The 106,337-nt window shown below is 41.6% G+C and overlaps 2 protein-coding genes across 3 annotated transcripts; both read right to left on the minus strand.

Annotated features, from left to right (window-relative positions):
* Positions 1-8,744: 8,744 nt before the first annotated feature.
* ptch2 (patched 2) lies at positions 8,745-34,570 on the minus strand. Its single transcript, XM_028427684.1, has 23 exons — positions 34,424-34,570; positions 33,067-33,259; positions 25,003-25,192; positions 24,855-24,924; positions 24,680-24,771; positions 22,509-22,617; positions 22,311-22,397; positions 22,105-22,226; positions 21,080-21,227; positions 20,106-20,237; positions 19,867-20,022; positions 19,613-19,705; positions 19,396-19,521; positions 18,215-18,602; positions 17,602-18,126; positions 16,983-17,125; positions 16,714-16,894; positions 16,352-16,632; positions 14,871-15,008; positions 14,426-14,568; positions 11,492-11,897; positions 10,815-11,388; positions 8,745-10,706 (listed from the first exon to the last, which is right to left on the minus strand). Exons 1-23 carry the CDS (start codon positions 34,568-34,570, stop codon positions 10,672-10,674), a joined length of 4,479 nt encoding a protein of 1,492 aa, XP_028283485.1. The 3' UTR covers positions 8,745-10,671.
* An 8,647-nt stretch (positions 34,571-43,217) lies between these two features.
* Positions 43,218-64,319, minus strand: eif2b3 (eukaryotic translation initiation factor 2B, subunit 3 gamma). 2 transcript variants are annotated; one of them, XM_028428272.1, is made up of 12 exons: positions 63,987-64,319; positions 63,103-63,268; positions 60,859-61,016; positions 56,821-56,980; positions 56,512-56,623; positions 51,440-51,529; positions 49,750-49,886; positions 49,408-49,598; positions 49,174-49,236; positions 48,686-48,834; positions 45,925-46,028; positions 43,392-43,444 (listed from the first exon to the last, which is right to left on the minus strand). In XM_028428272.1, exons 2-12 carry the CDS (start codon positions 63,248-63,250, stop codon positions 43,392-43,394), a joined length of 1,365 nt encoding a protein of 454 aa, XP_028284073.1. In that variant the 5' UTR covers positions 63,251-63,268; positions 63,987-64,319. The 2 variants fall into 2 exon arrangements, with proteins under 2 accessions (XP_028284074.1, XP_028284073.1); XM_028428273.1 differs by lacking the exon at positions 63,987-64,319 and having other exon boundaries at positions 43,218-43,444; positions 63,103-63,250.
* Positions 64,320-106,337: the final 42,018 nt, after the last annotated feature.

Below are 106,337 nucleotides of genomic sequence, written 5' to 3' on the forward strand. Positions count from 1 at the left end.
GCTGCATGGAGACTGCAGTCATGGAAAGGAAGGTGCCGGTTTTCTCAGTCTGGATGGTTGGTACTAGTGGTGGCAGCGGATTTGAAAAAGGAGGAGGTGTTGTATCTGTTGGCCCTGTGTCTGTTCTTGCTCCACTTTTTTCCATCTGTCCAAAAGCATATTTTCTCAGTGTAAAGAAAATTGGCAGAGGCCATGGTTCTGTTCCCCTATACAGACTAAATAAACACACATGCATGGTGTATGTGAGTCGAGCATACTTAGAAAACCACCCAAGAAGGTTGACAGAGGGGAAGAAGACCAGCAAAAGGAACAAAGAAGAAGAAAGGGAGAGAATGAAGTGGAGAAATGTTCTTATTTCTTTCTGTTAATGGAAATAATTATAGTGCTGTGTCTTGCAAAACTCTCACATGAATATTTTAGATCTTCTTTCCAAGGCGAAGCTGTCAGTTCTTGGCAAGTATTAGTCATTTTGGCTCGATCCCTAAATACACAGTAGACTCTTGGTGTGTGGTGGTCTCATGAGATGGTAGAGATAATATTAAAAGCCATATGATTCTGAAAAAATCTTACATCATCTTCATTTTACATCTCTGTCATGATGACACCTTCCTCATTTTGCCCATTTGTATTTGAAGTCTGTGTTGCACTACACAACATCACCAGCAGAGTGCAATATAGCTACAAAACACCCATGACAACACACAGTCAGTTACAGCTGAGTGTGGACCTGGAGATAAAAGCATTAGCAAGGCTCACAAGTCAATATTTGTATGGAATTGTTTTTCGCTTATCAGTAGGTTTCATGTATTGTTTCACAGCTAAACTTAGTCAGTTGTGAACTGCAGGGATTAAAACTCCTCCAGCCAAGCAGGCAAACTGAGCAAATACTGAGTGAGTCTGGAACATTCATTCATTAAAGCATATTAGTATTCTTGGCATGTGGGGATCCACTGAAACATGCCAGTGACCCATTTTGGTTCCCGGCCCATCATCATTTCAGAAAGGCCATATAGACTGAGCTCTTCAACCACATGGTCTCAAGCTCTGGGACAGTTCAGTAAACAGTTTATTCACCTTTGAGCTCTGCCACACTGACCCGGCTCTGTGCCAGCAGCTACCCCGAGTTTTCACAGCTGGCAAATTTTATTTGTTTCCTCAACTACAGTATAATTTGGTTTACTTTATTTTCTTGGTCGTCAAAGAAGCACACACAGACACACTTAGCCTTTTGGGAACGGCTCGTCTGTCAACACTATATTGATCCATTTAGTAGGTTTCATGTGATGAATGCACAATAATAGTGTTTCTCCTTCACCCATCACACCTCTGACAGCAATACGTCAGTATGTGGAGGCATAATTTTAATCCACTTAACTGGAATGGAATAGAATTAATACAGTGAACATAAAGAACAGTCTGTCTGTTCATGGTTAACATTTAATTATTCATCATGTTGAATTTCTTACATTCAAACCTGTGATTTCATGCTTTTCTGTCTTTTGATCCACTTGTGTCTAGTTAAGACTCTTAAGATTTCAATGAGTTATCAACAGATGCTTTAAATATACACTCTATACTTCAGAGATGAGGATTTAAAACTCCAATAAACTTCGCAGAAAAGCCAAAGGCTAGAAATAAATAAACATTTAGAAGGCAGAATCATATTTTTTCTTTCTTCCAAGCCCCCTCAGACTACATTTTCAGGTTTGGAACAATTTGAATAAAGCTATATGATCATCACCATCACACTGGAGAAGTCAAAACATGTGGCCACACGGTCATATTGACTGTTTCTCTGTAGAAAAGCTGCACTCAAAGCAGCCAGTTTACAGGAGCAGTGACTTAACAGTTTGGCCTCAAACCAAACAATTAGATCCTTTAAATGAGTTTGGTTGAATGAATCAAGGCTGGTGAAACTGAAGCCCATTTCAAAACCTGCAGCCAATGCTGGCCTCCATGTACGTGAGCGTCATATAAACTGCATTAATCACACCGTTGATCGCATCAGATTAATGGCTGTTTTTTGGTCTATGAACAGCATATGTGTGTAGGTATGTAGACTTTTAAGTGATTTACAGTCTTATGAGTTAGAATACCATTAGTGCCACCACCTCACAGCCACAGCCTCCCTCACACGTTCAGTCATAGAGTGCAGCTAATGGTTCCTCTGCTTCTCCATTTGGTCAGTAACTAGTCTACAGGGCCGCTCTGTCACTCACAATTTCCCTGTTGGTCTTCATCACTTTCCACTTTAAATCATGGAGAGCAGAGAAGTCTATACCTCACAGCAAAAAAAACAGGTTTTCAGCTGAAAACCTGAGGTAAAGCCATCTACTGAAGCTTTAATGACAAAACAAAATGTATCTGAAACACAGCTTTTTCCATGACTGTGAATTTAGCCCATAAATGCTATTCTTGAATTCAGTCAGGTTCTTTATATGAACCATAAAGATTGAAATACAGCAGGCCCGCATACAGCCTCTTTAAGAGAACACCAATCGAAACCACAAACCATGAATAGTGCAGAAATGTGTCAGTGTGCTTTTGAAATTAATCCTTAAAACCCACCAGTCTGTCTTATTTTATTTTATGGGACTCACCAGAGGAATCATATGTTTTCTTGTACAGTGCACAGGGCAACATGTGGACCCCAAAGTTCTCAAAGAAAAACTTACACCTACACCCAGAGTTTTACAGCCTGCTCCAAACCCGCAGCATTAATATATGCTGCAGAACTGCCATCATATCAGTTCAGTCCACATGTTTGACTCAGGCTGTGCTGACACACTTCATTACAACACATTCTGCTGTGACTGCTCCATGACTGTATTTGATTCGAACTACTGTGAACACAGCATATGAACCTTAAAGAACAAGACTAAAAAGTGAGTTAACATACAAGGAGAATATTAGAAAGTTGGAGTCAGCTCTCCATCACAGGTTGTAAACCTCTTGATGTTTAAACAAACAGCTACCTTCTGCTGGCAAATAATAGATCATCATTATAAGTAACCTCCTTTTAAAGAAAAACTAAATAGCAATAGGTATTGTTGTTGTTTTGGAGCAAAAATAAGGATATTTAGGAAAATCGGAAATGTACAAAAACACTATTGACAAACACAGCATGGTGAACAGTGAACATTGATGTATCCTCAGAGGCAATAAAACAGGTATAATTATGCCTATTAGGCTGACATTTTAATTGTAAGAGCAGAAAACATGTTATTGATCAAATCTGAATGCTTTATTGAATAACTGAGACTACTGTTATATATTTTTTTTTGTCCAAAATTCGGTCCACACTCATGTTAGTGATCATTACTTGGTGCTTAATTTTCTTAAATGGACCTGAGCTCATACACCTAACTTCTTTAGGAAGCCTCCTTCACTGTGTCAGATTTATTGTTAGTGCACCTAAATGTGTTAATGCCCGTGTTTGTCTTTTCCATCGCACAGACATTGATCTGCCAGACCCTGAGACAAACGATATTGAAAAACCACGCTGCTGCATGGTGTCAATTATAGTTTATCCTTTGGTTTGCCTAACTTTCTGTAGAGTAAGGCCCTGCCTTATTGCTCCCCAGCCTGCCTCAGTCCTCCTCCTCCTCCTCCTCCTCCTTCTCTTCACCACATGAAATGGCTGTCTGTGCCAGCCTAGCACTGAGCCTTCATTAGCTTTTACTACCCCACTTGGATGTGTTTAGCTTTGCTCTCTTTCTCTCCCTCTCTGTGTGTCTCAGTGTGTGTGTGTGTCTCACCCTCTGTATGTGTCTGTGTCTGCATATGTTTAATTACCAACCCCCGCCCTCCCTTTGGAGTACCCCTCAATGCCATGCCACCATATCATTACACTGTGGCTGCAATTTAAACTTCAGTCACACACACACACACACACACACACATACACACACACCCCAACAGACCCTGGCTGGCCTGCAAATTGTAAAGAGGAGACACTGGGGCACTGTAGAGAGCTGCCTTAGCTCCTTTATTCCTCCCCCTTAAAATGAAGTTCTCAAATGGAAACACACATGTACAAAGAAAGCGGTTCTGAGAAAGAATACATGAAAAACACAACAGAAGTTGGAACGGTTCGGAATACTAGAGCAGAACACATCATGACTGATCCACAACTACGTCTGGGGTTCAAACTGTTATTGTTTCAACCAAACAAACCACTTATAAACACAAGGCCTCTGCCTTACGAGGCTCATATTTAGGCCCTTCTGTAAACAGCAAAGCACAGAATGAATCAATTAAAAGGGCATTACGCTGGTTCCTGTTTATTTAAAACATGTTTACACTATATGGGCCCTCCCGCCTGTCTGCATGATTGCCTGGAACTTCGTATTCCTCCTCCTCCGCCTCCTGCCACCCCTCGACAGGCCCGGTCACAGCCAAGGTATACCAAACACACACACACTTACTGCCACATACACACACACATACACACACACAGGGCATAGATTACAAACACATTTGTTATGTTTTCAGTAAATATTGATCTCGTTCTTCCTCTGTTTCTGCAAGAGATGATTAGAAGAACCCGGAGCAACAGGCTGCTGCAGTGTGCAATCACAGTGCAGGAACACATATAAATACATGCAGCAACTTAACAACCAGTCCCTGAAGGAGTATTCTGTCTCAGAGAACAGGCTCAGAGTGAGGAGTAACTAACCAAGCAAGGAAGTGAATATATTTAGGGATTTGGGGAACAGATGTGATGGTTAAAAATTACAACCTTTTACAAATATTAACATTTAAAAAAGATATGGAATAAATGTGCTCAACCACAGTTAGTACAATGACTCATATAGTCACACTCTTTGATAATGTACAGCATTACTGGCTGTTACAGCATTACCTTATTGTTGCTGTATGGCTAGCTTTAGCTTTGATCTGTCTTTAAAGGTTCCAGCATTGGTGCTCTGCTAAATCCTGTGTACTCTGTCCCTGCTTCTACCTTTTAACCAGTCATCATTGAATCACACATACACATTGTATCATTGCTCAGTGGTGACATGATGAGAACTCCGGGTTTTACCCAAGCTGTGACTTCAAGAAAAAGCCAATATGGGAGTGTCCACAACTGCAGTTCCTTAAATATGTTTACTGGATGTCAACTGTAACTGTTTAAGGCATAGACCGTAAATAAATTTAAACAATGTGACAGCTCCAAAAAATGAGCCCAGAACGTTTTGATTGCCCCCCTGTGGCTGGCTGCAGTGTGGGTAATCAATGCCATGGATGAGACATGGACCCAATTAAAAATTAAATAAAATCAATATAATATAAATATATAAATCAAATATATTTTTCCAACAGGTGGTTAATAGCTTGTTATCTATTTTTTAAATCACACTGATCTGATTGATTTAGTGCTTGATAAAGATGATGGGACAAAGCGCTGCTGTGGATGTGAAGTGAAACAATCCCAGTTCTCCAGATTTGCGTGGTATGTCACCCTAAAGTCTGCTTTCTCACTGGCTTTGCAGCTAATTCCTTCATTCTTCTTTGCTGCGCTTAGTGCAAAAGTAGAAACACACACACCACCCCCTGCTTCACACAGACACACATGCCAGTGCATGTTTTCACACACACACACACACACACACACACACACACACACACACACACACTTTTCTTTACTAATCAGCCCTATTGAATTCCAGCAACAATAGGCGCTCATCCTCGGGCCACCCATGCAGTGCATACATGGACACACACGCGCACACACATGCATGCCACACCGGCATCAGCAGATCATGAGTTCAGTCTTTTGTTCCTTCATTGTGTTTTCTCTTCCTCCATTGATCTCACCTTCATACACAGGTCCAAAGTTGGCAAAGGAAGATCTTATTATCTGGACTATCTGCTTCTGTCTGGGCCCACACACAAACACACATACACACACACAACAAGGAGGCAAGCTGCTCCTCTAACCACACATAATGTCCTCGCATGCTGTGGTTATATTAAAGATTACATCCAACCTCTGCATCTTCAGAAGTCTTACAGTGTAGCATGTTTTAGATGTCTTGGCCATTAATACAACATACAAATATTTATGTTACAAATCTAGGCCCACTGCACTAGCATATGGTCTCACAGTGGGTCTGAGGATCTCATCCTGGTACCTAATGGCAGTCAGGGTACCTCTGGCTAGCACATGGGCTGTGTGGCCCTTCAAAGAAATGCCTCCCCACACCATTACTGACACACCGCCAAACCGGTCATGCTATAGAATGTTGCAGGTCAGCAGAACTGTTCTCCACAGCATCTCCAGACTCTGTCACATCTGTCGCATGTGCTCAGTGTGAACCTGCTCTCATCTGTGAAGAGCACAGGGCGCCAATGGCAAATCTGACAATCATGGTGTTGTCTGGCAAATGCCAATCACCATGCACAGTGTTGGGCTGTAAGCACAAGCCGTGGACGTCGGACCTGGAGCTCCTGGTGTACTGGCCTGGCTCCTGGTATCTCCTCCATGCTCTGAACACTGTGCTGACACAGCAAACCTTCTTGACACAGCTAGCATTGATGTGCCATCCTGGATGAGCTGCACCACCTGAGCAACTTGTGTGGGTTATAGACACCGCCTCATGCTACCTCTAGGGTTGAGAGCACTGACAAAATGCAAAAGTGATCAAACATCAGGCAGAAATGATGAGAACAGAGAAATGGTCTGTGGTCAGCACCTGCAGAACCTCTCCTTTATAGGGGCTGTCTTGATAACTGCCTCTCATTTCCATGTGTTGTCTGTTCCATTTGCACAACAGCAGCTGCGTCCTAACTGGACAGGCTGATTTCACAGAAGTGATTGACTGAGCAGCATATATATATATATATATATATATATATATATATATAGTGTGAACACTGGGTTTAAGTCAGATTAGATTTTGGTTGACCTATATGGCAAAGGTTAAAACCAGGCAGGAAGGTTAGACTATGACTGAAAGAAATGACTGAACCTTTAGCTTTGAAAATGAATCTGAAGTTTAAACAACTTTCACTAATTGCATGCTGGGATATGTTCCAGCTCTGCCGTGACCCATAACTGAACATGATTTCTTGTAGCTGAGCTGTGACATCAAATACAAAATGGGCTCAGTGCACAAATTTGTTCTTAATAAAGTTTGAAACTAAACATGGTGTGTGTTGTTTACATATTTGGGATGTATGTGAGATTACACACCAAGTAAGTAACACAGTGTTACTGTGTGTGCGTGTTTACTGTCTTTATGTATGCGTGAAAGTGTGTCTGAGTCGGTTTGGATGTGGATGTGCATGACAGCAACTTCAAAAGACTGAGGTATCAGATTCAGACATGGGCCGCTTTGCCTGAGCTGACAAACGAGGAGCTGTTGTGTGGGAAGCGAAGGAATTTACAGCATCTACCTTTCATCTACGCAGGTGGGCATGTGTGTGTGAGACAGGAGGGAGTTGTGTGTGTGTGTGTATGTAGTTTGTTTTGTGTTGAAGAATGTCTAGCACACATAAGCAGAGTGCTGATATTTGTGTGGCTGTGACTGTGCGTGCATGTGTGTATGCATAGTGGCAGAGATTTAGACAGGCGAGTCACAACAATAATTCAGGCAGCCAGTGATCCCAGGCACTTTCCAGGTGCTTCAACGCTCCAGTTCACTGCCTCTTAATGTTTAGCCATTGTTCATGAAGTGGAGGCGCCCTGTACAGCCAAATGTATGTCGATAAAAAAAAAGAAAAATACCAAACAGACATGTGAGGTATGTGAAGTGTGTTAGGCAACACATTTTGATGGAGTTTTTCCCATCCTTCATTGTGTGTCAGGTGACTTACAGGAAGCAGAGTTTAACATAATTCTCGCTCAACAAACAGGTCAGGCACAATGACTTGTAATGTTTCCTGCAGGGGTTTTCTTTTCTAAATTGTGATTGTGAATTTTTGCATTGTTTACCTTAATTTTTATTTCTACGGATCCATGTATGCAGCCCCTTGTGACATCATAAGGGGATGAGTTTATCTCTCTGCTGTTTCTATCATATATGGCTGAACTCCTAATATTTTGTTACCGTGCAGGTCTCTTCCACTAAGGGACACGATCAGTCAGTTTTTCTGACTTGCACACAATACGATTTTGCACAAGCCTAAATGGTAGAGCCACTTTAATCAGAAGAATACAGACTTGTGCTGTATTTTGAGCTTCTATAGAAATTCTGTGAACATAATATAGGATCTTTACATTTTAGTTTTGTCGTAAATCACAAAAAGGTCTATTCTTGAGCTTCTATGTTAAACAACTCTTACTCTTCAGAAACATGGGGTCACTATTTAGACACATTGATTACTTATTTCAGTTTATACTGTTAGAATCCGAAGCCTGTTTCCGCACATTATTTTTAATCCTTCCATCTTTCACATAGTGATTTTTAGAAGAAATGTGCTTGTCCAGAATTGAGGTGAGACATTTCTTCTAAAAATCACTATGTGAAAGATGGATTCAAAATAAAGTCACTTAGAAACTCTATCAACAGACTTTTACATCTCAACAATGCATGTTGATAACAGAGTGGGCTTGTTTGCAGAGTACATATAGGTAATCAGCAAACACTATCAGTTTGTAAGAGAACTCATCTACGCTTGTGACCTTCTTATCTATTTGCAGGCAAACACACACACACATGTTTAAAAAAAAAACCGGTAAGAACAGATAAGCGCTTTTTCATTCAATTTATTTTGTTAGTTCAATTTCTATAGCAGGTGAGGGAACATGACGGTCACACAAGGGTTTTTCTTGAGCATAGTTTTCAGAAGTCACAGTGTTTCAGACATGGACAACAACATTTCAAAAATGACGATGAAGAAGGAAGGGGCCAAGAGGAAACTTTAAACACAAGGTGTAACAGTGACACATTCCTACACACCTTCTCCTTCATGGTCCTCCAACTGCCCCCTTTGCTCCACAAACACACACACATAATAAAAAGGCTTCTGCTCTAAAGTGTTGTCAACCCCTTCCTCCCTTAACCCCACCTCCCCCACCCCACCCTGTCCCAAAACAAATAAAACAAAAGCAAACTCAGCAACAAATAGATATATTTATATATAATATATATTTACTCTTTAAAAATAGAACTTCAGTCTAGATACTAACATCTGTACAAACTACAAAAATAAAATTTTAATATAAATAATTTATATGGCATGACATTAACAATTTCTTTTCTGACATAAACTACAAACCAATGCAGGAACCCCCCCCCCCATATCTGACAACACGCCCTGGCTGTCTGGCGAATCTGTACTGTAAATGTTGCTTTGCTTGATTTGCTTAATTATTACCAACAGCAGTAGCTATTTGACTCCTCTTTTATATTTACAACGAAAAAAAAAAACGAAGCTGCCACTTATTCAAATGATGTGAAAACAAATAGATCTGCAAGCTTTTCCCTGCAATTTAACCCGGCAGTGACGAGACCAATACTGTACAACAAAAAAACAACAAACACAGCGACAACTGAAACTTCGTAAAGCAAACGAGTAAATAAAAAGAATGTGGCACGCATGAGGTTTGTATTAACAAAAAAAAATTAGAAAGTGAGTCAGAGCAGGCTAAAATATTAAAATGACTGAACCAGTTTTACATCATTGCACAGGGTCACAACACGTTACAACCCTAAAGCAGCCAGCAAAGGAAAAAAAATAGGAGAAAAGAAAAAAAAAGCACTCCCTTTGCATTGGATTTTAGAATTCCCTTTCGAAATAATAATACAAGAAGGTAAACACTTACCCTCTATAGAGCTTACAAAAACTGCAGAAAGAAAAAAAAAGATATCACAGATCCTTCAAGTAGTTTAAAACTGCAGAGGAAGTCGGGACATCCCGACGTAGTTATCATGTGTGACCCAGGCAGTGTGATGCCAGAGGGATCACATCAACCGATTACAGACAAAAGAGATTACTTACACCTCGGTGAGAACTTAATACTGAATGCTGTGATAACAGGAAAAAAAAGGGGGGGGGGGCGTATTGAAGGCACGGTGGTTATTACTGTTAAGAGTCTGCTGTGGAATTCTCTGTTTTTTTTTTACAGTGACAGAGAATGTGTATACAACAGTGAGTGTGTCAGATTATCTCACAGTATAATACTGTGAAAGAAGGAGGGGAGGGGTACGGGGTGGTGGTGGGGTGGGGGGTACTGCATTTTTTTAAGGCAATTTGCTTAAAATTATTTTGAAGTGTAGCAGCAAAAAAACAACAATACAAATAGAAATAAAACACTGACCGTGTATGTTCAATAGCCTAATATCTTAATAACATCTCACTTTTTTGTGTGAAAACATATAGCATATTTCTTATTCTATACAATGTAGGGGGTAAAAAAAAATTCAGCCACCCCACATGACAATAATCTTTTACATCTGAACTTTTACACAAGAGTATACCCAAGTTATACAGTACTCTTTTAAATAGCTTCCCTCTTTTTTTAGTATTAAAATATATACTCATAGATTTATATAATTCTTTAAACAAGTCATTTTCTTCTTATTATGTCCTTGAAGTAAATCCTCTCCTTGATGTGTATGTACAGTTGAGAGTTCAAGATGTGATGTGACACCATGCAGGCATCAACACGCTCCGGGAGGAAACCAGAGACTCAACATGGGAGGGCACAGCGTGCAAGAGCGTCTAGCAATCTTTGGATGCCTGGATCCTCAGCCCACCTGCAGCAGACAGAAGACACAAATGGTTAGCAGCTAAAATCAAAGCCATAAAAAAACTAGAAAATCCGCTACATTTCACTGTCTGTTGGATGGATGTAGGTCACTCACCTTGTGTCTTTCCGAGCTGAAACTCCGTCTGGCCCTGTGTTGCTTCCAAGTCCTGGAGCTCTAGTGAGTCTCTCTTACATGAAGAAAAGTTTGTTTTGTCACCACAAGTCCTTTTAGCAGCTTCAAAACAGTCTGACTCGCTGTCCGTGTCAAAACCTTCATGCATGTAGCCTTGGTATGCTGCTCCCGGCAAGTTCGGATGCACAGCCACTGTCACAGAGGCTGTGGCTGTAACCATGGTAACAGGTCCCCCAGTTGAGCCTTGTTGTGTCGGCAGGGTAGAGTTGCTATGACTGTAGCTCAACCCTTTAGTCCTGTTTGGCTGAGGGCCTCTGCCATTCTGTGGCCTGGGGCCGCTTTGACAAGTCCTCCCATGAATGGGAGCCCGGTCACTGGGTAAGTGTTGGCCGGCCTGAGCCTGGAGTCTCTGCAGGCCTCTCTGCTGCTCCCGTTTGCTTCCATCCCAGCACGTTACCTGGGAGCTGAGAGGTGACTGTGCATTGTGGAAAGATTCACTTAATGGCTCAGTCCTCCCAGCAGGGACTGTTGCATTTTCTCTGAAAGGCTTCACCACCTGCAACAAACAAAGTTAACAATTTACTTTCAGAAAGACACATTCATTTGAGGAATACAGGATTACTGGCAGGCTGTGTCATCTGTGACGTCATGCTGCGTACCGTCAGTCTGGGGAAGCTAGGGTTCTTGCTGGCTTCTAGCAGTATATGAGATGTTGCAGGTGGAACACTGGTGTGTGAGGCCTGGTATGCACTCCGGTCACAGTACTTATAATCCTCCTCCACAACCCCGGACGTGGTGGTCAGCTCAGAGTAGTACTCAGAGTCTGATGACTCAGAAAATGCTGGCTGATGAGACGAGCGTGAGTTCTGGTGGCTTGCGTAATATCCGTGGTGGGTCATTGGTGGAGGCAGCGGGGGTTCAGGGGAAGGTGTTGGTAGGCAGCTGGCATTGTCAACAGGGGTGACCTCTGCTGGCGGTCCCAGCATGGAGAGGAGGACTGGGAGGAGGACTAAGCCATTCAGCATTCCCAGGACAGTGAGAATGGCCAGCACAGCAAAGAAATACCTGAAGGATGGAGAGACGGAGGTTGTTAGTTTTGAAAAACCAACCAGCAGAGATATATTATTGTGTTTTCTTTTGCATTTAGATTTACAGGCATTTGGATTAGATCAAAAGTTTCAGCAAACCTCATGATACTTTTACATAAAAGAGAAATCATTTGACATCTTTATTTATTTTATCATTTTTCCCCCTCTATTTATGCAATTAAAAAATGGGCAAACCGCATGGCCTGATGTTTTATATGGACAAGAACGCACATGCGTGTACATGACTGCAAACACACACATAGTTGGCACATAAGGAAAGGAAGTAGCTCAGGGGAAGAAGTCAGGGAAAGCCCAGTGTTTGTGTATCAAAGGCTGGGGGGGGGGGGGGGGGGGGGGGATTGGGGGCAAATCTGATTCCCCACTCAGTCCAACTAAAACATGCTTTGATGCCTCCACTGCTGCTACAAGACTTTCTCTCGCCCTTTTTTTGCACTCTGTGCAGATATGTGTGTGTGTGTGGTGATTTCTTTTTCTTTTTTTTTTTTTGCATGTCAGTGGAGCTCCAAGGAGGCCAGGGGTGGAGGCAGGCCACAAGAAAGAGCTCCCCCAAGAAAATTAGAGGGGACTCCACTTAAACACTAACAGAATGCAGAAAGAGAGACAGTGAGATGCTAACCACCAAGCAGCCCGAATTAAAGAGGTAAAAGAAAGAAAGAAAAAACGCCTGTTGGTATGAGAGGAGGGGGAAAAGCTAACAGGGACAGGGATAATAGCTGCAGAGTGTTATGGAAACATGCTTCTCTCTGAATGGATCACTCTAATGATTATTACTACTTCACTTGACAAAGGTCACGATACAGGAAAAAGGTCATGGTTGGCATCATGGAGGTCATTTCAACCCCCCAACACACACACACACACATTCACACAGGCATGTTTTCTCTTTTCCTCTGTAACCACTGTCCTTGTTTTCTTCCTTTATCAGAGGCATAATGCCTATCACAGTAACCAGTTTTGACAAAATGCTTCTGGAGGCTACTCCAATCCCCTCCGTCTACTCAAAACTATCTTTACACACAGCAGTGGCCTCTTACTGCTTATTTTTTCCTCCAACACTACTTATCAACATATTTACATAGTGAGAAAAGTGGAGTGAGACAGAAAGAGACGACGGTGGGACCTCCAACAGCGTCCTACTGTTAGGAATTCTGCTGTTTATTTAAACTGTAATCTTTTCCATTCGTTGTCAGGCCTGGGGAGATGTGTGTATGTACGTACGTGTCAGTGAAAAGAGTGTTTACATGCGTGAACATTTTTTGTGTGTGTATCTTTGTGTTGTGCACACCTATGTAGTCTAGTCAAGTGCGTGTGTGTGTAAGGAGAAAGAGAGGTCTCTGAGCAGAGTTGAATTAGGCTTGCTGTTTATTCAGTGCATTACAAGGCCAGGAGATGTTTACAGCGGTATATTTATGCTACTCCCCTGCTAGCCAGCTATGGCTTGCCCCATTCACCCGACCACAGCTACAGCTACAGCTAAACAAGACCTCCAACAGAGACTAGACCCCCCCTCTTTCTTTTTCTTGTCTCATCCCATGACTGGCAAGACACAAAAACAATCTCTTTAATGCTAGTGAAACCTCCTAATTATTCCTTTTTTCTTCGTTTTTACACCTCTTTATTCAACTCTGTGGAGGATCCATTCATCATCCATCATCCAACCATCTACCCACCCACAAAGACCTCATATCCTTGCAGGGGAAGCCACCCTCAGTGTACTTCTCCTACTCCCTCGCTGCTTCTGTCTCTGTTTCTGAAGAGAAACTGTGTCTTTTTATGTCATGGAGGCCTGTTGCAGTCTGTGAGCTCAAGGTTGTGGTTTCGGGTTTGAGCCGAGACCACATTCAGGCTGAAAAACACGGAGCTATTCGCCTTTTTTTCCACTCTGACCATGAAACAGTGGTAGAAAACACATGCACTCATACACAAGTACACGATTTAGACACACACACACACACATTGAAACACACACACATATGGGATTGATGTCTGTTGGTGGGCTACAAACAATCTCACTGGCTGACCAGTTCAAATTTAGCTCCGCTTTTTATTACGGCATTCAGCGTGGAGGGGGAGAATGTCTAAATAGATGATAGGAATTTTTACAGATTCCCTCATGAGTGTGTGAACGAGTGGAAGAGAGAGACACCACCCAGTGGGCAGCAGAACACTTCCATGTTTACAAGCAGCTGCTACACACCCTTGATGTTTTCCCCATTTGTTGCGCAGTAAGGTTAAGGAGACAGATGTGTGTGTGAGTGTGTGTGTTTGGAGTGACAGAACCAGGTGGGTATGTGTCACTGTGTGTGTGTGTACATAAACAAGGGTTTCATATTTCCACCTGCATGCTGCACTGACCCCCAACAGACAAGGCTTCCTCTTGCACAAAAGCTGGCTTCACACCAAACCACTGTCTCTTTTTTATTAGCTGCCATTAGCTGTCTCACCTCTACACATACACACACACAGGCATATACAGCAACTCACCTCATGATGAAGTCAAACTCTGACCCTGCCAGCATGAGAACGCCCAGCAGTGTGGAGATCGCTCCGTCAACTACCGGGGCAAACATGTGCTCCAGTGCCACCGCCGAGCGCTTGTTTCTGTTGCCAATCGCTGTCAGGAAGCCCTGTGGCAGAGGGTAGACAGAGGGGAAGAGAAATGAGTTGGATGTCTCTCCGATCACACAAAACTTGTGTTAGCGGCTAGGCTTGGCAAGCTTAAGACATCCTGTGTTTGGTTTTGTTGAGGATTACTACCACTGTGCTAGAAAGCAGGATAGAAAAGTAAGCAAAAAGAAAGCACACAAATTTCACTGTGCTTTAAAATTTTGCCATAAAATTAAAAGTGGTTAAATGTGATTCTTTCCAAAAAAAAAAGCTGCTTAGTAGAATAGGTGTTTAGCTGTTGTGTTGTGAGCTGCTCACTCACCAGCGCGATGTGAACGGTAAACTCCACTCCGATGCCCACAGAGGCGATCAGGATGACCACGGGAATGGCACTGAGCTTGATGCCAATCAGACCCATGATGCCAAACAGCTCCACAGTCATCATTGCCAAGACAAACACCTGAAAAGCACACATGGAAACCGTTACCAACTTCTGTGCACGAAAAACTGTAAAAATGTGTTCCAACAGCCATTAAACCAGAACAAGGATTCGGACAAACGATATCAGAAAATCAAAAGCATGTAAACAATAACAATGACATTCTTTAGTGAATTAAACCATTTTGCCCCCTCACCCCATACAATCTTTGACCCTGAGCACAAGATCTCCACCGCATGGGATCAAATTTCCCTCCCTCAGGCTAAAGTCCTCCCCTTTTCCTTCTTTCCTTCCTTTTTTTTCTCTTCTTCCTTCTCACAGAAACATAAAATGCAGTGTGGTCCCTTAACATCCTCTGCGTGCATCTGTATATTTGTGCAAAACTCTCATACTTAACTGTCTCCCACATTTTAGTGCAACAAATGAGCGATGCATCATGTCAGTTTAACAGTGTCTGTGGGGTGTCACTGTAAAAAACCACAATACAAACAGCATCAACTAGTCTTTATAAAATAAGGAGGAGAAAATAGTTCCTGGCCAACAGGGGCTTTTGATCCCAGCGGGGCCTTTTCAGCTGAGGCACGGCTAAATTGGAAATGATAAAAGCTGCTTTACTGCTCAACCACATAGAGGCTGTGTGAAACCTTCACAGGCTGGAGGATGCTCAGAGACCATACATGCATGTAGCCGTGCCTCTCTGTCTGAGGAGATTGTGCTGTGCTGCTGTCTCAATCGGTGCTGCCCGCTAGAGACTGCTGCTTAAATTAAACACATTCCATGTGAAACCGGCTCTGTTGTTGTGCTACAGGCCCCCAATGGGGATGCGGATGTGTGTAAGTTTTGGGGCCCTTTAAGACGACTAGTCCCACCAGCTTGTGCGTGTGAAATGTTTTCCAACTGTCGAACACTCAGAGTGTGTGTCTCTCTCTCTCATATGCGCACATACAAGCACACAAATATCCCTGATGGATGGGTTGAGCAGGCCAAGGTCGCAACTGGGCAGATCTGTCCTGTCCCCAAGTCTCTCCCTCTTCCCCTGACAAAAGTCGTAAGGGAGCTGGAAGTAGAGGCTTCAGGAGGGCAAAGCCTTTCTTGCTCCTTTGCATTTCCTTTTCTAAGGCTGGCCGAGCCGACATTAGAATGACAAAGGTCCCTATGTGCATGTGTGTGTGTGTGTGCATACTGGCCCTCCGCAGAGAAAAAGGGGCCCCCTAGACAGCGTTATTGAGCTATGCTGAGAAGGGTGAGAAGAAAGAGAGAGGACGACGAGAGGAGGGAGGGGCAAATGATGTTGAGGTAGGATGAGGTGGAAAAAGGAATGGAAAACAGGATGGATGAGAAGGATGTTGAGGAGCAGGACTTACAATGATGCCAGCTGTCCAGGGGTTGAGCAGAAGAATCGCACAGACCAGGAAGGTGCAGGCCAGCACCACGCTGATCGACAGCAAGAACCAGTGTCTGAGGCCAATGTACTGCTCCCAGAAGAGGAAGGGGTATCCGTTTGGGTAGTTGTACACACCCTTGCGGCTAAACTCATCACAGATAGTCCGCACACTTTCAATGGCTTCCACAAAGTCGCTGGCCTGGCGAAGGCCATTCAGGTAGAAGGGGAACTGAGCAAACTCCAGTGGCTCTGCTGCTGGGACTGCAAGAGTGTTTTGATTAGTTTGTATTCAATCTGATTTCCAGGTTTTTCCATTTTTATCATCCGTGGTGAGACACTTACTGCGCAGATTTTCCCCTGTAGTGTCATACTTGTCGTGGATCCACTCTCTTGGATGAGGGTAGAAGTTGGCCTGGGAGGCGGCGTAACCAAGAGGATCGTTACTGACCCAGACTGTCAGGTAAATGTAAAACACCTCTGGGGGGATCAAACCCTCTGCATCCACCAGCCGACGAGAAGTCAGCTAGAGAAAAAAAAAATCAAAATGAACATCTATTCATTTCTGTGCTTCTTGCAATGCTTCTTGGTGCAACTCTTCATTTCAAACATACCTGACTGTAGCTAAAAGGCTCTTTCTTGGAGCCAGTCTGGATGAGAAGCTTGTACGCCAGAGCTCCATCCTCTGTGCCGTTGCGGTAGCTGTCAGCGGTAATCCTGCCTGCCTGCCAGTCAACATCAAAAGCAGCTTGAAGACCTGAGTTACAACACAAGGAAGACAGAAGATTATTATGGCTGTCATTTATAACAGATTTCTATTATCATAACATCTTTCTTGACTGTCTGCCTGTGTGGCAATATGATGCTGAAAGTATCAAGTTTCCTTTTATTTTTTTCAGCTGTTAGCTATTACTTCCTCTTGACTGGGCCTTTGACACGTTCTAGCCTAAGGACACACACAAACACACACACACGTACACACACAAAGATAACCTATGACCTCCACTCAAGTAACCACACCACCCCTGAGCCCAGGTGGATGGGGGTGAACTTTCATTCACCCTTTACACATTCCCACACACACACACACTGCTGTCCTTACAAACACACCTGAAAAAACTTGTACCCTCTACCAGATTCTGACATCATTATCAAAAACCCTCAAGGGGACAAAAAGAGTGAGTTATTGCCCGACTCCCTAAAAAACAAACATTGCTGATCCTGAAGTCTTACCTCTGAGCCAGTCCTGGAAGTAGTGCAGCCACATGCGGGGCAGCTTGCTATCACTGTCTCTGACCACATATCGTACAGAGTTGAAGGCGTTGTGCAGCTGAATCAGCAGTCTTTGAGACCGGGCGTAATCAAATCCATCCATGGTTACCAGGTACATGTTATAGAAGGAGAAGTACTTAAACTGGGCGTCAATGAAACTGTACTCCTTGGTGTCACGTGGCACGATATCAGTCAGGTAAAGGCCGTCATGCACCATGGTGGTCCCATACAAGCTGAGACCCAGGAGGCACAGGAAAAGAACAACCACGGTGGCTTTGCTCTTGGGCTTAAGGAGAAGAGGAGCGTATTTATCCCTGGCGAAGCTTGACAGGTTCCAGTGCAGGAAGGGGAGAGGGACGCACTTCTTGCCTGATTTGGAGTCCTCCACTTGGGCTAAAAGGTCCCTGGTGGAGCTGGAGGTAGGGGTGAAGAGCTGGGATCCGTAGGGGTCTGGCACAGAGGTGGTGGTGGGGGAAGGTGAGATAGCTAGGAGAAGGAATTACATACATATTAGTGTTTTTGGATTTGACACGGTGAAATGCCTTGCAGAAAATAACATCATATTATTGTTTACCTTGAGTCTGGGATGTGGGGCAGAGGATGATGGAAGGAGGACTGGTAGAGATCTGTGAGGTAGGCGGCAGGATCGTGACAATATGCTGGCCTGCTGCATCACATTGTGTGAACGCCTGAACTGTGGTGGTAATTTGGGTGCTGGTGGTGATTGTCGATCCAGCTGCGTACTGGTGTGTATGTGCTGTTGCCATCGTGGGCGTGTGAGGTTGCTCTCCAGAATCCAACAGCTCGTGTGGGGAGAGGTGGATAACCCGGTCAGAGCAAGGGCTGTAGAGGCAGCAGAGGACATCCAAGCGTTTGTCCTCGCGCCGGTGGAGGTCCAAACTGAGGATGGCGGGGAAGATGAGCAGCACCATGGCAAAGTTAAACACGACCACAATGGCCGCCTAGGGAGACAGGAAAAAGGAGAAGGTGAGAAAAGACAGAGAACAGTATTTGAAATTGTAGGCACCTTCCCCAGCTGGGCAGAGTCAGGACTTTTTTTTTTAGTGCCTTAGACCACAGCCCAGTAAGTAAAGAAAGGCCTCACTCTAAATCACCAGCCAGGAATACTAAGCAAGCCAGGAGGGGAGAGAAACAAGAAAGAAAAGAGAGCCAGCAAGAAAGAATGAGAGAAAGGAGAAGGGGGGATATATATGTTGCGAGTCTGAGCAAAACCATCACCCTTCACCAGCACTGCCACCGCCCCCCCCCACTTACCCCAACCCCTGAAGCTGACATTCTAACTGGCTGTGGTTTCCAGTGTGTGTGCACATCTATATGTGTATATTTGTGTGTGTGTGTGTTTCAGACCACCCACAGTTAGTCACAGATCAGAGAAAACCGCCTTGACGGGCCAGTGATATACTGATCCACTCCTCCCTCCCTCTCATTCTCTCGCTCTGTCTGCCTCTCTCAGTCTGTTCATCACTGTCTTTGCACTGATTATTCCCCATTTTACACACACACACGAAGAGGCATGCACACACACACAACAACAAAAAAATGTTGGCCCTCTAGGTGCAGTGGCAATAAAACTAGGAACAAAGGCTTTCCTTGCTCTGAATAAATGTCACCACTTTTAAGTTATCTCTTTCATTTTCAAAGGGGCCTCAGGCCTCACGGCGTGCGATTGTGTACTTCTTGTTTATATCTGTGCGCATGCGTGTGAGAGCAGATGTGTGTATGTGCAAAACATACCTGCAACGAGAAAGCTCGCAAGGCGGGGATGGGTACGAGAGCGGCCATGAAGAATGCGATCATGTTGTTGATGGAAGTCAGAGCCACGCTGGTGCCGGTGCGACGTAAACAGTCTCCTGTTCGCTCCTTTAGGAAAAACACAGACGCAAATTAGAAAAGGGAGAGGGAGGCGAGGAGAGAAAAGGAAGGGTAGAGAAGAAGGAAGATTTAAAGGTACCTTAAAGGGGATGTTACTTCCAGCTTCTGTGAAGGAGTGAGCCAACAGAAACATGTCATCCACACCAATCCCCAGTGCCAGGAAGGGAAGCACCTGGGATGGGAAACACATCAATGGAGAACAAAGGGTCAGAATGAACATTTGAAGTGTGTGACTCTGAAATCTGGGCTTTAAATCAAAGGCAGACCTCCCTTTAAGGTCAGATCTACTTAGAAACTATATAATGGTTATATATAGGTTCCTTTGGGGTGTACCTGTGTGGTTGCAGCATTGAATGAGAGCCCAAGCAGGGAGCAGAGACCCAGTCCCGCTGCCACCGACAGGGCCACCAACAGCACCCCGGCCAACCCCACGGCCCCCTGGGACTTGGCGCAGTCCCACCTCAGCATAGTCACACAGGCGTATGCCAGCTAGAGAAGAGAAACCCACATATATGAGTAAAGAGATGAATGCAAAACATGTTTATTTGACATAAAAAGAAATCAATGCTTACCATGAGCAGGTATCCTCCAGCCACCCTGATGACGCTGACATCGGAGAAGGACTTCATGATGTCATTGAGGGTGGTGGTAGAGAAAGCATGGATTGACTGACTGGAGTTTGTTGGGATACTCTGGTGGACCACCTGAAAGATAAACATCAGTTATTTTCTTTAATCCAAGAAGTGAAACATGCTCCCTCCAGCACACGCTACCATGTGCCTCTTTGTCTCATGTTTTAGGAGCCCAAAAACGGAAAAAAAGCCCCTGTCGCTTTGAAATGTGCATGTGTGTCAAAGTGAGTATGAATGTGCAAGTGTGTTTTTACATGTGGCAGCCTGTGTGTGTGCATGTGTAAGTATGACAACTGAGGAGTAATGAGCACAGATGCCAGAGGTTGTGAGGTCAAAGGGGAAAAGGATGGGATCACATGGCTCAGGAGGCTCAGAACCCTCCACACACTGCGCCATGAATGAACCGAAGCTCCTGAAAGCTATTTACCTGTACACATTAAGCCATCGATCACAATCTCAATGAATCTGTTGTCGTTCTTTAATGTGTCGCAGAGGTGGGCAGAAGTATCTTGTCTCTGTCAGTTTACGTTTGAGTGTGTTGGCCCTCCTCCTTTCCACATGCCTCTAATGTTGTTCCCTCCCTCCCTCTCTGCTTACCCTCACTGTGGTGGGTGTCAGCTATCACAGCAACAGCTTGTTCCTATAACTAGGGCTCTGACAGAGAGAGATGATTGGCCTACCACACACACACACACACACACACTCAAACCTGGTCTGCACTGTGATTCACTTTACAAGGGAGCTGAAGACTGATGGAATTCAGACACTGCAGAGTGAGTCTCGGTGTGTGTGTCAACATGCACAAATGTGTGTGTACCAAAGCAGAACAAGGCTGCACAGCAACAAGGAAATGCCTCCTTACTCTTCCCATCCTCCTCCTCCAAATTGTATCTTTAAATGTATATGAAATTTACCTCCACAAACTTCCTCTGCCAGGTCTCCAGGATGGCGGTAGCCTTTTCTTCATTCCAGTTGATGTCATGGATTTCATAGTCATCTTTAAAGTGCTCATACAGCTGTTTAGGACTCATCAACAGGAACATAGTTTGAAGAGCCTCGGCACTGCAAAACACAAGTTTAAGACACATCAGAGATGTCAGACTCCCACCCTGCAAAACATAGTTTATTAGGTGCTGAGCTGACAGGAACCCTCAACTGTATCATCCATCTCACATAGCACATAAGAAATCATCCAGTCTGACTGTCTCAATCTTGTTGGTCTACTTAAAACTTTACTGGCGCATCTGAATGGCTAAAGGCAGGTGCCATCTCTTGCAGGATTTGTCCGCCTGCCTGTCTGCCAGTGTAAACAACAAAAAGCAGGTGTTATCTAGTCTGTCTGCCTGTGTCTAGGCTGCGATCCCAGATGTCCTCGGGTTTTGTTGGCACTGGGGCAGCAAGCCGCAGTACCGTTTAAAATGTGAACGAAATGATCGTAAATCAAATCCAAGAGTAAGTGGGGAATGGAATCCGCTTTCATTCACGGGCCGCGTGGGTCCTGATCTGGGCTCTGACCCAATGCTGTCACTCCATTTGTACTGGTGTTGAATCCAGTTGAAGTTAGTAGGAAAAAGCAAAACTCTGGAGATCGTCTTATTAAGACTCTTGGATCAAGTTCAGATAAAATGTTTCTCCCCACCCCTCTTTGTTGTGCTTCTTTTTCTAAGGTTCCTTTGAGAACAAACATGCAGCAGGGTGGGGGGCTTTATGTGGCTGTCAGTCATCTTTAATTGGCCTATCCTTGGCCAGGGTTATGCAGGAAACTGATCCCTCTCAGTACGAGGCATTCCTAGCATGTGTCTGTGGAGTTATTAGGGGTTACACAGATTCCACAGTCACAGAGGCTCTCCAGCTCACAGGAGGACTGGCTGCCTGCTTGGCACATCGTTGTTATTGCATCCTGACTTCACCTGTGTGATCTTAAGGTCTTAATACACACCTCAGCAGAGCATCCTGGCTGTTCTTAACCCGCCCTCCCAGAATGAGCTCCTCCTGCCAGTGCATGAACTTCCGGCTGAAACCATGGCAACCACCTTGTAGACGCCCAGCAATGTCAGGACTCTGAATGGACAGAAAAATATGTTAGATCTGTAACCTTGGTGCTACATCTTGCTGTATGTAGTAGGTAAAATCTTTTGTGTTTACCTCTCCTTTCTCCTTATTGGGCGCACTCAAGGGACAGTCAGGGTCTGAGGGGTCGAGGCATGGCCTGTTCATGTAGGCATGGCCCACCTGAGGAAACAAACAGCGTCCCAAACATGTTTAGAAAGTAGCTGGGTAACTAAAGATTCATACAAGTCTTTTTAAAAAGCAAATATATGATCATGTTATTATATGTCTCACCTGAGCTTTGTCCAACATCTCCCTAAACCCTTCCAGTGAAGTGAACTGACTCAGTTCCTCCATCAGCTTGACTGGATCCAGATTCATCCACTGGATATCAGGCATACCCCTGCAGAGCAAAAGCATACTTAACCCAAACATATTTGACAATAACATCAGAATTTAGAGAATAAACTGTAAAATAACTTTTTACACTGTATGCCTATGAGGCTACATGGCTTTACATTCCTGCTAATCTTCACTCTGAGCTGCAGAACAAACTTTCACTCTCTCTCTCTCTTTTGTGGTACGGGGGCTATGCAGGAGGCTCGCTGCAGATACAGGATAAAATAGCGTTTATTATCCTGTTTCACGCTGCCACAATGCCCAGGGAAAAGGCACGGTGGCTGCCTGCGCACTTTCATTCCTCAATGCCCTGCACTGAGTCATAACAATTACCTCTGCCTCCCAAACATCTTGATAAGGAGGGGAGGGAAGGGAGGGACAGGGGAAATAGGTGATGGATGAGGGGAGAAGGGAAGAGGGAGGCTTTCCCATTGCTTGTTGTGTGATGTACAAAGAAATATTGCCTATTTGTTAGCCTCACCTGTACTGCCACCCATCTAGTTCTTAGCATAGACTCATGACTTTCTCCATAATACAGCCCATATAAAGCTTTACTTTCTAATAAAAATAATGTATATCCTGAAGTGTTTACACACTTTAAAATGAGACCTGTGCAAGATCAGGAAAAGAAACAGAAAGAAAGATGAATAAAAGAATTCCAAACTATCTCAACTCCAGGCTCAAGCTCCCTCCAACGGCTCATGAAGACAGCTCCTCTCCTATTCCCACATACCAGGGTCCCTTTTGCTGCTGGTTGCAAAGACACTCCTTTATCAGCTAGTTTTTGCTTGACTGAACCAGGCCTGGGCCCTTTTGTTTTTTCATAGATTGCTGCTTTTTGTTCTCTCTCTCACTCACTCACTCACTCTTCCTCACTCTCTTTCTCAATATCCCTCTTTTCGTCTTCTTCTCTTTTTTTTTAACATTCAAAACAGGGTTAAAGTAGAAGCTGACAAAAAAGGACTCTGCCTGTGGTGACCACCACCAGTCCTGCTCAGCCCCTTATGAAAAAGAAACACTTAATAAATAACAACAGATGCTGTTTAACACTGTGTGAATTGTAGGACGAGTTGTGAATCATCAAAGGCAACCCCTTTCTCCTTCTTTCTGCTTTCACACAAGCCAACTGGGAGATGCTAAGGATGGGAAACTTGTGTTTGTTTCTGTATGTGCTGGCTTGTCATGCAACATGCCGCTGTCAGCTCTGACAGATATATAAACAAATAATTTCTTTGCCGAGAAACATCTGCTATGATCTAAACTATCTTTTATAAACCCAGCACTCGATTGAAATATCACTTCTGAGGACAAAAAAAGCGATCCCTTTCAGTGACTCAATTTCTCAAGAGAACTTTGTCCCCCCCTCAAAAAAAGGAGAGGAAAAAAAAATCTGCAAATGCCCAAATACGCCCAGACTCCACTGTTAACTGTCTTGTAGCCTCTCTCTGTCCTTCTCGGGGGACTTGAGGCTTGAATACTGCCCATTTTATTTGTTGGACAACTTGGGAGCTTGGAGCCCGGGGCATTACCATGAGAATGCCGAGTGTTAGCCGTGAGCTGACAAAGCCGGCCCCCTCCCTCCTCCGGGGCCCCTGCACTGATGGACACTCACTCGTAAACTGAAAGAATGCTTACCATTGTCTGACCCAAAGGGCTCCCCTGCCACCACCACCACCGCCGCCGCCGCCTCCCCGCCCTCTGTTCTACCAACCCACCACCCAGTTGCTTCTACAGCCTTCTCCCCTCACTCTCTCTCCATCCCTCCCTTGCTCTCTTGCTGCATCTCTCCCTAACCTTCTCTCTTTGAATTTCTCTGTCAGGACACCCCTCCCGCCCCTCCAGTCCCTCTCTGGGCCCTAAAAGAACTCTATTACTGACCGCTGCTGTCAGTCACAGCACCCACTGACAGACTACTGAAAGCCCAACTGTATGTCTCCATCCAGCATGTGTTAAAGCTTATGGAGCTCTCCAAAAGCTCTGCACAGCTCAGAAGGAAGCAATGACAGCGCAGGGAGAGCCAAGGCCCACTATGAAATTTACGTTGGGTCGAATATTACAGGACTTACGGTAAATAAGCAGAGCCACCCTGTAGTTTGGCCCCTTCCCAAAAGCAGTCCAATGGGGTGATTATCATACAGGGAAATAGCTTGTCAATCATCTGAGATCAGGAAATAGAAAGGAAGATTGATTAAACATCACAAATCAATACAGATATAAAAATGTATTTGTGTATCGACTTACCCTTTCAATCATAACATTTTCTATAATAGGAACTCCTGATTTGTAGCAAATTTTATTAAGATCCCATGACCTATGAGAAGGAAAATCAGTTTTCAATTACAAATCACACCAAAGCGAGGAACATTTTTCACATGGCAGGTCTACTTACTTTCCAAACAGAGACACCTGCACCTTGCTGGCAGACAGGGCGGCCTCCATGTGAACCAGCAAAGCTTCCTGGGTGAGGATATTTGTGCCCTCTTCTTTGGGGGTCTGGATAAGCATCTGTGAGGTAAATACAGACTCCTCTCCCTGCTTATCCTTGGTGTAGCGAAGCTCCGTGCTCACCCGACTGCCAGCTACAAAACACAGAAGAACGGAGAAATTACTTAAGGATAGATAGACAGCTATTCTTTACCGCACACATATCTTATAACAAAGTGCATACATGTGCACGATTACACAAGAACACACACGTACAGTACATTGACCAACGCCCTTGGCCTTCGCCAGTGTTGGTTTTGAAGGCACTTCACACAAGGCAGTGTCTGGCCAAGAGAAATGAGTAATACAGCTTCTCATTGGCTCCTTCTGTGAAACAGATGTGCCCTGTTAGTTAGCAGAAGCCAGCCTTCTGATGCCCTCAAAAAACTTCTACTACTTTGCTCAGCGCAGGAGAAGAGAAGAGAAGAGAAGAGAAGAGAAGAGAAGAGAAGAGAAGAGAAGAGAAGAGAAGAGAAGAGAAGAGAAGAGGTGGCCGAAGCTGGAAATTAAACCAAGATTAGGTGACAAGAAAAGGTGTATAGATTGATGTGATGATGAGCTGAAAAGAGCTAAATGAAGAAAAGAGTATGGAAGAGGCATGTTGTGCTATGCGGTAGACCCCAGCCCCCTAATTACAGGAGGTTGCCCTGAAAAGAGTTTGCCAGCCGGGGGGATCCATGCCTGTGCCAAGTGGACATGAAACATGCCGCGCTGGATCACAGAGGGCCCCGTCTGCCCCTCTTGCTGTCCCACTACATGACAACCCCGGAGAGAGAAAAGAGAGAGAGAGAGAAAGAGAAAGAGAGAGAGAGGGAGGGGAAAAAGAGGGAGGAAGGAGGGGGAAGTTTGGAAACAAACTTCTTAATTCTAATTTTTGTCACTCTTTTACCCACTTTTCACCATGCTTGCACTCTCTACTCCTGGCTTTTACCTCTTTCAGCATGTATGTCTCTGCTCCTTTTAACCCTTCTGTCTTTCTCTCCATCTGTCTCACTATTTCTCTTTCTCCCCCCACTCTCTCTCTGCACCTCCCCCCAAAGCCTGGAACAGGCTCCTATAATTGATGGGGAGAAAAGAAAAAACAAACTATTCAGCCTACGCTGCAAAAGTGTGAGATCAGGTTGGAACTCTGGGCCTTTGGAGACACAGTCCAATATTTCTAGGCTTCACTTTCAAGGCTTTAATTACCTTCGCAGGGGCTAGAGAATATCAGATCACCTTGTTTATTTGCAGTCATTGGTGTCTGGCTTAGTGCATCCCTTAAAGAAAATACCTCAAAATGGAACATGTTCATGTTAAACGTTCTTTGCACATCTGGCTGCACATTTTTTTAAATTAATATATTTATAAAGGGACAGAAAATGAATTTTTTTAGGACCTTTGAGGTTGAGAAAATGAGACTTGACGTGCTGCTGCTGTGTATTTTCATTAAGTCTTTTTCACGCTGTCATGTACAACAGAATCTGACTTGTTATAAAAACATGTACACTTCCCCGGGTCTCCACTTTGTTTCCTTCCCACACAGATTTCCAATCAAAAATGGCTACTACAAAATGGAACCCTTTCCGTTCGTGGACCTCTTTGACATCTGTTAAACCTTTTTTGACATTTCGTATGTTAACCTCTGCAAGCGTGGGGTTTTGATCCCAACAGGAACTGGGTGGCTCGGAGAGACTCTGGCTCTGTAATTACAGGCCTCCTGAAGTAAATTATAGCTATTTGTGTCTCGTTCCTCCCATCTGGACCACCCAGGCAGCCCGTCCTCTCTCTCTCTCTCTCTCTACTCTCTTTCTCGCCTTCTCTCCTCAACCCCTGGACCGGCCCCAACTACCCGAGCTTCACGGCTTCTCCGCTCACTTCTAAGCTCAGCTCAAGCCACTCTCTCTATAAGGGACATTTTCTTTTTTTCTACCTTTCCCTCTTTCTCCATGTTTCTATCCTCCTTTTTCTCACTCTTTTTTTCAGTCTCCCCCGCCTCTACTCCTCTCCCTCCACTCAGCCGGCGCTCCACACAGCCTTAAAGAGACAGTTCCCGGAAATTTTCCCATTCTGGGAAGAAAGCGCCTTTGAGTGTGGAAACTGGGGGTTTTAACACCCCAGCGATTGGTAATTTTATTTACATGAGCAATTCTGAAATTTGAAATATTAGTCCATGTTTGGCTACATGATCAGAAACGGTAAAATGATCCTGTCTAAATCACATTTTTCATGGGTGTTTTTGAGAAACTCAAACCACCGTCTTAACAAATTTTAGCAAACAACTCGCCTCTGTTGGGCGCAACATATGAATTCATTTATCAGCTTCACCGCTAAAAGCACTTTCACAACAGTTACGACATTTGGGAAAGCGAATAGCAAGAGAAGATGTCATAACAAGCCCTGACATGGTTTCATGGCCGTGGGTGTACAAATATAATGCTTGTACAAATGTGTATGTTCATGTGCAAGTGTGTCTGAGACCCTGTCTCCACCAACCTCAGCCATTTCCTCCCCACCTGACCCTTCCGTCCCCAAAACCCGAACACCCAGAATTCCCTAAGTCAGAGAAAAATGTGCGGCTTCTCACATCTGGCTTCTAGGACGAGCCAAGACCACCTTTAAAGCACTGTGTTTCTATTCTATTCTACGCTATTCTATGCTATTCTATTCTGTCTTCGTGGCTTACAGGCCTAGTCCCAGTTCCAGGCCATGCTAGGTCAGACCAGGCCGCCTTCAAAGTTCAGTGTGGTAGATTAGCTGGATTAGGGGGCCTCTGAAAGGCCCCACGCTGCTATGGAGGAAGACCCAAGACGAAGAGGGCTGAAAGTGACATGTATGCTTTTACTTGCTCCAGGACGTTTTTGACCATTCACACAGCATGGCAGCAACAGAACGTGCAGCTAATATCTGCACTTTTGCTAAAATACAGATTTTAGAGAGTAAAGGGACACAATACAGTAGCAACAATTCTAAATGCATAAAGATCCTTTAGTTCTTTTGATGTTAAGCAAAGGAGCCAAAAGAGAAATTCATTCTCTTGGCCTTGTACCCAGAATCACAAAAAACCCTCTTCTTGCCTTTGTCATATGTGGACCCACCAGAATCAGGATGGTTCCCCAGCCCATCCCATCCCAGCCCTGCCCTGCACTATGGCATTCCCCAGCCAGGGCACCGCCTAAAGCAGGCTGCCCCCCAGCAGATGGGCTGTTCCTCCATACAATCCTTTAGTACAGCTCCAGACTGAATGCAGACCCTTTTGTCATTCAACCCTTCAATTTCTTTCAGATGTTTTCTAACAAACAGCAGAATAAAATAAAGAGGGAACTTTTTTTTCCTTCACAACAAAAACAAATGGACCAAAACTTTCCCAGCCTGTAAAACAATGCCAGAATTGGCTGTGGGAGGGAGAGGCAGGCGTAAGAAAGGGAAGCTGGCACATTGCTACCTTACCTATAGAAATACAGTGTATCTGTTCATTAATCTTTAAAGGCAGCATTAAATTAGGAGATGCATGAAGACAAGAAAACTGAGTGTGTTCTTGTTGGTCCTCTTGCTCCACTATCATAAAAAACAAGCACCTGAGAATGCACCTTTAAAACTGTATAAAACAGCAAAAACAACATGAAAAATCAGTTTCACTTACATTCTATTCAGATGTGCCAGTGGTGTTAGCCACCACACATAAATTTCCACCAGGGTTGGCATTTAGGCACTTTCTATTTCCATATGTATGGGCTCGCCTCTGCTAATTATGCTAATCATGGGCAGTGTTGGCCACTGTGAAAAATAGTCACATTAGACACTCCACTGACCGCTAATACTGCTTAATGTGTGGTTGAAACATACATTCATCCCTGCCTGAAAGGCAAAATTTTTCCACGTTGCTGGTCTCATTCAGATGAGAAATGAATTTATTGAGCCCAAGCACCATTTCTTTTTTTTCCCTCCCAAGTACCAAGGAAATGTTCAGTGTCTCTCCATCTCCCTCTCCCTTTACTTTTTTTATACTTTCATGGTGTAAAGACAGAGGCAAATGGTGCAAACTCTAAGGTGACTGGTGTCGCTTTATTTCTCCCAGGCCAGAGACAAAGGTTGCTCTTCAGAGAGGGGAGAAAGGCTGCCACACTATACTGATTGAGTTTTTATTATCCCATTTTAAGTTGCACTGCAGCCTTTCGAAGGACACTGCATCCACTGTAGCAAAGAGCCTGACAGTTCGTGGCCTTTTGATAGCAGCTTTGAACCCCAAACAGTTTGACGTTTTCGCACCAATTTGCCAATAAACATTGATAAACTGTAAAACTGATTCTTTAAAAAGAGCTGTTTCCTGTAGCGTGGAAGCAGAAGCCATGTGTCTGTCATATGCACATGTATCTATAGCTGCTCAGCGTCTGTTTATTTGTTGGGGGGTGGTCTTGGCCGGTCTGTTGAAGTGTGTGCGTGTGTGTTGGGGAGGGGGGTGGATGCTGAGAAAGGGGATGGAATGAGGTAGAGTTGGATTGAAGGATGAAGGGAAGGGGGTGAAATAAACATTTAGAAGTGACCCAGGTTGACTCTGGTCTTGTTTGTTCTCTCTACCAGTGAGGTCCTGGGCCCTGAACGCTGGGAGTTTATTTATCTAGCTGGGGCACCATGGCGCACTATTCACCTCCAATAATGCCTCATAGAGCTCCCTTTCTCTGTCTGAACTGGGGCGCTGTGTGCACTCCAATGAATTATAGCATTTACCTGCTGCGCTGCTCTGAGGTTTGTTTAGAGAAACTGCTCCAAACACCGAAAAGCCCACGTGTGCATTTGCTCATTTGCACAAACTCTGTGGTGTTTTTCCTCCATCCAGGCTCTCCTTTTCTCTCTCTCTTTTAAAAAATGTTTCTTATCTTGTCCTTGTCCCACTATGTGCATGATCTTTACCTCCCTTTTTCCTATCCTCTTTGGGTTTTTTATGGGACAAAGACCCTGTCTCACTGCACTCATATTTGAACAGCTTGAGTCTGTGTACATGTCTGTCATGCTTCACCTAAACTCTGCCAAGAAAGATGAGTTTAGTTCACGTCGGTGTAAACACCATTACTTTTATTTGGAAGCAGTTACTTTCCTCTGTTTCACATACATTTTTTTTTACACAGGGCTTTGTAAAGGGAGTTCAAAAATATTTCAAGAAAGCAGCCTCTCATAAAAACACACTCTCACCCTCTCGCAGCACTTTATGGTGAAATAAAGACAGCCTAACACTAATCCTTGATGTTTGTTCAAGTGAGACAGGCAAAAACACCAGTGTGAGCTAGCCATAAAGCGCCCACCCTGTTCCTTCCCCCAACCCCCCATTGTCTCCTCTCATCCCTGTCTTCTTCTTCCTGCACCTCTTTTTTTATGATCTTTCTGTACTGGCTCTACAGCCTTCACACTTTCAAATGTGGGTGAAAGAAACAAGCGGAATAAAGTCTGCTTACAGTGTGCAAACTATATTTAAATTCATATAAAAAAACACATCTGCTGAGCGTTATCTAGTGTCACCCCTCAGGCAAAAACACAGAACCTGTGTGAGTGTAAGGTAATTTGATGGGTGACGTCTGTCTCAGATTCTCCAAGAGACCGAGCAGTTTAGCCAGAAATAGTGCCTAATCCCCTTGTCAGACCAAACACCCTGATACGGCTTCTTTTATTCTCACCTACACAGGTGTGAGGGCTGAATTTTTAATCCCTCTACTTGCATGTCCACATTTCACAGGCACACGCTCTTAAAAAAAGATGTGAATAAAAGCAATCATGTCAGCAAGTTGTTTGCTAGTGAAATCCAGTATGAATTGCACAAAAAAATGTTTCCAGTCTTCCGATCTGTCTACGCTTTCTACACAGACTGCTCTGCTTCACAGCGTTTTGGTCCTGTAGGAGGGAGGAAGCAATTAAAAAAGCCCTGGTGGCCTGACTTCAGAGAGCAAGGCAGATAGACAGGTAGAAATATAAACACACACACGCACACACACACAAAGCACAGGCAGACAGACAGGAACACACTCAGGAACTTCAGGCACACACACAGCAGGCTGCACACACCAAAGGTGACAAAGATGACAAGTGTATGTGTTTGTGTGAGTGTGTGTGTGCGTGTGAAAACTCTGGGGACTCCTAGTATGAATATATGATGGGAAGCATATGCTCTTAACACATTCACACACACAGCTTGGTGTCAGAGTGTTAACACATACGGTGTCAATTCACAGCTAGTTTATGCTGAACAAATTAGGACACAAGTGGGAAAAATCTTTGTGTATATACAGCAATCTGGACAAAGGAAATGACTCACATGTTTTTCTTATAGACAAAAAAAAACATCCAATAAAACTGAATAATGCTTGTAGAGAAATATTCCCTTCATATAAAATTTGCTGTCTTATTAGCAAGCATATCATTCCTCCTCCTTGTGCTGTGTGTGTGTGTTTTCTGTGCTTGTGTGTGTGTGTGTGTGTGAGAGAGAGAGGAGAGAGACAGAGGGAGAACTAACCTCTCCTTGTTACCGAACCACTTTACTCTCCATTGAGGCCCTAGCAGCTTTGTCAATGGGCTATTGGTGGAAACAAGGCAGGCAGAAACTTTAGAAACATGGCCACGGCCTCTTAAAGGCACAGCATTCCTTTTCAGCCCCCCTGGTTCAACTCTCTGAATCCCACAGCAAAACAACTGGCACACAAACATCTAAACATCTCCTTTAAGAGATGGCTAGGGCCAATTAGCTCAAGAGGTAATCCTGAAGCTTTACACTAACCACAGTGAAAGAGAAAGGACACAGTAGAGATTAAAAATCCTTGTTTTTTTGTGGGAGATTCTGGCTTTTCTTTCCAACCTTGAGCTGATATTTTTAACACATTTATAAAGATTAAAATTGTTCCTGATAGAAAACCTTATTTAAATTCCTGTGCAAGTGAAGCGCACAGCCTCCCTCCTGACGCTAGCAGTGTGTGACTCCTCCGACACCTACACACAGGTCCTGTGGGAGCCGCCTGTTCCTGTCCTCTAGTGACATGGTGGGCTTGAAAACCCTATAGAGTCTGTTTATATTCACCAACTGCTGTGGCGCTTTTAGACCGTGCAAAACAGGTGGGTAAACTTCAGCTGCATTCACTTATATTTTTTCTTCTTGTGAGGAGGAGAGTAGAAGGGAGGGAGGGAGGGTGGGTGGGGGGAGAATAAGGAGGTGGTGCCTGCCTGCCTGCCTGCCTGCTTGCCTCTTGTTGAATGGAATCCAAGAATAGTTAGGGACCACACAGGGAGCTGAAGGGGGGGAGGGGTCAGAACCCTCAAAGATGGCTAACCATTCACACAGTCCATCTGCTGTGGGGATCAGCCCCGGCACTGAAGGCCTGGGGGTTTTAAAAGGAATTTGGCCAGTGTGAAAAACCAAATAAAGCTGCCTCTGCCTCTGAAAATGTAAAGATAACCTGAAACGTATACAGAAGGACTGAAGAGCTGTCAAATGTGGAGGACAGTATCACAAACACATGCCAACAGAAGATAAGCAGGGTTTGTGAGGGAAGAGGAAGAGGGCAATTTTAAGTGACAGAGGTGTGTTTGTGCCAGTGAGATAAAGAAATAGACAGACATAAACAACTGAAACACTGCAGGATACAACACACACACCCATCCACAGTGCACACACAGCAGAGACTACAACAAAACAAGGAAGTTTAGATGCACATTAGCTGAACCTGTATCCACCAATAAGGATGTGATAAATATTCAAAGGTGTTCGCAGTTCTAAATTTCATCTAGAAAATTTTCAAAAAACAAACTCTCACACAATTTAGTTCCCACTGATTTCTTACACAAACCAATCTGTTGACCACTGAGCACCTAACATGACACCAACATGCATTTCCCCATCAGCAACTCTTGTCCTTCAAGCTCAGCCCGTGACAGCAGTGTATTCTGACCTGAACTGTTCCACACAGCCACGCCACAGCGACATTAAAAGAAAGAGAAATCATCAACTCACCTTCCACCCATAGCTGTTCAATGTTCGTTTCGATGGCGGCGACACGGAGTCCCACAGACAGAGCCCCAAATACTAAGAGTCCGATAAAGAGGACCTTCCCACAGTGTCTCTGGATGTGGCAGCCCAGAGAGAACAGGAAGGCCTGGAACCTCGCCCGGATCCACAGAGGAGCTTTCTGACCTACCGCCTTCCCCTAGAAGGGTGGGCGAGAAAAAGGACATTATTAGTATTATTTTTAAGTTACTGCATAATCAATACACAGAAAAACAGGCTCCATAGCTTGTATAGATTGAAGAGTACAGTGAGAGTTCATATTGTTGGTATTCAGATGTGACAGCAGGTTTAGGTGCTAACAGGCTAACTTATCATCAGCAGATCTTTCCAGTGACACACATTTATCAACATCTTTAAACATATGATCAAACAAGAGCACTATTTTCACTCAAAAGCCTCAGACAGCTACTTGAGAAGAAGTTAACATTATGGAAAAGTTGTCATGTATGAATAGGATTTCTGGTAGAAAGGGAAACTTTAGGTTTATCTTGCTTGAAAAAAAAAGCCTTGTTCAGCCACATAAAAGTGCATAAGTGTAAAGAACAGTAACTAATGCTACAGTTGTTTTCATCCTGCTTCATTCTACTCTAAAAATCTGCCCAGGTCTCTGTACTTTATCCTGCACCACACCGTCCCTGTGCTACAAATGTCAGTGCCGCAGCAGAGAGGACCTCGCTCTAGTGTTGTGGTTACTCTCAGCAGTGCTGAAACACGTCCAAGCATCCGGGCGGTCCAAAGATGCTTTGTCAGATCAAACTCAATCAGTGAATTCCTTTACACGACCCACCACATTTCCAAACAGACCCGGGGCCAGTGCGCGCTCCGCTGGCTGCACAAAGCCAAAAAACACGCACAAAAACAGCACGGCTGGGATGTGGGAACAAGCCCCTCACTGACTCCCGGACGGTGGCTTTAATAACAAACATGAATGAGAGAAGCTCATGTCCATTCAAATAAACAGCACAAGTTAACATGCTGCTGGATAACAGGACTCTTAGCTATCACTTTAAAGCGGAAGGTTCGGTCCACTTTGTGTCGATATCAGCCTCTGATGATTTTTACTGCATTTTCCCTTTAATGTTAAACCCTTAAATTGCACTAATCCTCCGCTGTCGTCTCCCTTGTAGAGCTCTGGTGGTCCCCGGACCCCAGTTTGTAAGCTTCTACATTCCCACATGCGCCCTCAACTTACGATTAGATAACGGCTACATAAAAAAACAACTGTCTCTGAACACTTTTCATTCACATTTGGCAACTGAATGGAAGCTGCCGCTCACAGTATTCACTCTACACGTTGTTTCACCTTTGAGATCTGTTTAAGTGCGAAAGCAGCGTGGCAGTAGCTGGGTCTCCGGAGTAGGTCTGGGTTCGCAGGCGGCTGAGAGCGCGTATAACTCGGGGGTAAATCTCCAAAGACACCGGCCCCTGGGACCCCGCGATCCGAGGCCATAGTCCAAAGAGTGTGAACGGCACGCAGTGCGAAGCGACACGGAATCGGTGTGAGTTCAGAAAAAGCGACAATAATCCAACATAGAAGTGGAGCGCATCCAGCACCGCCGGCGACAAACGAGAAGAACGTTTTCTAGTCTTCCTTGGAGCCAAACAAGTCTCGAAACTCCATCCCAACATTATGCGCCGAAATCCGTATAGATCCTTCAGTCTTCATTCGTCCCGATAGTTCATGAAACGACGTCTCAGAGAGGAGGAGTAGTAGCTGTAGTAGTAGTAGTAGTAGCAGCCTATGTCTGAGCCGTCCGTGTCAAGTCTAACTCCTATCTGGTAGCGGTAACATTTGGAGAAGTTCGCCTCTCGGCAAATCCTGAAAAGGGAGGTTTGATGGAAAAGTGCTCCGGCTCCCATTGGCCAAGGAAGAGGCAAATTACTTTGCAAACATCGCCTATTATTAGCTGCTAAGCAACAGCTCACCAAAGTGGAGAGAGAGGGGGACCACCCAGGCTGCTGCTGCCTGGGCTGGAGGGGAGGGGAGGAGGGAGGGAGGGAGGAGGAGGGGGAGGGAGCGAGAGAGGAACTCTTTCAATAAACTCTGCACAGTCCCGCGCGCACACACACACACACACACACACACACACACACAGCTTTCTGCCTGCCGGACTCACTTGCTCTCTGAACATTACACCCAGTGGCCCGCCTGGCCCTCCAGTGTGTAGAAGCGAGCTCACATGCCATCTATTGATCACCTTTTTTCTAAAAAAAAAACAAAAAAACAAAAAAACAGTTAATTCGTTAAACCTGAGCTTTTTTTTCTTTCTTTCTATGTGGGAATCTTTCAACACTTTTCATATCACAGCAGGTCATCTCATGTTGGAGCCTCTCACATTTGTTACTGAACACCCAAAGCAGACATTTTTTACCCTCTCAGGTCTTTGCTGTGAGTGCAGTTTGTTACAAGCAGCTGTGACAAGAAGTGTGTGAGCACTAACAGCTGTAAGCTCACCTCCTGTGGCCAAAAGCTTCTAAAAGTAGGCTGATAGGCTTTCCAACACTTCAGGAAATAAGAGGGCTCACTCCTGTAAAATACCTTTTTTTTTTAAAAAAAGTGAAGGACTTATTCTGCATGTGCAACATTTTCATCAACACCTCAGTGCTGCCTGCTTCAGTGTGACAGCCTTATCTCTGTGAGAGACTCTTGGAAGGCGTCCATGTCTCGCCATGCATGATTTCATGAGTTCACAAAGAAAGTTCACCTTAGAGGAAGAAAGAAAGAGAGATTCAAGTTCTGTTGCTTTGTTGATGTAGGCCTCCCCCAGTCACACTCATAAGTGTGAAGAACAAACACTTCACCACATTACACCATCTTCTCTGCCTAACCTCCACATTTTCCAGGCGGCCTGTGCTCATTTGAGGCCCTTTCAGTGTCTGTAAAACAATTCACAGCAATTTGAACATATGACGGTGCTGTCAGCTCGTTAGTGTAGGCGCACGTCCATCATCACTGTTTATTTGATGGACAGATGGATAAAAAATGTGTATGCAGGACAGAGAAAGATTCAAGGCACAGTCCTCATTACCACATAACCTAAAATTAATATATAAGCCTATATTTTATATATAAGCCAAAAGTTTGTTTACAAAGCCTTTTTCAACTTTTTAGTTGCAACAGCAACTAAATAAATCAAAAAGGGGTGCTAATGTATTGTTATATGATATATAAAATGTGTCAGCTTCTTAGACTTGAAACGTTAGATCACAGGCCGTCGTTCGCTTCTCATTTCCCACCATCCATCCACCTACTCCTCCATCTGTTCAAATGGAGATGACCATACGCTTGTGTTTCTGTAGTGGCACCGGCCGGCCTGTTTTTCCACTTTCCTGGAACCTGGTATGGTGAGCCTGGACTGGGTTGGGTCGGGTTGAGTGGTAGAGGGAAACAGGCAGCTGGAAATGGGAGCTAATGTGGAATGTGAGGAATTGGGTTGTGTGGTAGGGGGGCCCCTTCAAACCTAACAAACTCAGGGAGGTCCGAGGCCTGGTCTGGAGGCCTTGGATAAATAAACCATCTGAGATGACCATGCGCTGTGCAGATATCTGCCATCACACCTCCCTGGCCTCCAAACACACACCGCTCTAGTTCTCCCTCTATCTCCCTGTCACTTCTCTATGTCCCATATGGTCCCTGTCCCTGCTTCCTGTCTTTACCATCTCCCCTGTCTCATCTTTTATCTCCTCTCTTCAGATTTTGTTTTTAACACCTTCATCACCCTTCATCTGGTACTCTAGTCCTGCTCTTCCTTCTGCCTCTCTCCCCCCATATCTTCATTCCTCCATTTCATCTCTCCCCAGTGACTCCATCCATCCAGCCGTTCATCCATCCATGCATGGCTGGCTGTCCGTCCGGGGTTCTGTATGTGCTATAGGCAGAGTCACGGAACCGCTCTGGCACTCAGCCGTCTCACAACGACGGGCTTCCAGGACCATCGAGTGTTTATTTTTTAAGACAGAGACTGCAAGACTGCTCATGATAGCACATAAGGACTAAGTAAAGCTGGAGGCAGAGGCTGTTATAGCCAGCATATGTCTCACTTAAGCCTGCAAAAAAACATATGAATGTGATATTTAAACATGATTCCTTGCTTTAGACTGCTCAAATGGTTCTATATTAAACTAGAAAAAATCAAATCTTACACCACAGTGAGTGCAACAACCCATGCAGCCATCTAAAGCCTCCTGCTCTCCTCCTTTAATAGATATAAAGTGGTATTAGTCTCCATACGTTTAATTTTTTGCCTGAAATTACAGAGAAACGTCTATTAAAAAAGAATATGTTCAGAAAACTATGTTGACTCAAATAAGCGGATAAAAGTCTCAAAAAATGTAATTTTTCTTGATAAAGGTCTGTTATCACGATGTGAAGATCAAATGACACAATCACTGTGCAATCTGGAGGCCATTTTTTTGCCCTCTCATTACACTCTGTGTGTGCTTTTCTATGTGTGAGGGTGATTTACAATAATCCTGTAATGCACACCACTTCAAAGACGAAACAACAACACAGCATCACATCTTGCTCCGAGACATAACAGAAGAGAAGAGAGTAATTAAAAACACATTAAGAAAATATTTGAGCATTAGAAAAAATAAAGCTTTTCCAAGCTGTGTACAGTTTCACTTGTAAAACTATTTTTGTTTCTGTCATGTGTTTCATTTAAAGTTCACAAAGTCATTTTGCATATTGTTGGGAAACAGCGTACGATGTTATACAACATTCCAAGTGTGTAATTACACAAGTTTCCCAGATATCAGTGAAAAGGCAAAAAAAGCAGACACTTTCTGCATTGAGCACCTCTGTCAGCTGCAGTGTGGAAGCTGCCACCCACAGTCTCACACAAGATTAATTATGATAATGCATTTCTTCACTCCTTTGTCATCATAATGAATGGTTGCCTTTCTGAGGGAAAACACACAGAACACAGAGACAGAGAGAGCGAGAGAGAAACAGTCTTTGTTTGTGCGGTTGTAACAGGAGGTATTGTCAGATGAAGCTAGCAGGTGGTAACGCAAACTCAGACCTGTGGCTTTAAAAAAAATAAAGCATAGAAAGCGTGAGGGTGCATAGCAATGCTTGGTAAACTCAGGACTTAGATGGTGTCGTTGTAAAGGAACAACAGAAACTTATGTATTTTTAAGCTTGTTACTAGAAAAAAAGGGTGTTTGTAAGATTTTAAAAAGCCAGTGTGTTTGTAGTTGCAGCTGTAGATGTTAAAAACCCTCTGACTAATAAGATTAGAAAGAAAAGGCCATTCAGGGGAGTAAAGCAGGTCAATCTTTTGCTTCTTAATGTGTGATCCCAATCAACCACCCACTCTATGTTTAGTTAATTAGCTGGGGGGGCTCCAAAGTGACAGACAGCAATATCTGGCATGGTGTGTGTGTGTGTGTGTGGGTGTCTAAGGTATGTCACTGAGGCTGTTATCCCCATACATGGGATCTGTGTCTCCACACACACTCTTTGTTGGCCAAGCAACATAAGCAACTGTTGTATCTAAAGCTTGTAAAAAAAAAAAAAGCGTGTTTGTATTCAGACGTTTAAGTTAGAGATGGGTGTGTGTGTGTTTGAGGAGGAGGAGGTGGGAGGTGGCATCATGAAAGGTAGAGTGTGGAAAGAAAAAAAAAAGAGGGAGGGAGGAAATTCATTTGTGGCCGGAGAACACAGAAGACAAATTGAGGAAGTGTTGTGCTAATGTGTAGGGGTCAGCAGCAAACACACGCAGGTTTCTGACTGACTGCCACTTGGGTGGCCTGCTCGCTCGCTCTCTGTCTGTCTCCTGCTCACCCACAATCAGCCCTCAAGCCATGAAGCCACCCATCTACTCAGCCACCCCCCCCCACACACACACACACCACCCACACCCTTCCAACCCAGAGCTGCTCACACTCCACCCCACTGCTCTGTGCATCTGTCCATGTATCGCACATTTGTCTCAAAGTCTCATCTGATCCTCTCTCTTGTAAAATGAATCTTTAGTTGTTTTTTTTTTTTAAAAAAAAACATGTTTAAGCGTTCAGCAGCAAAACTTGTCAGTGGATGTCTCAGAAACCAGCACAAAGTATATTGTAAGTAAGTTTGTTCCAAATATTGCTCAAAGCTGAGTAGAGACGAAAGAAATCATGGTGCAACACTCCATCTTCTGCCTAATTAAAAAAAAAACATCTGGCATATTCTGAACCCTTTGGATCTCCATTAAAGATGGAATATGATGCTCTTGTCATTGTGATGTTTACTGACTTAAAGAGTGAATCAGTGTAAGGAAAAACCTACAGTACAGTAACTACCGGTACTACAGGCTTGGCTGTGAAGCCACTGTGAGCAGTCAGTGGAGTTGCATTTCTGAGAATCATCATCTAGCTGAAGGGTGATGTTTGACACACTCTGTCTGCTAAACAAATAATCAGCATTCACTAAACACATACAGAGAAATCTGCTAAAGTAACATGTACTACAATGTGTTGTCCGGGGAGCACACATCGGAGAGAAATGCTGCTATTCCACACCGCATCCAAAACCTCCCCCACCGGCAACATATGACCAAGGACAGGAGTCAGAGATCACAGCTTGTTGAGCAGATTATAACATGGGGTGGTCACACACTCACTCATTAGTCCATCCAGTGCTATGATGGGTTGCAATCAGACTACCTTCAGGTGTAGTAAAGGCTAAGTCTGAGATTATGCTGGTTTTAAAATAATAATAAAAAAAGACCAAGCTAGAGAGTTCTTACCTTCAGTTTAGCATGTGCTGTTTGGTTGACATCTCACTCTATAAATCAAAACAAAGGAAAGTCAAATGTTTCTTCTCCAACTTTATCAAACATATTCTGGATAATCCAGACTTTACTTTGGACAGTTTTCATCACAACATCTTCTTCAGCAGCAAATAGTTCACTTGGCAGTCAGATATTTAGACCATGAACACTGATTCCTGAAAACACAGATAATCTTTTACTGAGCAGGATATTTATTTTTATCTATTGTTTCAATACAAGTAAAGTTATTGTTTCACAATAGCCCTGCTCAAGGTGCCAGTACCTACAGTGTATTAGCCATTTGTGATTTGGATGAACCGACCCTTTAATCTACAAACCAGCCAACCAGCTGGATTCTATTAAATAAATCTGTGCTTTGGAGGCGCATGTGACACATGCATTTGTGTCAATATAACAAGTCCAGAAGTGTCATATAACGCGTTTATCTTGACTAAAAGAATCAAACGCTGACAACAGTTTGAATCTCTCCCAACCAGCTTTGACTCAGTTCCCAGACTTCAAACTTCAGACCTCCACAAAGGCTCCAAAAATACACATTTCACACACACCAATTACACCCAAACACACAGCACAAGAGACACAGAAATACAACAAACTTCAACATGTCACTGGAGTCAGAATATCCGTTTATTAATGTGGTAGATTTGATCCTTGGTAAAATAAATGCATTGCCATCTGAAGATAATCTGTGCATGAAAATGTTTTATTTCACAGATCACTTCTTTTCTCACTGGTGCTAGCTGGATTTGTTTGGGATGCATAATCATTTAAAAACCTCCTTCCGTAGAGATGTTAGAAAATTCCACAAAGCTGCAAAACCACCACAGACTAACGAGACTATGATCTACAGTACGCCCTGACATCGGATCTCCAGATCTGCAAAGCAAACATGCACATTTGTGTACGCATGCTTGCATTCACTCACAGGGGTGGTAGATGGCGTTGATTAGTTTGTACTACAGAGGATTAACAATGGTCTCACACACACACAGGTGAGCCTGCACACTTATGTGCACACGCACACACACATATACACAAGCAAACACATGAATGTGCTGGAAGACGGGTGCAGCCATGGCGGCGTTGTATTGAGGGGACTCTGGGGTCCCTGTATAAATATACAAACCTCTACCCAAACACACCCGGCTGCCAGACCTCATCATGCGGTTAAAGAGAGAGGTCAAAGTGTGACGCTGCTAAAAGGTTAACACAAGCCAAGACAAAGTCAACCTTGACTGTTGTTTTTATGTATATTTTAGCTCTAACTGCAGGTAAATACGGTGGTCTTTCAACATCACACCCTGTCACTTGTAACTAAGTACATTTACTGGTGCTCAGATTTGAGGTGCTTTGTTTCTACTTCTACTCCATCACATCGCATCTCACTTAAGTTACACCAGTCACTAAACAAATCAGTAGAAGTGATAAAATAAAAAGTGTTACAAACACTTCTCTTCTCTCTTTTCACTCTCATGGTGTTAAACCTTATAATACAGTATTAGGAAACAACAGATGTGGTGTGACACACTGTTTGCTCGAGCTCCATTTTTAAGATGGTGTACATGCGTAAAAACTACACTTAATAATTGTCCTTACAGTAATAAGTGACATTAGCTTGTCAGGACTCAGAACTGCAGAAGAAAAAAAAGATCATCATCAAAAAGATGAACACAGGTAAGATAAGAGGCATGGAAGTATTTCAGGTCAGTGGCGTCAAATCTGTGGTGCAGCCTAAAAATCGGCTCCTTTCAAAGAGTCACATCTATAGATAATAGGTAACTTTGTAGGGAAATAAGTCAAGTTGTGGGCAGAAGTTTGATGTCAAAATCAGCTGTATCCTGTCTCTCTATATAGTATACAGTATCGTCTGGTCAATGCCTGCTTAGAATTAGTGCATCAAGGAGACATACTGGATTCCACACAGACTCTCAGCACTGGTCCTACCATGAGAGACAGATTAAAAAATATGTATCACAATTTATCAATTTATCAGTATTCAACAGTTTTATTACTGAAAGATTATTTACACTAATTATTAATTAGACATCTCTGTTTCTGTTCATTTGTCATAGATGGTTAACGCTCTGTTAAAGCAGGTTGCCAGCAGAAAACACACTAACTTGCTTTTGTGCTTCTAGCACAATGCGTAGCTACCACTCCGGTTGGTCCCCCTGATTGGGAGATTCCATAACGCAGTGTGTTGTAGTCTATGCACTGGTCCCTGCAGTAACATCAACCACCTTCACCTCTATCATACAGATGGAGTTGGTTGCACTTTTGCAACTTTCCATTCGCTTGTTTGATAGACACAGGTGGTCTGACAGAAGCAAAATAAGGATGCGAATAGATCCATTTTGAAATTCAAGATATATTGTTTTTTGTGCAAAAATACAGTAACACCTCTCCTTATGTCTCATATGATAAATAAAGTACTCAATTATCTTTTATGCCTGCGTGTCAGGGGATAAGTTGTTGACTTTATTCTTTACTTGGCAATAATAAAAGGTTTGTGTGGTACACTGTATATCATTCTCTGTTAGAAAGACTAAACTACAAAGGCATTTGTCAGTGTAACACACCATTAGCCCAACAAGCATATCTAAAGAACAGAGGGAAGACAACACATCATCATAATCTCTCTACAACACACATAATAAGGCCACATGAGACGGTCTAAATGACTCAGGCAGGGCCACAGACACAATAGGAAACAGGACGGTAAATCACAAGCATCCCAGCAGACATCCCTGTCCTCATCTCCTTCATTCGTGACTGAGGAACTTCAAACCTGTAATTTAAGTAGAACTCCTCTGATGGAATGCAATAAATCTTATGACAGCAAAGAGAGCAAAAGGGGGAAAGAGGAGAAGAAAAGAAGAAAGCAAAGCATCAGGAGCAAGTCAGTTTCCTCCTCTACTGTGTTCCTGTGTCTGTGTGTGTGTCAGGGTGGGGTGTCGGTGCTAACTGATACAGGATCAAGCTGGGTGGTCCAGGGCTTACACATACACCATTTTTGTGTACAAATAAACTTAACCCCCACGCCATTGTGGTCTCCCCTCCCACTGCCTTTTCTCTCCATCTCTAGTCTTTACAGCGGCACAGTGTGTGTGTGTTTAAACAGCCATGAACAGTCAAACGTGTACAAGCCCATGCTCCTCCCTCAGGAACAGGGTAAAGTAACTGAGTAATTGAGTCCCGCTATTAGGAGTTAGTAATGATCTGAGTGTGGTGACATGATTGCTGTGATCTACCTACGATGCTGTCAGTCAGTCAGGCTGACATTATAGAATGAGTAAAAATACACCAACATTTGGATTCATGGGTTTGAGTCGACTTTATTTGGATGTAGAAAAAAAAGCCTGTGAGAATAGAGTGAGGACTGTTGAGCAGCACTCAGGCTTCTGGTTGGTTAGTTAGCTTAGTTATCCTGTGTGGTTTGCTGCTCTTGGATTAATTAATAAGGTGATGTCGCTCCATCCTTGGTGAAAGCTAGATCTCCATCAGCTGGTCCGTTCCAACGATGACCTCGTTAGTCCTCTCAGCTAAACAAGAGACAGAAAGCAGAAAAAGATTCTCTTCTCTGTCTTTTAAACACAAACATGAAGAAACGTATCACAAAAAGAATCTTTACACAATGCTAAAGTAACACAATATTTATAACAACAGCTGTAACGACATGAACAAAAATCAACAGCAACCTGGCAGCTAATATACTCAATATGTATGCAATGTGAAGCTAAAGAGCCACAACATGCATAACCACTGAATGATCCTTTCATTTATTTGAGATCAGACACACAGTCTTTAGCGTGGTGGGACTTATGTCGCCCCGACTGCTACCTGAACATCACAAGGAGAAACTGATGATGCTTGAAACTGACTCTGCCGATTCTCGCTATCACCCTCAACCCAAAGCTATTTTAGCATGAGACTCCTTCTTGCATCCCCTCTTTGCCTCCATCTCCAAGCACCAGTGCTGATCCAAAGCAAACGGTGGCAGAGAGTCATGTTCCGTCCACACAGACAGGTTTTAGTGTGAAGGAATCTGCTGCTCAGAATCCTGCGCTGTGCGGAGGGGAGGACAAATGGAGCATGGGACAGCATGAGAGGGAGTGACTGAGAGAAAGGGAGGAAAGGTTCGTCAAGCTGGGCCTGATGATTTGTCCGTATATGCAAAGAGTTTATAGCTTTATCAAGAACATATGTATTTACATTTTTCTCCTGCTGAGGCAATGACAACACACAAAGGAGCAAGTCCCAACTGAAGGAGGAAAATGTTGAAGAGGACTGGATTGTTTTGCAACAAGGCAAACAGGGATTAGAGTGATGTTAATGGAGCTAGAATGCACCATATCACCAGACCAGTGTCCTCAAACAGCAATGGACACATAGAAATGTCTCTCCATCTATATACGGTAAAATATAGCTCCTTTTAATGCATGTGTATATCTGTCAGACCGCCTGATGGAGAGGAACGCATCTTTTAAACACCTGTATGCGTGCACTGGTCATGTGGAGCTAACTGTCAGGGTGGTCCTTGGCTGCTAACAGCTTCAGCAGCACAGTGAGTGTATAATGTCTTTAGCAGCCTATGGGCAGCTAGCTAAATTGGTAGTGCGAGGCAATCTGGTGCTTCTATACATCACAAAAAAGGAGAGGAGAGAAAGATATTAAAAACTAAAAAATCTAACTTTTGACCTAAAGCAATATGGTAGAATAACCTTAGCGAATATGAGTATCAGCTTCATTTCTTACCCTGCTAATAGATTTTGAAGTTAATGGGACATATTATTACAACAATAAACAGTTCAAAAATGTATGTCCTCTCTCCAGTCACAGAAGAAGGGCATTGATTTCATGCTTATGCTTATTTATATATATAAAATTGAAAAATATGTATGTAAGAACATACATAATTGAAAAATACATATATAAGAAAGAAATATATTTTTTTTCTTATATACATATTTTTCAATTGTTAGTTCTAAGGAGACTGAATAACCTTTTAACAATGCTATTTTTGATCAAATAATGGCATACAATTAAAAAGTTGTTGTGCTGTAAATGTTGGTGGTACATTGTGTGCAACCATGAATCCCGGTGTTTAATAATATACTGTTAGCAAAAGAAAAAAAGATGTCAAAAAAGCTCATCAGGATCTATTTTATTGCAACAATCCCTCAATGGATGCTCCAAAAGGCCTCCGCGGTTTCCAACATTTTAGACGAGTTTAGCTCAAATTCACACTGTTGTAACTTAGAGCACCCTGTTGTTCACTCAATTAGGCTGCTCAGTCTGCTAGCCGAGCGCGCTCTGTCTTTCTCTATATGTGTGTGTGTGTGTGTGTGGATGTGGCTGGAGGCTGCTGCTGTTGAATTCCGGGTGGTCCTGTTCTGGCCCTGCTCTCTAACCTCTCCATCAATGTGACACACACACACATACAGACACACACACAGCTAGGTTTGGGGACAAGAGGATTAAGGAAATAAAAAAAAAAACCTGTGACAAATCAGACTTCAGAATGAAGAAACTTTCCTAGTTGGCTCGGACATTTGGCACTTATGAACAGATACCACACACATACATTAACACCTTATCTGAGTCAGCCAGAGAGATGTACTGGCAACAGCTGAACCTGGAGCAGATAGCATTCAGCTGCAATATAAGGTGTTTACACAGTCAATTTTCAGCCTCACAGCTTCCTTCAAGCCATTTTATAGTCCTTTTAGGAAATGTTCAGCTCATTTAAGTAGCACATTTCAAGACTCAAGTTCTATTATGACAATTTTTTGTTTATTAGTATTCATTTGATTGATGCAATCGAATGAAAGGGAGCTCCTGAAGAGCTACTAAATTCACTGTGAGTCTGTGAAACCTTCAAGTGGGCATAAATGGATCATTCCTTAGGTACACACAAAATGCACAAACGGTTAAAAGCAAAAGATCAAGACGTTATGTGCATCAGCACAGAGGGAATAAAAACCTTCCAAAGTGTGTGTGTGTTTTTGCTGGTGTGTCTCACCCTCTGGTTCGATCCGTTGTCCATATCCCACCAGACAGTACTTGAGGTCAGCTCCTCGGCCAATAACAGCATTGCTGCAGATCACGCTGCCCTGGAGATTACATCTAAAAAAAACACACACACACATATTAATTTGATTTTTATTATATTTAGGAATTCACATGTCTACTGCATGTTACAGAATTGTCAATTCATGCACCATGGAGACCTAACAGAGCTGTTATCATTCCATCCAAAGACTCCACCATGGTGGGGAGAAAAGTGAAATCAGAATCAATCAGAATCATAATCAAAATCTGATGCCATTATGCATACCTTTGTATCCCTAAACTAGTACATTGTCTCTGACACACAGGCATGTGCAGCACTGGGAGCTGTTAGCTGTTAGGCACAGTTGTACCACATTGTAGCTTGTAGTGACATTCAGAGGGTTTCAACACCTGCTTTGAAAACTCACTAACATCCAATCAATAGAGCTTAATACTATGGCATGAGTATATATATTGGGTAACAGCAGCAGGCCACACTGTGTATGTGTTTGTGTGTGTAAAGCCGATATTCACCCTGCGCTCCAGTCCCACCTGAGCTGGCAGTGCCAACCCACCGTGCATACTCACATTCAGCCAAACCATCACCATAAAATTCTTGGAGAGACACACAGACAGTCTTGTGTGTCCTATGTCGACTAACCGTGAAAGGTGTGTATGTGGGATAGAGAATGTGTGTGTGTTTCAGTAGCTCGGGGGAGCCCAGTGGAGAACACATGTTGGTCTTGCCCAGGCAGTGACGCACACACACTTGGCCCTCTGCACCTCACACACAGACAGGTTTGTATTGGCCCATTCTATTCAGGTGGTTAGGCCTGAAGGGAGAGGGAGAAAAGAGTGTGTGTGTGTGTGTGTGAGTGTGTGTGTGGGTGTGTGTGTTTAAGTGACTACCTCGGAGGTGGTGGTGGTAGTTGGTGATGGGAGATTACAAGATTCAGAGTTTTGTAACATTAGAGAGAGATGGAGAGAGAGAGAGAGACCACCAAAGAAGCTTCGGAGCTGAAACACCACTAATTACTAACACCAGGGCTCCTCCTTGCCATGACCCCCCCATCCTCCCTCTCTATCACACACACACACATACACACACACACACACACACACACACACACGTCAACCCCCACCTCCTGTGCCAACCCCCCTATAAAGTTGACCCTTACTATCCCCCTTCCCAAACATGCAGCGCTTTGTCAACAAGCTCTGGTCAGCTCCAAACAAAGAAACCAGAAATGCGAGGGGTTTCTGCGACATGGCTGGGGTCTGCTAATCCCCTCATACTGGCTCTTTCTTTCCTTCTTTCTCCTTCCTTCTTATGTCCTCAAAGCAAGAAAAGAAAGAATTGCAATTTCTTTCTTGCGTGCTAGCTTGCTTTCCCCTCGCTTCTTTCTTCCCTTCTCCCATCTCTCTCATTCTTTCATGCCTTTGTGCGTGCACCTACATGGGCATGATGAGGGTCCCCATGTTCACTGGCTGGGGTCCCTGAAAGGCTTAAGAAGAGATGGCGACAGACAGAAAGAGAGGGAGATGGTGTTGAGGTCTTGATGGAAAGAAAAGAGAGGGAGGAGTAAGAAATTGAGATAAAAGAAAAGGAGCCTGTGAATGAGTGCATTAAAATCCGGATTCGAGGCTAAGATGAGTCTCTTTCCACCAAGGTTTCTGGCTAGGAGACTGAACAGATCAATCTACATGCTAATTCTACAGTAGCTACTGTTGCTTTCTGTACAAGCCCTCTTTGTTGCATCAAAGCAGTCAGTTCTTTCCACTTTAATTAGTGGCTACAGTTGAGAGCAATCGTTAATGTGCAGTAATGCTCGGCAGTACTTAGGACTGGGTTTATCCCCAGTCAAATCATAATTATCAATAATTATCAGAATCAGATCAACTTATAGGTAAATGTATTTTTTTTGACAAGCCATTTCTTATGACTCTATGGCCTTACTGTGAACCAGCAAAACAGAGGACAACTTTCTGTCACCAAATTTTGATAAGCTGATCATAATTAAACTGATCCATCAATAACTTCAGTCCAATTTATCCTTTTGAGAGAATTCATCAATCACCAAAACACCCGACATGATTATGATATTCAACACATTTCCTGAACAGTGGGGAACTGGGTAAATAGTAAATTAGGGCCTAAATGAAATATATGGACGTTGTGTGTTTCACTTCAGCAGCTCTGTGTTTGTTTGGAACTGGTCTCTGGCTGGTTGCACACAAATAGATGCATTGTTAACTCAGCGATCCCTATTTGACCCCACAGAGCACAGAAAACAAAACCTATTACACCTCCTATCAACGGACACACATGCAAGCATCTGCCCTCCACACACACACTCTCACACTGTGTTTGCACATGGGGGCACCTAGAAAATTCAATGGACAGATATGCAGTGAATGGAGAACTTGGCATACCACTGCTTTTATATGTAAAACTCCAAACAGTGCCAACAGATAAAGAGAGAATGGATAAATTAATTTACATAAGGTTATGTAAAAAAATGTGAACAGGTGTCTTTTTCTGGCAACATAAAGATGAGAAACTTTGCTTATAACAGCTTTGCCACACACAGCATGCATGCACCAACAAACTTCAAACTTAAATTCATAAACATGCCTTCAAGGTTAATTTTTTTCTGATTAAATTAATGTAATGTTCATGAAAACACTTCAAAGTAAATGTCCTCAACAAATGAGTACGTGTGTGTTCTCACCCCTCCTCAATGGTAACCCCGTGCATGATGATGGAGTTGGTGACTTTGACCTTCTCCTTTATGGTGGTGGAGTTTCCAACAGTGGACCTTTTTATTGAGGTCTTATCTGCTATCTGGCACAGAGCTCCGATGATACTGTCTGATCCCATCTGAGGGCAGAACACGAACCAGATTATTACTCAGACAGATATACACACACTGTTCCATCACCAGACATCAGAAGTAGTATTAATAACCCTATTTCTTCTGATCTATTTTGCTTTATATTTTTCTGCCCTGACTGTTGATATATAGGTGAATATTTCATATTCAAACAATAGAGATCTCTCAATCTAAAATGGTTACAAAAATGTAAAGGCTGCATACCTAAATATGACTGATTATAGCATGGTTATTATCAAAGAAGATCAGACTATATGCCTGTGTCCAATAAAAGCCTGTTACGTTCTGCAGCTGCGGTAAACTGAGGAAATTCAGCTTGCTCTCACCTGACATCTCTCAGAAATGACAGCAGATGAGTGGACTGCTGGCTCCTCAAACAGCTTAGGGGCCTGGTAGCAGGAGGGTTTAAGACAGTGAGACATGATATAAAAAAAATCCATGGAATAAAAAAAAGGTTCAATCAAAAGACCGGTGATTCATTTATGCAACTGAGCCACCAGGAAAACACTTAAATAAAGCATGAGAATTCAAGAGTGAGAGCGGGTCAATGTCTGACTCACCAGTCGGTTAGCCTCTATGTAAGCAGCTAAAGTGTTAACACGGTAGCACAGGCCCTGGTCCATAATGTGTACATAGCAGCGCAGCTTTCCTCCATGGTAAGCCTCACTCATGTCACCGCGGTGGTCATTCCAACAGGAGCGATCCTGGGTCAGCTGGAGAAGAGGCTCATCCCGAGATGAGATGAGGAGCTCTGAGAGGGAGGGGAGGCAGAAAGATGTTTTCATCTGCATTTCAGGCAAAAGCCCAAACATAGAAATCCACATAAGTATAATGCTGAGGCTGTACAGGGATTGTTTTTTTCCTCAGACTTTCATAAGTGAGAATTCAGTGCAAATAATAACCGTTGTTTGTAGAGCCATCATTCTTTTTCTGGGTCTGATCATCTGTGTCGTCCTTCATTTTCTGATGGTTATTTGTTTTGGAAAACTGCTTGCGCACCAAATATGGTACCAGCTCGCCACGGATTGATGAGATGGATCTAGGATACAGTACGAGGAAAGACAAAACACGTTTAACGGTTAATGTAACTAGTTCAGTTGAAACCACAATGAGTATGTGTGCATCTCCAGTGATTAACCAAATGATGCCTCCATATCTTTATTAAAACTATATTGCTTATGCATAGAGCAGTTCTTTTTTAACTGAATCACATCTTACATTTTTAGCACTTCAGGTACCAGTCAGATTAAGCTGAACCCTTTTCAGTTCTCTGTCTTATAAATCAGGATGTAATATCATCTTTTCTTTATCCTCGTCTTTGGGCTGTGCTGTGCTCAGTGTTCCTCACAGCCACCACCACCACCACCACCACCCCCTTCCACTTGCCCTCTCTTACTTTCTTCTAAAGGGAGATTAGAATTTCCATCTGAATGACAGGAGAAAAACAACAGTTACTCTGTCCATTTCTCTCCTTGAGCAAGAGACAGAAAAAGAACACGGAGGAGAAAGGAAGAGAGGCAGAGAGGAGCTGTGAAAAGAAAGTCCGAGAAAAGAGCCGGAAAAAGAAATGAGTCATCTAACAAGAGAGATGATATATGCTGGTGGGAGAGGGTGAATTAGTGATGCAATGATGTAAGATTTATATATTTACATCTCTATGGCAAATGACTATATAAGAGTGCTATAACCAAAAATATTCAGAGGATGAGTAAAGAGGTTTTGTGTGTGTTGGCTTGGCTTTAGATTTATCGTGTGGAATTTAACTAGTTTAGTAATGGCACACATAATTTAATAGGTAATAACAGATTTCCACAATCTGACTTTTAGGCTGGAATCCACTTTTTTTTATAAAGAGCCATTTACAATGAGTATTCACAAGTCAGCAAAACACCATGCAAACTTGTGAGTTATGTATTTGGACCCATTTCCTGGCATAATCACATATGCTTAATACTTTTGTCAGTGACAGTCTGCTAACAAAAGAAAGCAGTCAGTGTTTAAGGAAGGATCTTTAGCGGCTGCTTTACTTGGATGCATTATTATCGAATCTTGCTGAAGGACTGTTCTAATTCTTTTAATCCATCTTTGATTCTTTAGGAGGCAAAAAATAGTAGAGACTGACTAGTGAAAAACCAAATAATCATTATCATTGTATTATTCCAACCAGAAGCTCTCGTAGCAAAACTCATATACATGCTCATATCACATAGATCACAAATATACTTTGAATTCAAATATCCAAAGGAATATTGATTGTCGGCTGCGGAAGGCTCCCTGTTCTGTAGCCTCATTTCAGAGGCTAAAGGCCTAACAGCCTGTCTTAGTGGCACATAGTAAAACAAATTAACACCTCGCTAGAATACCCTGCTAACAGAAGCTTTCAAAGCCTTACACACCATGTAGCCATGTTTAACACTTGCCACAGATTAAGCAGTGAATGAGGGTTCATGTCAATGTGACTGTGAGGGAGTCACAGTCACACTTTGTGTCCACTTTGTGTCCACGTGTCTCCATGTAGTAGACCCAAACTGATCAGTTTTTAAATTAATCGACTTTATGTGTAGGGGCATCAAGTAATAGAAAAGAACTCACTTGTTTTCTGTGAGAAAGTCCACCACTGCTTTTTTCAGACAATAGAGGTGAGCATCCACAAGGCCTGTTTTGATGTGCATCCTGGGATGTCTGTAGGTAAAAAAGAGGAGAAAACATCACAATTGTCCTTTTACATACTTCACCAAGTTATGTTACTTTGCAAAAACACTGCATAAAAACAATATTTGTCTCCAGATATGTGCCTAACTGTATGCATGTGCTATTTTCCTCACACTAACCCTGCTTCTACCTGGGGCACCATTTTCTTTTACTCTTTTAATCACCTACTGTTCTTAAGTATGCTTCTCATTTACTCAAACCACTTTAAAATTACATCCCCTTTGCACACAGGATGGGAAAATTCGGCGGAAAACCAGAAACAGCCTAACATAAAAGTCAGGGAATAGTGACATCTGTCTATTGTCCTCTGTCAGCTACCATAGAGCTGCCACCCTAAGACAGCTGCCATTGAGACAGGTTTATGTTGACTGAGAGGCCATATGCATGCCGACACCAACCTATGTATTCACTCATTCACACATTTATCCACATAAAGGGGCACGATCTTGAATGTGACATTTACGAAGCGTGAGCCAAAGAAAACCATGTCATCCCGGTCAGGTTTTAATAAACAAATCTTTCTTCAGCCCTTCACCCTCTCTAACTACCCATCCTCCTCTTCCCCTGCTCTTCCAATCAGTGTATAATAAAAGCTGCAGGGTGCATTGTTCCTAAAAGGAACATACCAGTGCTTACATGTTTTAGCCCATTTGCTACAAATCACATATACCTTCTATTACTGCTAACCATGTTTCAAAGCATGCTGCAATGATTTAGACTCTTAAAGATGTAAAAGCAGATTGGAGCCTGTGTCTCATTATCACACAACAATAACGTAACGAACAAAATTAAAAGCAGACTTGATGTTCACTGTTCACATTGGTGTGCAAATCTGATTTATGATTCCACACTTAAAGGAATAGAAACTAATGGTTACTAGAACTATTCTGCCTGGAAATGCAACAAGGAAGTTAAACCAGCACTACCCTGTCTGTTTAACACTTAACCAAGTTGGTCTAATAATTATATGTGAGATGCTGGTGCTGAAAGAATTTAATAAGTATAAAAAGTAATGGCCAGGTATTTTGTGAGGTTGCAGTGATGTTGTTCATACTTTCAACTGACCCAAATCTAATGTATGCCTTCCTCAGATATGAGCCCCAACTTTACAGTAGAAATAAACATGTATACAGTATGAAAATCCCCCATTGATTCTTCACCCATTCTGAGAGTGCTTTGAGTGACAAGTGGCTACCTCACAAGTCACTAGCTAGAGGAATGTGCAGCATCAGGAACTGCCAAGATGGCAGCGGCAGAAGTCCCCCATGCTGAGTGTCTAAGCCACTCCTCTGGAAACTTATAGATGATGTCATGGAAGGTTTGTCCATTGTTATATACAGTCTGTGGCCCTGACCCAGGGTGCTAAAGGGTAGTGTAACTGACATGGAAACTGAATGAAAATTAAATGAGTCCTTTCCTTTACCTCCCACCCTCGTTTTTTTCTTCAATCAAAAATTCTTCCCTCAAACTTTCCACCTTCCTTCCTTAACTGTCTCCTCACCAGGTTTGCAGTATAACTAGAGTGACTCAGGAGGGTTGCTTGGTCACACATATTTTACAACCAGATGCTGAAAGCCGTAAATCAAACCGAGCATGCTCGGCTGTGTAAAGGTATTTTATTCAGAAGCATAAAAACACATGTTCTTGCACACACACAGAGACATTCTCTGTGGGTGTTTGTCAAATGTATTTATTCACACAACTTTTCCCAGGTGTATTTGTGTGTATGTGTGTGTTACAGGCATAATGTGAAATTTATGGGAACACCCAGCATGTGACATCACACTGTTTGGCACCTGCAAGCCAAACAGTGGGCAGAGCCTTGGATAACTGGGTTATAGCAAGGCATGTGTGCATGTGTAGAAGGTAAGAACAGGTGCTGCAAAAGGAGAGAATGTGCAGGACAACAAAAATACTGTTGGTAAGGTAGCTGTGAGGCCTCGCAATTAAATGCTACTTCTAATCATTTCATTATAGCAAATTAGCTAAGGGTGCATACTTTAGTCGGAATACTAATACTTACTAGCATTAAAAATGATTGCCATCAACTTGTTCAACATGCTCGAGGACACAATGGCTGAACATTTTTTTGTCAGACAAACCATCTCTAACATGTTTACTTTGCCTTCAGTAAAACAAGGAAAAGCAGCTAATTCTCATAAAACTTACTGGAACAAATGTATATTTTTTCAGAACTTGATACGATGAACTGAGTATAAATAGTTGGTGACTCATTTTTCTTTCACTTTGCTGTACCAGTGTACACGTTTCTGCAAACACACATCTCAGATTTCCTAAACAAGAGTAAACATCTTGCCTTTTCCTCACAGCAGCGTCACATGATTTCTGGTTGCTGCGAGAACTGTAGAGCTCGGTGTTGAGGAGAGCAAGAATTTAGTGCCTCTGCAGGCAAGGATGACTCAACTCTTGGATTAACGACTTGACTACTAAAGTACCACTAAAGTCCTCAGTGGGAGAGAGGAGTCACATCTCTCTCGCTCTCAAACACACACAGCATAATGTCTTATTTAGTTACAACTAAAACCCCACAGCGGACGATGAGTCAGGCACTGCAGAATGACTGTTAATACCCTCATTAGCCAGGTTTTCACTGCAGAGCCAACAGGGCTGAAGGACTTACGGTATTTAGGGCATTCACTGAAAGCCTCCAATGTAAAATTAGTTTGAGTGCCTTAATATTAAAAGATACTAATGGATGCTTTCTTCATGGAAATGACTCACCTATAGAAGCTCTTAAAAATAACACCTGCAGGTGAAGTCAGGCAACTTTTGATGCACAGGCATCCCACAAACAACCATATGTTACTTAAAAATGTTAGTCAATAACTGTTGCCCAAAGCATTTGAAGAATTTGAATAGTCCACACATGCCAGAATCAAGAGGCGCAATCTGAGAGATGCTCATTCATTTTCAGATCATATAAAACACAGATTTCCAGGCAAGACAGAAAAGGGACCAACCAGCTACCTGTATCTAAATGCAGAAAATACAAGTTTTGTTGATGGCATCGTTTTCAGGTCAGTCCTTGCTTATTTCAGAAGGACAATACCAAACAAACAAGAATGGTCTACTCATTTGCCAAATCCTGTGCAGGGTAAACACCATTTATGCAGAAAGCCTGTTTAAATATGTAATTCCATCAGTGTAATCCTGCCCTTTTGTTGTAATGGAACACATTTTATGTTTGTATGATACAGTATGTTTGTGTTGACTGTGTTTTAGTCCCGCTGTCTGGTGCCATCATTGCAAACAGATGCAACCAACTGCTGTTCCAATATATATTCAATATATTCAAAAATCATATCTAGGCCTCTTTAGCTGCCCTGTATGGCTAAGTTAATCATAATTTCAACTTCAAAACCGCAAAAACTACAAAACACATTAGTATTTCTTTCTTGTGATCTGAATAATTCTAATATTAAATCAGCATATTAATATGCAGTGAACCAATTCTCCAGGCCTGGTCCCAAGAGATTCTGACAGGTGGAGCATTATTGTATGAGCGGAAGCTCTGCTGGAGTCCTTTCACACCCTTTAAGCGATTTCCAGGTCAAACAATCTCACATGTGCAGAATGTTTTGAGCTAACACACCTCAACCATGTGGAAACAATAGAGAAGGACGGGGGGACACGGGGGGTACATGGGTTGAACTAGAATGAGAGAATAAAGGAACTGACAGTCAGTTGTGTGGAGGGATGCACAGACCATAGGAGATGACTGAAACAATGAATGAAGCTGACTACAACAGTCAACAGTTTACAAAGAGCAGCACCGGAGGATGCATGCAAGGAATTCAGGACATGCCACACAACCAGACACTGGTTCATGTATTTACAGTGCTCCAGAGATGATGGACTCAAAGTCAGCTCAAAAACACTCAAGTGCTGATCTTAAATACTGTCGTGTCCAAGTTATTCACAATGAGGCTATGTGTGGAAAAGATGTATCATAAAGTAGGAAGGCTTTAGTGTGTGTATGTGTGAGTTGTGACTTTTGACTGGATGGTACTGATGTTCAAAACAGTTATATCTTGTAAAACTACCTATTGGTGCGTTAGAGAAACCAGAACTCAGGGATTCTTCTGTTACTACCTAAAGCAATAAATAGTGTATGTTGAGAGACTTTTTATATCTGTTTTGTGTGCCTGTGTGACATGCGAGCGTATAAATGATCAGAGGTGATTTAGAAGCTGTAAGTCTTTCAATGTAAGCTATAAATGTTTAGCTATGGGCTCAGTGTGTTTCCATAACACTGTGACAATGTGTGACTGTTTTCTCTCCATCAATGTCTGCCTCAAGGCTGTGTTATGTATTCCTGTGTGTGTTCATATAAGCATTTCTGTGTTTGTAAAAAAAAGAATGTGTATATGTGTGCCTGTGTGTGTGTGTGGCTTAAGAGTTGCCTGTGCAAAGAAGCATGCGAGCAGCTGCTCTGGCCCCCTCTCTTATTGGCCAGAATTTACAGTGGCTTTGGCTCCATGAAGTATTTACGAGCTCCCAAAACGCCCGCTCTCACACATACATGCATTTTAGGGCTCAGAAACGAAAACCTACCTAGAGTATTCTTCCTGTAACAAAAATCCCACACACCTACCATAGAACCTTCACTCTAATACACAGACTCTGATTAGAAACCTCAACATCTGCTTATGTCAATTAGAGAGTTGAGGTATTAAAGTTATTATTAAATTAGTTTTGGCCTAATTAAATCTGATAATGTGATAGTGACATTTCAGATGTTATAATTGTAGGACGTCATAAGGTGAGACTGATACAGTAACTGTACAGAGAAGAGCCACTGAGGAACGTCTGCGCACAAACAATATGGCTAACCATATATTTCATTGCTTTTTTTCTGATTAGATCAAAGTTTTGAACTGAACTATTATTGGTCTCACTAAAAATATAAACAGGTTCTCTTTCTCACTTACTTCCTCATGATGGACTTCCTGACAGTTAGTCCATCCTCAAGATCAGCCTCATTCGCCATGAAGAGTAGCCTCTTCCCTGACTGATCGACGCCAACGAAGTCTCTCTGCTCAGCTGGAGAAACATAAACAATATAAATATATAACATAAATATGACATAGAAGTTTGTTGCAATTGGTAAGTACAAGACACTGCAATGGTTTATTTGCATGTTAGCATTTGCAGATCAGTATATTAAAAACTTGTATTATTTTAACACCATGTTATAGTGGCCTTATTTTCTGTAATGAGTTTCTGTATATTGCTGTTACCTGTCTTTTTCTTGCCCTTCTGGCCTGGCACCGTCTCTGTGAATTCATGGGCTTTGCTCATTAGCATTGCCATGGTTGCATTGTGGGCTCTGAACAGATCAACCACCTCATGAAGCGCCACGTCTGTTATCAGGTCACAGCTCACTACTAAGATGTCCGTCTGAAGAGAAGAAAATCAAAGACAAACTTAGTCTTTTGAATATACAGACTGGACAGAAATGTCCCCACGTTATAAACTTAAAGAGATTTTCAATGACACTCCACACACACACACACACACACACACAAGACACAGAAATGCATGAAATATAGTCTGAAGAGTGAGGTATGTTTATAAAGAGAGGTTTGCTCACTCATGACAGTGGTCTGTGGCTGCATGTAGACTATACATAAAAAGCAGGGACAAAGCTTAATGTAAACACCTCTCAACATGAGGTCTATGGAAAACAAAGGAAACTGCCTCACTTAGGGTGATTTTGAGACAAGGGAGTAAAAAATAAGTCCACTGTTAGCTCTTCTAAGTTAAGTTGTGCTTGTATAGGTCAAACCTGTGTACTGTTTGTACTGTTTGTGTCAATGTACAAATAAGTGCAAGCAGCCTATGAATCAATTGACAAACCAGCATCAGTCTTTTCTCTCTCTGTGTTTATATGTGGGTGTGCCCACATTTGTGTGTCTGTGCTGTAACCATCTGTCTGTCCAGTGATGAAGGCTGTCAGCATAGGAACTAATCCCACCATTAGCTCCAGCAGCCTTAATGACAGAGACATCTTTACTCTGTCTTAGACAGAGAGGACAGAGTAAGACAGACTGGAACAGGATTAAACAAAGAAGAAAAACACGTGAAAAAAAGAAAAAAAATCTACAACTATTGTCAAAAGAAAAGGACAAACAAGAGCAAAGATGAACTGAACGATTTGTAAGCACAATCTCACAGCACAGTTTTGACTTCAGAGTTTATGATTTAAGCCGAGTCTGGCCGTGGCGACAGGAAGCTGCCACAGCAAAACTGGAGGTGTCTGCTGGAGATCTGCTGACAGCGAGACACTGAGATCTTTCAGCTCTCTTCTCCCTCTATCACACACTGACAAGCTTGCGCACATGTTCAGAAACAGAGCACACAAGTATTTGTGTATGCATGTGCATGCACGTACACACACATCAATGGATAAAAGGGTGCCTGCACAGTCCACCCGCAGACACACTCAGAGGCGACAGCAGAGTGGAGTCAGCTGGAGAGACAGAGGCACTTTGGCCTTTCAACAGCCAAGATCACTGGACAGGTCAGGACCACACACACAGAAAAATCACACATGGTTCCCCAGTGGTAGCTAACTTCAATCCAAAACTGCTGCTTACACAGTCTTAACCCACTTAAAGTAATCTTTATATGTATGGAGAGTTTTTCTTTCTTTCTTTCTTTCTTTCTTTCTTTCTTTCAAAAGTTTTGCTTTTGTTTTTTTGTCTATTATTAAATAACGTGAACATTTTGACAAGACAGGATGTGGTCCTACATGCAAATATGAAACCACCATCCTTTTTTATTATCAAATTAGTGTAATTTAATTTTCTCTTGATCAAATAATTAACTGAGTTATAAAGTATTTTATTGTGAGTGCTGGATAATACATACATATACATATTAATACATTAATACAACATATTAACCATGTGCTTTCAAATGTTAACTATTGCAATGACCCTGTGCACCCAATCAATACATTCATTTATGTTTTTCCTCTTGCAGTGTGGAGGTTGTAATAATTGGTAACATCTCCTCTCCTCTCATGTGCATCTTGCCATGTGTAACAGGTCAAGTTATTGTTCTACAAAAAAAAATACATATTTTTTATGTCTCCTTAGCAGATTCTGGCAGACATGGGAAACTGAACTGGTACACAGAACTACTGTAGGTCATAGAAAAGGAAGTAAAGGCAGATTAAGTAGGGCAGTTTTTTTATATATAAAAAATTAAAAAAAAAAAAAGACAGCAAGTCTACTCTATGTCTGCTGTGTCCTTTTCATTAAAAGCCTGAACTCTATCCCTCACTCCTCTCTGTCTTCACCTTTTGTCTCAAGTCTTACAAGCTGACTAACATGTGTAGACCAAAGGTGAACCTTTGAGTCACGAGTCCCTTGTATATATAGTTCTTTTAGTCCATACACACTCATTGCACCAGGTGATTAAGCCTGAATGATAATGAACATGTCAAAGAGGCTTTAAGCATACAAAGCAGAGGGTGCATGTAAAGTACTCCTTTCACTAGTTTGGATTATTGTGGAGAAACCTCAGAATTAAAACGCATATCTGTCCACTTTTGTCTAACTTCACTGTTTGAACAGTGAACAAAATAAAATATGCTGCCTGTAATCTCTCTTTTGCACTGCTCACCCAGAGTGTACACAGGTTCCTGTAAGTATTTTGTTTGATAGGTTAGACAAAATCCCCCCTATGGGAAGGTGTTTGCATAAAGACATGACTGTGTATGTGTGTGTCTATACTATGCTCATGCATCAGTTTGACAGATTGAGTGATGTCTGTGCTGGGATTTAGCAGGCCATGGTTACGGTTCTTCACTCATCACCCTGCAGTGTGTCAGTGTGTGTAACTTGATGCCTCTAATCTAGCTGCCTGCTCAAAGGATTAGGATCTCTACGATACTCAATGGGAGCAGGCTGGAGCTTGTCCCTTTTAAGTGTGTGAATATGAGTATGGTTATAGCAGGCATCTACTGAACTAATTTTTAACAAAGAGAATAATGAGAATCTGTGGAGACCTATTCAAATGCCAAAGGAAAAAAAACATTAAACTTGCCCTAACAAAAGTGGCATATGGGTAAGATGAAATGGTTTTGAAAAGATAGAAGTGATTCCTATGAAGAGTGTAATGAGAGGCAGCGACACTTGAAATGTGTTGCAGAAAAAAAATGCAGAACCTCAAAGACAGTGGGGAGTGCGATTTTTCCAGACATTTAATGTTTTTTTTTACTGTTGTTAGGAAATACATATATGAAATAATTGAAGCCTCAGCATTGTCTGGTGATGCTTCAGAAGAGAGTGACCTTCATCTGCAATATTAAGCTTGTCAGTTATGTCAGCAAGTCCTTCCTGGGTCCAACACTACCACTAAAGGTACATGAGTGATATCATGCTAATTCCCCGAAAGATGAGCAACTAACAAACATATCCACATGCTTATTTTCATTTCAGATTTGGAGAGACAAGTTTACTTTTTTAAAAGAGCATCATCGTTATGGATCTTTGCTTTCTCAGTAAATTATTCAGAAATGCCTCTCTGAAAGTTATAACTTCAAACATTCCAGCTGTTTGAAGAAACCGCTGATAGTCAAACAATAAACAAGGGTAACTGATTTTGAAATACATCAACAATTCTAAACTAAACAAAACCTCATACACACATGTGTTCATGGTCACAAGAGGCCAGTCGGATCCATGGCATATACAGAGGGACAACATGCGCTCCTAACATACCCAAACACAAATGTTGCACAGATGTGCATTACTACTGCATGAGAATAAATGGTGCACAGGGTAAACTGGCAGCACAGGCAGTCTTAACCATGATCTCATCTGTTTAGAGTGAATCGGATGAAGGGAGGGATGGAGGGATCAGCAGGCAGGATACAGAGGGGGTCTGGAAATTGGAGTTGGAGGTCATGGATACCAAGAAAATATGTGTATGTGTGTGCGCCTGTGAATGTTTGTGTGTATTTTGAAAGGTAAAATGAGGGACTTTGGCTGCCTTGGCCATCCGGTGGAGGTAAATGCATGGATCTGTTGTCTCCCAGCAGAACACACTCCCAACCATAGTCATTTTTTAACCTCTATTATTGCTTTTTTAAATATGGATTTTACACATCAAAAATTGGTGATCACAACTTCATGCAAAATGCATTGAATGTTTGTTTGTGCACCCTCTGTGTACATGCACATCTCATTTCATAACATACTAAATTGTGGCAGCTTTGAAGCTTTCAACTTAGAAGCTGTGGTCTGCTTTCATAGAAACACACTCACCTTAATCTTCTGCTGGATGTGTCTGAGAGCATCAGCCGTGCCCATGTCTCCATCTTCCTGGATACACACCACATCCAGTTTCATCTTCACATCCATCTTCATTTTAGGGTCTGTGCTCATCATCTTCTGGACCTCTTTGGTGGTGATCACAATCACCTCTGAAAATACACCGCAAAATAGCGCATATTAAATAGGATGTAAATTTCACTATACAATATCTACTTTAAATTAAGCTAGGGTGACTGCTTCGCTTTTTTATAATTTTAGCAGTAACATCACCAGACCACAATTTAAAACAATGCAGAGTCCATCTGGTTTAATTAGCCTTGTCTGCATAAAATGGTTTCTACTGGGCATTTGTTCACTCTAGCTGTGTCAGCCTAGTAAAATCTAATTGCACAGCTTTGGCTAGCAGGCTGCGCACACTAACTGTGGCCACACAGGATGATTATGTATAGAAAGCAACATTTATTTCAACAAGTGAGGAACTACAGGCTTTTGTAACCAACAGTCCAGTTTACAGGCAACAACATCCATTTATAAACTCTTGGTTTCTGGTCCTGCTGCAGCTTAAGACTCAGAAATCTGGGCTGTAAAACCTAGACAGGAAATGCACACCTGACAATGGCTGATAATGTGCCGACAGGCTGTCGACTCAGATAAAACTGCAGTGAAACTGGAATTTCAGTATTTCACTGGTGCTAAACCTTTGACTAGTATTATACCTAAAAAGTGCCTACATTTTGCAGTCTACCTTTTCACTTGCTTTTGACTGTGACAAACTACTGTAATTTATCCACCAGAACAGTTTATATATTCTAGAGCAACAACACGTACCTCATTTTTGACATGTTTAATGTTTGGCTTACCTTTAGCTTACCTTTACTCACATCTTCTTATAATTATATGAGTATTACACACAATAATATTTGCATTTAAATGTTTGTGTCCTCCTCTCTCAGTTTACATTTACAGTTAACATAAAACACGATTAGTTTTTACATTCAACAACGAGGCACACTTTTCTTTTTACAACAAATGTGTTTTTCCACTTTTTGTTCCAAGCCTTCCTAGTGGGCCACATAAACCTACTGGCTATATTTGTGCTTCTTTACATTTTATGTGGAAACCTGGAATACCGGTGCATCTCTCTAACACTTCCTACCAACACATTGACACAGTATATGTGGAATGCACACTGTTCACAAGCAGCACCTCGGATCCAATTAATAAAAAATGTAAGAAGAGAGCAGTTCCCGGAACTGGTTTAGATATGTGGATGACACCTGGGTCAAAATCAAGACCCATGAAGTGGAACGGTTCACAGAGCACACCAACACAGTGGACAACAACATCAAGTTCACCCAGGAGGACACCAGGAACAACAAGCTGGCCTTTTTGGACTGCACAGTCAAAGCCACAAAAACAAGACCCACAAACAACAAGAAGAAGGACAACAACCGACAACAATGTGTCAGGAGTATCAGAGACTGTGCAGGATTTTCAATAACCATGACATCCCAGTCCATTTTAAATCTATGACTTAGACAGAAATTGGTTCACCTGAAGGGCAAAATTCCCAGGGACAAACACAGTACTGTTATATATGTAGTCCAGGGCAGTGAGGAACACTCTGATTGGAGAAACTAAACAACCACTCCACAGAAGAATGGCTCAGCACAGGAGAGCCACCTCCTCAGGACAAGACTCAGCTGTTCACCTTCACCTCAAAGAGAAAGGACGCTCCTTTGAGGACAACAATGTTCACATCCTAGACAGAGAGGACAGATGGTTTGGAAGAGGAGTCAAGGAAGTAATCTATGTTAAGCTGGAAAAACCTTCCCTTAACAGAGGTGATGGACACAGACATCATCTTTTAACACATATAATGCAGTGCTTCACACAGGTATGTATGGAGACATTTAATGCTATTGTTTGTGAGTTTCACACCGACCCACCTACTGAGGTCCTCCACCATATATAAACCTGTTTCCCCACAGTTAGAACTGAACTGAAAACTTTGCAAGAAAATTCTACGAGTCCAGATGCCTTCCTTTAACCCTCTGAATGAAAATGACCTGGGTGACTGAGAGTCATCATTAACATAAGGAGAAAAAGTTACAAAATCCATCTTAGGTAAACATTTCCTTTATAGCTGTTATATATTTAAAGTCACTACAGATAGACAGGACAGAGTCCATAGTGGCTAAGAAATTGTTAGTATAATGAAACTGTATGTCTCACCTTCAAAGCCTACCCTCTCAAGCAAGTTCAGGGGATACCACATTAGAGGCTTGTTGCCAACAGGCAGCAAGGGTTTGGGGGTGTTGTATGTCAGATCAGTCATACGAGATCCCCCACCAGCCGCCATCAACACTGCCTGGAGCTCCATGGTGTCTTCTGGGGACAGCTAAGACAGGTAGGTAAATAAACTGAGTCAGTCAAAAAAAAAATCTGATGATATATAACATTAACAAACATACAGCACATTCAGACCCTACAAGGAGAGAAAGTTTGGCCACTGTGTGATGAAACAGCTCTTATGTTATTATTTCTACAAGAATGCAAACTAACTACATTCAAGCTTTTATAAAAACTCAAAAACAAAAAAATAATGTGCCACTGTTTAAACAGAAGTTCAACCAACACAAAAAAAACATCTGTTTGCTCTTAATAATAAACAAAAAATATGCTGTTTATATTTACACATAACTATTATAACTGAGTAAATATTTGTACTTTTGTCATTGTTACAGAGCTTTATTTTTGTCACGTGATGTGGAAAACGAATTACTGGATCACAGTCTAATAGTGCGTCTGTCAGTACAGCACGTGCACATCAAGCAACACGGGTGAACTGGGTACAGCTGGTAAAAACAGACATCAGATTAACTGAACTGAGTCAGTTTTTAGACATTTTATATGCATATCCGGAGTCTTGCAATGTTTCTTTTAAAGTCTAGCATGTCATCCATACAGCAGCCACAGCTGGCACCTGAATCAGTAAGCAGTGAACTGACAAATTGTCAAGTTCGCTGCCGACTGAATTCCTGTCATTGATTTAAAAGTATTGAGGATTAAATAAGAACACGAACGAGCTGAAATGTTAAAATTTAATCTCAGCCTACCCGTCAGTGTCCCCTTGATCCCTGTCGATCGGTTGCTTCGAAACGACAGCAGTGGCAGACGCATGTAAGTAAGTTGCTGTCACTGTTGTTAACACTTGGCTAACGATTAGCACGGTGCAGTGAACCCCACTGCTGCTTCGAAGACGGCTCACAACCAACCGGATCCCCCGTCCGGAGACTAAACAGTTAATTAGATGAGCTGTAACAATAGATATTATGTTTACTCGCCGATTTCTTTGAAAACGACTACGTAAAAGAAGCTAGCAACTAGCGTCCTATGATGACACCTGGGTGCTTTCAGTGAAATGCGTCCGTGTGGGAAACAACTTCCTCTGTACTGTGGTTCCTACAGGAGAGGAGTGGGGTTTACTGTGATTCTTTTCACTGCACTGAATTTACTGTAAATTCTAAAAAGGGCAAAATCTTCAAAGGAGGGGTAACAAAACACATATAATCGTTTCTTAATTAAAAAAAAATATAAATCTAAAATAATAAATAAATTAAGACACATTTGGGATTGTTGTTTGCTGACACTGTCATCTTGAATCCATTAATGATCATAAAATAAACACACAAAAATGTATTTCTTTTTACTTTTGACTGTGGTAAAAGGAATTCCTACTGTACACACACATATACACACACAGGCACACACCAAATGTGGTGTGAGCAGATTAGCAGCCAGCAGCCACCCAGTTACTCCTCCAGACTTCAAGCTTGAAAACTCCCAATTCACAGAGCTGAGACGTAACAGCAAATTGAGCTTGGGGAATGTGGCTTTGGTTTTGTTTGCTCTGGCCAGGAGATGAGCTTGACTGCTCGTTACTGCTTGCTCGAAACCAGGCGAGCAAGAGAAGGGAGGGAAGAATTAGACAGAGAGAGAGAGAGAGAGAGAGAGAGAGAGAGGACAAAGAGAAAGGGACAAACAAATGAATGTCATAATATATATACAGAACTATTTAAAAAATGCAGTCTGAGGGCTAAAAAACCCTAATCATATTTGTTAGTTAGCATTTTTGACAGCAATTTTACAGGCAAAGTGATTATAAATGCATTTACTCAACAAACAACCCTTTCCATTTTTTCTGCTCATTCTCTTCAGCCACCCAGTTTACAAGGTGTTGTCAGTGTGCAGGTGGCATCTCTCAGGCTTCATAAGGGGGATCTGGCAAAAAAAGAAAAGAAAACTTGCAGTAAAAGTCAAACCAAACCACTGACACTCACAGAGATTACTGCTGGGCTGGTTAACCACATGGAGCTAATGTGTGTGAGACATTACACATAGCTACACTGGGCTGGGGTCACTGAAAGCTCACTTGATGAGATGCAAACAAGTCTGAGAATTCCACGAAAAAGCTAACAAAGGTGATGTCACTTTTTTTTCTCCTAATAAAACAGAACAAAACATGACAAATTTGAGTTTTGATGGATTCTTATTTTCCTTTTAGGCCCCGGGTGTATGGTATTGTTCAAATTTCACTGTTTCAATTTTAAGATTGAGTAAAGTAATTACATGTCAGCACATGCAGCTAAGATGTTAATGCCTTCTATGGCCAATTCATAGAATTTAAACATGTGATTCATTTTGCAAGGATATGATTCTTTTACTTAAGGGACAACAAAAATTAAGTTTAAACACCAGAGAAAACAGAAGGGGGGAAAAAGAATGAAGACACCGAATAAGAAAAACTTCTGAGGTGGAACCAGATGGAGACAGGCTGGTGAACAGACGCAGAGACATTTGTGCAGGTTTAATCACAGTGTGACTTGAAATGGAGCCCTAAGATTTCCTCTGATTTCCTCTCCCTCCTTGGCCCTGTTGCTGCATCTTGTAAATCATTCTCAATTCACTGAAACAAGCCAGTTGGATTAGCTTGGTTTAGATCATAAACATTTGCAGCACAGACCACCCAGGGAGAGAGCAGAGCCGAGGCAAGTGTGTGTGTATGTGTGAGAGCGTGCATGCATGGGTGTGTGAAGCCTCCCTCTGAGTTTAGAGGTGGGCACTGCAGAACATACAAACTCAAATGTGGTCTTTTCACATGCACACACACACACACAAACACCTTTAGTGTGTGGCCACTTCTAGGGCCAGTGCACTGTGGGGCCCTCACTGCTGCCGTGGAAACCTAGCTCGCTTGCCCAGTCTATGTCAAAGATGAACGCACACCCACAGTTCACAGATAAAGATGTCTCCGTTCAGCAAGTTATTGTTTTACAATGAAAACAGCCTTTTGGGAATGTGAATTTTGTTATGTTTTTATAACAGTGAATCTTTCTGATAATTGTTTACCAAGATTCATAACCCCTTAGTTTCACAAGACACTGTCACTGTCTCATTAAAGTAAAACTCCCAAATCAGATTTGTTCCCCATCACTGTCAGAGCAGCTGCAAAATCTTAAGCGTCAAACTACTGAGATATAAAGCATGTTTTCCAGGGACTTTCACAAATAAGTGCTTTTTTTCTCTCTCTCTAAAGTTCAACACTCTGCGTCACCAGACCTTGAAATTCATTCTTTTTCACTTGAACACACAGTTGGAGTAATTCTTCTCTTGTTTCTCTCCACATGCAGGAGGGATCTGAGAGCCAAGCTGGTGTCAGAACCAGGAAATATCTGGGTTGGGTTTTGAAGAGCCAGAGTGGGGAAAGCTGGGCAACTCCCTGCTGCAGGGTGCTGGCACTTTTCTCTAAGCATGCCTGTCTGTCTAAGTGAGGGTCTGTCGAAGCTGCAGCAACTTTGTGTTATACATTGTGTCTCTGTTGAACTGCATTAGTGGCTATTTGTTTGTCTTGCTGCCATTTATTGCTTCTGCAAGCCTGTAGATGGCTTGTGTGTAAGGCTCTTATCTGAAAACATCAGAAATAGATTCAAGGACCACACACACAGACACACAAGTATGCATGCACACATACACACTTTGAAGAGCAGGTGCTGACTCCTGAGCTGAGCAGCATCTGGTGTTAAAAGTGGTTATTTTTTGTAATCTAAGTAATTTTATTTTCCAAGATTAGCACTGCAGAAGTATAGGCCTCTCTAGACTGTGTGTTATAAAGCGGTGACTGGTATTACAGAAACACTATTACACTTGTATATTAAGCAGAATAACTTGAACCAATATACAGATAGAATACAAGATGGATGGACTGGAACAAAGCTTGACCGCTGTGTTTCAGCAGCCACTGCGTGTGTGTGTGTCCTTCCTTGGCCACAGCCACTGACAAACTGTCTGGGAGGTCCCTCAACCACACAGGGCAAGTATGTAGTCTACAGACGCACACTTGCAAGCACGCACACACAGACACAGTCTTTGTACTGTATGCACCCTACATGTATATTAGAGACTTGTTTATGTGTATACACCATTTGCCAATAAAGTTTTTATTCTTTCTTATCACCGATTGTGCTTTCTCACCCTAATTCTCAATCTGAAAAATGTAGCTTTGTGTCTTGCTAACTGCACTAGCAAGAGTTTTTTATACTTACCGGTATATAACATTACACATTTGTGTTTTTGATCATTTGACCAATATTGGAGTTGTATTTTAAACAGTTAATCTTTATTTAATTCCCTTTGAATTGAGCAAAAATATGACATATTTTTTCACGTTATAAGTGGAAAATGCAGCATAATCAGAGAATCTTAGTGGAATAGATGTAAAAAAAAGAAAAGTTTCTTTTCTTTTGGAATGTTTCATGCAAAGGCACAGCAATGGGTTTACCTCTTTTTATATATAAACTTGTCCCATTTTATGGACAACACACCCAAAATATTTGGTCATGTTTGATCTCTCTCTATCTGGTGGCCTACAACTGTAGTTAAACTTTCCTTCTCTCTCAGCAAAAACAGTACGCACACACACATGCACAGACACATACTCGCACGCACATACACACACAAAATCTTCTTTTCAACCGAAATAAATGTTTATAGCATTCCAAACATTTTGTGTGTGAGACAGTATGTGTGGTCCTGTCTGCACCTAGCGTGAGGTTTGAGGTTAAGGTGTTTGTCTGCTGGTGTGTGAGCAAGTCAGTGATGTCTACGTGTGTGTGTGTGAGGGAGAGAGAGAGAGAGAGAGAGAGAGAGAGAGAGAGAAACATTTATAAGGGAAGCAAGGCAGAAAGAATTAAGAAACAACTAAATGTCTGGGGTAATCTACCAAATCCTGTAAATTAGTGAGTCTAGTAAATTCTGCAATTTACTTAATGCTACGCTATAAGACAAATATATTTAACACGGTCTGAAAGTGGAACATTGGGAACGCTTGTATATAAAGACAGGCGAGTGGACAAAGCAAAAATATCATATCTATAAGCAAAAAGCAAACAAACAAATTCCCATTAATCCTATATCAAATGCACATTGTTCAGCTACTGTACCGGTCCTACTCTCTTTCCGTTTGTACTTAACAATTACATGCCATGATATTAGAATTCCATTATGTGAAGACATTACACTACTACTCACTCCATGGTAGGCTTGTGCAAAATCGTATCGTGTGCAATTAATCGTCAGAAAAACTGTAATCGATTAATATTTGCCACTTATCGATTACGGCGATTAGTGCCTCGTCATGATGACGCATTTTTGTGTGCGGCGTAGTCTCACCATCACCCGCGCACATGTGAGCCCACAATAACAATAAAAAGGCAGTGGTGTTCAGTTAAATAATGCGGAGCAGCACGTTTCTAACATAAGTTCAACGTCTGTCACCATAAGCCCGAGCACGAAGAAAGCGCAACGAGGACACAACACTACACTACAGCTGTATATAGTGCCGCGACATGCATTAGGTGACGCGTGTAGCGTTGGTTGTTGCTATAGTAACTGAATTTTTGCTCGTATCAAATGAATAAACTCCGATCTTTATTTACGGACTCCACAGCAACATAGGAAACATTACAACAGCGAAGTCTCCTCCAGCAGATATTGGAAAGAATTCCACTCAGCCGAGAATCCGCGGTACGTTTAGTCAGTGTGCTCCTTACGACCAAACGAAGCGCTGGAAGAACGTAAGGTTGATTTGCACAGACACACATTTAAATGTGAAATTGTCCGGTTTGTTTGTTTGTTTTGTTTTTTCTGCTGCTGTTCTACAGTCTGAGTGAAAACATGCACTAGTGTGGGACATATTCAGTCACAGGTTCATTTGCGCAGACACATTTTTTAACTTGAAATAATCACTGATGTGACTTTTCTGAACTTTGTTTGTCTATTCGTCTGTTTAATTTTAATGTTGACATGCTTTGTGACCTTAAGATAAAAACATTTGAAGGACAAAGTTACTTTAAATGTTTGCTTCATTATTATTTTGAAGCAGTTTGTGCCTCAATATTATCAATACATATTTCCATGGCTGGTTGGTGCCTACTCACCAGCTTAGCCTGTTGTGAATGAAGTAGTTAACTTGACTGATGATTTGTCGGTATCATGCTAGAACACTGTGCCAATTTAGAGTCAAAAACATGTAAGTGCAACTGTCATCAATTAATCGTCAAATTAATCGTTATCGGCTAAATGCCACAATTAATCGTGATTAATTTTTTTGCCAATATCGCCCGACCCTACTCCATGGGTGTCCCTCTTTTTTCATTATCAAACATTCTGTAAAACAATAGTTTACCCAACCCCAATAACAGTAAAGCCATTCACTTACACTCACTAACACCACAGCATGTCTGTTCAGCACTTTATAAATCTCTGTTAAATCCCCAAAGAACTGTTACACCAGGCATCATAAAGTACATGGAAACAGTCATTTGCATTTACAGGCCATTATACAGGTAAAAACAAAAACACATACATGTGGGACGCAGGGTACAGCACACACAAACACTGGTGCAGAGACACATAATGATTCCACTACCTGATTAGTTAGAAGTCAGTGTCTGATGAAAGACATGTTGTTTTATGTTGTATGTTTATGTTGTTATGTTTTGTGTTACAACTTACCAAATTTAAGCCATTTAATGTAACAGTCTTGGCACGCTTTAGTGTCAGAGCACGTAAAGGACTGTATCATTAGACTGTCTCCTCTTTCACACCTTAGTTTGCTTTGCCTGTTTTAACTTTTAACTTAGTGACCGTTGATTTGAAGCCACATTCGAAGTCCAGAAATGGTCCCCTGAGGGCTAGAACACGTGGCTAAGGCTAGTATTATACCTGCTAACCATTAGTTTATTGTTAGCATGATCACATTAGCGTAGCTCTGTTGCAGCCTGTAACCTCACAAAGCTACTTTTCTCTGTTTATTTACATAAGTCCCATGATGTACTGTATGTTGTCTGGGAGAGTGGACACACTGTTTGCCTTTGACTTTTTGGTAATTTAGCTCTTATGTTCAGGTTACTATGATGTAAAGCCAGCATTGCTACTGACAAATGCAGAGAGTGAACCTTTATAACCGCGGTTAGGTGCCTGGTGCACATTATTTTCCATATAAGATAGATGAGCTCTTATTTATTAGTTCATATAATGCAATTAATTAGAGTTATCTGAACCTTTAAATTGTGACAAGACAGTGACCCTGGTACGTGTGGTCATGGGTGGGGACCAAGTATAGCTTTCAAAGTCTATATGTATCAACCCACACCCATATCTAAGGACACACAATAGGGTGCACATTTCTGTGCGTTAAAGAGAGTGGGATACTGAGGGAGGAAAGAACAACATTTAAATGACTTCTTGTTTCTTGCGTGAAATACTATAACTTGTGTAATCATAATTTTGTGTCAGAGGCTGTGTATCATTTCAAGAGTGCATGTATCAAAAAGAAACTAAGTGCATATGCTTGCTCACACACAGAGATAGGTGTATGCATCTGCTCCAGATGTTGAGCGTATTTAGTTTCAGTGAAGGTAGTGCAGCCTCACAGATAAATCACAGCTCTGGACAGCAGTGAAGACACATTTAGAGGCCTGTCTAAACCCACCGCATTCACTTCGTTCCCATATGGCAATATTCACAGACGCTGTTTGGAAAGACACACATAGCAGTGACAGCAGTGGGGCAGGAGTAGTAGTACATTATTTTCAATGCTGCACATAAAACTTTGCTTTCTATTTTCAAGTTAAGTATGAAATGGAAATGTTGCAAAAGATAAAAGATACTCACAAAAATGAATTTGTGTTTGTGTGGCAAGAAAAAAAAATGGTTTGCTATACACCACTGTGACATCACAGGAGACTTGTAGAAAGCCAATACATTACATATTCCTTTAGATGTTAGGTTATAAGATACTAGTCGAGGAGCCTCAGAACTTCAGTCATGTGTGGTGGCATTGAAACTCTCCATTGTGGTTTAGTGAGTGACAGCAGCTTCCTGATCTTGACCCCAAATAATGTTGTTCCCTTTCCAATCTTGATACGCAGCCTTTTTGTGCAGCGGGGGTATCATCAATCATGTCTTCAAAAGTGATGTCACGCACACACGCACACGCATGCACGCACACACACGCACACACACAGGTTCCAAAAAGTTGTTATAAAGGGATTTTAAAGGGGTTTCTGTTTGTTTATTCTAATCTATGCTACTGCCTATTACCTTAATTAGTTGTTAGATGTGCCTTTTTACCAATATATAACTTTTACATTTTCCCCTATTGAACCATTGATTGACCAGCAGACGAGCGATTGCTCATTTTCTCCTTATCCCTTCCACATATTGTGTTTCTTTATGTTGATATGTTTCAAAGAGCCTTTGATGACATACCTAACAGGAAGACATTTAGATCATACTGTTACAACCAGAGAATGAGCACCATCTGCTGGCGTGTTGCAGGCAGTGCTGCCTGCAAATGAGTTAGTGCCTGAGAAAAACAAGATATTTGCAGTATGTGGGACAAAGAAATGACACTCGCATATATTTAATCTGTTCAACAGGTCACATTGTGACTGTTGGCAAATTACTAAATTCAAATGTTGTATTTCAGAGCAATATGTTGAATTAAGGGTATTTCAATTTCATTTCAACATTTTTTACCAAGATAACCTGAAGAAAGTAAACAATTTGTTTTATTTTTGCGCTCCGTGTTGTCAATAATTTTAGAACAAGTAATGATACTGGTGAAGTGCAGATTTATTTTTATGTGTAATCATTTAGTGCCACAAATTACTGCCTTTCCATAATTTAGGTTGTCCTGTTTGTTATTGGCATTCGAGTTTAAGTTGTCCTGCAGCACATGAAACTAGCTAACAGTTTAATGATTAAAAGTGTGTGCTGTCTGCTCTGAGGGGGATATTCTGTGGACATGATGTGACTGACCTTGTTGCTTTCAACCTATTCAAAGTACTGCCTTGCTTCACTGGTGGATGTCACAATGTCACCCACAGTGATGAGGGAGCTCTCTCACACATACAAACATGCACACACACACACACACACACAGCACATCACAGCATCCTCACATAGATCCCTGGCAAAGCCAAAGCAATGCAACTGCTACTCCATTGTCAAACCCCTCCCTCTTTCTCCCACTCTTTCTCCTTACCACCCCAGTCTCTACTCCAATCCCTGCTAGCAGGCCCCACTCTTTTCTCCTGGTTGTCATAGAGACGGCTAACAAAGCCATCACTTTTACCAATTTCCTCAGAGACAGGTGCTGGCACAATGACTGCTTCCTCGCTGGTTGAAAGGGGAAGGGGCAAGAGGGGTCCATGGGAACTCCAGGCGGACACTCTGAGGGCTGTCCAAGTGTCCTCCTCCCTGGGCCTGGCTGAGAAAAGAAGGCTAATTTGTTGTCCCTGTTTTCCCAGGGAGGGGGGATGCAGCAGAAAGCAGGAGGGGGAAGAGAGGTTTGGGGTGGAGGGAGGGCAAGTAGAGAGAGAGAGAGAGAGAGAGTATATAGGGGTAAAGGGGTGTCCACCAGTTTTCAAAACAGACCGCCTAATATCAGTCTCCTCTCACTTTCTGCTGCCAATGGGTTTAAAGGTCCCCCTTTCTCCCCTTGTTCCTTCATCTTCTCTCACTTCTCCTATTCTTCTGCTACAACTCTTTGGGTCCGGAAACAATAGCGAGTCATGGCATCATGACTGCAAGATGTTTCAATTATGCCTTCAGGAAGGCGTTCACTTGCCTCTATGTGTGGTACTCTGTGTGTGAGTCGAACTTGTTGTTTTATACTTTACCTCTATTCATGACAGTTTTCTAACTGAAGATGAAATATACTGCCAGGCTGCAGTGGAGAGTGTAGATTTTGACTCTTACTAAGCAATCTAGATGTTTGATACTAAAGGATTCTTGACAACTCCTCACTTGTTGCCTCATTGGCCAATGGTTGCTCAAAGGATGACACCTAAAATGTTTCATAAATAAAATATACAGTTTCTGTGTGGGGTGTATTTTTTTTTACATTGCTCACTGATAAGCTGGTGTTTTCTTTAAGTCATTGTTGACAGGTCTCTTTCAGAGCCTGACTGACTCTCTGAAAGAGGGGCTTTCTATTGGAATAGCTACAAAGTATTTATTGCCCCTTTAAGAAGAGAAGCCATGAGCTTTCAATTTGATGGAGGTGTACGTGCGCATGTGACTGCGCCTGCTTACAAAGTTGTATTAGTTTGTGTATGTGTGTGGTGGCTCTTGTTTGAATAGACCATACAAATGGTTTTGTTGGTGGTACAAAACTTTTTGAGGCAGCATGTAAAGCACTCACCTTCTGTAAAGGCCATTCAGCTGCAAAAGACCCTAACGGTCATTGTATTGACCTGTGTGTATGTGTGTGTGTGAAGTGAAGTCTAAGCCCCTGAGGTTGTGTGTATATAAATGAATGCATAAAGTTGGGAGGTATGACAGTAGAGTCGCCTCTTCAGCTGGGCCAAATAGGATCTTATTTCAGGGGAGAAATTGAGCTTGTAAGGATGCATTGTAAGGATTTGTTGTTACCAAAAGTCATAGTGACAAAGGTACAGCACTACTTTACCCACAAGTATCAACATTAACTGTTACAGATGTATGAAAAACACAGTGTATCTAATAAGCAGCTAATATTAGCCAATCCCTGAATCCTAGCAAACCAAGAGGAGTAAATTTGGAGACAGAATTATCGCTTTTTACAGTCAGAATTGTCTCAAGGAACTGTACAGAAACCCAGAGTCTGAACCCCCTTACAAGCAACAGTGGCAAAGAAAAACTCCCCTTTAACAGGAAGAAACCTTGTGCAGGAAGGAGAACCATCCTGCTGATAGTCGGCTGGGCAAAGGATTGTTAATCTCTACAAAGCAGAAGAAGGATATACAAGTTTACCAAAGCACTTCCAAATTCCAAGAACTGGTGTGAGAGGTATTATCAGGAAGTTAAAAGAGTGAAACCGTGCAGAACAAGACTGACAGATAGGATAGGAAGAGGAACATTTTAAAGAAAAGAAAACTAGTGAGAAATTTGCAAGAACAACTGCTAAGATACTAGTGAATGCTTTAGCCAAGTCTACAACTGAAGTGTCAGAGAAGATGGTCATTAAAGTCCTGCACAGACTAAGAAAAACTTCTGCACAAAACCCTGACTTCATCCAACTGAAAATCTGTGGAGCGTACTGAAGACCAGGGTCCATGCCAGGAGGCCATCAAATCTCGAGAGACTGGCCAAATGAATGGGACTTTGTTACTTTTAATTTTGGGGTATTTTTGTAGTTATTTACATTATGCTTAATGAAAGAAGTATATTTAATGTTTCTGTTCCCCATATGTTGTTTGTTCTTTTTACAAAATTAGTGGGTTTCAATATGACTCAGAAAGACAGAATACATTCATGTGAAAGTGCACTAAACTGTGGTTACTCAGTGATAGGTCAAGCCTAAGCAGGTGATTTATAGAACTGATGCTGATAATGAAGCTAGATTAGTTGAATAAAACATGATGTTAAATCATAAACACTGAGAGTGGCACCTATTTAATGCCTTGGTGAATGTGTATTTGCAGTGTGCCTTTGTACCAGTGGGGGTCACTAAAGTCAACATTTTCAAATGTCTCATTGACAACATTTTCAACACCTCTTCAACAGTAACTGTCAGCGCTTTTCTTCTGGAAAAGTCATTTTTGATAGCAGCATCAAAAACAAAGTTGCGTATATTTGCATTAGATCTATTGTCTATTGTTTAAAATAACATGTGTCAGTAATTCCACTATAGCTCTGTTGAACATCGATTATATGTTTATTCATTTCGGGCTGGATACATATCTGCACATTCACTCAAACTTCCAGATGCATCATTTACCCAGAGTGCTGAGATGATACCTGCTGACCTACAGGAGGTTTCTCAGCTGTCAGGGAAATCCTCATGTGTCACACTCTGTTCTATGTTTAGCACCCATTCACAGCATTTGTCATGGCATGAGGGAAGAAATACGGACGTCTGGTAAGTTACGTAAAACTTGGGCTGACATTTTCTACAACAGAGACTATACAGACATCTCACATAGTCACAGGGGGTTTACGATAAAAAGAAGAGGAATAGAAACTTAATATAAAAGCAAGAGAAAATAACTGAAATCATGCCTTAAAGGTTACATTAATTGCATGATGTACGAGTAATGTCTGTAGACAAGATTATGTTTTCAAAGTGAATTTAAAGGATGATATTGATTTATTTTACCCTTAGCAGGCAGACAGACGTGGACTGAAAAGGTCATGCCCTCGGTCAACAGTAAATTACTATCATGATTTCCATGATTCATCTTGGAGGCCAGGAGGTGTGTTTGTTTCCGGCAATTTGTCAGTTCACATAGTGCAAATAGTCATATGTCATATAACTGTTGAGCTATTGCTTCCCCTAATAAGTTCACCTGAGGAAAGGCTGTCACTGATACCACTACAGCATATGCCTTTTTTTAGACCGGACATGCCTCTTCCTCTCTGATGTTCATAGTTACTGTTGCCATAACATCACCACCTACACAGAATGGCAGAGGAAGGTGACACACAGGCTGTCTCTTATTTCTATATAAAAAATTAATTGATTAAAAAAATATTCCTATATTATATAAATATATCAAATATATTTATATAAAGTGTGTAAAAGTCTTGATATGTAGTATAAATTAAAGTAAACAAGAGGTGACATTTTAATTCTGTCCAGTAGATGTCAGCGTAACACAAACATTTCAACACTTTGGAATCCACACACATCACAACATCAGACATGACAGACACATTTGGCTCTTCCCTTTACTCTCCCCCATGCTACAGGAACAGTTAAGAGCAAGGGCAGATGTTTTGTTTCTGGGTGAACAATAGAAATATTACACACAGCCAGGCCATGTTGTCAACTGATATACAAGCCATCTTAAACAGTGTTATGCTCGTCTGACAGATGTCATAAATTGCAGACCACAAAACAATCCTGTGTGTCACATGTCGCATTTACATGTTGCTTTAAAATGATGGCTGTTTAGCCAGGGTGTCTTCTCGGGTGTCTCTGGGGAGTTACTGCGATGCAAGGAGAGGAGACAAAAAAAGAGAAAGAAACGAGGATGTAGAAACTGAGAAATAGGAAGAGGGGGTTTTAATTTGTCACGAAAAAATCCCTTCATCTTGACCAGATCAAAAACCCATTCATATCTGCTGTGTCATCAGAGAATTCAGGTCAGACTGCTGTTCCACTTCAAATGTTCTTTTAATGATGGCTGATGGGAGACATCATTAAAACAAGAGCTGTGTGTAGTATTCTGTGTTCAGACTAAGACTGTATATATTATGGACCCTGATGTAAATCCCAGATTGCAAGAAGCTGCAAAGGAAAGACACAAAAAGACACAAAAGTATCAGATGTTTTTCAAAGAAAATGCTTCAGGCATTTTCTGTTCACCATGTAAATGTTGACTAGCTCTGGTCTGTAAAATAAAATGCTGTTTTCCATCCATTAGAGGGAGGTAATGTGCAAGAGGTCCTTTCCTTGTGAGTTTAAGCATCTTTTGTGAGTGCAGCTGTGTTGTTTGACCCTCCATCCATCTCATCCTGTCTGTCTCACTCCTTCCTCTATTGAACTGTAAGCCGATCCTGTTTATTAGCTTTGTAAATTAGCACGGTGATGTGACAGCGAGGTGCTGTGATTTGAAGAGAATATTGGATTTGTGACCATCAATACTCCTGTGTGCAAAGCCTGACTTGTTTGGCTGGTTCAATTCGCCCTGCTCCTCTGCAGCTCTCCATCCAAAAATGTGTTTTTATTCGCTCCAGTGGTCCAGAACCTGAAAGGACTGAGGAGCAACAACTGAGACCGTCTACTGTAAGACGATGCTGGTAAGCCTCATTCAGCTGCTAGCAACCAGCACAGAAACACACACAATACACCATCACAACACTATCTCTTTCATGTCATCCACTGCCTTCTCTTCATGTGTTTTAATGAGAGTGTAATGAACGTTGCTGGTGCTGCTGGCCTACATACACGGTTTGCCTTGCATGCTTAATCACACACATATTTAAATGAATATGTAACAGTTCACTGTTTCCATATATTGACCTGACAAGCAAAACATGCAGATGTAAACAAAGCCTTACCATTACATACAGACACTGACTGCATCATTTTACAGCAATCTCATATTATTATCATAATACATCTTTGCTTTGAAGTGGTATATGGAGATTACACTGCGATCACAGTAAGACTGGATAATATGAAACATGACACGAGGGACATGCCGTACACATATTAAGAGCAGATTTTCTCTGTGTGTACATAATGTTCATGGTTGTGAGAAAAGCAGATTATCTCAGTTCATCAGAGTTATAAGCACAATATCTTGGGCTTTTTGTCATTGCATGGGATCAAGTTATGTCCCAGAGTTACATCCTGGTGAGCGAAAAGAGCAAAAACCAAGCTGTTGTGTCATTGCGTCATTACTGTAACAGCCTCTTTCTTTGCTCTGCTGTGACCCTGCAGAATGATGGATGCAGGCAGTGCAAAGCTAAAATAGCAGCAAGTCACCCACTCTAGAGATTATCTCCAGCCCAGCAGGACAACTCAGAGGTAGCGCACACAGCTGATGTAGTCCAATGCCTCCCTGTTTTACATGCATCAACATAGGATTGATCTATCCCCGAGTCTTGGTCTGCTAGGAGACAGAACATGCCTGAAGTCGGGAATAGCAGTAGTTCTATTTCTGGCAGGCCCAAATTGGCAGTTTGGTAAAGTCCAGATGCGTTTATGCCTGAAGATTAATCTGCTGTGCTGTGATGCAATCAGTGATGCATTTGTCTGCATTTGTCTGACCTGCTTTATGTGAACTTTAATGTGTCAAATTCATCTTTTTCCTTTTGGCTTTTAATCTATTCATATCCTGCGTCAACGTCCTACATTTAGTTAAGCATTGTTCTATTCTGGTATCGTACACAGCAGCAGGCAAGGGATCCACAAGCAACAGTATACCGCACACACACACCACACACTGTGTCTGAACACTTACAGAACCTAAGCGCTGCAGATTTGTCAGGCAAAAATAGTAGAAAAGGTTGAGAAAGGAAGGCTTTGGTTCATTCTTGAGTGGATTTTCCATACACACACACACACAAAGAGAAAGTGGCCTAGTAACTAAATAAAGTCCAAGTGTGTATATTTTTGTGCTGTAGGCTATACAAATAGGCCTGAAGAGACATGGAATCATAATAAAGATGTACAGAGATGCTCATGAGGAAGAAAGTAGGACACTCAAAAGTGACTGAAATAACATCTAAAACCATCTTGTCTTCATAGTCCAGTAAAAAAGACGTCAGAGAAGTTCTCAGACTTTATAGCATTAGACAACATTACAAAGATGACCACTTGACAAGATGACTACTCATCATTCAGTCCATGGTCATCAACGACCTGTCCAACACCTGCTTTGTTCACCATCAGACTACTGCCTCTTCATTGTCTTCATACAAGACAACAAATTTAAGATAAATTCACATGGTGTAGTTTTAAGTAATAATGCTGAACCAATATCAAACAGTTCCTCTGTATTGACAGGAAGCAGTGGTTGCAGCTGCAGTGCAAAGTACAACAGCAAACAGGAAGTGAGTGATGTGTCTGGAAATTTCAGAGAATTTCACTACTTTATGGTTTAGACCGTGTCACCATCTGCAGCTGAGCCCTCAATTGTAATCATACTTGTGTTCCACCTGTGGAGATTTAATCTGACTAAACAACACTTTCTTCACATTTGTTCTGAATATGTCAGAAAAATAGATTTTTGTTGTAAAAACTCTGCATCTTCCTCTATTTTTCTCAATTTTACTCCCTTTCTGTGTCTAACACACACACAGACACAGAGAGTGGTGTGTAAAATTGATCACTATCAGCTGGCTGTGCTCTAGCCTGCTTTATTTTCTATTAGCCCACCACTGCAGCAGTGCGACTGGATTAGAGGCAGTGTGTTTGCAGCATATGTGTCAGTAAACTGTTTACAGGAAATGTATATATGTGTATGAGCATATTTAAATTACCATTAATGCTTTACAAAAAACAGCAGATTATGCCACACTATGTGATAGATTTAACGTGTTATTCAGTTAATGTTACAACATCCCCAATCTGGAGCTTGAATACATTACTGCCAAATCCTTTGTTGGATAACATTCACAGGTTTCTGGCAAACTGTGATAAAAGAGGCTACAATGCTTTTATTCTTTTCTTAACCTACATCCACTTCATGTTGACTCATTTTTCCCCCTGTGATTACATAATACAGCATGCAGTCATATTATCTGATGCTTTTCAACAGTTATGTTGTAAAGCTTTTTAACAGTGCTCTGGGGAGAATTCAGTCTGCCAAATGTCTAAATCAAAAAGTATTACTTTCATAATACACCATCTGTCATCATTTTCAGTTTTTTTGGAAGCATCCATTTGTTATTTTACATCCCAATCAGTAAACATTTAGCTTCACTGTGGAGTATTACGTATGGAATTTAATCAAAAAGGATGTGTAGTACCATCCTCTGGAGAATGTGCAGACTAGACCCTCCTATCTCTCCACCCTGTTTGTTGGCAAACCTCAGAGGATGTCTGAAACATAATAGCATTGATTTTAGTTTTATTTTTTGCTTACTTCAAGTCCCCCTTTAATTTAAGGGGTCAGGTTGTCTTGTGCATATCAACATGTGATAGACTAGAGTCCCAGATACATAAACCTCAGATTACAAATATATCTAGCATTTTTAAAATGAATCAGCATATTATTAGTTCCGTATTGTAGACAGTGTGTGTAGTTTTAAGAGGAAGCATTTGTTGCTATGTTTGAGTTCAGAGTGGAGGACCCAAATGCAGAGAACCAAATAGTCAAAATATCAAACAAAATGTGAACTTTAGTTAAACCCTCAAAAACTCCAAACAACCCAAAAGTCCAAAAAACAATCCAAAGACCAAACTAACCAAAGAACCAAAAAGTGACTGAAACTAACAAAGAATCAAACAAAACACACAAACACACACACACACACACACACACACACACAGAAGACACAGAAGACAACAGGTAACAACATAGGAAAATCACAAACAAAATCACCGGACAAACTGATAAAGACCAAAAAGAGCACAGGACATAAAAACAAGAGGGGTAACAAGACACAGGTGGGCCAGATAATCAAGAAGGAAGTAAAACAGATACACAGGGAAATGGGACTTTCAAAATAAAACAAGAACTACAATCTAAACAGGACAAAATAAACCAACCAGGAAAATACAAAATACACCAAAATAAGGGTTCCACAAGATATGAATGTCTGTTGATAGTAACTCAGATGAATATGTACACAGTGAAATAATAACTGTAAAAGGCACATTAGTTCAGAAAGGAACATGTCAGTGAAGGACACACACACACAAACACACACAACAGCAACTCAAACACTGCACTGTTTATCTCTGAGGAACAGACAGGTTTGCTAATATCCAGTCAGATACACATCTGAAGTGCAAACACACTCAGTAACCTGCCATAAAGCATGTTCACTTGAGCAACTTCACCTTTATCGAGGGGAAATTCACACCTACATCCTTCAAACCTAGATTTACCACATGTCCTAAATATTTGTCCAGCACGTATATAGTTTTCATGTATTTTTGCTAAACTTTTTGCTAATCTTTACATTATCCATAAATTTGCATAGATTTTTTCATGACGCTTAATATATACACTCTGTTTTGGACTGCTATCTCTTGATTACAGTTCCAACTTCATTGTTGTCTCCAGTGCATCTATGGGTACAATTACAGTAACTGACAGAAATAATGTAATTTCACCACTTGCAGTGGTGAAATTACATGTCAGATAAAAAGTTCACTGACAAACTGTAAAACAGTTTGGTGGACAGCTGCACAGTGCAATGCTGTTGTAAACTAAGCTTGAAGCTAAGGCTGATGATAGTAGAAATTATACAATTATAGATGGCTCTTAAAGTTACACACTGGTCCTTCAATTTTACTCATAGTTGATGAATCTAACTTGATTTACAACAAATAAACTACCACAAGTTTGCACACACACAATGACTCTGTGCGTGTGTGCATGTGTGTAATCAAAGCAACACATCAAAAACACAAAATGTCTCTGCACGCATGCGTTTTTTTTTTCCTAACATACACACACACACACCTCAAAAGACACAAGGATGTTTATAGTTCAGTTTTGGGCGTCTGCACTCTGTTTCCCTTCTAATCTCAATGTGTCCCTGCTGGCCTCTGATCTTTGACATTTTCTACATTCCAGCCATCTGCTGGTCTCTCATTTAGCTGGCAGCCCCTCAGCAGCACTAAACCAAACAGACTGATGGGTGCCTTCACGTTTATTTCTCTGTCTGTCTGGTCCCCAGGAAAGAAAGAAAAAAGAAAGAAAGAAAAAATGAAAGAAAGAAAGACAGACAGACAGACAAAAAGAAAGTCCCTCTTAGTCTTCACCACATACCATTACATGCAGTTAGAGCACCACAGAAAGTGATGAACAATCATGTGGTGGCACAATCACATGTCACTGGAGATTTATTTTATCTGAAACAGAGTTGCGTTGTGTCACAGCCGCAGACAAAGTGCCTTATCTGACACTATATAGCATGAAAGTGAGAGTCAGTGGGAGGAGTTTTAAAGGCTGAGGGGACAATAACTTTGAATGGGTTGCCACGCCACGCCACAGATAAACACAACAAAGAAGGAGTGGTGGGCAATGAAACACTGATGTATCATCAGACAGTTTTCCACACAGAAAGGTTACCGGTATGTTTGTTTCCTCTAATGTGTTAAAGGTGAAAGATGAATTGATGTGGCATAGTAGACAGGATGTTATACGGCCATACATGGTTTGATAGTTGCATCTGCAATTATTGTTTGTCACATGTTTATGATGGGAGTGCAAGTAACAATGAGACACAGGTGAGACACATTAGGGAGGAACAGGTAATCATCAGGAGGAGGGAGCACAAGAAGAAGGGGAAGACAAGACAAGTGAAAGGAGAGGGAGGTCAGTCATTTCAAAATAAAATACGGGAAATAATCCAAATACAACCAAACCCAAAATAAAAGCCCCAGCTCACAGCTGAAACCTCGACAATCATCTCATCTGTATGACAAACAGTCTGGTAATTATTGCTAGTAAGGCTCTTAAAGGTCGGGCTTTAGGGGAGTTTTTACACTGCAATAATCAAATGGCACATGTTTGATTTTGACAGACATTACACACCCTGACTAACACAAACAAACACACACACTGTCGAACAGCAGATAAATCCAACCACAGGATTATCACATGAAACACAGTCCGACTTCCTCTGTGCTGTTTATTGCAGCCAGCACACCCATTGTTGTAAATGAAAGTTTTATGCTCTTTTTTTGGTGGTGTTTTTGCATTTTTAAATTTACATAGTATGATGAGAAGTGAGAAAGTGAGAGAGACAGAAGAAGAGTGTCAGCAAAATGAGCAAAACAGAGAAAAAAAAGTCAGTATTTCGGGCATGAAAAAAAAACAGACTTTACAAGAATCACTGACAATGTTGTGAAATGCGTGAGACAAACTGAAAAGAAGAGTGAAAGATTAGGCAGAGGAGGGAGAGGAAGACAGGAAGGGGAAAGAAAGGGCTGGGGTTTCCTTGCCTCTCCCTTATGCAGTCTAATCAAGGTAATGACGCAGACACAGGAGATGATACCACACATGTGCGCACCACTTGTATGCACACACAAACGCAGTGCAGTGCAGATGCTCCAAACCTTACAGAGCATTTCGCAAACCGCCCACATCTGCTTCACTGCATCACTCTGTCCTCATGCTTTCTCCTTCCCCCTGGGCGAGTTCACTCACATCTCCCCGGGCCTCGTCATTCCTTCTCTTTCTTTTTCTTCCCCTTCCCTTTTATCCCTGCCTCTTAATCCTCAGCAACTCTTCATCTTTTCTCCCCATTACTGCATTCATTTATCTTTAATCAGCTCTCTATAAAAAACACTCCCGGCAAATGGATAGTGTGTGTGTGTGTGTGTCCTATGTGATACGCCAACATTAACTCTTACAAACTTGATGCTCAGAATTTACATCATTTATGTTTACCCCCTCATTGATAAATAATAAATATAAAAGGACAAAGGGGTGGTGAATTACACCATCCAGAATTAGTTTTTGTAAATTTAAAGTCATTTCAGGTAAATGTCTCCACAATGCCTCCCACCTTGAAAACAAGGTATGTATTAGTTGGCAGTGCCAGTAACACAGATCAAACTTTAACTAAAAAATTTAAATTTGAATATTTACACATTACACACTGTCATGTGTCAGCACAAGCTTCTAATGTAAGCAGACATTGATCACTTAGTTTCCACAAATGTATCAAATTTCCTATCAACAGCACATTCCATGAACATATATACATATATACAAGGGTGACAGACAGGTCATACGCACTGAATCTCATGCTGCGGTTGCGTAATGGAAATTATGTGTAGAGGCAGCCATCAGTGTGTCTGTGTGTGCACACTGCAACCACACACCCTGTCCTGTTGCTGTTTTGGGTGTGTCTGTGATAGATAGTTTTTGTGGTTCATGTCTCATAATCATGCTCATAATGTTGTTTCTCAGTAAGGTTACAGTAGGTTCAAAACAGAACAATCAAACATTGGCTTTAGAAGTGGCCTTAAACTTTTGTAAAAGCATTTTTCACTTGACTGCAGTTTGCAGCCTCACCACCATATCATTAAGGCCTTCACATTGGCCCTTTAAAGTTAAATAGGATCCCTAAAAACTGATGAAGTGAATACAGCACAAATACAATTGTATTGATAAACATCTTTCTTGAAATCCAACATTTCTTCTGACTTTATCTTGCAGGCAGCCTATCAGCAACATCAGGTCAATATTTTGGAACATGTGTGTGTATGTCTCTTCTTCCCGGTTTTTAATGCCTATCCTTAAAGGTAGGGTAGGAGATTTTGAAAACTCAGTGACAGTCAGCCAGATTTTGAAAGTAAACACACGCCCCGTTCTCTCGGAGCTCACCCCGAAGCCACGCCTCCCAACCAGTCTGTGACTTCGGCCATCATGCACGTACCTCCTTGGTGCGCGCAGAGCAGGAAGAGAGTGACAACCAGCCAACTATACGCGCAGGGGCGCCTCGTAGGATTGGCTGATGTAGCTTCCACAGATGATTAATATTCTTCGTTTTAAAGTGAAACTGCCGAACTAATCGGTTGCTATAGGATTATAAAGAGAAGTTCTCCTACCCTACCTTTAACCAGTAGATTAAAAACAAAAGTGAACCACAACAGCACTGAACAGCTCCTGGTGTCTGAGGGACTTGAACCTCTGACTCCTGAGTAAAGGTTCGCCACGTTGCACGTACCCCCCCCCCACTATTCCCAACCTACCTCTCTCCTTACTTGGACATTTGCAGCTGTAATGGCTCCATGTTTGGACACAATCACGTGTTCTGTTAGCATAAACAAAGCCATGTGTCTGACTTTCAGATTAGCAACCTTGACAGCAGCAGGTGATTTTGTTTTTTCCATGATGGCTATTGGAAGAAGCTTTTAACAGCCACTGAACTGAGACACTCCTTCTGTGAGAGTTCTCTGTATAGTATATATTATCGCAGTATTTCCTATCTGAGTATCTGCTCATCATTTCAGGTCATACAGCTGGACATCTTATCCCGAATTTTACACCATCTATTAAATAATACCCATTGGTCTGTGCTGGCCTACTGTACAGCTCACCTGCTACCCCCTTTGGCTCTAATCTCTTGCTTTTATTTGTGTATTCTAACAGGGTTAGGCAGGGTAGATTATGTGTTTACGTATGATCCTCAGTAATCACACAGAGCAGGCCCTTGTTTTCTTCATAATTCCATTTATGTAACATTAATGCATTAGTTAAATCTTATTCTCTTTCGCATGCTCCTCTTATCATGCCGTAGTTACCTGTCAAAAATGTTTTATTGGCTTTCTGACTGCACTGTGCTGCACTTCTTGGAATGAATTCAAAGCTGCCCTGATAAAATCAGAACACTACAAATCAGCCAAAGTAACGTTATATGTTGCACAGACTGTAATTCAAGAGGAATGTTTGGACATTTATGCTGTAAAATAGTATGAACAAGCAGGGGATTTCCAACTTAATATCCCCTTTTATGAAGAAATACTTTGTAAAAAAAAAAATACCGCATATGAGAAGTTATTCTATGAAACGACTACAGAGTGAGAGTTTTAGGTGAGGGCAGGTCATGCTGAAACTAAAACTTAGGCAAGGTATGAAAGTGTGTCCCAGGACTGAATGCTAACAGCTAGCATTTGATAGTTAAACATGCAAAATATTGTGTTGGTGAAATACAGGTTATAGTAGCTCAGTCCACTATCAAAGAATTTGACTGAGTTATGTTCTGAAGTCAACTTCTGACAGTCATTGTGTGGGAAACTGAGGCCATTTTTCTCTACACCATGTTTTTTTCTGGTAAATCTTACAACTTAAAATTAAGCTGTAATTAATAGTATACATCATTTAGAGTCTGTTAAAACTGTTATCAAGTCCCAAATCGAACAAATTTCCCCTGTTTATTATCATATGAATTATTGATCCACTTCAACAACACCAAGAGTGGGGCGGCTTTCAAGTGTAATGCATCCAATCAGTGTGATCAAAGACACCAATAGACATATCGGGCTCATGAAGAGAAAGTCTGTGACAAAAAATTCAAATTATGCAGACAGAAAAGTGCTGAATATGCACCATTAAAGAGGTGAGATACACACACACACGGGTGCTCTCATGTTCAAACGAGCAAGGCCATCCACATACACGCTAACCAGACATGGACGCGAGCGATGTCTGCATTTAAAACAGCCGTATCCTTCAGAAGTGTGCCAGAGAGTGTGCGAGAGAGAGAACAACAGCAGAGATTAACCAAGTGAAAAGAGGTTTCCCTCCTCCCTCCACACACACACACGTCTCTGAGCCCTGACCTTTGAAGGAAGGCGACAGATGGGTCTCTTTCTTTTGGCCAGGTCCCTGCTGACAGCTGTCCAGGATATGGGGAGGTGAGGTGGTATGTGTATTTGTGTATGTGTGTGTGTGTGTGTGTGTGTGGAGACGGTCAAAGGTCAAACATTCTGTAGAAGAAAGGACTGAAGCAAATTTATATGGACGTTTAGAAAGCACACACGTGCAGCCGGGCTGCAGCTCGCGCCTAATCTTGCATTCATGTAGATGCATCCATATTCATAAAGGTTTTTGTCTGCTTCTGTCTGCTCTTTTTCTGTTTGTCTGTCCATCTGCCTGCCTCCTTGACCCATCATTATTTCTCTCTCTAATCAGACTATTGTTTTGTCTCACACTAATCCGGCTCCCCTCCCCCCATCCTCGCGAAGGGGGCTGGGTAATGAAGCACTGCTTTGATTATCACACTTGAACACTGTAACTCATATGTGATTTGTTTCTTCTACTTGCAGGTCAGTCCAGTAATTCAGGATGTGTGGGGGGTTTCCCTTCTGTCCTGTCTGGACATGTCTGTGCATGTATGAGAGAGAGGGAGAGAGAGGGGGAGAGTTCAAAGAAGGAGGAATTTAAGCCTCTTTGGCAGAGCATCCACACTGAAGTTATCATAGACATGGTGTTTTCAGACCATTGCTCAAACTTTTTCACAAGTCTTATTAATAAAGTTAACCCTTTATTAATAATACCTGCTGGCTCATTTTCAGTGCTGTACCTTGTTTTTCAGGACAGTATAGGTATTTCATATATATGTATATACGGATGTATAAATATATATTAGCTATATATATAAAGGTTCTTTTCATAATTTGGTAGAGAAGGTTGTGTGGAAACTGGAGGTGATGGTGGTACATTCTATGACTCACAAATGTGGATAAATATGGGCTTACAATGGATATTATTCAAAGTCTAGTCACTGATTATTGAAACATTGGTGCACAAATATGTTGTAACAGGTATTATTATAGTGTCTATATATAGTACATATTATAGTGTTCCACAGAAAGGAGCTGCAGACATCTTCAGAAAGGTTATGCAGTTTGTTGATTTATTTCATTTTTATCTCTGTGGTGAGAAATACTTTCAAAGATATTTAACAGAGGAGAGGTGGTGTCAATTTGGTCACACCTGTGTAAAGGTTTGGAAAGGAACCATAAAACAATAAAGTAATGGTTCAAGTGCCTGCTTAGCTTGGCCTAAAAAAAACAACATTCAGTTTCATCTCCTAGAAACAAAACCCCACAATCATAAGGCCATAAAGTTAGGCTGGTTGATTGTTGGATGATTTCTCTACTAGACATGAATACCGTTTCCTCAGATACTGTGTGACTCTTTGTCATTGACTACAGAATTACAGGATTACATTAAGTTGTGACACATACCTCACATCAGTAAATACACTATATTACCAAAGATATTCGCTCACCCATCCAAATGATCAGAATCAGGTGTTCTAAACACTTGGCCTGGCCACAGGTGTATAAAATCAAGCACTTAGGCATGCAGACTGTTTTTACAAACATTTGTGAAAGAATGGGCCATTCTCAGGAGCTCAGTGAATTCCAGCGTGGAACTGTCATAGGATGCCATCTGTATAACAAATCCATTTCCTTGCTCCTAAATATTCCACAGTCAACTGACAGCTCTATCATAACGAAATGGAAGAGTTTGGGAACAACAGCAACTTAGCCATGAAGTGGTAGGCCACGTAAACTGACGGAGAGGGGTCAGCAGATGCTGAAGCGCACAGTGCAAAGAGGTCACCGACTTTCTTCACAGTCAATTGCTACAGAGCTCCAAACGCCATGTGACCTTCAGATTAGCCCAAGTACAGTACGCAGAGAGCTTCACAGAATGGGTTTCCATGGCCGAGCAGCTGCATCCAAGCCACACATCACCAAGTGCAATGCTCTGCACACAATAAACATGGCTTTGCCTCACAGCTGTTATGTTCACATTTTTATGTTTGGAGTTTCTTCTCTGGGTCATTGTCTTTTCACTGTTTTGAACATTTTAAAAACATTTTATAAATTCAGCCATTGTATTAGCAGCGTAAGCTCTATCAAAGTCAGATATCTTAACTGAGTTATAAAATGAGCCATTATATACAAGCAAAGATATGATAATAAAAATGAACTTGAAAATGATTCAAAGCTTCTTACACTGTGTCTAAATTTGAAATATATGAGGTATGTCTGTGGAGTTATATTTAAGAAGTTATTTGTGGAATCATAGCTTCTGCCCAAAGCTAACCACACAAATAAAATTCCCTAAACTGCAACTGAAAGTTTCTGGTGACACAGATCATTTTTTAAAACACAGGTGGGAGTAAAGCAGATTTAATCGAACATGAAGGATCTTTTTTTTTCTTTTTTTGGTAAATGTTGTGCATTCTTTTTATTTCTCACATTTCTAAATACAGCTCAGTCACACCACTTCCTGATTTCTGTTTACAGTCTAATGAAGAATTCTGTTTCCATGTGTTGCTCCTAAGCAAGCTACAGAAAAAAAAAACAACCACAAAAGACAACTTTTCTTTTACCAAACTTACAACAACAGATGAAGTTACATAATGCATGTGTGGCTGTAGCTTTTAGGGCACAGTAAATTATTACTCAGTTCTAAAGCTATACATTTTTTATGCCATTTTTAGCTGAGTTTTGCTTTTGAGGGCCAATTGGAATGAATACAAATTAGAATTTTTTACCAATAACCTAAATTATGAACTCAGTAACTCAGGAGCACCCTGAGGGAATTTCTTAAAGGATAAGCTAATTATAATTTGGTGGTTTAAAGTCACTGTGTGATCATGCTTTTGGCTGTATGAATTCAAGAATGCCTACACTTACTAATAGAAAGCCTCACAGACATGTTAAACAGGATATAGTTATCTAGTGATGACATTTTATATCAAATAAAAAGTCAATGGCCAACTTCACTGTGATATCTTATAAAACATAAAAGTTCATCTTTTAACCAAAGTTCAATGCTACTTAGACAACTTTTTCAGTTTCAGTTTTTTCACAGGACAGTACAGAGCTGAAAATTCTAGGTTTCATCTTGTTCTGCCTGTTCTCCTCCATGTGACCCAAGGCATACAATGGCACTTTAAATCTGCAGAACTGTTGAACATTCAGCAAACAGGTGATTCAACTGAGAGACACAAAGGTGGTCTCAGAGGTTTAGGAGTTTATGTAATGTAATGTCTGTGGATGTGTTTTATATATCTGTGTTCTGTGAGTGTGAAGGAGAGTGTCTGCTTGCCCACAGAACTGGATTTTTATTCAAGGGTACATCAACAGAAAGGTGTTACATAATGATAAAAAATAGAGAGTTGGCACTAAAGGCTTCTAGATAATAAGGCAGTACATTAATGTTCCTGCTGTAAAGAGCTGCTGCCTTGACATCTTCTTACAAAAGGGAACACAGTGAAAATGTAATATTTATCTTTTTTTTGTTCTAGTTTTTGGCACTTAGTTTGTTTAGGAAACATTCAAAGGCTGTTTGTGTCTCATAGAAAACTCTAGCTCAGTCAGTCATTTGAACACAAGAAGCCAAGTTGTTTTAGACAAGTCATAGATATTAACTGGCCTTGATCTGGTGCGAACACCCTTGAGGTCAGCCCCAACCTAGAAATCAATACCAGCCCCAGCCACACTAACACTGAAGCAAACAGAGATAAATGGGATGTGTATGGTGATTAGCGTGCCCTTTGAAGAATCTGTTAATATTGAGAGCAGAGTGAAGAAAAATGTCTCTCTCTGGGATAACTTTTATTTAAACAGGTGTGTTCTTATGCACAGTCTTAAGCAAACTGACTCTTTAAAGTCTGGCAGAATTCACACCGATCGCACATAGTTCAAGTCAACCTTTTTTTTGTGCAGAGATGAATGCGACAATTTAAATATCCTCTCTCTCTCTCTCTCTCTCTCTCTCTCTCTCTCACACACACACTCTCCCTAGCTGCTGAAGTGTACACAGTAAACCATTACCTGTAACTGAACAACACCACATCACACAATCATTGAACCAGTTAGTGAGACAGATTTATCATTTCATTAGGTTAAAAAACAAAACCTTGTAGATGAATATCAGACAAAGTGTCAGTTATGAGAAGCTTTCTGGTTTTATCTTGGCAGTCCATTCCTATCTGAGGGGGCTTTGGTATGCAGGTAATCGATACCTTTAACAAAGTCGCCGAAAGTGCTAACCGACTATAAACTACCGAGTCTTAATATAACTGAAAAGGAGTTATATAAACATTTGCCCTCTGTACTGTTGACATACCAAGAAAACTTATCACTAGAGCCTGAAACTGTTCTTTGTACCAGACTGTAAATATGTTTATTTATGCTGTAAAGTTGTAACATGGGAGTCTATGGGGACTGACTTACTTCACCAGAGGTTAAGGGGGAACGTAGAGAAGTTCGAAGCAAGGCGTCTTGCTTTAATCTTCTCTACGTATGACCTGGATGACTGAGAATCTTCATCAACATTAAGGGGGGACTTCAATTTTTTACACTTCTTTTGGGCTTCATTTGAACTGAAAAATTCAAGCTACTTTTTGTGTGACCACATTTTCTGATATAATCTGTCCAAGCATTTAAACTTTAAAGTACTGCTCAACTGAACCTTTTCTGCAAAAATTGTACAAAACCTGTTGTTAGGTTCCATCTGAACTCTCCTATAGCAGGAGAGCCATTTTGCAAAGTGCATAGACATAACAGCTGCTTTGGTAGTGCATCAACACAATCCACAATCCCCCCTCCCTCTATCTTGTCTTCTCTGGCAGCCGTTCTAAGAGGACAGGTGTGAGCCTATTGCCTCCACAAATGCACACAGCCGGGATCGGGATTTCAATAATGTCATTCAGTGGAGCTGAATAGAAGTCAGTAGGGGCCCCGCTCTGTCCTGTGCCTCTGGTTGACAGACGAGCAGTCGTGTTTTTGTGCTGAGCCGAGGGGCCCCGACTCCCTCAGCGGAGAGGAGGAGGTGAAAGGAGGAGACGGTTGGTGGATTTATGGGGGCTTTAGCAGTAGCTATCACTGCAGCCTGTAGTCACTCAATGAAGACAAGAGGGAGAGGAGGAGGGGTGAGGGGGTGGGGTAGTGGGTGCAGAAACAGGGGTAGTGGTGGTGGTTTCTGGGGCTGCAGTAGTGGCAGCCGTCAAAGCTTAAGGTCATGTGTCAAATCAGCATTCACTGCTTTCATCATAGCAGATGGACTTTTTGTATTACTTACTTTTTTGTCAGGTTTTGCTATACATCCACTTTCTTCCTCTTTATTGTGCTGTTTCTGTGTACATACTTGTTTAAACTAAGCTTGTTTGCTGGCATCCATGCATGTGCAAGCGTGCACTTGCATCAGTACATGCAGGGCAAGGAGGGAGTGGGGTGTTGGTGCTACGGTTGATCCCACCTGCTGAGGACCATTCAAAGATTTGCAGCGTCGACTTGCCACAATGCCCCAAAGCTGCTGCGCCTGCTGCCAGCTGGCTTCTTTCTTTCTTCTTTTTTTTTTTTGTATCGGCTGTGACTATAATAAACACTTCTCTAAAAAAGTGTCTAAACCCAGTCTGTCAGGGGTCGCAGGAAAATCATACACATGGCACATGCAACTGCTGCTGCTGCTGCTTGAGCTGCTCCAGCACATTCCCCACGTTTCCCCTGATCCAGCTACGATGTTAAATGCTAGCTACCGTATTTTGACGATTATAAGGCGCACCTAAAAGCCTAAACTTTTCTCAAAAATTGGCCATGCGCCTAATAATCCGGTGCACCTTATGTATGGGTTGAGTACCTGACACAGGGCTGAATACGTACACTATGTATCGATATGCTTTCACTGTTGTTCGCGGTTGCCATGGTAATGGACAGAAACTTCCGCCTATGGCCTTTTTTAAAAGGAAGACGCTGCTATAAGAAAAGTTTCCAGCAGGAGTAATAATGAAGGCCAATCTAAAGGGCTGGATGGACGAGAAGAAAATGAGAGAGTGGCTCAGGGAGGTTTATGTAAAAAGACCGGATGGTATTTTTCATGCATCACCATCCCTGCTGATCTGCGACTCCATATGCGCCCATCTCATCGCTGGTTTAAAAAACCAGGTGAAGCAGTTGAATTCAGAGCTTGCCGTAAAATAACATTAGCATAAACAGGGTGTTCAAAGTAAAGTTGCAAGCGGTGTGGGAGCGTTGGATGCCAAACGGCGAGCACACCGTTACTAAGACCATATGCGAATGGATTGTGGATGCGTGGACTAATGTATCTGCATTGACTGTTGTCTGAGCATTTGTGAAAGCCGGCATAATTTCTGAACAGCTAGCCGGCACCGACAGTGACTGACAGTGATGAGAGGGAAGCTGGCATGTTTGAACCTGCACAGTTGTTTCCTGTTTATTGTACATTGTTGTAATAAAGTTTGACTTAACTTACTGCTTTGCTCCTGTTACCTTTTTTTTTGGGTAGAACGTTTTTAGCGTAGTATGCGCCTTTTAATATGGTCTGCCTTATGGTTGCGAAAATACGCTAGTAGAATATTGGCAATTTTTGGCATCTGATGAAATTTTAGTATGAATAGTAAACCCTTCACTGCAAAATTCTCTCATTTAAAACAGGAAATGGAACCAAAACCAGGAAAATAATTAAACATAATTCCACACAACAGAAAACTGAACAAATCAACAAAATGATGACACAATCTCATCTAATCATCAACAAGAAAGCATATGAATCCAAAATGTCAGATTATTCTAGTTAAAAGTTTGCATGCGCCTTAATCAGCTCTTTTTTACATCTCCTGATAAGTACTTTAAGTAGGTCTACATGTCAAAAGTCACATGTATTTAATGAATTAACCTTCAGGTGCAATACCAGAGAGACCAATAATGAGAAAAGGACTAATCTAAATGATATACTTTGGGGAATCTCCTGCACACACACACAGAATGTCATCTTATCATCAGGCTGCAGGCCTCCTCTATATTTTCAAACAGGATTTTAACACTAGAATTCACAGCATCCTGATGAATCATCATCTTGCAGGAACTGAGTCAAAGCAACAAAACATAGCAGGCTGCAGAGGTCTCACGTTGTTGAGTGTTTTATTGGAGATATGAAATATTTAGAATCCCTGTTACTAAATCCGTCTTGCTGGCTGTTGTCTTCTTGGTACATGTGCATACGTGCAAAATCCAGTGTATGCTGACTGGCAAGCCAGATGCCTTCGAGTTTGAGAGGGAAGTAAGAACGTTAATGGTCCACTAATGTCTGTATCAACCGTTACCAGACACATAAAACTTTAAAACTACAGGAATGCTCTAAGTGCATTAGAGTTGACTATGAATCGATTAAGTGCAGGGTAGCATACAGTATTCAGATAATATCCCCCTGATCAGGCTCCCATTCATATTTATTTTCCAAGTCGTATGTCTTTAAGAAGGATTTTTCAGGAATGAATGAAACACATTAAGTATGCACTGATCCATTAACCAGGGGATGATGATAGTGAGGATGACAGGTGTGGTGGTAACCCTGTTATGTAGGCTGATCACGTCTGAGCTGTGACATCATTGTGCTGCTCTCTCTCTCTCTCTCCCCGTCTAGCCCCTCCTTTTCCATCTCATGTTTTTGCCCTCTATTTGGTATTCTGCTGCTTCTCTTCTCACTTTGGTTTGAAGTAGGAACAAGGGAGGAGAGGAGAGTGTGAGGGAAAGTGCATGAATGAAAGAAAATTTGTGTACATGTCAAAAGTAAGAAAGGAATAAGAGGAAAATATATACTGAAGTCAGGTAGACAGAGGAAGACAAATGAGAGAGGACAGAAAGCAAAGCAGTCATAGAGTGAAAACGGATGGGTGGATGACAGAAAATGGTGCAGTGAGGCCTCTGATTTTTATTCACCAAAGACTCACCTCTGGGAACTGCCTGTCTAAGTCTGAATGCATGGACAGTCGGCTGGCTGTGTGCAGAAAAAGCTATTATACATCTCTCCTCTCTCCTGGCACAGCATCCTGTGCTGAAAGAGGCATGATGCACCCTGTTACACTCCATCATTCATTCATTCTGTGCCCTCTAAACGAGGCTGCTGAAATCGTTTTCAACACCACCAATTAAATGTGGGCATACAAAAGGACCTCGACATAATTGAATGATGAGCTTAGTGTGAAGAATTGCTGATCTCAGTTCAGTTTTTTGGCAAAAAAATATTTCTCTGATTGTACCTTCAGGGCTGAAAATTCAAGAATAGTTTGTGGGAACATCTATGTGCTGAAATGAGAGGCCACTCTGGCTCATATCAGGAAAGCAAGGTCACTATTCTGTTCATTTGGCAGGAGGTACACAATGCTGTACTCTGTCCAGTAAAGGAATGTATAGCAGCATTCATGAATCATTCTAACCTAATTTTCTTCTGCGTGGATCCGCTCTGACAACAGATGCATGACGCACTTCATCAGGAGCTTGTATTGATTATATGTCCGCTTCTCTCCCTGATTATTGATCTAGGTGGAGTAGCTTGTGGTTTTGTTAAATTAATATAGAATTTAACTCAAATCTTTTATTCAGTTGGAAGTTTCTCATTAATATTTTAACTTTAAACTAATAACCTCACAAACTGTCAGTTTAACTGTGCAACTGTGTTTTTTTTTTTCTTTTCTTCAGTTGAGGTGGGATTAAAAGTTTATTCAGCAACATAAAGTGAACAGTTTGATCACTCAGGCAGAGCTTACAAAGTCAAAGAAACAATAAGTGCTTCAGAATGCATTAACTTTGACTAATTCTGTGCAAGGTGTGAAACTAATTAGACATTCCTGAAATACAATGGAATTAACTGAACTTCTTTGCAGTCGCCACCTCTTTTGTTCTCTAAATCTAAAACATGTGCATGCTGACCCATATTAAACAGCAATGCTAATATTAATGCCAGTTTTTAATTTGAAGAACATGCCTGGATTAGCAGGCCTGTTGGAGGGCTGGTGGATGGTAGAGGGGGTGGAGTCATGGGTTTGAGTCACAATGTAGCCAGTATGATAAAATACACATTACAGTACAGCAATACTGTTACAACAAATATTTATCAGTATGTTGTACCACAATTTCCTCTGCAAATACACATCCATGCTTTAAATACCATGATCTCAACTGACGTTAAAGTTAATCATCAGCATGGCAACGTTTACGTACAATGCCTGCGTCACTGGATGCATTATGAAGAGTCATGCTACACACACACACTCGCATACTGACCAAGTTACAGCTGCTATGGCAACTGGATCACAATCCTTCTCTTCTTTTTCTGTGAAGAAGCTGTGAGTGTAGAAACATTGTACTTTTATAATTTTTCAGTTTCTATTGAGTTTCTGCAAGACATAATATTTCCCTGTTGTGCTTTCCTGTTTTCATTTCTGCCCTCTAAACAAAGCTGATCCTGTTTCAGTTGTGTCGGTTGTGCGGTCAAACGTTTGGGCCACTTTTCCTCATTCCAGATTTGCTAAACAAATAACTTTGGGTCAAACAAATGTGGTGTAATTTATGCACATGTACCACAGCTTGCGATCTTGTGGTCTGGCTTATAGAGTACATCAATTACTCAAATATCACTAACGTTCATTTTGTTGTGGCTGTAACAAAGTCTCTTTTGTTGTTTTTTTTTTCTTTCTCTCCTGCAAATAGTTAACAAACCTGTTGACCTACCTGCTGTGTCACCCCTCCCCTCTCTCATTAACAGTAATGTCAGTGCAGATTCATAAGCAAGCTGCACTTGGAGCTTTTGTTTAAATCTGAACACAGAATAATGTGACACATCATTGTGTTTATTATTGTTCAACCTCTTACATAACTTGCAAAATGCTATTTCAAAGTCTTCTCCACAGAGCTGTTGTGAGCAGTGGATAATAGAAATGATTAAATTAAAATGATCTCTGCCTCTGTGGGGGAATAAATCTGGTGGTAAATCTCAAAGGAAAACAGACGTTGCTATGTTTCTTTGAAATCGTCCTTATGTAATCTATAATAGATAATAGATAATAAGCCTGCATATGTTGAAAGAGAACAAGTGGAGGAAGTACCTGTGCAAATGTAACATGGCAAACAGCAGATTGCACATTATAATGAATATGTGATATATATTAAAAAAACTGTCCATTGATTTGTCACATGTTGTTGTTGCTAACTTATGTAGTGTGGACTGGAGGTCCATTGCTACACACAATTACATGGTGTCTGCAGCTGTCCACACTGCACTTATAATCCATCCTCTCTTGAGCCATTCATTCAATATGCCACTAGAGCTCCTGTCACCTGTCAGCCCAAACTGCTAAAGAATTTATCATTACAAATTACTATCTCCTCGATTTTCTTCACTACGCCTCCTCTGTGCCTCCTCCTTCACCGGAAACATGACATAATTGTAACATTTGTTTTTTTCCTACCACAGACAATACCACATGTTTAGAGATGTCTGGGAGGGTAGGTGTAAACAGTTCACACCAGTCCATCATAGATCATCAACCCTGCATGAGGCCAGGTCCACGAATCACCAAGGAGGTGTTAAAGACAAACACACACATAACACCAATCTCGCCAACACATACACCCACATCCCCACTTACTTAGGCAGTATAACAGTGTGGGGTACAGGGTGCTGTGAAGCCAGCAGGGGGGCTGGGCTTAAGAAAAAAAACACTCAGGCTGACTAAAAACTAATGACTGTTTTAAAATAGTAAACACTGCAAATCACATTGAACTTGTTTGTAGGCATGGACATAAAGACAGTCTGACTTGCAAGGCTTTAGAAATCTGTGACATCAGTGGGGGGAGGGAGGGTTAAGTGAAATACAGGTTAACCCTACTTAAGGGTCACTAAGCTTTATGTAAAGTTGGAGAGTCTTGGCTTCTGTGCTGTCCACAATGCTAAGCTAGCTGCTTCATTGTAATTAAAAAATAAATCACCTCATTAGTTTCTGTACTTTGTTTGATTTTGTGTGTATGCCTTGCTATTTAGACACAAGGCTGACATGCAATAGCAACAATGCAACCTATTGACACAATGGGTGACTTTAAAGGTGCATTTGTGTACACTATTAGAAGCAGGATTTTCCAAGCTACTGTTTTTAGCTGTGCACCTGGGATTATACAAGACTCAGCATGATTCTCAGGATGAAAATGCAGGAACCTACTTCTGGAAAACACATCAGAGGGGGGAGAGAGAGGGGGAGAGAGAGGGAGGCAGGTGGTCACTGGAGAAAACATTAGAGACTCCTCTCAGCAAAAATAACAACCCCATCGTCACTTGCACACACTCACACAATCCATAAGCCTATGGGAGAAATGCAATAATAATCTAGACCCATACTAACAAATGAATCGACTATAAACATTAACACACACAAGCACACATTAAACCTCACACATGGTCGAATATGTGGGAGAAATAAGCACTCTGGATATGAATATGGATTAACGCTGGATGACTCACCAAGGCGCACACTTGCAATGTGATTATGGGTTGTCGCATTACCATGGCAACACATCCTGTAATGTGCTAATGCCTCATTTCTGTGTTCTGAGAGAGTGTGTGTGTTTGTTTGTGTGTCAGTGGGTGGAAGGTGACAGTAATGTCACACTTGTCCTTAATTGCGCAAAGTCAGACAGCACAGATATTTTTAATGTGACCCGGGGGTTGCACAGTGTGAGATTCACTGGAAAGGAAAAGCTGCTATGAAATGACAATGACAGCATGTTACTAAATTTTATGTTGATACTGACTGACGAAGATTTGTAGAAATTCCGTCAGTGTGACATGTGTATTGTTTAACCAGGAACCTTGAACAGCTAACTTTAATGCTACACTGAAAAGATGTTAGATACACCTGCTGCATCAACCTGCATCTACACTTTGTTCCCTCATTCTGTGATGAATGTCACTATTGGGTGCTACTGCTGTTAGCAGCATAGAAAGTTGACATCTCTGCTCTGCTGAGTTGCTTCTCTAACAGTTGTCAGACAGCAGCAACAACAAACCAGCTGCTGATGTAGGCACTGATTCAGGTTCTCCTTTAGAGGTCAAGAATCACTTTGACAACAAGCGATTGTTTTTTAGGAACTTCCATTTATATTCTGGCACTGCTGTGATTGATATAGTCATGGCACAATGTATAGCAGGTGGATTTATTTTTTAGCATAGACCCAATTTATATAATTCCATAAGCTCCATGACTCCAGAATGTATTCATTTCTTTTATGCAGAAGTTGCATATATATAACATATATACACACATATATATCTACACACCTGCCGCGTTATCAGTTGCAGACAGCTTGTGTGTCACACAACGTGAGTGAAGGCGTGTGATTTACACACGTGTGATATGTAATCAAGATAGGCTATGTCAACATAAAAAAAGATGAATTATAGCTGTAGACGAGGTAGGTGAACCCTTTACTGTGATAAAGTAATAAAGACATTGCAATTGTTTTGTGAGCTAAGCCGCACTTGCTGCACTAGGGCTGAACGATCTATCGTTTTAGACCGAAAATTGCGATCTCAGACAACGATTTTGAGATCGTCAAAGCCACGGTTTTTTGAATCTGAATCAGGTTTTGTTTTGTCAAATGCTATGGCTGAAAACAAAAAGAAAATGGAGGAACTGGTCCCTAAAACGAACTCCACTTTTTTGTTCGGTACTAATACTGAGTGCACGTTATTAGAGTTTACTTTTAGATCTACTGAGTTTTTGAGAAGTGACAGGTGTGTAGGCCACACACAAGTAGCAAGTGAGTAGGCTACCTGAAGTCATTTACACAGAAACATGCAAATTATTGTCAATGTAAAAACAAATCGTGATAAAATCGTGATCGTGATTTTATCATTAAAGAATCGTGATATAAAAATTTTGCCATATCACCCACCCCTAGGTAGGGATGCACCGATCCACATTTTTTCACTTTCGATCCGATTCCGATACCTGAATTTGGATATCTGCCGATACCGATAGTATTCCGATACCATAGCTCTATTTGCTCTATATCACTATGATTATTATCATTATTGTTGATTTTACGAGGCTGTAATAAACTTCTCTCCAAAAAGCAACTTGAGCTAAGTATGAGGTTAGAAAACGGCAGAAATCCCATCCTGAAAACAAATATGCAACTTTAAGGGTTTAAATGGATATTTATTTAAATTCTATGTGTATCTGAATCAACCCAATGCACTGTGAGACTTATCAGTGACATTGGGCAGACATCTGAAGTCCAAATATCTGTGGTAAAGCTCAGGGCTGGAACTCCTTTTAGCTTATCGGCTAACTTGGTTGACACTCTGTTGTACAGTTCAGGTAGCGCCGTCTCTGACAAATATCTCCTGGACGGTAAACTATACCTGGGCTGCAAGTGTTCAATCAGGCTGCGAAACCCCTCGTTTTCCACCACTGATAAGGGTTGGTCATCAAGTACGATGAAGTTGAGCAACTTCTCTGTAATCCCTTTGGCTTTTACGTTGTCTGCTGGAAGTTTATTTTGCCTTTTGAATGATTCCAGAAGTGATTCTTGGCGGCTCTTCTCTTCTTTCTGCCCCCTGGTTAAAAAGTCCTCGTGCTCTCTCGAGTGGTGCTTTTTCAGGTGTTTAATTATATTTGTAGTGTTGAACGTCGCAACGGAGGTTCCACCTCTCGGAACGATGGCTTTGCAAACATTGCACGTTGCTGTCTTACTTTGTGGCGTTTCGACCGTAAAATATTTCCACACAGCGGACATGTTGTATGGCGCTCAATGCTTAAACTGCTACTTGCAAACTGAAGAGGATTTCCTTAAAGGAGGCGTGTCATCTCTGTCAGTGTCTCATTGGAGCACAGACACGTCACCTAGCCCGGGATCACGTGTGAGTCATTAACTCTGGATCGGAAATTTCTCCAGGTTGGATCGGAAATTTCCGATCCGTTAATTAAGCTGGTATCGGAACCCGATACCGATACTGGATCGGATCGGCCCCATCCCTACCCCTAGGTATGATGTAAGTTTCTGTGATCTTTGGAAAGTGTGCATGTGCACCAAAACTTGATTTGAAAAAAATTGTGGATGAAATCGAAATCGCAATATTTGCCAGAAAAATCGCAATTCAATTTATTCTTAAAATCGTTCAGCCCTATGCTGCACTGACACTGAAAGCAGAACAGCAGATATCCAAAGATTTACATTTACAGCAGATAAGAGTATGACTTTCATGCAGGACCGGGTTGTACCTGCCAACATTAGCCTGGAGTTTTTGCAACTTTTCTGAGTGGGAGTGATGACTACTTACAGGGAAATCTACAAAGAACATTTTAGAGCTTGACACAGACTGATACACACTCCCTGACTGAAACTCTATTCAAACCTCCGCTCAGACTCAGAGTTAATCTGTAACACTTTTATAGAGATTTATTGTGTGTCGGTATGGCTGTAAATACCAGCTTTGTGGATAGGAGTAGGAATAATAATTAACAAGATTTTCTTTATAAATGCAAGTAGGTGGGAATCTGTTATTCAACAAAAGTTACATTGTGTGGACAACAATGTCTTATATAACCCTTGTCAGCATGTTTAAAATTGTTGAGCATCCTCAAATCCTCAATGTAAGGGGATGACAATGTAAACATGGCCTGCACTTGAACTCTTATTTTCTATTTTAGTTTGTTATATGAGCATTTCTTTCATTTTGCACACAAATGCAACAAAATCAGTAACAAAAACACCTCAACTCATTTGTATTTTGGGGGGTGTCACTATAGATTACTATGATGTTTGCAGAATTAGTCACACTTCATGTGTTTTAGCGACTGATGACATTTCTTAAAATAATGGGTTGCCAACTTAAGTCTACTTTTAGCCACCGACAGCTTTTCACTTCCCTCTTTTTATTCCACTGAATCCAATCAAGCTGCAACACAATTGGTCAAAGTAGTAACTACACTCATAAAGAAAATGGTGAAGAACAGACCAGCAGAGATAAGAGCAGACCAACAACGTTTTTGTGTGCAAACAACAGCAGCAGACATAAAATAGTAATAAATACTAGACTTATCTGTCAGCCGTCATACATTACAACTCTGCACACTTAAACTATCTACAGTCAACTATGTTCCAGTCAGTTCAGACAAATCATGAGTGATAAGCTGTTTCGATTGCCTTTATGTGTTTTTTCTAGTTCCTGTTGTCCTCACCGTTTCTTAATGTTACTATGACACACTGCTAGTTTTACTCTGCATTCTGGTAAACCCTAAAAAGATTACAGGTAAACCCAGCGTCATCCCGCACAGAAACCTTTCGGTTTTTCAAGAAAAAGTTACTTCTCACTTTGGTTTCACCTCCACGCCACCATACACACCTCTTCAAACATGCACTACACAGTTCAAAGACAGTGGGGTTCTCTAGGATCTCCTTATTAAAAGTCTGATTACAAATTCACACAGTGGGTTGTTCTGACGAAGGCGGCAGTCGTGGGACAGCCCCGCACTTCATTGAAACTCACATTAAAGGGCATTATCAAAAGCAGTGGAGGCTGCTGCGGGGACATCCAGAGATGGGGAGCGGGATGTTTTGCTGACTAAAAGAACTATTGTTGTCCTCCTCCTCCACAGTTTTTAAAGTGACAACTGTTTGCCATATTATTAAATGCCAGAGTGACTTATCTAGTTCCTGCTTGCAGAATTTCCCTTAACAGTGCTGGTGCTGTTACAGGGTCACAGAGGGTAAAAACCACAAGTGAAAATGCCTTAATGTGAGCTAACCCAGAGCTACATCTATGCTACTGCTAACTAATGGAATATTGATCTTTGTAAAGACGAATCTCATGACAGTCAGTTGGTTTTTACTTCAGTCCGACTACAGGTCACCATCTCTGCCTGCTTCCCAAATGTCTCTGGTTCTTAGACCTAATGTTCATTGTGGATTGTATATAACAAAAGCACATCACAACACCCTTTTTATGTCCTAAATGAGAATAAATGAAACAATAATATTTTAATTAAAATGTTTAAAGCGCAACCATATGACTGCAAAAAAACATAAACAATGTCAACTGTATGCCAACACCATAATTACTTACAGACCTCATTAAGACGTTTTGTATACATAATAGACTGTATTGATCTTTTGTTAATTTCCTCCTAGCACTGATAAACTACACTCCTTGAAAGATAAACAAACTTATTCCGTGCATGACTCGTAGCAGTTGATCTCAACCACAGTATCCTGTTTCTCAGAGCTTGGGATGGCATCCAAAGAGAGCGGTAGAGAGAAAAATCATTCATCATGGTTTCAGCTTGAGGGGCTCATGGGGTCCAAGACCTCTACTGTAGTAAACAAAGTCATACAAATATTCAAGCTGTCAGCACAGGAGAGCTTGAAATATAGTACAATAATCCCATTATTACAGCTCACTGAGTTTGCTTCCAGTCAGTCAGTCAGGTTGTGGGTTTTCCCCTCATTCCTCCTGGATTAAATTAATTTCTTCTTATCTCTTCATGTGTATGTTGTAGACAGCGCTGTAGTGTGTTGTTGTTCCTGATATCCACAAAATGTTTGGCTTCATATATGGTCCTAAAACGGTCATGCCATTGAATCTGGTACATGAACCATGTTTGTTTACCTTTAACTAAATAAAGAGAAAGAGAGTAGGTGCCTCATCTGTGCTTCTATGTAAATTTAGACAGAATAAAAAGGGGGATTTTATCTACAGTTGCTTCTCATAAATTATTTTTTCACCCAAGTATGACAATAAAGGTACTTCCCATTCGGTAAATCAAACGTGGTCCCAGGAAGATAAATCTGGACTTGAACCTGAAGTCTGGCATTTGTTTTAATGTGTGCTTTTTATCTGAGCTGAACTTTGTATTATAGTAAAACCTCTGTGCGTGTGTGTGCGTGTGTGTGTGTCTCTGCGGTAGTCAAATGATCCACAGTCTGGGAATTCCCCTCTTATCTGTCAGTCTGGCGTGGAGTCTCTTTTTAAGACTAATGTTTGGGTTAGTAGAGAGCAGAAAGAGAAATGGTGAAAGGAAAGAGAGGAAGAGAAACACAGCTAAAGAAAGTGTGCTCTTTTCTCTTAATCTGCATAAAGATCAATTAGCAGTATTATTTTATAAGACCATAAGACCAAACGTTTTTATTTTCTTATCTCGAGTTCAAATTAGGGACTGATAAAGCCTCTTTTTCCCCCTGTACAGCCCCCACAGAGAAATGGACACAGCACAAAGTGTCCCATTGAGACGTGTGACAGGGCCCGGAGTGCTGGGTCCTACAACAGGCTCTTATTCTACAACAGATGAACTGGAACTCAAACATACTTGTAGTAGGAGGCTTTTCAGTGTCTTGATTGTCAAACAGCCTTTAGCGAATGTATGGAGAAAGGGAAAAAAATGCTTGTGTTGAAGCTTACAAAAACACTCCACTGAGAGAGGGGGAAACGCCTCAAAGAGGCCAGACATAAATCTGATTTTGTGATGTCTGAGCTGCTAGATCAAACAAGTAATTATGTCCATATACTGAGATTAAATTTGAGATTTTTTTTTTGTAAATTCCAAGCAAAAAAATCCCTCGTGGTTTTTCACACTTCCACCACATGCTCTAAAACCACATTTTACAAGTTAAATACTGCAGATTCCCCTTGTGATTGTAGCATATGATGGTGATCACGTGCAGAGGTTTTCACTCAGAGATCATGTGATATATTCCATTATGTGCTAAGCTAGCTCTTAGACTGAAAGGTGATAAAATTGCTGCTTCACTGTGACAACATTTTCACTCGTGCTTTTAGTTTTGGTGCTGCTCATGTGAATAGCTGGCTTGAATGACCTTGAACAGCTGTCATATGAGCAGAGGAGCTGCTGATCTGCCTGTTGTCAATGATCTCATTCAGCTAAAGTATGAGTTGTCTGTCCCTTCCTGCCTCATGTCACATGAGTCTTATTGACCACAGCATGATCAGACTGGTTTCTTAAACTTCACTTTTACTGCAAGAATTGTTGAATCACACAGCTGTTATTATACACCCTAGCAGCCACGTAGTAATCGATATAAACTGCCTGTGTGATCAGTTTACAGTGCATGCCCTAAGAAATCCCTTCAGAAAACTTCATTGCATCCTCTGCTTTACTGTCTTCTGGCCATCTGTTTCCCAGTGCTGTGCTTTTCTGTCTAGTCAGCAAACTCTTTTCCTACCAAAGACATTAGTGGATTAACAGTCTCTCACACAAGGTGTCTCCACATAATTCAAGGGTGTGTACATGCTGTTTGCAGAAAGATAAGGAATGCTGTCTCATTGGCAAAGAAGAATAAACTACTGGAACCACCAGGCAAGGACAATGTACAATCAGTGTAAGAGACATAGAAAACGAATATGTATTTATTGTCCCCTCATTGGAGCTGTTGCTAGAACTATGTCTGTGTAGACTCTTATTTATCGTATTTATCATGTTATGTCCAACACCCACATATAATTATGCTACGAGTCCAGTTGCCTCAACTCTAAACTCTTTAATAGTTCACTAGAAACTGACTCTAACACACTGTCAGTTTGTAGATGGGGATCTGAGAACAATTCGTTTAACAAGTTTTGAAATTCACTGTGTGCGCGAAGCCACAAACTGTTTACGGTCTATACACATCGAGTATCACGTCCTAGCGATGGGGTCACACCTGTGTGAGTTTGTAACAGCAACTATCGGAAAAATAACAGATGAGTTTTTATTTTGTTGTGTCTTTCATGTTTGTTGTGTTGTGCAGGCACTATACTTAGCTTCCTCTACACCTGACAAACAGGAAGGCGTGTGTATTATGTGTGTGTGTGTGTGTGTGTGTGTGTGTGTGTGTGTGTGTGTGAGTTTATGTAGACCACAGGAAGTAAGATAATCATAGTTGAACTTTCCACGAAGTACGACCCACCTAACTATAGACCCTGTGACTTGTCAAGTCTATAAATAGATTATTTCTGTTTCCACACACTGGTTTATTGTCAGCTAGCGTGTGTAAGTGTGTGCAACACACACACACACACACACACACACACACTTATTCCCACACAGTCACTTTTGACTTGGCTCTCTACTCAAAGCCATCTGGCCAGTTTAGTGGTCATCAGCAGCACACTTGTATCAAAAGAATGGAACAACATTGATGTACGTTTACTGTTGCCAACCAGAAGTCTTTATAGAATTTATGTGCATATTTTTAAAATCTGCTTTATGTGTATACTGGCAGCATGAGAGATGTTGCAGGGAGCTCATGTCTTCTATAAAATACATACTACATAAATGAAAACTTGACAATGTTTTGGCACTGCAGCACTAATAGCCATGCTAGACACATTGGGTGACCATCAGGCCAACACATTCAACAACTTAAAACAGTACAGAATGTATACATGTGATGTCATAGGATGTGGAAGTGATTGTGGTTACACCCACTGAGTGGCAAAAAGTTTATGTGGCAGTGCTGTGTTGAAAACTGCAGCTCCACCCTATATCAAAAACAAGAAAACCCAGATATCGTTTTACAGACATCCAAAGAGAGAAGAAAAATATGTATGCTGCAATTAAACAATTGATATCCACTGACGTTGATTTGACTTTGGTTAAATGCTGTATTGATGACTAATTTTTTAAATATTTAGCTTATTTGTAGTATAGAGTGCCGCACTCTGATATAGTTCACATAAGTGAGATGTTCACCATGATACGCAGGGGCCTAGGTGTGAAGAGCTAAGGTTGCTATGGTGATTTGATGTTGGGATGTGAAATAAAGGAATAAAGGAGAAGCCGCTGCCTGATCATCATTTAGAGGTACTGTTTCCTGGAAAATACACAAATCAATAGATATTCATTGCTAGTAACACTGTGGTTGACTCAGACTAAGAAACTAGAAGCACCTTGAAAGCATT

This window comes from Parambassis ranga, chromosome 17, assembly GCF_900634625.1.
Source record: "Parambassis ranga chromosome 17, fParRan2.1, whole genome shotgun sequence".
Taxonomy (NCBI): Eukaryota; Metazoa; Chordata; class Actinopteri; family Ambassidae; genus Parambassis; species Parambassis ranga.

Excerpts from the sequence above, each read along its gene's own strand:
- eif2b3 (XM_028428273.1), bottom strand. The coding sequence starts at position 63,250 with ATGGAGCTCCAGGCAGTGTTGATGGCGGCTGGTGGGGGATCTCGTATG. Across the intron at positions 49,887-51,439 it reads GACTTTCTCACAGAAAACAA|ATCCATCTCATCAATCCGTG; the intron begins GTGAGTTCTTTT and ends ACTGTATCCTAG. Across the intron at positions 46,029-48,685 it reads GGGGTTACCATTGAGGAGGG|ATGTAATCTCCAGGGCAGCG; the intron begins GTGAGAACACAC and ends TGTTTTTTTTAG.
- ptch2 (XM_028427684.1), bottom strand. The coding sequence starts at position 34,570 with ATGGCCTCGGATCGCGGGGTCCCAGGGGCCGGTGTCTTTGGAGATTTA. Across the intron at positions 15,009-16,351 it reads CCTGGACAGCTGGCATCATT|GTGTTTGTCTTGGCAATGAT; the intron begins GTAAGTCCTGCT and ends TGTGCTTTTCAG. Across the intron at positions 11,389-11,491 it reads CTAGCTTCCCCAGACTGACG|GTGGTGAAGCCTTTCAGAGA; the intron begins GTACGCAGCATG and ends TGTTTGTTGCAG.